At 47.0% G+C, this 139,518-nt stretch overlaps 15 protein-coding genes, 1 long non-coding RNA gene and 1 other non-coding gene across 20 annotated transcripts; 8 read left to right on the top strand and 9 right to left on the bottom strand.

Annotated features, from left to right (window-relative positions):
* Positions 1-38,884: 38,884 nt before the first annotated feature.
* Positions 38,885-40,416, bottom strand: LOC117849006 (uncharacterized). The gene has a single exon (XM_034730619.2). The coding sequence runs from the start codon at positions 40,195-40,197 to the stop codon at positions 39,139-39,141; it is 1,059 nt and encodes a 352-aa protein (XP_034586510.2). The 5' UTR covers positions 40,198-40,416; the 3' UTR covers positions 38,885-39,138.
* A 3,932-nt stretch (positions 40,417-44,348) lies between these two features.
* Positions 44,349-45,181, bottom strand: LOC117850063 (probable calcium-binding protein CML14). Its single transcript, XM_034731843.2, has one exon. The coding sequence runs from the start codon at positions 45,085-45,087 to the stop codon at positions 44,536-44,538; it is 552 nt and encodes a 183-aa protein (XP_034587734.1). The 5' UTR covers positions 45,088-45,181; the 3' UTR covers positions 44,349-44,535.
* Positions 45,182-46,771: 1,590 nt separating this feature from the next.
* Positions 46,772-50,830, bottom strand: LOC117850062 (serine/threonine-protein kinase 52). The gene is made up of 6 exons (XM_034731841.2): positions 50,239-50,830; positions 48,987-49,108; positions 47,941-48,137; positions 47,654-47,828; positions 47,285-47,419; positions 46,772-47,189 (listed from the first exon to the last, which is right to left on the bottom strand). Exons 1-6 carry the CDS (start codon positions 50,573-50,575, stop codon positions 46,980-46,982), a joined length of 1,176 nt encoding a protein of 391 aa, XP_034587732.1. The 5' UTR covers positions 50,576-50,830; the 3' UTR covers positions 46,772-46,979.
* Positions 50,831-52,869: 2,039 nt separating this feature from the next.
* On the bottom strand, positions 52,870-58,912 carry LOC117851031 (uncharacterized). The gene is made up of 14 exons (XM_034732931.2): positions 58,638-58,912; positions 58,052-58,196; positions 57,332-57,399; positions 57,198-57,251; positions 57,013-57,096; positions 56,740-56,825; positions 56,407-56,487; positions 55,733-55,863; positions 54,980-55,021; positions 54,639-54,715; positions 54,474-54,561; positions 53,936-54,017; positions 53,415-53,487; positions 52,870-53,312 (listed from the first exon to the last, which is right to left on the bottom strand). Exons 1-14 carry the CDS (start codon positions 58,727-58,729, stop codon positions 53,144-53,146), a joined length of 1,272 nt encoding a protein of 423 aa, XP_034588822.1. The 5' UTR covers positions 58,730-58,912; the 3' UTR covers positions 52,870-53,143.
* A 193-nt stretch (positions 58,913-59,105) lies between these two features.
* Positions 59,106-61,039, top strand: LOC117848043 (putative F-box/FBD/LRR-repeat protein At5g44950). Its single transcript, XM_034729349.2, has one exon. It carries the CDS (start codon positions 59,213-59,215, stop codon positions 60,770-60,772), a length of 1,560 nt encoding a protein of 519 aa, XP_034585240.1. The 5' UTR covers positions 59,106-59,212; the 3' UTR covers positions 60,773-61,039.
* A 722-nt stretch (positions 61,040-61,761) lies between these two features.
* On the bottom strand, positions 61,762-68,744 carry LOC117850565 (uncharacterized). The gene is made up of 14 exons (XM_034732421.2): positions 68,632-68,744; positions 68,054-68,192; positions 67,354-67,418; positions 67,218-67,271; positions 67,026-67,106; positions 66,713-66,798; positions 66,523-66,603; positions 64,711-64,841; positions 64,178-64,219; positions 63,403-63,479; positions 63,241-63,325; positions 62,656-62,737; positions 62,146-62,218; positions 61,762-62,052 (listed from the first exon to the last, which is right to left on the bottom strand). The coding sequence occupies exons 1-14, from the start codon at positions 68,742-68,744 to the stop codon at positions 61,902-61,904; spliced, it is 1,260 nt and encodes a 419-aa protein (XP_034588312.1). The 3' UTR covers positions 61,762-61,901.
* A 529-nt stretch (positions 68,745-69,273) lies between these two features.
* LOC117850643 (uncharacterized) lies at positions 69,274-72,603 on the top strand. 3 transcript variants are annotated; one of them, XM_034732500.2, is made up of 9 exons: positions 69,274-69,434; positions 70,009-70,250; positions 70,341-70,386; positions 70,607-70,638; positions 70,729-70,765; positions 70,849-70,916; positions 71,616-71,660; positions 71,757-71,825; positions 72,008-72,603. In XM_034732500.2, exons 1-9 carry the CDS (start codon positions 69,371-69,373, stop codon positions 72,215-72,217), a joined length of 813 nt encoding a protein of 270 aa, XP_034588391.1. In that variant the 5' UTR covers positions 69,274-69,370; the 3' UTR covers positions 72,218-72,603. The 3 variants fall into 3 exon arrangements, with proteins under 3 accessions (XP_034588391.1, XP_034588390.1, XP_034588392.1); XM_034732499.2 differs by having other exon boundaries at positions 70,726-70,765; XM_034732501.2 differs by lacking the exons at positions 70,341-70,386; positions 70,607-70,638.
* A 2,760-nt stretch (positions 72,604-75,363) lies between these two features.
* LOC117847899 (uncharacterized) lies at positions 75,364-76,487 on the bottom strand. The gene has a single exon (XM_034729200.2). It carries the CDS (start codon positions 76,383-76,385, stop codon positions 75,450-75,452), a length of 936 nt encoding a protein of 311 aa, XP_034585091.1. The 5' UTR covers positions 76,386-76,487; the 3' UTR covers positions 75,364-75,449.
* Positions 76,488-81,805: 5,318 nt separating this feature from the next.
* LOC117849934 (cinnamoyl-CoA reductase-like SNL6) lies at positions 81,806-88,037 on the top strand. The gene is made up of 5 exons (XM_034731679.2): positions 81,806-82,249; positions 84,641-84,816; positions 86,921-87,121; positions 87,260-87,413; positions 87,586-88,037. Exons 1-5 carry the CDS (start codon positions 81,988-81,990, stop codon positions 87,918-87,920), a joined length of 1,128 nt encoding a protein of 375 aa, XP_034587570.1. The 5' UTR covers positions 81,806-81,987; the 3' UTR covers positions 87,921-88,037.
* An 834-nt stretch (positions 88,038-88,871) lies between these two features.
* Positions 88,872-93,092, bottom strand: LOC117849933 (polygalacturonase At1g48100). The gene is made up of 7 exons (XM_034731678.2): positions 92,514-93,092; positions 91,360-91,491; positions 90,700-90,876; positions 90,544-90,585; positions 90,251-90,458; positions 89,721-89,911; positions 88,872-89,633 (listed from the first exon to the last, which is right to left on the bottom strand). Exons 1-7 carry the CDS (start codon positions 92,949-92,951, stop codon positions 89,238-89,240), a joined length of 1,584 nt encoding a protein of 527 aa, XP_034587569.1. The 5' UTR covers positions 92,952-93,092; the 3' UTR covers positions 88,872-89,237.
* LOC140222352 (uncharacterized) lies at positions 89,375-94,820 on the top strand. The gene is made up of 7 exons (XR_011897735.1): positions 89,375-89,517; positions 89,622-89,709; positions 90,300-90,468; positions 90,549-90,603; positions 92,460-92,925; positions 93,031-93,586; positions 93,680-94,820. It is a non-coding gene; the product is annotated as an uncharacterized lncRNA (long non-coding RNA).
* Positions 94,821-99,563: 4,743 nt separating this feature from the next.
* On the bottom strand, positions 99,564-101,627 carry LOC117847814 (GATA transcription factor 15). Its single transcript, XM_034729099.2, has 2 exons — positions 100,388-101,627; positions 99,564-100,058 (listed from the first exon to the last, which is right to left on the bottom strand). Exons 1-2 carry the CDS (start codon positions 100,922-100,924, stop codon positions 99,750-99,752), a joined length of 846 nt encoding a protein of 281 aa, XP_034584990.1. The 5' UTR covers positions 100,925-101,627; the 3' UTR covers positions 99,564-99,749.
* Positions 101,628-114,770: 13,143 nt separating this feature from the next.
* On the top strand, positions 114,771-114,929 carry LOC117851059 (U1 spliceosomal RNA). Its single transcript, XR_004639430.2, has one exon. It is a non-coding gene; the product is annotated as a U1 spliceosomal RNA (small nuclear RNA).
* Positions 114,930-115,539: 610 nt separating this feature from the next.
* Positions 115,540-120,666, bottom strand: LOC117850344 (sugar transporter ERD6-like 4). Of its 2 annotated transcripts, none has more exons than XM_034732175.2 (18): positions 120,425-120,666; positions 119,931-120,337; positions 119,748-119,837; positions 119,468-119,527; positions 119,296-119,361; positions 118,571-118,636; positions 118,389-118,464; positions 118,185-118,249; positions 118,020-118,112; positions 117,730-117,810; positions 117,571-117,655; positions 117,218-117,264; positions 117,056-117,118; positions 116,919-116,978; positions 116,745-116,810; positions 116,604-116,663; positions 116,087-116,201; positions 115,540-116,008 (listed from the first exon to the last, which is right to left on the bottom strand). In XM_034732175.2, exons 2-18 carry the CDS (start codon positions 120,231-120,233, stop codon positions 115,896-115,898), a joined length of 1,509 nt encoding a protein of 502 aa, XP_034588066.1. In that variant the 5' UTR covers positions 120,234-120,337; positions 120,425-120,666; the 3' UTR covers positions 115,540-115,895. The 2 variants fall into 2 exon arrangements, with proteins under 2 accessions (XP_034588066.1, XP_034588065.1); XM_034732174.2 differs by having other exon boundaries at positions 119,931-120,308; positions 120,425-120,665.
* A 5,442-nt stretch (positions 120,667-126,108) lies between these two features.
* LOC117847009 (alkylbase DNA glycosidase-like protein mag2) lies at positions 126,109-127,447 on the top strand. The gene has a single exon (XM_034728144.2). It carries the CDS (start codon positions 126,157-126,159, stop codon positions 127,138-127,140), a length of 984 nt encoding a protein of 327 aa, XP_034584035.1. The 5' UTR covers positions 126,109-126,156; the 3' UTR covers positions 127,141-127,447.
* Positions 127,448-130,059: 2,612 nt separating this feature from the next.
* On the top strand, positions 130,060-132,749 carry LOC117849945 (uncharacterized). Its single transcript, XM_072292666.1, has one exon. The coding sequence runs from the start codon at positions 130,341-130,343 to the stop codon at positions 132,276-132,278; it is 1,938 nt and encodes a 645-aa protein (XP_072148767.1). The 5' UTR covers positions 130,060-130,340; the 3' UTR covers positions 132,279-132,749.
* Positions 132,750-134,014: 1,265 nt separating this feature from the next.
* On the top strand, positions 134,015-135,750 carry LOC117849946 (zinc-finger homeodomain protein 6). Its single transcript, XM_034731695.2, has one exon. The coding sequence runs from the start codon at positions 134,609-134,611 to the stop codon at positions 135,410-135,412; it is 804 nt and encodes a 267-aa protein (XP_034587586.1). The 5' UTR covers positions 134,015-134,608; the 3' UTR covers positions 135,413-135,750.
* Positions 135,751-139,518: the final 3,768 nt, after the last annotated feature.

Raw genomic sequence — 139,518 nt, 5'->3', positions numbered from 1 at the left:
TGTGCCACATAGCCGTCAAGTACTCGGGACTTCTAAACAACAAATCGGTGTCAGTAACAGGAATCTTAAGCCAAAGAAGAACAAGTCAGGGGGAAATACTTACCACCTCTAGCTCGTACCAGGATTCATACTGGTGAAGGGCCGCAGGGATTACTGGTACTCCCTGATAGTTCCTGAAAAATTTTGCCAGCAGCGCCTCCACGTCATCGTCGGATATGTCATCTTCAGACATACGCGATGGATCCTTCAGACCTCCGTACTCACTTCCCGGGTGAGCACGTTTTTGAAGTGGCTGGACCCTTCTCTTCAGAAAGCTGGCTGCCACATTGATCCCAGTCAGACCGAGTGCTTTCAACTCGGTGATCTGCTGCATCTGAAGATCAAGTTCCGGGGTATCCTCAGGCTCGCTTATCCAATTTTCCGCATGCTTGGGCGCGTGACCAGTCACCACAGGCAGGCGAGAATCATGGTTCCCGATGTAGAACCACCTCTTCTTCCAATCCCCATGGGAGTCGGTCAGATTATACTCAATATATGCACTCGAGTTCCTGAGTTGGAATCCGGCGCCTCCAAAGACCTCCGTCCACTGGGCACTCAGTTGAGGCTTGCAATGGAACAATTTCCTGAATAGCTCGAGGCTTGGAGGTACTCCCAGGAAAACTTCGCACAGATGTACAAATATAGCCATGTGCAGTACTCCATTGGGATTCAAGTGGATGAGCTGAAGATTGTAGTACTCGAGAATACCTCTGAAGAAGTCGGAGGTGGGCACGGCCAATCCCCTCTCCACGAAGTGTGCAAGAATCACCGTCTCCGCCGGATGCTCCTCAAACTGCCACGCATTGGGAAATGTGGGGCGCCACTGCACGATTTCCTTCGGCTGAAGGAGCTTGGCATCGACTAGCGCTTGGACTCCTTCTTCCTTCATCACTGAGTGTTGCCAAGTTGCCCCAGGTGGCGGCGGAGCAGTCTGGTTCGTCGGCCCCACCTTTGGCGCCGGCAGCACCAACTCCTTCCCCTTCTTGGATCTAACCTTGCCCGTCGCCAGAGCCTTGCCTTGGATCTTCTCGGGTTTCTTGCCCATCTTCTTGGAGCGCATCCGATGGATTCAACCTCAAGTTAAGGAAGAGCCTTCCACTCGGATCTAAGCGGCAATGGCGGAGGCGGCGACACTAGTGGCGGCAGAAAAGCGAGCAAAGGCGCAGAGGAGGAGGAAGAACAGATCTAATGCCCGTGCGGTGTCACAGCAACCGAAAAGGGGGCTTTCCAGATTTATCTCCGCCGGCTCCGGATTCGACGCGTCAGTTGCGCAACGGACGGATTAAATCCAGTATTAATCGCAATAAAACACCCAACGATTACTACATTCAACGAATTGATGACCACTTCAATGACAGGAATCGCCTAAGTGCTCGGGGGCTGCGAGTACCGTACCCGTGGGTCAGTTTTTTCTTTTTCAAGATCTCCGAGGGTAAAATGGACAAAAGCTGGTTGGACTCTAATCCTGATTCTTCGACTCAACCTAAGGCTCGGGGGCTACTCCATATGGAGTGCGATTGACATCGCACTACCATATAAAAACTACTTGGGACGGAGACAACTCGAAGCTGCAGAAAGAGTACCTTCCAACCACGCGATAGTACTCGGGCACTTCAGTCCGCAAAACTACTTGGGTAGTGCCTGCAGTGCCCGAGACTGTGGCGCACGACTACAAAGTACTCGGGGGCTTGTCGGGACTACTCCCCAGACCCACGAGTAGGTCTCGGATGGCCCTCTAAGGGACGTACTCGGACATGATCAGAACAAGGATGGACGTATCCTACTCGGACTAGTCTTGTATATTTATAGAAAACTACTCGGGACCATACCGAGTAGAACTCTGTAATAGTACCTGACTAGGACTCAGACTTGTAACCCTGCCCTCCCGGGTATATAAGGCCGGGCAGGGACCCCCCTCAAACAACAAACTCAAGACCAGAACATACATCAATACAAACCAACACACAGGACGTAGGGTATTACGCGATCTAGCGGCCCGAACCTGTCTAAATCGTGTTCCTTGCGTCACCATTGATTCCTTGATTCTCGACGACCCTTACCGCACAAAAGACCACCTAGGGTACCCCTAGGCGGGTTGCCAATCTAAAACACCGACAACCGGCGGTCCAAAACAGAGGGATCCGAGGAAAGGGCAGAGAGGAGAAAAGAGGATGGCATGCGGCCCATAAGTTTGAAAACCAATAGAGCAACTGACATCAGTAAGAGAACAACCAAACAAAAATTAGAAAGCTCCATTTTCTTAACAAGCTGAAAGGAATTGGTGCTCCTAGACTAAGAAGGGGAGGGGGTGAATTAGACAACTTAAAAACTAAACCTATGGTTTCCACTACTTTGCATGAAAATATAAACTAGATCATACTACCTAGATGTGCAATCTACGGTTGATCTAGTGTGAACCCTTATCCCAAAGAGTTTTGCAACCTATAGCCAAGCCTATCAAGATACTACACTAGGAAAGTAAAGGGCACACAAGTTGTAAGTATGAAATGCAGAAACGTAAAGGAAAGGATGAGAGGAAGCAAACTCTTGACACCATAATTTATCCCGTGGTATCGGTAGGCACTAAGCCACCACTAGTCCATGTTGTTGAAGCACTCACACAAGAGTATTGCTTCCCGGTCACCAAGCCTCTCCCAAGACGCTCCTTGACTTGCCACAAAGGCTCGGCCACTAAGGCTCACGTCAAGTTCCTCGTTTACCTTGACGCCGTCTCCACTAAGGAGCTTCTCCATGAAGGAAGAGGGTCTCCACGTCCCCCGCACATGGTCGTCGACGCCACTCCACACCAAGCTGGAGGGTCGAAGACTTGCCAGCAAGCCACCAAGGCCCCAAGGCGCCGGCACACCACTTGTACAACGTGGTTCACTCTAGAATCTAATCACAAGGTAGGCACACCTTGCACTCACTCCTCTCTAGGCCTATCCTAACACTAATCACTCTCCTAAGCTTGTGTCAAGCCTTTGATGGATCACTTAAGTACTTTTGGTAGTATGGATGTGTTCTTGATGAGTCTTAGTCTTCAATGCATCCCTGGACACTCCAGCAACTCCAAATGAGCGAGTGGTGCTGAAGAGTTTTTGCCTAAAACCTCTTTGTGACGTCTCAAAGAAAATATGATTTGTCTGACGCCTTACTTGACCTAGCATCGAAACATCCGATGATCTAGAGTTTCTTCCTTCCCTTCTTGGCAATTGCTCCGGCGCTACTAGAAAAATGACCATCGGATCATTCGATGGTATGACTTTGACTCAGCTTCAATATCATAGAATAATCTTAGATATCATGACTTGGTCACTTAAATACTATAGTTTGGATACTTAAATACCATGATTTGGATGTCAAGAATACCATCATTTGAAGCTTGCCATGATTTAATTTGCATTCTTGGGGGAAAAAAACTACAAGGTCCATGCTAGACAAAGCATTAGTTCCAATAACTATGTTGCCACTCAATCACCAAAATCACAAACCATGATCTAATGGTGCCATGTTCGCTACACAAGCATTTGAAAGTGATGCAATACCATGCTGCTCATGATGCTTAACGAAGTTCTTTAACCCTAAAATTAACACCGTGTTACACCCAGCCCTCCCAATTTTGGGTGTCAACGTATCTCACCTCAGATGATAACCCGATGCCTACACAGCCGGCAGTGCTATCCTTTCCATCCTTTTGTGCCAACACCAACTATAAGCATCTTGCTCAGCACAGCACAGCACCACACTACCCGATCCGAAATCGGAAGCACCGAACTGAAGTGTTCGTGAGGGAGACGGACAGACGGTCTCCCGGAGACCCGATATCAGTTCACCAATTTCATCATCTTGGCGATGGATACCCTTCAGCGCGTCTAGGACAAAGCAACATAGCAAGGGTTATTACTCAATCTAATCGGAGCTGAGACAATTTGGATCCGAACATATACACCGACGATGCGGATAACAAACATTCAGAAGTCTGAACTGTTTCAGATCCGGTGCACAGACTGGTTATGGTTCACATGGGCAGACCCAACCAAACCGTGCACATGTACCCAGCGGAAGCTTGGCAATTTATTTTTTACTCCCTCCGTCCCTGAATTGTAGGTCGTTTTGACTTTTTTACTATATACGTATTATTATGCATCTAGACATAGGGTATATCTAAGTGCACAATAAATTCTATAAATCAAAAAAAATCCAAAACGACCTATAATTTGGGACAGACGGAGGGAGTAGTTTGCTTTCTCAGTAGCGTGATCCATTCATTTAGGTGCTGACACGACACACACTGTTGTAATCTGGTATTATGTAATCCAAGTTTAAGAGACCTGTATTTGCAATCAATTACGCAGCAGCCTTATGGTGTCTTACAGGTGGACACATTAGATGCTCTTCACTCAGGCCACTATATATGTAGACCAGAGCAAGCAACATGTGCCATTCTCTCGGAATGAATACTGCAAGATGAACAGATTGCAGAGTAATGCACACCCTCAGTATGACCTGATAAAGTATACCGTTTTTCTCATGCAAATTCAGTGCGCTTGGCTAAAGTAAGAATCCAAGACGATCTACATACAGCGACTGTTTCACGGATCTCTTTGCACAAAATTCACAAGTACACAAGTACCCTGAGCATATGAGCTGTGTAACCTGTGTTACACGTATGAGTTTCCATTTCCACTGCCTACCACGATCTACCAACTATTTCACTGACCTCTCACAGAAAGTACTGTACAAAAATGCTATGAGCTCTACTTCCGCAAACATTGACTTCCATAGTTCCATGTACAAGCAGTGGTATCTGTTCCAACAACTGAGAAGAAGATGCAACCGATGTCTGGGTACTAAATCATCCAAGCAATCTTTCTTTCCACAACGCACTAGTAATCTGAAGATATGAATTGTGGCCCAGTTGCTCGAACTCTTCCCATGTCCCTCTCTCTATGGTGAATCAGCATCATTGTGAACCAACTCAAAAGCTGAAATTGCAACGGACAGGTGAAAACAAAACAATTGGTCAGTTAAAAATCATGTTATGGGTCATGCAACTTTTGTACCAGTCCAATAATATAGAAAACTTGACGAAAACAATGCAGTAGAAAGGATGCACCAATGTCTGACGATGGAAACACATGAAATTTATGAAGAGCATGTTTTTCGATTTCTGAACTGAGGATCAGATTATACTATCATGACTGAATTTTCTGATAAACTGGTGATTGCGGAAATAAATGAATCCGTTAATATCTATAGCTAATTCATTTTTTATCATCTGTAAACCCATTGCTATATCCCTCGAGGCACTGTAAACTACACACCTGAAATTATTTCCATTTCCATTTACTCAATAGTAGAGAATTGGCTTTCCATACGCCCCCTTTTGTCCCGGTTTAAAGTTGGCCCGGGACAAAATGTTCACCAACCGGGACTAAAACTCGGTCACTGGTGGGGGGCTCACCAACCGGAACCTTTTATCCCGGTTGCAAAGGCTAATGGGAAAAAAAGACTCTGAGAGGCCTTTTATCCTGGTTTGAAACACCAACCGGGATAAAAAGACCCCCCCTTTTATCCCGGTTGGTAACACCAACCGAGATAAAAGGGTCAAGAGCCTTTTATCCCGGTTTGTAATACCAACCAGGATAAAAGGGGGTCATTTATCCCGGTTGGTGTTTCAAACCGGGATAAAAGGGCCCCCAACGAGGTGACTGGAAGGTGACAGGAAAGGGATTAAATCGGGGGACCCTTTTATCCCGGTTGGAAACACCAACCGGGATAAAAGGGGGTCTTTTATCCCGGTTGGTGTTTCCAACCGGGATAAAAGGGTCCCCCACGAGTTAATACAAAAGGATAGTATCCCCTACATAGTCAAATGTGGTGTGTAGGTGGGATGGCAAGGAAGCTACGCGCGAGGCTGGAGGTTGTGGGTTCGAATCCCACGAACCGCGCACGCGCATATTTCGCGTGAAAAATCGCGTGACTTGTGACTTGTGACTTGCGGCACGCGCATATTTCAAGAATCTTTTCCGCTAAAAGGGATAAAAGGGGGTATTTTGTCCCGGTTGAGTGACCCGGGATAAAAGACCCCCCCTTTTGTCCCGGTTGGTTTATCCCGGATGCATTTTCGGGATATTTGCACCCTACCAACCGGGATTAAAGCCCAATTCTCTACTAGTGACTGCTTCTTGTGTACAACATGTTTCAATTCTCCTAACCAGACAAAGTTACTATTTCTTCGAGCACAAGTCAGTGCACTTGACTTGAAAAGTTCAGTTTATATTGTCATGACTGAGATACTATGTTCTACTTAAAATCTATAAAATAGCAAAAAAAAATTATCTCTCACATAAGTCAAAACTAAAGAAGCGCTGCTACACATGATCTATGGCATACAGTAAGTTACAGTTTCTACTCTCAGCAGTATTAAAAAACTATCAACTGATACCTTTCAACTGCAAGAGCCTAGGTACGAGTCGGTGCTGGTGTTGCCAATCTAGGGAGCATAACAGAGTGCAGTATTTCTTGCTACCATCAACCAAACGCATTTTACAATGCTGGCACCGGACAGATATGCGATCTTGGATTAGAAGTTCTACAGTCTCTGCATCTCCAACAGACCGCTGTAACAGAGAGCAAGATGGTTAAGGCATCAGCAAGATACATTACATTAAGAGATATGAGCAATATGAAACACACAACTTACAATTTTAATATCGTGCCATTCATCAGGTAATTGGTGCCTAGCAGAGACCTGGACACGGGGTCGGTGACCCGAATCTGATATAATGTGAATCCACTTATGTGTTGCGTGCCCATTATCTTCATGGAAGTTGAAAGCTATCTCACAGACAAGGCAAAAGGCACTTGCACTGCTTTCAAAATCAATTTCAAGAATCTTTTCCGCTAAAAGGGATAAAAGGGGGTCTTTTGTCCCGGTTGAGTGACCCGGGATAAAAGACCCCCCCCCTTTTGTCCCGGTTGGTTTATCCCGGATGCATTTTCGGGATATTTGCACCCTACCAACCGGGATTAAAGCCCAATTCTCTACTAGTGACTGCTTCTTGTGTACAACATGTTTCAATTCTCCTAACCAGACAAAGTTACTATTTCTTCGAGCACAAGTCAGTGCACTTGACTTGAAAAGTTCAGTTTATATTGTCATGACTGAGATACTATGTTCTACTTAAAATCTATAAAATAGCAAAAAAAAAAATTATCTCTCACGTAAGTCAAAACTAAAGAAGCGCTGCTACACATGATCTATGGCATACAGTAAGTTACTGTTTCTACTCTCAGCAGTATTAAAAAACTATCAACTGATACCTTTCAACTGCAAGAGCCTAGGTACGAGTCCGTGCTGGTGTTGCCAATCTAGGGAGCACTCCAGAGTGCAGTATTTCTTGCTACCATCAACCAAACACATTTTACAATGCTGGCACCGGACAGATATGCGATCTTGGATTAGAAGTTCTACAGTCTCTGCATCTCCAACAGACCGCTGTAACAGAGAGCAAGATGGTTAAGGCATCAGCAAGATGCATTACATTAAGAGATATGAGCAATATGAAACACACAACTTACAATTTTAATATCGTGCCATTCATCAGGTAATTGGTGCCTAGCAGAGACCTGGACACGGGGTCGGTGACCCGAATCTGATATAATGTGAATCCACTTATGTGTTGCGTGCCCATTATCTTCATGGAAGTTGAAAGCTATCTCACAGACAAGGCAAAAGGCAGTTGCACTGCTTTCAAAATCAATTTCAAGAATCTTTTCCGCTAAAAGGGATAAAAGGGGGTCTTTTGTCCGGGTTGAGTGACCCGGGATAAAAGACCCCCCCCCCTTTTGTCCCGGTTGGTTTATCCCGGATGCATTTTCGGAATATTTGCACCCTACCAACCGGGATTAAAGCCCAATTCTCTACTAGTGACTGCTTCTTGTGTACAACATGTTTCAATTCTCCTAACCAGACAAAGTTACTATTTCTTCGAGCACAAGTCAGTGCACTTGACTTGAAAAGTTCAGTTTATATTGTCATGACTGAGATACTATGTTCTACTTAAAATCTATAAAATAGCAAAAAAAAAATTATCTCTCACATAAGTCAAAACTAAAGAAGCGCTGCTACACATGATCTATGGCATACAGTAAGTTACAGTTTCTACTCTCAGCAGTATTAAAAAACTATCAACTGATACCTTTCAACTGCAAGAGCCTAGGTACGAGTCGGTGCTGGTGTTGCCAATCTAGGGAGCACTCCAGAGTGCAGTATTTCTTGCTACCATCAACCAAACGCATTTTACAATGCTGGCACCAGACAGATATGCGATCTTGGATTAGAAGTTCTACAGTCTCTGCATCTCCAACAGACCGCTGTAACAGAGAGCAAGATGGTTAAGGCATCAGCAAGATACATTACATTAAGAGATATGAGCAATATGAAACACACAACTTACAATTTTAATATCGTGCCATTCATCAGGTAATTGGTGCCTAGCAGAGACCTGGACACGGGGTCGGTGACCCGAATCTGATATAATGTGAATCCACTTATGTGTTGCGTGCCCATTATCTTCATGGAAGTTGAAAGCTATCTCACAGACAAGGCAAAAGGCACTTGCACTGCTTTCAAAATCAATTTCAAGAATCTTTTCCGCTAAAAGGGATAAAAGGGGGTCTTTTGTCCCGGTTGAGTGACCCGGGATAAAAGACCCCCCCCCCTTTGTCCCGGTTGGTTTATCCCGGATGCATTTTCGGGATATTTGCACCCTACCAACCGGGATTAAAGCCCAATTCTCTACTAGTGACTGCTTCTTGTGTACAACATGTTTCAATTCTCCTAACCAGACAAAGTTACTATTTCTTCGAGCACAAGTCAGTGCACTTGACTTGAAAAGTTCAGTTTATATTGTCATGACTGAGATACTATGTTCTACTTAAAATCTATAAAATAGCAACAAAAAAAATTATCTCTCACGTAAGTCAAAACTAAAGAAGCGCTGCTACACATGATCTATGGCATACAGTAAGTTACAGTTTCTACTCTCAGCAGTATTAAAAAACTATCAACTGATACCTTTCAACTGCAAGAGCCTAGGTACGAGTCCGTGCTGGTGTTGCCAATCTAGGGAGCACTCCAGAGTGCAGTATTTCTTGCTACCATCAACCAAACACATTTTACAATGCTGGCACCGGACAGATATGCGATCTTGGATTAGAAGTTCTACAGTCTCTGCATCTCCAACAGACCGCTGTAACAGAGAGCAAGATGGTTAAGGCATCAGCAAGATGCATTACATTAAGAGATATGAGCAATATGAAACACACAACTTACAATTTTAATATCGTGCCATTCATCAGGTAATTGGTGCCTAGCAGAGACCTGGACACGGGGTCGGTGACCCGAATCTGATATAATGTGAATCCACTTATGTGTTGCGTGCCCATTATCTTCATGGAAGTTGAAAGCTATCTCACAGACAAGGCAAAAGGCAGTTGCACTGCTTTCAAAATCAATTTCAAGAATCTTTTCCGCTAAAAGGGATAAAAGGGGGTATTTTGTCCCGGTTGAGTGACCCGGGATAAAAGACCCCCCCTTTTGTCCCGGTTGGTTTATCCCGGATGCATTTTCGGGATATTTGCACCCTACCAACCGGGATTAAAGCCCAATTCTCTACTAGTGACTGCTTCTTGTGTACAACATGTTTCAATTCTCCTAACCAGACAAAGTTACTATTTCTTCGAGCACAAGTCAGTGCACTTGACTTGAAAAGTTCAGTTTATATTGTCATGACTGAGATACTATGTTCTACTTAAAATCTATAAAATAGCAAAAAAAAAATTATCTCTCACATAAGTCAAAACTAAAGAAGCGCTGCTACACATGATCTATGGCATACAGTAAGTTACAGTTTCTACTCTCAGCAGTATTAAAAAACTATCAACTGATACCTTTCAACTGCAAGAGCCTAGGTACGAGTCGGTGCTGGTGTTGCCAATCTAGGGAGCACTCCAGAGTGCAGTATTTCTTGCTACCATCAACCAAACGCATTTTACAATGCTGGCACCGGACAGATATGCGATCTTGGATTAGAAGTTCTACAGTCTCTGCATCTCCAACAGACCGCTGTAACAGAGAGCAAGATGGTTAAGGCATCAGCAAGATACATTACATTAAGAGATATGAGCAATATGAAACACACAACTTACAATTTTAATATCGTGCCATTCATCAGGTAATTGGTGCCTAGCAGAGACCTGGACACGGGGTCGGTGACCCGAATCTGATATAATGTGAATCCACTTATGTGTTGCGTGCCCATTATCTTCATGGAAGTTGAAAGCTATCTCACAGACAAGGCAAAAGGCACTTGCACTGCTTTCAAAATCAATTTCAAGAATCTTTTCCGCTAAAAGGGATAAAAGGGGGTCTTTTGTCCCGGTCGAGTGACCCGGGATAAAAGACCCCCCCCCCCTTTGTCCCGGTTGGTTTATCCCGGATGCATTTTCGGGATATTTGCACCCTACCAACCGGGATTAAAGCCCAATTCTCTACTAGTGACTGCTTCTTGTGTACAACATGTTTCAATTCTCCTAACCAGACAAAGTTACTATTTCTTCGAGCACAAGTCAGTGCACTTGACTTGAAAAGTTCAGTTTATATTGTCATGACTGAGATACTATGTTCTACTTAAAATCTATAAAATAGCAAAAAAAAAAATTATCTCTCACGTAAGTCAAAACTAAAGAAGCGCTGCTACACATGATCTATGGCATACAGTAAGTTACAGTTTCTACTCTCAGCAGTATTAAAAAACTATCAACTGATACCTTTCAACTGCAAGAGCCTAGGTACGAGTCCGTGCTGGTGTTGCCAATCTAGGGAGCACTCCAGAGTGCAGTATTTCTTGCTACCATCAACCAAACACATTTTACAATGCTGGCACCGGACAGATATGCGATCTTGGATTAGAAGTTCTACAGTCTCTGCATCTCCAACAGACCGCTGTAACAGAGAGCAAGATGGTTAAGGCATCAGCAAGATGCATTACATTAAGAGATATGAGCAATATGAAACACACAACTTACAATTTTAATATCGTGCCATTCATCAGGTAATTGGTGCCTAGCAGAGACCTGGACACGGGGTCGGTGACCCGAATCTGATATAATGTGAATCCACTTATGTGTTGCGTGCCCATTATCTTCATGGAAGTTGAAAGCTATCTCACAGACAAGGCAAAAGGCAGTTGCACTGCTTTCAAAATCAATTTCAAGAATCTTTTCCGCTAAAAGGGATAAAAGGGGGTCTTTTGTCCGGGTTGAGTGACCCGGGATAAAAGACCCCCCCCCTTTTGTCCCGGTTGGTTTATCCCGGATGCATTTTCGGAATATTTGCACCCTACCAACCGGGATTAAAGCCCAATTCTCTACTAGTGACTGCTTCTTGTGTACAACATGTTTCAATTCTCCTAACCAGACAAAGTTACTATTTCTTCGAGCACAAGTCAGTGCACTTGACTTGAAAAGTTCAGTTTATATTGTCATGACTGAGATACTATGTTCTACTTAAAATCTATAAAATAGCAAAAAAAAAATTATCTCTCACATAAGTCAAAACTAAAGAAGCGCTGCTACACATGATCTATGGCATACAGTAAGTTACAGTTTCTACTCTCAGCAGTATTAAAAAACTATCAACTGATACCTTTCAACTGCAAGAGCCTAGGTACGAGTCGGTGCTGGTGTTGCCAATCTAGGGAGCACTCCAGAGTGCAGTATTTCTTGCTACCATCAACCAAACGCATTTTACAATGCTGGCACCGGACAGATATGCGATCTTGGATTAGAAGTTCTACAGTCTCTGCATCTCCAACAGACCGCTGTAACAGAGAGCAAGATGGTTAAGGCATCAGCAAGATACATTACATTAAGAGATATGAGCAATATGAAACACACAACTTACAATTTTAATATCGTGCCATTCATCAGGTAATTGGTGCCTAGCAGAGACCTGGACACGGGGTCGGTGACCCGAATCTGATATAATGTGAATCCACTTATGTGTTGCGTGCCCATTATCTTCATGGAAGTTGAAAGCTATCTCACAGACAAGGCAAAAGGCACTTGCACTGCTTTCAAAATCAATTTCAAGAATCTTTTCCGCTAAAAGGGATAAAAGGGGGTCTTTTGTCCCGGTCGAGTGACCCGGGATAAAAGACCCCCCCCCCCCCTTTGTCCCGGTTGGTTTATCCCGGATGCATTTTCGGGATATTTGCACCCTACCAACCGGGATTAAAGCCCAATTCTCTACTAGTGACTGCTTCTTGTGTACAACATGTTTCAATTCTCCTAACCAGACAAAGTTACTATTTCTTCGAGCACAAGTCAGTGCACTTGACTTGAAAAGTTCAGTTTATATTGTCATGACTGAGATACTATGTTCTACTTAAAATCTATAAAATAGCAACAAAAAAAATTATCTCTCACGTAAGTCAAAACTAAAGAAGCGCTGCTACACATGATCTATGGCATACAGTAAGTTACAGTTTCTACTCTCAGCAGTATTAAAAAACTATCAACTGATACCTTTCAACTGCAAGAGCCTAGGTACGAGTCCGTGCTGGTGTTGCCAATCTAGGGAGCACTCCAGAGTGCAGTATTTCTTGCTACCATCAACCAAACACATTTTACAATGCTGGCACCGGACAGATATGCGATCTTGGATTAGAAGTTCTACAGTCTCTGCATCTCCAACAGACCGCTGTAACAGAGAGCAAGATGGTTAAGGCATCAGCAAGATGCATTACATTAAGAGATATGAGCAATATGAAACACACAACTTACAATTTTAATATCGTGCCATTCATCAGGTAATTGGTGCCTAGCAGAGACCTGGACACGGGGTCGGTGACCCGAATCTGATATAATGTGAATCCACTTATGTGTTGCGTGCCCATTATCTTCATGGAAGTTGAAAGCTATCTCACAGACAAGGCAAAAGGCAGTTGCACTGCTTTCAAAATCAATTTCAAGAATCTTTTCCGCTAAAAGGGATAAAAGGGGGTCTTTTGTCCCGGTTGAGTGACCCGGGATAAAAGACCCCCCCCCTTTTGTCCCGGTTGGTTTATCCCGGATGCATTTTCGGGATATTTGCACCCTACCAACCGGGATTAAAGCCCAATTCTCTACTAGTGACTGCTTCTTGTGTACAACATGTTTCAATTCTCCTAACCAGACAAAGTTACTATTTCTTCGAGCACAAGTCAGTGCACTTGACTTGAAAAGTTCAGTTTATATTGTCATGACTGAGATACTATGTTCTACTTAAAATCTATAAAATAGCAAAAAAAAAATTATCTCTCACATAAGTCAAAACTAAAGAAGCGCTGCTACACATGATCTATGGCATACAGTAAGTTACAGTTTCTACTCTCAGCAGTATTAAAAAACTATCAACTGATACCTTTCAACTGCAAGAGCCTAGGTACGAGTCGGTGCTGGTGTTGCCAATCTAGGGAGCACTCCAGAGTGCAGTATTTCTTGCTACCATCAACCAAACGCATTTTACAATGCTGGCACCGGACAGATATGCGATCTTGGATTAGAAGTTCTACAGTCTCTGCATCTCCAACAGACCGCTGTAACAGAGAGCAAGATGGTTAAGGCATCAGCAAGATACATTACATTAAGAGATATGAGCAATATGAAACACACAACTTACAATTTTAATATCGTGCCATTCATCAGGTAATTGGTGCCTAGCAGAGACCTGGACACGGGGTCGGTGACCCGAATCTGATATAATGTGAATCCACTTATGTGTTGCGTGCCCATTATCTTCATGGAAGTTGAAAGCTATCTCACAGACAAGGCAAAAGGCACTTGCACTGCTTTCAAAATCAATTTCAAGAATCTTTTCCGCTAAAAGGGATAAAAGAGGGTCTTTTGTCCCGGTTGAGTGACCCGGGATAAAAGACCCCCCCCCTTTGTCCCGGTTGGTTTATCCCGGATGCATTTTCGGGATATTTGCACCCTACCAACCGGGATTAAAGCCCAATTCTCTACTAGTGACTGCTTCTTGTGTACAACATGTTTCAATTCTCCTAACCAGACAAAGTTACTATTTCTTCGAGCACAAGTCAGTGCACTTGACTTGAAAAGTTCAGTTTATATTGTCATGACTGAGATACTATGTTCTACTTAAAATCTATAAAATAGCAACAAAAAAAATTATCTCTCACGTAAGTCAAAACTAAAGAAGCGCTGCTACACATGATCTATGGCATACAGTAAGTTACAGTTTCTACTCTCAGCAGTATTAAAAAACTATCAACTGATACCTTTCAACTGCAAGAGCCTAGGTACGAGTCCGTGCTGGTGTTGCCAATCTAGGGAGCACTCCAGAGTGCAGTATTTCTTGCTACCATCAACCAAACACATTTTACAATGCTGGCACCGGACAGATATGCGATCTTGGATTAGAAGTTCTACAGTCTCTGCATCTCCAACAGACCGCTGTAACAGAGAGCAAGATGGTTAAGGCATCAGCAAGATGCATTACATTAAGAGATATGAGCAATATGAAACACACAACTTACAATTTTAATATCGTGCCATTCATCAGGTAATTGGTGCCTAGCAGAGACCTGGACACGGGGTCGGTGACCCGAATCTGATATAATGTGAATCCACTTATGTGTTGCGTGCCCATTATCTTCATGGAAGTTGAAAGCTATCTCACAGACAAGGCAAAAGGCAGTTGCACTGCTTTCAAAATCAATTTCAAGAATCTTTTCCGCTAAAAGGGATAAAAGGGGGTCTTTTGTCCCGGTTGAGTGACCCGGGATAAAAGACCCCCCCCCTTTTGTCCCGGTTGGTTTATCCCGGATGCATTTTCGGGATATTTGCACCCTACCAACCGGGATTAAAGCCCAATTCTCTACTAGTGACTGCTTCTTGTGTACAACATGTTTCAATTCTCCTAACCAGACAAAGTTACTATTTCTTCGAGCACAAGTCAGTGCACTTGACTTGAAAAGTTCAGTTTATATTGTCATGACTGAGATACTATGTTCTACTTAAAATCTATAAAATAGCAACAAAAAAAATTATCTCTCACGTAAGTCAAAACTAAAGAAGCGCTGCTACACATGATCTATGGCATACAGTAAGTTACAGTTTCTACTCTCAGCAGTATTAAAAAACTATCAACTGATACCTTTCAACTGCAAGAGCCTAGGTACGAGTCCGTGCTGGTGTTGCCAATCTAGGGAGCACTCCAGAGTGCAGTATTTCTTGCTACCATCAACCAAACACATTTTACAATGCTGGCACCGGACAGATATGCGATCTTGGATTAGAAGTTCTACAGTCTCTGCATCTCCAACAGACCGCTGTAACAGAGAGCAAGATGGTTAAGGCATCAGCAAGATGCATTACATTAAGAGATATGAGCAATATGAAACACACAACTTACAATTTTAATATCGTGCCATTCATCAGGTAATTGGTGCCTAGCAGAGACCTGGACACGGGGTCGGTGACCCGAATCTGATATAATGTGAATCCACTTATGTGTTGCGTGCCCATTATCTTCATGGAAGTTGAAAGCTATCTCACAGACAAGGCAAAAGGCAGTTGCACTGCTTTCAAAATCAATTTCAAGAATCTTTTCCGCTAAAAGGGATAAAAGGGGGTCTTTTGTCCCGGTTGAGTGACCCGGGATAAAAGACCCCCCCCCCTTTTGTCCCGGTTGGTTTATCCCGGATGCATTTTCGGGATATTTGCACCCTACCAACCGGGATTAAAGCCCAATTCTCTACTAGTGACTGCTTCTTGTGTACAACATGTTTCAATTCTCCTAACCAGACAAAGTTACTATTTCTTCGAGCACAAGTCAGTGCACTTGACTTGAAAAGTTCAGTTTATATTGTCATGACTGAGATACTATGTTCTACTTAAAATCTATAAAATAGCAACAAAAAAAATTATCTCTCACGTAAGTCAAAACTAAAGAAGCGCTGCTACACATGATCTATGGCATACAGTAAGTTACAGTTTCTACTCTCAGCAGTATTAAAAAACTATCAACTGATACCTTTCAACTGCAAGAGCCTAGGTACGAGTCCGTGCTGGTGTTGCCAATCTAGGGAGCACTCCAGAGTGCAGTATTTCTTGCTACCATCAACCAAACACATTTTACAATGCTGGCACCGGACAGATATGCGATCTTGGATTAGAAGTTCTACAGTCTCTGCATCTCCAACAGACCGCTGTAACAGAGAGCAAGATGGTTAAGGCATCAGCAAGATGCATTACATTAAGAGATATGAGCAATATGAAACACACAACTTACAATTTTAATATCGTGCCATTCATCAGGTAATTGTTGCCTAGCAGAGACCTGGACACGGGGTCGGTGACCCGAATCTGATATAATGTGAATCCACTTATGTGTTGCGTGCCCATTATCTTCATGGAAGTTGAAAGCTATCTCACAGACAAGGCAAAAGGCAGTTGCACTGCTTTCAAAATCAATTTCAAGAATCTTTTCCGCTAAAAGGGATAAAAGGGGGTCTTTTGTCCCGGTTGAGTGACCCGGGATAAAAGACCCCCCCCTTTTGTCCCGGTTGGTTTATCCCGGATGCATTTTCGGGATATTTGCACCCTACCAACCGGGATTAAAGCCCAATTCTCTACTAGTGACTGCTTCTTGTGTACAACATGTTTCAATTCTCCTAACCAGACAAAGTTACTATTTCTTCGAGCACAAGTCAGTGCACTTGACTTGAAAAGTTCAGTTTATATTGTCATGACTGAGATACTATGTTCTACTTAAAATCTATAAAATAGCAAAAAAAAATTATCTCTCACATAAGTCAAAACTAAAGAAGCGCTGCTACACATGATCTATGGCATACAGTAAGTTACAGTTTCTACTCTCAGCAGTATTAAAAAACTATCAACTGATACCTTTCAACTGCAAGAGCCTAGGTACGAGTCGGTGCTGGTGTTGCCAATCTAGGGAGCACTCCAGAGTGCAGTATTTCTTGCTACCATCAACCAAACGCATTTTACAATGCTGGCACCGGACAGATATGCGATCTTGGATTAGAAGTTCTACAGTCTCTGCATCTCCAACAGACCGCTGTAACAGAGAGCAAGATGGTTAAGGCATCAGCAAGATACATTACATTAAGAGATATGAGCAATATGAAACACACAACTTACAATTTTAATATCGTGCCATTCATCAGGTAATTGGTGCCTAGCAGAGACCTGGACACGGGGTCGGTGACCCGAATCTGATATAATGTGAATCCACTTATGTGTTGCGTGCCCATTATCTTCAATGAAGTTGAAAGCTATCTCACAGACAAGGCAAAAGGCACTTGCACTGCTTTCAAAATCAATTTCAAGAATCTTTTCCGCTAAAAGGGATAAAAGGGGGTCTTTTGTCCCGGTTGAGTGACCCGGGATAAAAGACCCCCCCCCCCCCTTTTGTCCCGGTTGGTTTATCCCGGATGCATTTTCGGGATATTTGCACCCTACCAACCGGGATTAAAGCCCAATTCTCTACTAGTGACTGCTTCTTGTGTACAACATGTTTCAATTCTCCTAACCAGACAAAGTTACTATTTCTTCGAGCACAAGTCAGTGCACTTGACTTGAAAAGTTCAGTTTATATTATCATGACTGAGATACTATGTTCTACTTAAAATCTATAAAATAGCAAAAAAAAAATTATCTCTCACGGAAGTCAAAACTAAAGAAGCGCTGCTACACATGATCTATGGCATACAGTAAGTTACAGTTTCTACTCTCAGCAGTATTAAAAAACTATCAACTGATACCTTTCAACTGCAAGAGCCTAGGTACGAGTCCGTGCTGGTGTTGCCAATCTAGGGAGCACTCCAGAGTGCAATATTTCTTGCTACCATCAACCAAACACATTTTACAATGCTGGCACCGAACAGATATGCGATCTTGGATTAGAAGTTCTACAGTCTCTGCATCTCCAACAGACCGCTGTAACAGAGAGCAAGATGGTTAAGGCATCAGCAAGATGCATTACATTAAGAGATATGAGCAATATGAAACACACAACTTACAATTTTAATATCGTGCCATTCATCAGGTAATTGGTGCCTAGCAGAGACCTGGACACGGGGTCGGTAACCCGAATCTGATATAATGTGAATCCACTTATGTGTTGCGTGCCCATTATCTTCATGGAAGTTGAAAGCTATCTCACAGACAAGGCAAAAGGCAGTTGCACTGCTTTCAAAATCAATTTCAAGAATCTTTTCCGCTAAAAGGGATAAAAGGGGGTCTTTTGTCCCGGTTGAGTGACACGGGATAAAAGACCCCCCCCCCCTTTTGTCTCGGTTGGTTTATCCCGGATCCATTTTCGGGATATTTGCACCCTACCAACCGGGATTAAAGCCCAATTCTCTACTAGTGACTCCTTCTTGTGTACAACATGTTTCAATTCTCCTAACCAGACAAAGTTACTATTTCTTCGAGCACAAGTCAGTGCACTTGACTTGAAAAGTTCAGTTTATATTGTCATGACTGAGATACTATGTTCTACTTAAAATCTATAAAATAGCAAAAAAAAATTATCTCTCACATAAGTCAAAACTAAAGAAGCGCTGCTACACATGATCTATGGCATACAGTAAGTTACAGTTTCTACTCTCAGCAGTATTAAAAAACTATCAACTGATACCTTTCAACTGCAAGAGCCTAGGTACGAGTCGGTGCTGGTGTTGCCAATCTAGGGAGCACTCCAGAGTGCAGTATTTCTTGCTACCATCAACCAAACGCATTTTACAATGCCGGCACCGGACAGATATGCGATCTTGGATTAGAAGTTCTACAGTCTCTGCATCTCCAACAGACCGCTGTAACAGAGAGCAAGATGGTTAAGGCATCAGCAAGATACATTACATTAAGAGATATGAGCAATATGAAACACACAACTTACAATTTTAATATCGTGCCATTCATCAGGTAATTGGTGCCTAGCAGAGACCTGGACACGGGGTCGGTGACCCGAATCTGATATAATGTGAATCCACTTATGTGTTGCGTGCCCATTATCTTCATGGAAGTTGAAAGCTATCTCACAGACAAGGCAAAAGGCACTTGCACTGCTTTCAAAATCAATTTCAAGAATCTTTTCCGCTAAAAGGGATAAAAGGGGGTCTTTTATCCCGGTTGAGTGACCCGGGATAAAAGACCCCCCCCCTTTTGTCCCGGTTGGTTTATCCCGGATGCATTTTCGGGATATTTGCACCCTACCAACCGGGATTAAAGCCCAATTCTCTACTAGTGACTGCTTCTTGTGTACAACATGTTTCAATTCTCCTAACCAGACAAAGTTACTATTTCTTCGAGCACAAGTCAGTGCACTTGACTTGAAAAGTTCAGTTTATATTGTCATGACTGAGATACTATGTTCTACTTAAAATCTATAAAATAGCAACAAAAAAAATTATCTCTCACGTAAGTCAAAACTAAAGAAGCGCTGCTACACATGATCTATGGCATACAGTAAGTTACAGTTTCTACTCTCAGCAGTATTAAAAAACTATCAACTGATACCTTTCAACTGCAAGAGCCTAGGTACGAGTCCGTGCTGGTGTTGCCAATCTAGGGAGCACTCCAGAGTGCAGTATTTCTTGCTACCATCAACCAAACGCATTTTACAATGCTGGCACTGGACAGATATGCGATCTTGGATTAGAAGTTCTACAGTCTCTGCATCTCCAACAGACCGCTGTAACAGAGAGCAAGATGGTTAAGGCATCAGCAAGATACATTACATTAAGAGATATGAGCAATATGAAACACACAACTTACAATTTTAATATCGTGCCATTCATCAGGTAATTGGTGCCTAGCAGAGACCTGGACACGGGGTCGGTGACCCGAATCTGATATAATGTGAATCCACTTATGTGTTGCGTGCCCATTATCTTCATGGAAGTTGAAAGCTGTCTCACAGACAAGGCAAAAGGCACTTGCACTGCTTTCAAAATCAATTTCAAGAATCTTTTCCGCTAAAAGGGATAAAAGGGGGTCTTTTGTCCCGGTTGAGTGACCCGGGATAAAAGACCCCCCCCTTTTGTCCCGGTTGGTTTATCCCGGATGCATTTTCGGGATATTTGCATCCTACCAACCGGAATTAAAGCCCAATTCTCTACTAGTGACTGCTTCTTGTGTACAACATGTTTCAATTCTCCTAACCAGACAAAGTTAGTATTTCTTCGAGCACAAGTCAGTGCACTTGACTTGAAAAGTTCAGTTTATATTGTCATGACTGAGATACTATGTTCTACTTAAAATCTATAAAATAGCAAAAAAAAATTATCTCTCACATAAGTCAAAACTAAAGAAGCGCTGCTACACATGATCTATGGCATACAGTAAGTTACAGTTTCTACTCTCAGCAGTATTAAAAAACTATCAACTGATACCTTTCAACTGCAAGAGCCTAGGTACGAGTCGGTGCTGGTGTTGCCAATCTAGGGAGCACTCCAGAGTGCAGTATTTCTTGCTACCATCAACCAAACGCATTTTACAATGCTGGCACCGGACAGATATGCGATCTTGGATTAGAAGTTCTACAGTCTCTGCATCTCCAACAGACCGCTGTAACAGAGAGCAAGATGGTTAAGGCATCAGCAAGATACATTACATTAAGAGATATGAGCAATATGAAACACACAACTTACAATTTTAATATCGTGCCATTCATCAGGTAATTGGTGCCTAACAGAGACCTGGACACGGGGTCGGTGACCCGAATCTGATATAATGTGAATCCACTTATGTGTTGCGTGCCCATTATCTTCATGGAAGTTGAAAGCTATCTCACAGACAAGGCAAAAGGCACTTGCACTGCTTTCAAAATCAATTTCAAGAATCTTTTCCGCTAAAAGGGATAAAAGGGGGTCTTTTGTCCCGGTTGAGTGACCCGGGATAAAAGACCCCCGCCCCCTTTTGTCCCGGTTGGTTTATCCCGGATGCATTTTCGGGATATTTGCACCCTACCAACCGGGATTAAAGCCCAATTCTCTACTAGTGACTGCTTCTTGTGTACAACATGTTTCAATTCTCCTAACCAGACAAAGTTACTATTTCTTCGAGCACAAGTCAGTGCACTTGACTTGAAAAGTTCAGTTTATATTGTCATGACTGAGATACTATGTTCTACTTAAAATCTATAAAATAGCAAAAAAAAATTATCTCTCACATAAGTCAAAACTAAAGAAGCGCTGCTACACATGATCTATGGCATACAGTAAGTTACAGTTTCTACTCTCAGCAGTATTAAAAAACTATCAACTGATACCTTTCAACTGCAAGAGCCTAGGTACGAGTCGGTGCTGGTGTTGCCAATCTAGGGAGCACTCCAGAGTGCAGTATTTCTTGCTACCATCAACCAAACGCATTTTACAATGCTGGCACCGGACAGATATGCGATCTTGGATTAGAAGTTCTACAGTCTCTGCATCTCCAACAGACCGCTGTAACAGAGAGCAAGATGGTTAAGGCATCAGCAAGATACATTACATTAAGAGATATGAGCAATATGAAACACACAACTTACAATTTTAATATCGTGCCATTCATCAGGTAATTGGTGCCTAGCAGAGACCTGGACACGGGGTCGGTGACCCGAATCTGATATAATGTGAATCCACTTATGTGTTGCGTGCCCATTATCTTCATGGAAGTTGAAAGCTGTCTCACAGACAAGGCAAAAAGCACTTGCACTGCTTTCAAAATCAATTTCAAGAATCTTTTCCGCTAAGAGGGATAAAAGGGGGTCTTTTGTCATGGTTGAGTGACCCGGGATAAAAGACCCCCCCCCCTTTTGTCCCGGTTGGTTTATCCCTGATGCATTTTCAGGATATTTGCACCCTACCAACCGGGATTAAAGCCCAATTCTCTACTAGTGACTGCTTCTTGTGTAAGACATGTTTCAATTCTCCTAACCAGACAAAGTTACTATTTCTTCGAGCACAAGTCAGTGCACTTGACTTGAAAAGTTCAGTTTATATTGTCATGACTGAGATACTATGTTCTACTTAAAATCTATAAAATAGCAAAAAAAAAATTATCTCTCACATAAGTCAAAACTAAAGAAGCGCTGCTACACATGATCTACGACATACAGTAAGTTACAGTTTCTACTCTCAGCAGTATTAAAAAACTATCAACTGATACCTTTCAACTGCAAGAGCCTAGGTACTGATACCTTTCAACTGCAAGAGCCTAGGTACGTGTCGGTGCTGGTGTTGCCAATCTAGGGAGCACTCCAGAGTGCAGTATTTCTTGCAACCATCAACCAAACGCATTTTACAATGCTGGCACCGGACAGATATGCGATCTTGGATTAGAAGTTCTACAGTCTCTGCATCTCCAACAGACCGCTGTAACAGAGAGCAAGATGGTTAAGGCATCAGCAAGATACATTACATTAAGAAATATGAGCAATATGAAACACACAACTTACAATTTTAATATCGTGCCATTCATCAGGTAATTGGTGCCTAGCAGAGACCTGGACACGGGGTCGGTGACCCGAATCTGATATAATGTGAATCCACTTATGTGTTGCGTGCCCATTATCTTCATGGAAGTTGAAAGCTATCTCACAGACAAGGCAAAAGGCACTTGCACTGCTTTCAAAATCAATTTCAAGAATCTTTTCCGCTAAAAGGGATAAAAGGGGGTCTTTTATCCCGGTTGAGTGACCCGGGATAAAAGACCCCCCCCCCTTTTGTCCCGGTTGGTTTATCCCGGATGCATTTTCGGGATATTTGCACCCTACCAACCGGGATTAAAGCCCAATTCTCTACTAGTGACTGCTTCTTGTGTACAACATGTTTCAATTCTCCTAACCAGACAAAGTTACTATTTCTTCGAGCACAAGTCAGTGCACTTGACTTGAAAAGTTCAGTTTATATTGTCATGACTGAGATACTATGTTCTACTTAAAATCTATAAAATAGCAACAAAAAAAATTATCTCTCACGTAAGTCAAAACTAAAGAAGCGCTGCTACACATGATCTATGGCATACAGTAAGTTACAGTTTCTACTCTCAGCAGTATTAAAAAACTATCAACTGATACCTTTCAACTGCAAGAGCCTAGGTACGAGTCCGTGCTGGTGTTGCCAATCTAGGGAGCACTCCAGAGTGCAGTATTTCTTGCTACCATCAACCAAACGCATTTTACAATGCTGGCACCGGACAGATATGCGATCTTGGATTAGAAGTTCTACAGTCTCTGCATCTCCAACAGACCGCTGTAACAGAGAGCAAGATGGTTAAGGCATCAGCAAGATACATTACATTAAGAGATATGAGCAATATGAAACACACAACTTACAATTTTAATATCGTGCCATTCATCAGGTAATTGGTGCCTAGCAGAGACCTGGACACGGGGTCGGTGACCCGAATCTGATATAATGTGAATCCACTTATGTGTTGCGTGCCCATTATCTTCATGGAAGTTGAAAGCTGTCTCACAGACAAGGCAAAAGGCACTTGCACTGCTTTCAAAATCAATTTCAAGAATCTTTTCCGCTAAAAGGGATAAAAGGGGGTCTTTTGTCCCGGTTGAGTGACCCGGGATAAAAGACCCCCCCCTTTTGTCCCGGTTGGTTTATCCCGGATGCATTTTCGGGATATTTGCACCCTACCAACCGGAATTAAAGCCCAATTCTCTACTAGTGACTGCTTCTTGTGTACAACATGTTTCAATTCTCCTAACCAGACAAAGTTAGTATTTCTTCGAGCACAAGTCAGTGCACTTGACTTGAAAAGTTCAGTTTATATTGTCATGACTGAGATACTATGTTCTACTTAAAATCTATAAAATAGCAAAAAAAAATTATCTCTCACATAAGTCAAAACTAAAGAAGCGCTGCTACACATGATCTATGGCATACAGTAAGTTACAGTTTCTACTCTCAGCAGTATTAAAAAACTATCAACTGATACCTTTCAACTGCAAGAGCCTAGGTACGAGTCGGTGCTGGTGTTGCCAATCTAGGGAGCACTCCAGAGTGCAGTATTTCTTGCTACCATCAACCAAACGCATTTTACAATGCTGGCACCGGACAGATATGCGATCTTGGATTAGAAGTTCTACAGTCTCTGCATCTCCAACAGACCGCTGTAACAGAGAGCAAGATGGTTAAGGCATCAGCAAGATACATTACATTAAGAGATATGAGCAATATGAAACACACAACTTACAATTTTAATATCGTGCCATTCATCAGGTAATTGGTGCCTAACAGAGACCTGGACACGGGGTCGGTGACCCGAATCTGATATAATGTGAATCCACTTATGTGTTGCGTGCCCATTATCTTCATGGAAGTTGAAAGCTATCTCACAGACAAGGCAAAAGGCACTTGCACTGCTTTCAAAATCAATTTCAAGAATCTTTTCCGCTAAAAGGGATAAAAGGGGGTCTTTTGTCCCGGTTGAGTGACCCGGGATAAAAGACCCCCGCCCCCTTTTGTCCCGGTTGGTTTATCCCGGATGCATTTTCGGGATATTTGCACCCTACCAACCGGGATTAAAGCCCAATTCTCTACTAGTGACTCCTTCTTGTGTACAACATGTTTCAATTCTCCTAACCAGACAAAGTTACTATTTCTTCGAGCACAAGTCAGTGCACTTGACTTGAAAAGTTCAGTTTATATTGTCATGACTGAGATACTATGTTCTACTTAAAATCTATAAAATAGCAAAAAAAAAATTATCTCTCACATAAGTCAAAACTAAAGAAGCGCTGCTACACATGATCTATGGCATACAGTAAGTTACAGTTTCTACTCTCAGCAGTATTAAAAAACTATCAACTGATACCTTTCAACTGCAAGAGCCTAGGTACGAGTCGGTGCTGGTGTTGCCAATCTAGGGAGCACTCCAGAGTGCAGTATTTCTTGCTACCATCAACCAAACGCATTTTACAATGCTGGCACCGGACAGATATGCGATCTTGGATTAGAAGTTCTACAGTCTCTGCATCTCCAACAGACCGCTGTAACAGAGAGCAAGATGGTTAAGGCATCAGCAAGATACATTACATTAAGAGATATGAGCAATATGAAACACACAACTTACAATTTTAATATCGTGCCATTCATCAGGTAATTGGTGCCTAGCAGAGACCTGGACACGGGGTCGGTGACCCGAATCTGATATAATGTGAATCCACTTATGTGTTGCGTGCCCATTATCTTCATGGAAGTTGAAAGCTATCTCACAGACAAGGCAAAAAGCACTTGCACTGCTTTCAAAATCAATTTCAAGAATCTTTTCCGCTAAGAGGGATAAAAGGGGGTCTTTTGTCATGGTTGAGTGACCCGGGATAAAAGACCCCCCCCCCCTTTTGTCCCGGTTGGTTTATCCCTGATGCATTTTCAGGATATTTGCACCCTACCAACCGGGATTAAAGCCCAATTCTCTACTAGTGACTGCTTCTTGTGTAAGACATGTTTCAATTCTCCTAACCAGACAAAGTTACTATTTCTTCGAGCACAAGTCAGTGCACTTGACTTGAAAAGTTCAGTTTATATTGTCATGACTGAGATACTATGTTCTACTTAAAATCTATAAAATAGCAAAAAAAAATTATCTCTCACATAAGTCAAAACTAAAGAAGCGCTGCTACACATGATCTACGACATACAGTAAGTTACAGTTTCTACTCTCAGCAGTATTAAAAAACTATCAACTGATACCTTTCAACTGCAAGAGCCTAGGTACTGATACCTTTCAACTGCAAGAGCCTAGGTACGTGTCGGTGCTGGTGTTGCCAATCTAGGGAGCACTCCAGAGTGCAGTATTTCTTGCTACCATCAACCAAACGCATTTTACAATGCTGGCACCGGACAGATATGCGATCTTGGATTAGAAGTTCTACAGTCTCTGCATCTCCAACAGACCGCTGTAACAGAGAGCAAGATGGTTAAGGCATCAGCAAGATACATTACATTAAGAGATATGAGCAATATGAAACACACAACTTACAATTTTAATATCGTGCCATTCATCAGGTAATTGGTGCCTAGCAGAGACCTGGACACGGGGTCGGTGACCCGAATCTGATATAATGTGAATCCACTTATGTGTTGCGTGCCCATTATCTTCATGGAAGTTGAAAGCTATCTCACAGACAAGGCAAAAGGCACTTGCACTGCTTTCAAAATCAATTTCAAGAATCTTTTCCGCTAAAAGGGATAAAAGGGGGTCTTTTGTCCCGGTTGAGTGACCCGGGATAAAAGACCCCCCCCCCTTTTGTCCCGGTTGGTTTATCCCGGATGCATTTTCGGGATATTTGCACCCTACCAACCGGGATTGAAGCCCAATTCTCTACTAGTGACTGCTTCTTGTGTACAACATGTTTCAATTCTCCTAACCAGACAAAGTTACTATTTCTTCGAGCACAAGTCAGTGCACTTGACTTGAAAAGTTCAGTTTATATTGTCATGACTGAGATACTATGTTCTACTTAAAATCTATAAAATAGCAAAAAAAAATTATCTCTCACGTAAGTCAAAACTAAAGAAGCGCTGCTATACATGATCTATGGCATACAGTAAGTTACAGTTTCTACTCTCAGCAGTATTAAAAAACTATCAACTGATACCTTTCAACTGCAAGAGCCTAGGTACGAGTCGGTGCTGGTGTTGCCAATCTAGGGAGCACTCCAGAGTGCAGTATTTCTTGCTACCATCAACCAAACGCATTTTACAATGCTGGCACCGGACAGATATGCGATCTTGGATTAGAAGTTCTACAGTCTCTGCATCTCCAACAGACCGCTGTAACAGAGAGCAAGATGGTTAAGGCATCAGCAAGATACATTACATTAAGAGATATGAGCAATATGAAACACACAACTTACAATTTTAATATCGTGCCATTCATCAGGTAATTGGTGCCTAGCAGAGACCTGGACACGGGGTCGGTGACCCGAATCTGATATAATGTGAATCCACTTATGTGTTGCGTGCCCATTATCTTCATGGAAGTTGAAAGCTGAATCACAGACAAGGCAAAAGGCACTTGCACTGCTTTCAAAATCAATTTCAAGAATCTTTTCCGCTAAAAGGGATAAAAGGGGGTCTTTTGTCCCGGTTGAGTGACCCGGGATAAAAGACCCCCCCCCCCTTTTGTCCCGGTTGGTTTATCCCGGATGCATTTTCGGGATATTTGCACCCTACCAACCGGGATTAAAGCCCAATTCTCTACCAGTGACTGCTTCTTGTGTACAACATGTTTCAATTCTCCTAACCAGACAAAGTTACTATTTCTTCGAGCACAAGTCAGTGCACTTGACTTGAAAAGTTCAGTTTATATTGTCATGACTGAGATACTATGTTCTACTTAAAATCTATAAAATAGCAAAAAAAAATTATCTCTCACGTAAGTCAAAACTAAAGAAGCGCTGCTACACATGATCTATGGCATACAGTAAGTTACAGTTTCTACTCTCAGCAGTATTAAAACACTATCAACTGATACCTTTCAACTGCAAGAGCCTAGGTACGAGTCGGTGCTGGTGTTGCCAATCTAGGGAGCACTCCAGAGTGCAGTATTTCTTGCTACCATCAACCAAACGCATTTTACAATGCTGGCACCGGACAGATATGCGATCTTGGATTAGAAGTTCTACAGTCTCTGCATCTCCAACAGACCGCTGTAACAGAGAGGAAGATGGTTAAGGCATCAGCAAGATACATTACATTAAGATATATGAGCAATACGAAACACACAACTTACAATGTTAATATCGTGCCATTCATCAGGTAATTGGTGCCTAGCAGAGACCTGGACACGGGGTCGGTGACCCGAATCTGATATAATGTGAATCCACTTATGTGTTGCGTGCCCATTATCTTCATGGAAGTTGAAAGCTATCTCACAGACAAGACAAAAGGCACTTGCACTGCTTTCAAAATCAATTTCAAGAATCTTTTCCGCTAAAAGGGATAAAAGGGGGTCTTTTGTCCCGGTTGAGTGACCCGGGATAAAAGACCCCCCCCTTTTGTCCCGGTTGGTTTATCCCGGATGCATTTTCGGGATATTTGCACCCTACCAACCGGGATTAAAGCCCAATTCTCTACTAGTGACTGCTTCTTGTGTACAACATGTTTCAATTCTCCTAACCAGACAAAGTTACTATTTCTTCGAGCACAAGTCAGTGCACTTGACTTGAAAAGTTCAGTTTATATTGTCATGACTGAGATACTATGTTCTACTTAAAATCTATAAAATAGCAAAAAAAAAATTATCTCTCACATAAGTCAAAACTAAAGAAGCGCTGCTACACATGATCTATGGCATACAGTAAGTTACAGTTTCTACTCTCAGCAGTATTAAAAAACTATCAACTGATACCTTTCAACTGCAAGAGCCTAGGTACGAGTCGGTGCTGGTGTTGCCAATCTAGGGAGCACTCCAGAGTGCAGTATTTCTTGCTACCATCAACCAAACGCATTTTACAATGCTGGCACCGGACAGATATGCGATCTTGGATTAGAAGTTCTACAGTCTCTGCATCTCCAACAGACCGCTGTAACAGAGAGCAAGATGGTTAAGGCATCAGCAAGATACATTACATTAAGAGATATGAGCAATATGAAACACACAACTTACAATTTTAATATCGTGCCATTCATCAGGTAATTGGTGCCTAGCAGAGACCTGGACACGGGGTCGGTGACCCGAATCTGATATAATGTGAATCCACTTATGTGTTGCGTGCCCATTATCTTCATGGAAGTTGAAAGCTATCTCACAGACAAGGCAAAAGGCACTTGCACTGCTTTCAAAATCAATTTCAAGAATCTTTTCTGCTAAAAGGGATAAAAGGGGGTCTTTTGTCCCGGTTGAGTGACCCGGGATAAAAGACCCCCCGCCCTTTTGTCCCGGTTGGTTTATCCCGGATGCATTTTCGGGATATTTGCACCCTACCAACCGGGATTAAAGCCCAATTCTCTACTAGTGACTGCTTCTTGTGTACAACATGTTTCAATTCTCCTAACCAGACAAAGTTACTATTTCTTCGAGCACAAGTCAGTGCACTTGACTTGAAAAGTTCAGTTTATATTGTCATGACTGAGATACTATGTTCTACTTAAAATCTATAAAATAGCAAAAAAAAAATTATCTCTCACATAAGTCAAAACTAAAGAAGCGCTGCTACACATGATCTATGGCATACAGTAAGTTACAGTTTCTACTCTCAGCAGTATTAAAAAACTATCAACTGATACCTTTCAACTGCAAGAGCCTAGGTACGAGTCGGTGGTGGTGTTGCCAATCTAGGGAGCACTCCAGAGTGCAGTATTTCTTGCTACCATCAACCAAACGCATTTTACAATGCTGGCACCGAACAGATATGCGATCTTGGATTAGAAGTTCTACAGTCTCTGCATCTCCAACAGACCGCTGTAACAGAGAGCAAGATGGTTAAGGCATCAGCAAGATACATTACATTAAGAGATATGAGCAATATGAAACACACAACTTACAATTTTAATATCGTGCCATTCATCAGGTAATTGGTGCCTAGCAGAGACCTGGACACGGGGTCGGTGACCCGAATCTGATATAATGTGAATCCACTTATGTGTTGCGTGCCCATTATCTTCATGGAAGTTGAAAGCTATCTCACAGACAAGGCAAAAGGCACTTGCACTGCTTTCAAAATCAATTTCAAGAATCTTTTCCGCTAAAAGGGATAAAAGGGGGTCTTTTGTCCCGGTTGAGTGACCCGGGATAAAAGACCCCCCCCCCCCCTTTGTCCCGGTTGGTTTATCCCGGATGCATTTTCGGGATATTTGCACCCTACCAACCGGGATTAAAGCCCAATTCTCTACTAGTGACTGCTTCTTGTGTACAACATGTTTCAATTCTCCTAACCAGACAAAGTTACTATTTCTTCGAGCACAAGTCAGTGCACTTGACTTGAAAAGTTCAGTTTATATTGTCATGACTGAGATACTATGTTCTACTTAAAATCTATAAAATAGCAAAAAAAAATTATCTCTCACATAAGTCAAAACTAAAGAAGTGCTGCTACACATGATCTATGGCATACAGTAAGTTACAGTTTCTACTCTCAGCAGTATTAAAAAACTTTCAACTGATACCTTTCAACTGCAAGAGCCTAGGTACGAGTCGGTGCTGGTGTTGCCAATCTAGGGAGCACTCCAGAGTGCAGTATTTCTTGCTACCATCAACCAAACGCATTTTACAATGCTGGCACCGGACAGATATGCGATCTTGGATTAGAAGTTCTACAGTCTCTGCATCTCCAACAGACCGCTGTAACAGAGAGCAAGATTGTTAAGGCATCAGCAAGATACATTACATTAAGAGATATGAGCAATATGAAACACACAACTTACAATTTTAATATTGTGCCATTCATCAGGTAATTGGTGCCTAGCAGAGACCTGGACACGGGGTCGGTGACCCGAATCTGATATAATGTGAATCCACTTATGTGTTGCGTGCCCATTATCTTCATGGAAGTTGAAAGCTATCTCACAGACAAGGCAAAAGGCACTTGCACTGCTTTCAAAATCAATTTCAAGAATCTTTTCCGCTAACTGCATCGCAGCAGCGCCACCAGCATTTTCCACCTTTCAAATATATAAATAGCAATCAACTTGCATTTATAAGAAAACTAGGCGTGAATTGGACAAAAAACTAACTAAACGTTTCAAAGTGCAAAAATGGTAGGTTCCACCTCGCAAATATGAATAGCGAACAGCTAGCATCATTTACAGGAAAATTAGGCGTGAAGTGAATAATAACTTACAAAGCATTTCAGTGAGCAAAAGTGGTAGGGGGCTTTGTAAAGTTCCTGACCAGCAGGTTCCAATAAATCATTGCACACAGTGGATCTAGTTCCTTCAGGTTTGTGCAAGAGAATGAATCCGAAGAAATCACTCTGCAAATTCGAATATCAGGTAAGGAAAAGATACGGAAGTGAGATGGCACAAAAATTCATACATCCATACGGTATACCTGGATTCCCTGGAAGATACCAGCCCAGGGCTCCTTGCCTGTGACATATGCTGCCGGCATTTTTTCCAGGTGATCGATCAAAATTGTCCTTCTACGATGCAGGCTATGCTCTTCAGCACCTAATTGATGACACACTAAACAATAGCTGTTGGGTATGTTCATTTCAGTTTTAGATGCATTCAGTAACTTCCTTAGGTAGACGGCACAGGAGGTACAGACTGGCTGGCCATCTGAGGTAGCCTTCTCACAACATTTGCAATACCATGGGGTCTTGATGAGAGCACCCTGTTCAATTGCCTGCGAGATAGTACAAGTAATTGAATGAACACATCTAAATACCTATGACAATGGTATCTCCAGATCCAGGCAACCATTCTAAATTGTCATCTAGTAAGAAATACCAAAGACTAACAAGTAACAACTATGAGAAATTGCTCAAATCTAATATGCGTCATAAGAAATCTCACACGAAAACCGCATGCTTACAAAGCACCATGATATGGCGCAGACTAACCATTGAACACACAGACATTCATAAGGCACGCGCTCTCGTGGGCCACCGGCCACTGGAGCTCACTCTCAAGCAGCCAACCCAGGTTCAATACCTTGTGTTCTTGTTAATTAAAAGCGGGGGCAGTCTGCCCCTTCCGTCTCGTTTTTTTGTCCAGAATAGTGAAGGAATTTCGATTAACTTTGTACAGAACCAGAAGTCTAAATAAACTTGATCAAGATCAAGAACTACTCCTAAAGTTAATCAAATGCATTGGTGCATCAAACCAAAAACTACTGTTCCCGAGAAGTGCACCATTCATAACTAAAAAATTTATAGCAAAAGAAGTAGAAATTTTGGCACATATTCTACAAGATTCCATAATCGTCAACTTAACAGGCAGAATTCAGAAATTAACCTCCACAAGAACAGAGGAAGAGCATCTCCACCAGAAGTCTGACAGAATGCCAAGAAACGAAATCACAAGATCAAATTGATTGGTTCCATAGCCCTGCCAACCCCCACCCCCACCCCAAATCCATTGCGAGATTGAGAGGGCCAAGACGTCCAGAGCTCACCTTAGAAGGACCTGGAAGGACTTGGGGCCTCGGCCTAGGCGGGATGGCCTCAGCGACCACCCAATGCATCACCGGCGGGCTCTGGTCGTCGTAGTCCAGTGCCGCGACTCCAGGCCACCGGCTGGCAATCGCGGCGAGGACGCTGTTGGAGACGTGGCGCATAAGGACGTCTTCCCCGCCCTCTGTGGCCCTAAAGATCTCCCAGAGGGTGAAGGCGTCCACAACCTCCGTCGATTCGCAGGGTCTCACGTGGACGAAGCGGTTGCGGAGGCCGTGCCGGGACCGCTTGAACTTGGCGGCGAGGTACCGCCCGTTGGCGGCGCTGTGGAGGCGTACGTAGGTGGTGCCGTCATGCTCGTGGCGGTGCGCCACCCACTCGGTGCTCAGAAGTGCACGGCTCCAGCTCCCGCGGAGGGAGACACTAGTCCCGTCCTTGTCCACGTGGAGGTACTGGTTGGTGGCGCGGTTCCGCAGCCGCAGGTGCATTCCCTCGGGGAAGGCCTCCATGGCGGATTGGTGGCCGCGTTCGCGGTTCTTGGTGCTCCCCTGCGGTACGGTAACGAGAGAACAGAGAGCAGGTTCGGTTCGTTGAGACGGTTACCTTTGGAGCCGAGGCGGGGGGGAGGGAAATTGAAGACGATCGCCAGCTCATCATGTGCCACCTTCCAGGTCGGTCAATTTTCAGGGCCCGCTAGAGCCAGCAGTTTATGGGCCAGGCCGAGATTAGGGCCCGTGGGCCGTGGGCCCTTTCTTGCACACCGCCGTGCCCGAAACCACGCTGCTCCACCGGCTCCCAGCACCGGGGCGCCGCGGCTCCATGCGGGCGCCCTCCAACCCCACCCAGCCTCCCCCCGTCGCCGCGCCCACAATCTCCAGTCCGTCGCCGCGCCCACAATCTCCAACCCTCCATCGACCGCATCGTCCACCACCTCCGAGGCTCTGACGACGACGAGCCCTCCGCTTCCATGGCCACCACTCCGCCCAGCCACCGAGCGCCTCGGTGACCTGCTCGACCACAGCTGGGGGCGGCCCGACCTCCCAATCGCCGCTCGGGAGACAGCGGCGCGGAGGGAAGAGGATGGGGCCAAGATCGAGGAGGTTGGAGCCTTGAAGGAGGGAGGCCACGGAGGCTTTGCTTGGCGAGTTAGCGTGCAACGGCTGTTGTTGGCGGCGAGGTGAGAAAGGGGAAAGAGGGGGAGGAGGAGGTGGAGATCCTCGCTGCCGCCGTCCTTCCGGCAGCCCGCTCGGGCAGCGGCGAGGCGAGGTAGGGGGTGGGGCGCGGCCGGTGGCGGCACCGGATGGAGAGCTGCCCGTGTTGCCCGCCTGGGAGCGATGCGGGGGCTGGCTTTCTGGTTGGAATGTGTTATACAAGTTTGGTATCATTAGATTTGTATTCGACAACACTTTCATACGATGTGAACTTCATAAACACCATCATTATTATCGCATATGAGATATTAATGGTCAAATTATGACGTTGGAGACCGCAAAGGGTCAAACCACGATGACTTTACATGAGAATTCTCAAACAACAACGAAGTATATCATATATTCATATGCTAGAATGCGGATTACATAGCTTCAGCATGGAAAAACCAAGCCGGACGTCCCTGGCACTCCGTTTTCTTTTTCATGGATGCCCAGGAGACCTGCTCCTGGCACACCATTTTATTACCTTGTGTCTGCATGGCCGCAATCTTTGGCGACAAAGGTGTGATCATCCCATTTCTCATGTTGAACACACCGCAATCGCGAAAAGGATCTTTATCGTAATATCCCCCTTCATAGTCAGACAGGAAGTAGATACAATCCTCCTGAGCTCCACATTCAGAAGCAGCACTACGGGAAACAGAACCTTTGCCGAGTGCCCCGGGCACTCGGCAAAGGCCTAAAAACACTCGGCAAAGCCTTTGCCAAGTGTAACACTCGGCAAAGAGCACACGGCAAATTTTGTGTCGGCAAAGACTAGTTCGCCGAGTGTCAAAACTCGAACACTCGGCAAACATGTTGCCGACGGCCAAAAGCACTCGGCGAAAAGATGTACTCGGCGAATTGCGGACTGACGGCGTCGGGGTAACGGCGGGTTTGCCGAGTGCCAAACGGGAGGCACTCGGCAAACACCGGGTCTTTGCCGAGTGCCAACACTCGGCAAACACCGAGTCTTTGCCGAGTGCCAACACTCGGCAAAGACCGGGAGTTTGCCGAGTGTCAGGTGCCTGGCACTCGGCAAACACGGTCCCTTTGCCGAGTGCCGGCTCCCGGGCACTCGGCAAACCCGGCGCCTTTTGCCGTGTGCCGGGTCCCGGGCACTCGGCAAACCAGCCCCTTTGCCGAGTGCCTTGACCATAGCACTCGGCAAAGGACCTTTCCTACACCTGGGAAATGCCCCTTTACCGAGTGCTATGGTCAAGGCACTCGGCAAAGGACCTTTCCTACACCTGGGAAATGCCCCTTTGCCGAGTGCTATGGTCAAGGCACTCGGCAAAGGCCCCTCTTTGCCGAGTGTAACACTCGGCGAAGTGACCAGAACCACCCCTTTTTCGACATTTTGCCACGTATAACGGACCCCTCTCAATTCACAATACACATATCACAGGCATTTATAATAAACAACCACATGGATAATTCACAACCACAGGCATAATTCATAAACATCACAGGCATAATTCAACATAAGCACGAAATAATCCATAAATCCAAGTTCTTGTCACAATTTAGTTTCCACATTGTTCACAACCAAGTCTACTTCCGTGGAGGCCAAGGAGACCACTGCGACAAATCTTGATCTTCATTATTCGAAGCCGCCGATTGATTCTGCACATAGGATAGGACATTCTGAGGTAACATCTAAAGTTGTCAAATTTAAACTATTGAATCTTAAGCACTATGTGTCAAGTGACTCACAGGAGTAGTCGTGGGTGGCTGAGGCGGAGGGAACATCATCGGCGGTGGCGGAGGCAAAGACTGTCCCATGCTCGAAGCAAAGGTCTGCATGTACTGGAACATCTGCTCCATCCTAATCCGGTTTTCCTCCTCCATCCTCCGCCGCATTTCCTCCATCTGCGCCGCCATCTCCTCTTGTTTCTTCCTTGATTCTTCCACCTGGGCCTACAATATTTCATTGCAATGTTATAATGCAAAGCTAAAGTACAACAACAAACGAACGATGAATGGAAGAGAAAGAACCTGTAGAGCCTCCATCTGGAACTGTGCAGCGGTGGGTTGTGGGCGTACCGCCGGGCTCGAGTCCGTGCTCCTAGCTCGGATCTGGGAGAGAGTGGGAGTAGAGGCCGTGTCGATGACGGCGTCGCCAATCCAATATCGGCCATGCTTCTTGCCTCCTCCCACCCTCATCACGATTTCTCCATCAATGTCCTCGGAGCTCGGATCGAAGTCTGGCCCGTGAACCTCCCTAGCCATCTTTGTATACTCGCTGACGCGGCTGTGTATGCTAGGGTGGTTGTACGCCTCGGACGGGTCGTCTGGGTTGAAATCTATATCGGCCGTCGCCTTGCCCTTTTTGGAGAGGACCCATGCCTTGAGCTGGGAGCAAGGTCGGCCATCATGTGACGCCGACTGCGGCAAAATACAAAATCATTAAAAATTACGTAGAACTGAACGTTACAATAAAGAATTGAAGTTGCGTACCCATTTTTCTCTATATTCATCAAGGCTTAGGCTGCCTTGATGGTGTGATGCAGTCGGCATCTGCAAACGCCGCTGCTGGCAAGAAAGGTGGTTCTCCAACCACCCGGGCTCCAACCACACGTCGACCATCCTCTCCCAGCACGGCATATGCGCACGACACCACCACGGAGGCACCTACATCATCAAGCGTGTGACGTATGAAAAAGAAAATGAGCCTAATTAATCATAAATAGTAAGCATCAACGTTCTTTACTTACCCTCATGAATTGGTCCTTAGTCATGTTCATTGTTCTTGCCTCCTCTTTTCTAACCTTCGTACGATTGTATTGAGTGTTGAATTCTATGATGGCCTGGATGCGCGCCTCGTAATGCATGTCCTTCACGAGCTTCTTGGCGGCTACATCACAGACGGCCTTCGCCTTGGCCTCGAACCCCTCCTGGCATCTATAGAAGTCCTGCATATACACGCGTATACAGTTATTATTTCAAGAATGTCGAAAGTAGCTGATGTATTGAGCAATTTAGTACGAGGAGTACTTACCCACAGCTCGGCCTTGACCCGCTCCGCTATGTTGGGGAATCTTCTCTGTTGACGATCAGGGACGTCGGGGGCGGCGACGTAGTGGTCCCACGTGTAGCCCGGCTGCAGCTGTCCGATGTACACCACCAAGCCAGGGAAGTGAACCCTGCACAAAAGGCCAAGGATCCCGTTGGCCTTACGGTTGTGGTCACCCCCGCTGAGCTTAATCCAACTCCTGCACAAGTCATTAATATGAACATTATACGGAAAGAGAGGTGTAGCATGCCTCACCTTGCTATCCTGCAAAGTGTCGAGTCGAGGACGGTCCTTGTAAGCCTCTCCTGCAACAAAAGAAACAAAGCACTGTTTAAGTCAAAATTCCGGCAGCATCTCCCCTGCACGGGGTGGTTTCCAAAACCTGCAACATAATAAACGGCACGATGGCCGACAACCACAATCTCACCAAAGAGTTGGCACGATGGCCAACAACCACAACCACAACCAACCACACCTCTATTCTTTTCAACATTTTGTAATTTCTACTCTTCCTTCTTCTCAAATTTTCTAAATCCATACCTCTAATTTATAAAATAAATGCTACCACATCCTACCACCTCTCTAGTATTTTCAACATTTAATTTCTAATTTCCAATTTTCATGCATACTCTAATTTATGATGTGTAGCGGCAACATAAACTTACCGGAGGGGTGACGGAGGAGCGGGCGCGGGGCGGCGGCGGGGACGCGGCCTGGCGGCGACGGCGCGGGGCGGCCGAGGGTCGGGGCCGGGGGTCGGGGCCGGCCGGCGCGGGGCGGCCAGGGGCGGCCGGGGCCGGCGGCGGGCGTGTGCGGGGCAGGCCGGCAGCGGGACGCCCGGGGCCGGCCGCGGGCGGCGCGGGCCGGGGGCGGCCGGGGCGGCGTCGGGCCGGGGCGGCGTCGGGCGGCCGGGGCCGGCCGCGGGCGGCGTGGGCCGGGGGCGGCGTCGGGCGGCCGGGGCGGCGTCGGGCGGCGCGGGCGGCGTCGGGGAGGGCGGCGCGCGGCGGCGGCGTGGGGCGGGCGGCGCGGGCGGCGGCGTGGGGCAGGCGGCGGCGTGGGGCGGCGGCGGCCTGGGGCGGGCGGCGCGAGCGGCGACGTGGGGCGGGCGGCGGCGTGGGGCAGGCGGCGGCGGGCGGCGCGGGCGGCGCGGGCAGCTAGCGGGGCAGGTGGCCGGGGGGGCGTGCGGCGCGAGCGGTCAGCGGTTGTGTGGTTGTGTGCGTGTATGTGCGGGGCGGGCGGCCGGGACTTAGCGGATTACATTGCATATTCGAAACCTTTGCCGAGTGCTGTTGATCTAGCACTCGGCACACACTTTGCCGAGTGCTAGATCCATGGCACTCGGCAAAGTATAGTTTTTTCCCCGAATTACGTACTGAGGCTGTCACGTGGACCCGGGGTAGCCTTTGCCGAGTGCCCCTGATCTAGCACTCGGCAAAGGGTGTGCCGAGTGCTAGATCAAGGGCACTCGGCAAAGTGCAGTTTTTTTCCCCGAATTGCGTACTGACGCTGTCACGTGGACCCGGGGTATCTTGGCCAAGTGCCCTAGGGATGACACTCGGCAAACAATGTCTTTGCCGAGTGCCCTACTGCGACACTCGGCAAAAACGTACCTATATTGCATGTGCAACAACACTTTTAGTAATTAAAAGTATGTAAACTTTGTGTAAACCTAGTCAAATTCACTAAACATTGCGTATTCCATTTTTTAAGTAATATTGTTCCATTATTTCATGGATTTATAGCTCATATTTAATTTATATCTATTAAATTCATATACGTGCAATTAATGAATAAAAATTATCAAACGGATCTGAAAATTTCCCAAAATTTGACATGAACCAATCTATGTTCTCTATAGCCTATAAAAAAAATTTGGACTCAATGAGAATTACATTTATTGATTCATCTCAAAATCTTACCGGATCCTTTCAACTTCTACGAATCCTCTCCGGAGATGCTTCGAATTCTAAACATCATATGTCAAAACTTGTGCGAAACCTTGTCAATTTTTTACCACAGCCTCTGCATACGAAATCATAGCATCTTGCAAAATCTCATGATTTTCAAACTTCGTTTGTATTTTTGAGAATTAAACAATCATTTGGCCACACGTTCGTAGTCGTGTTTCCTTAGCAAAATGTTCGAAATTTCTTTTCATTTTCTGGGTGAGACCTCAATTTGGACTCACTAACATGAATATGATTTTTCCACTCATATTATTCCATTATTCCAACCACCTGCAGTTCAAATTTGACTTAAATCAAAAAATTACTCTAAATGAAATTAATTGATTAAATATAGCAAACAGGTCAAAAAATAGTCCATCTTCTACCATGCAGTGCCAAATGCCATACATGTGGAGTGTAAAAAGTTTGGAGGGTGGAGGAGGGAAAAAAAATTATTTTTGCCGAGTGTCTCAAAAGACACTCGGCAAACCCTATAGTATGCCGAGTGTGCCCCCTAGCACTCGGCATACAGGCCACTTTGCCGAGTGTCCCATCATGACACTCGGCAAACTAGTGCCTTTGCCGAGTGCCCTCCATTGACACTCGGCAAAGACTAACGTCCGTCACGGAGGGCCGCCGGCGGCGGCACGGGGAAGTCACGTGGTCGTCAGTTTGCCGAGTGTCCAAGTTTGCCGAGTGTCTCCTGGGTGTTTGCCGAGTGTTTTTTGGGTGGCACTCGGCAAACCGGTCGTTCGCCGAGTGTTAGATTTTTGCCGAGTGTTTTTGCTATTACACTCGGCAAAAAGGTCCTTCGCCGAGTGCCCTAAAAAATGCACTCGGCGAAGTAATTACACTCGGCGACTTTGAGGTTTCCCATAGTGCAGGGAGAGACTTAGAGTGTGTGCCAACAAAGAGTGCTTGTCCTCCCAAAGTATTGACAGGTCTCCATTGACCACAAGGATTAGTTAAGTCTGCTTCAAAGACGTCAAATGAAACGGTAGTACAAGGCCGTCTGGATCTGTCACAAGCTCGCACAGTGGACGGGACTCTAGTCAGTCGCCTTATTTGCAACAACCTACCACCAGATTCAGCAAGATATCTCCAACATATATACTTATAGCTCTTACTCTTAGGAAAGGATTGCGACTCATTACTGATGCAGCCAGCTATGCGTTTCATAGATTGGATTCTGGGCTGACCTTCGTCGCTCGAATCAATATCAAGGACGAAGAGTTTATTGCTCTCCGAGATCGCGTACAGCTTCCCGTCGAAGAACGCAACGTCGGTTATGCTCTCACGAGGCACCCAGAATGATGTAGTAGTAGTCGCGGCCTGCCCAACAGAGATTGTACTATCACCTTCGTATGAGATGAGTACAGCGAAAAGGGAATCCGGTGATAGGTGCCCGGACGACGGCAGCACCAGCTTAAAGAGCGCCGACATAACCCGTGTTCGCACGCGGCCAAAAGAGTCTATCCGGGGAAGCTGCACAACATCCTTGGAGAAAGGGTTCACGAGTGAGCAGATGCCATCGATCTTGTGCTGGAGGAAGAGCCAGTTGCCCACGGAGCCATGACAGTGATGGTCACAATCTGCTACTACAGGCGGCGGCATACGGTGAATTTCACCGGCCGGAAGGCTGACAAAGGTCGCATCGTGGAGGGCTACCCACGGGAGCGGAGGGGGCAGCAGGGGCTCCTCCAGCCGGGCAACGCGGCGCCACCGGTGGCAGACTGCACGAAGCCGGACACGATCGGCTAGGGAGGGTAGCCTTCTGAGGACAAGGCCCAGAAGTTCTGGCTGGAGGTCTGTCCATGGCGCGGATCGTTTGGCCCTGCTGGCTGCCATCATTGACTGCAAGACGACTAAGATGAACGAGTCGGGTTGGAGACGGCCGGCGTGTTGGAGGGCAAGGGCCGGGGAGGAAGTTATTTATAACCGTTGATACGACGGGGGACTCGAGTCCGACGCTGAAGGAGAACAATGAAAGCATTTACATACGAACCGGCCTTCTCCGACTGTAACGCTGTATGAGTACGACTCGGTTTGCTTGCTCGCTATTTGCAATCGGATCCGGCTTCGATACAGCTTGACCGAGATGCTTTATGCGGTGGAAGTGGAACAACACGAGTCCACGAGCGTGTGATCCTGCTTCCTGCAGGCTGCAGCCGCATATATAGTATCGGTCAGCCTAGTTGTAATCTGATTCTTAAATTCTGGAAATATTTAACTATTCGTCAGGTAGCTAAACAAACAAAGCAATAAAATTGCCATTTTGATGACGGGGCGAGCCACCTCCTCGTGCTGATCGTCCATGGAAAATGACCACGCTGCCCTTGCTATCTTCTTCCTCTCTGATTTTCTCCCATTGCCCTTCCATTGCTCCTCCTCGGACGAGGACAAGGACGCCGGCAGCATTGACGCCCTCCCGTGGCCGCCCCCCTCGATATCCTTCTTCCTCCTCACCGCGGGGCCGCCGTCCTGCGGGGCCTGCCAGCGCGGGACGGACGACGTGCGCGGGCCGCGCGGCTGCGGAGCGTCGTTCTTGGCCGGCTGTCGTTTAGCAATGCTAATAAGAGATTGACCCCAAAACGCAATTTGAACATGCATGACATCGCGGTCCTGCAGTCAAATCGAAGTGGTAATTAATAATCATCATCAACTGTGTCAACTGGAAAGCAACAGGACGGAGTCCAATCTGCCGCACAAGCCTTTACTTCTTTGTAGTACTCCCAACAGAGCTTGCTATTTAATTCTTAACCCTCGAATAACATCCACGGTCAATTGGATTGCGCGGGCGCATCAAAACTAGATGGGGAATAAAAATTAAAGAAAGAATTCTTTCAATAAAAAATTTAAAGAAACAAAGTCCAGGCAGCCGGCCCACCCAAACGGCATGACCGGCGGGCGTGGCTCCTGTCTGGCAGCGACGCGGCGATCTGCTTGTCCTCCGCCACCGCTCCTGGTGCTAGTGCTTTTGGGTGGGATTGATTGACCGAGTTGCAGTGACAACGAAGAGGACGACGAGAGGTTGAAGATAAAACTTACAGGTGGGTCCCACGTGTCAATGGTAGGAGAGGGGGATGAGATAGCTAACCTGATGAGGGCAGGGCAGCGTGGTCATTTTTCATGGATGATCCATGCTGGTACGAGGAGGTGGCTTGCCACGCCAGCAAAAGTGGTAATTTATTGCTTCTTTTGTTCAGTGATAGCAAATATGTAAATGCATTCGTAAGGATAGCAAATAGTTAAATATTCTCGAATTCTGAGAATGTAAAGCCTTCAAAACGATGTAAACTTTGGACGCCTGCCGGGCCACTACCAATGAATCGGGCGGGATGAACGACTCTCGCCGGTCGCTACTCGCTACTCGCCGTGGGCCTAATCCGAATGCCTTGGCCATTCAGTAGGATTAGAACCATGGCTGAGAGGGAGAAGACGGGGGAAGGGGGTGGGGATTAATTAGCGCGCTTACGCGATGATGAGATTGAGCTGGTTGGGGCTGGTGAAGTTGCCGACGCAGGAGTGGCTGACGCTGGTTGGCTTGTTACTGAATGGCAGGGTTACTGACGAAACTGAATGGCCATCCTCATTCAGACATTGGTGATCCTGACAAAGGCTGCCGCGGAGTCATGTGGGTTGGGTCGCCGCCGTGCGGGAGGAGATGCAGTGGGCACCTGCGGCCCGCGAAGGACATTCCCGCCCTCCGCGCGAGCTCAAGCCGCGGCTGCTCGCTCGTCTCGGGTCCTCGGCTGCCGCCGGCGAAGCGAGCGCCTCTGGTCTATGCTGAGAGGAATGGGCCGGGGCACTTGTGCTAGCGTTTGAGAGGGTGATCACGGAGCTTCCGATTCCTGGGGCGAAGCCAGACCAAAAGAGCACCGGGTCTTATGCAAAAAGGGACGAGGTTATAATGAACCATTAACACTAGATGCTGTGGTTTGCCACTGATTTTTTCGGAATTCGTCGGGACCCCAATAACTAGCCTGAGCTCCGCGGCGGCGGAGGGCCATGAAGACAGACGGAGGGCCATTTGTAAAATAAGAGGCTAATTCGTAAATAATCGGATCGCGATCCAAATTAGCGGTTATTTGTGAATAAACGGGTCCATGTTACTCCACCAAGTAGGCCACGGCCCGGTTTCAGGAAAGCTAACGAGGCCCATATGCCCAGTTCTGCTCTTCTGCTGCTCACGAGCCCGTGGTGGGCTGGGCCTAGTTTGTGGCCCCACAAGGTGTATGTGTGTTGCTGCTGCGACCCCCCGGCCGTTTGGACAGCACGCGCGCGACGCCTCCTAGCTGGCTTTGCGCGAAACGACAGATTTTCCATCCTGAAGTGATCTCTATCCCCATCTACAGTAGAGAGGCGAAAAACTTCCTGCCGCCGATTTGGCCGGCCCCCTCGCCTCCGTCGGTTCGCCGGCGTTGGAGGAGGAGGGTGGCCCGCCCCCCGGTGGTTAAGTTCTATCTCCCTCCATGGTGGATCCACCGTTGGCGGCGACTTTGGCAACGCTGACGGATTCAATGGTGATGCGCTGCGGAGGCTTGAATCCCTCCACCTTAGTGTTGACGAAGGCGGCGACGGCAATGGCGTCGGCTCCTTCAGCACCATTGGATGGAGGTTAAGGTTGGATGGTTTCTCGGAGAGGATCTCGCCGGGAATCTTTTGCTTCTACCCGGGCTTCTCCGACGACGGCTTCATTGCTGGTGGGCGGATTCTGGTGGCGGTTTGTGGGCGAGCGATGCGCGACGACAGTATCTTTGGTAGGAGATTCGGCATCTGCGATTTTTTCTTCATCCTTTTCATCTGCGTTGATGCTCGAACTTTTTTTGGGCTTCTTTGTGTTGTCCGTGCCTGCGATGTCAACGGCGGCGCCGAATTCGTGACCTCTGACAAGGCTGCTGTTCGGAGGAGGCTTCTTTGTGGGTTTGCTACTCGTCGGCTGGGGTTGGACGGTGGGGCGATCGGTGTCCGATCCTGGTGACGACGAAGAGATGGCTTGCCATTTGCTAGGGCATTCAACAGATCAAAGGCATGCTCATGGCGTGCTACTGGTGGGCCTTTTAAAAATTTATGGACCCTTCGTCGATTCGGGATGCGACTGCGAGCTTCATTATAAGTTATCTTCTCTATTGCGGGAGGCGGAGAAGAACCGGATTGCAGTAACGTTGGTCGGCGATGGCGAAGTTTGCTGGGTGCTCATTTCAAGAATTATGCGTCAAGAATTATGCGTAAAGGTGCTAAACTTTTAGGAGTGTCATATCGGATGTTTGGATGCAAATTAGAAGGACTAAATATGAGCTAATTATAAAACTAATTGCAGAACCCCTATACTAATTCACAAGACGAATCTATTAAGCCTAATTAATCCATCATTAGCAAATGGTTACTGTAGCACCACATTGTCAAATCATGAACTAATTAGGTTTAATAGATTCGTCTCGCGAATTAGACTCCATCTATGCAATTAGTTTTGTAATTAGCCTATGTTTAATACTCCTAATTAGTATCAAACATCCGATGTGACGAGTGCTAAATTTTAGGATGCTGGAGCCAAACAGACCCTTAGTACTCTGGGCTGCCCTTTCAGGGGTTTGGATGTACTATACTATCAATAAAGTCCAACCCTTTTTTTTTAAAAAAAAAGCTGGCTTTGCGCGTGCGCCGCTGTCGGCGACCACGTCGAACGGCGACGGCCGGGCGCGACAAAACCGAAGCGGTGGCGTGCGGCGCCTCCGCGTCTGCGCGAAAACGTTCCACGGTTTGGAGGGGACAGCTCGATTCCAATCCACGGAATGTTATGATGAGCGCCGGCGGCCGGCGCGTTGCTCCGCCACCATGTCGCGGTCGGTGCACGGCACATGCTTTGGATGGGCTTGCCGTGCGGCAGCGAGAAAAGCGGATCTCGCGATCACGTTTCTCGGTGCCACGAGCTCGACAGGACAATCTTAACCCACGACAAAAATAAAACATTTCGAGAGATCGAAGCAGCAGTGAACAAATTTGTCAAAAATATGTACACATTTCGTTCGTTCATGTTAACAGCCATCATCATCCATGAGTTACATCGCTGATCTTTGTCATCCTAGCTAGATCGAGTTGAGCAGAGCATCCTAAGAATGGAGATAACTACTAATCAACGGCGGGCGGACGGGCGGGCGGCGGCATGGAGTTGGTTGGTGAGAAAGATCAGGCGACGCCGAGGAAGTCGAGCGCGGACTTGGCCATGACGGCGGCGAACTCCTGGAAGCTGATGACGCCGTCGCCGTCCGCGTCGGCGTCGCGCATCATCCGCGTGAGCTCCTCGAAGGTGAGCGGCTGTCCCAGGCGCGCCATGGATCTCGCCAGCTCGGCGGCGGAGATGTAGCCATTGCCGTCGCGGTCGAAGGCGCGGAACACCTCCAGCAGCTGGTCCTGGTCCACGAGGTGCGTCTGCGTGGTGAGCAGCGGCGCGATGGCCGCCGCCAGCTCCTCGAACTCCACGGCGCCGTTGCCGTCGGCATCCATCCCCGCCAGCAGCGCGCGCACCTCCTCCCCCGTCGGGCGCAGGCCCAGCGACCGCAGCAGCGCCGCCAGCTCCAGCTGCGTCAGGCTGCCGTCGCCGTCCATGTCGAACCGCCGGAAGATCTCGCGGAGCTGCTTCAGCTGGCTGCCCCGCAGCACCGCGTGATGCGGCGGCTGCTGCTGCTGCTTCGTCGCCGGAACGGAGGCCGCCGCCGCCGCCGGTGCTGACCTTGTCATCCCTGGTATGTGGTAGCTGGCTGCTGGAATCTTTGGGGTTCGTGCAGGTGGATGAGGAGGAGGAGATGGTGACCGAGAGCGAGAGGGCTGACCGGGTTATTTATGGAGGCCGGGCGAATCTACCGGGAAGACGCGTCGCGTTGGGTGTGGCGTATGGGTTGCCTTGCCTGGAGACAGTGGGGAGGAGGGCTGCAGCGACTGACCGAGGGCCGGGTCGCCGGGTCGGTGCGTGCATGGGTGGATGGAGGGAAACTCCCCGGTGGGTGCGCGTCAAGAGTGGTTTGGGCCTTTGGGGCTCTGTTTTCTTTTGGTTGCAACTGAGAGGCGTCAAGTTAGCTGCGACTTTGCTGTATCCTCCGAGTACAATTTCAGCCGGTGGCATGGAAGGGAACTTTGAAATTTTAATGGCACCGAGAGGATTGGAAGTTTTTTCAATGGCACGCAATGAATTGTCTCAAGTTTTAAACAAGATTTATCTGCTCAGTTCAAAAGAAACCAACCCCCCCCCCCCCAGATATATACACTAAATGCGTCATATATAATTTCATTGTTACAGTTATTCAGCACGGTTCAGTCTACCCAACCACGGTCCATTTCTATACCATACCGCGTGACAACATTGCTGAAGTGTCCAAAGACGATTCATCTTTGACCTCTGTTTGGGACAAAAGGATGGTCCACGGCCAATCCTAAATTCATTTTTTATAAAAAAAATCCTGAATTCAATTTTCTAAACCATTCCTGAATTCAGTTGTTACACTGTCTGGCTGCGCACCAGCTAGACTAGGAAGATGCAAAAAAGCTCATCAGTCCATGCCTGAAGGACGCTGGTAATGATATTCTGAAAGAAGCGGGACTGCGGTTGGCATCAGCAGCTGCTCTCCATTAATTAACAATAGAAGTGGCTCGTCACTCATCAGGATGTGATCGGTCATGCACTATCATTTCCTGCAGAATAATTGGACGTGTTCGTACTGGAATATTTCAGAGTTATCTGCTCATGCTGCCTCGTCAACCGAATGCAAGCCACGATGATTGTTGCAGAATGGTGTACTCCTTTGAGAATTAGAAGCAGGAAGCACATCCGTTTGGATGTTGATGTGTATTTCCTTTCTGTTCAGCTGGATGCAGGCATGTCTCTGTTTGCTAAACTGAAGGACCTTCATGTCGTCAGTATTTATTTTCGTTATACAGCAAGTTCATATGTAGTTTAAAAGGTACAAAGCATACTTGCCTAGCACTGCTCTGTGGAAACACGGCCATCATGCGTCTGACCTTAGATTTGATCCTGGAAGCGGCAGGCATCAGCCCTATCATGACTTGATGTTTCTGCATATTCTATGTTGGTCAACTGATTGGTGGGTGGGGTGTAAGTGTTTTCTTCGTTTCTCTACAACTTTTCTTATTTTTATTTTGCGAGAATATATGCCTATGGTGAACAAATCAGTCCTTAATTCATGCAAGTTAGTCCCCATAATTTTGCAAATGTTGCAACTTTACTTTCTTTTTTTTCCAGTGAAAAGGATGAAAACAGCTGGGTCAACAGTTCTTTTTCCAAATGCAGCCAATTATCCCGACATGGATTCACACTGTTCGTCAACAACCCTCCGTTGAGGGTTCCTTCCAAGCTGCTACTGTTTTCTTTTTTTCTCCGATCATGCAGAAATATTTGCATCAGGAAACATAGACGAGCGAGCCGGTTCTTTCATTCATTGATAAACAGAGTTACAGATGGGATGGACGGAGAATTTACATACGAGGGGCTTCTCAGACAAGGGATCACAAGCACACTAGCTCCATTAACCAGTTTGCTTCCCAGAAAACAAATGCAATCGACATACACAGGATCTAGGGGTCAATCTTCAGACCACAGCTCCAGAAAAGCCCGTCAATCACGGACCTCTGTACTGACGGAAGCACGAAAGGCATCCTGGTCTCTGATCAACGGGAATCATGCCTCCACCCTTTGATGTGTCAATCGCCTCCATCATAGACACAACCTCGGCCATCTCAGGTCGCTTGTCGGGGTTCGCATCCCAGCAACGCTTCATCACATTTGCTAAAGAACTTGGACAGCAGCGCGGTATCTCAGGCCTCAAGTTCTGTTCACCAAGTGATGTTGTATTATCCACTTGTTCAGAATTCAGCAGCTAAATGTAAGCAGGAAATACACAAGCTAGGAGCAGATTGTTTTCACCTGTCGAACAACAGCAGACGTGACCTCTGAGAAGCTCAAATCTGGATATGGCATGTCACAGCAGTATATCTCCCATAAACAAATTCCAAAGCTATAGACATCACATTTCCTGTTATAAGGATTACCATTAAGAACCTGCACGTCAGATGCCAATGTTAAGGCACATACTAACATGCAAGACATCGGATGCCAATATAAGGTACATACTAATATGCAAGTAGGCATAAACAAGGGGTGTGCTTTCTTTGTCCGACAGACATACAACTACTTGATGCAATAATGGTGTTTTTATTAGTTTATTATGCTATCATGGAATCAAAAGAGCAACTCTGAGGAAAACATGAATAGTAGTTGCTCGAGAAAAGATACCTCAGGTGCCATGTAACCAAGTGTTCCGGTTTCACCGGTCATATCACTGGGATTAGAAGCTTCAAGGCGAGCAACACCAAAATCAGCAATTTTCACAGTTCTTGTTTTGTCAAGAAGCATATTTTCAGTCTTCACATCACGGTGCACAATCTTCTTTGAGTGAAGATAGCTTAACCTAATGAATACTTAAAGCTCAATATTCAACCAAATCAACGGCTGAAGGGTAAAAGAAAGCAAAAATATATAATTTAGAAGAAAGAAAGAGGAGAATTCAGTAGAACACTTACCCTCGAGCAAGGTCGAGAGCAATTTGGACAACAACCTTAAAAGCTAACTTCCTCCTCCTGTTCTTTATCAGAAATGATTTTAGTGCACCTCCAGCAAGATACTCCACAACAACACAGCAGATATTAGTTGGCATGCCGATGTGCCCATTTTCTGTCTGAATATTCAGATCCCTTGCACCCATTATAGCTCCTATAAACTGGACAGGAATATTCAAGATGTTGTTACACTAACTGATAAATAAACATATAACTGAAGAAACATGAATCTTGACAAATTAATTCTGTGCCCCCAGTCCCCACTCATCCCGTATCTCTACTACTAGTACTATCATATACCCGGCTAAAATCTGCATTTTCAAAGTTTCATTCGAAGTACTTCAAAAAAAAAGTTTTTTATCCCAACAAGAGTTTTGCTTCATGTTTATCATGACTACAGAAATAGTAATCATGGATGTATAATCGCACAACCTGCAGGAAGCTGCTAGTTTGACTTACTAAACTACGGTTCAGTCATGGATGTATAATCGCTTCATGTTTATCATGACTACAGAAATAGTAATCATGGATGTATAATCGCACAACCTGCAGGAAGCTGCTAGTTTGACTTACTAAACTACAGTTCAGTCATGGATGAACGGTTACTAAATTACTCATGCAAAAAAAGGTATGGCAAACTGTTTTGACCCTGCAATGAGAAAGTCAATATGTTGTTTTGCTTATATATTTCAAGGAGAAACGGAGGAAATAAGGTTGCTACCATAACATTATTGATTCCTTCATTCAATATCTAGTTAAGGATGTTACATCGATAAGACAGAAAACTAAATGTATCGATGCAATGAACTAATTAGGCAATCAAGACAAATAAGACAAGTAATGCCAGTAACTTGTGATATGACACTTAAGACCCCATTTCAAATTATCACTACCTCTTCTAGTATCGCCGAATATGGACTAAATAGATGCATGCCAATGTTATAACAGCAGCACATGTAAAACTCATAGTATGAAAGAAATAAATAATGCCTTGTTTAACCAAACAGTACCTTAGTTACATTTGGATGGTCAAGCTTATGCCAAACAGAGACCTCTTGTGAAAATGCTGCTCTTAGTGCTGCAATATCTTGTTCTGACCTATGACCATCCTCACCCCAATCAAGTAATTTCACTGGAAAACAACGCACGTCAAAATCTATAATCGAAAAGGAAGCAGTTTTAAGTTGTAACAAAAAACTTCTACATCATCTTAATGAAGAACCACCTAGTTCCTACTTGGTTGGATCTCATTAACAATAATTTCTACATGAACAACAAATTGGCAACCTACAACAAAAACACAGACTTGGTACAATCAGCCAATCCCATGGTTCAGGAGCAGCAGGACTGAATTTGAGAATTACAGGCAATAGGTGTATGAATCTCCAAAAAGGTACTTTGTATTGTGCTATCCATGCCACAGATTGTGTCCTGATACCCAAGCCACAGTTGACTATATATATATTAGATATCAATGTTTTCTTTTCAAATTGACTGTAGATACTCACTATTCCCCTATCAAGGATAAAAGGATAACATCATCTAGCATATTCTTTTTGTATCAAATTGTGACAAAAAAACTGATTGCCAATTATGGAACTGCAACCCATGCCAAGATAGGAGAAATGAGTGACTGCTTTCTGACAAGCGTGGGGGCAAACTGTCATCCAGTAACAGGACATGCAATCTATAAAAGCAGAACAACTCAGATCGCTCAACATGTACAGTGATATACTATGCAAGTAGGATGAATCAACAAAGAAAGTTATTTTTTTATTATCCTTTTGCCATATCAATATCATGCTAGATACTCTAAATCTGGTGAGAAAATCAAGATTGCATTTGGTCCTACTGAAAAGTGGTCATCTTTAGCTCTTTGCCTTTGTGGAACTCCCCAAAGGCCAAAGCAACTTTGCATCCAACAACTGCCGCATTTCCCTTCCCTTTGGTCTCCAAACACGACCAACGATCACAAGAATCACGACTAACTGATGGTCCCGATTCACATGAGTGACCAAAAGCCGCCCTATCCAACTGACGTCACGGGGAGAGCAGAGCAGAGCACCACGGGAAAGCCCCCCAAAAAGCAGCGGCGTCAACTCCCGCAATTTGCCAAAAGAGGCAACAAAAAGGAGGCGCTTCGGGTAAGCAAACAGCGACCAGCTGTTGCCCGGCGCCGGCCCCAATCGGCGCCGCATTGGCAGCTCGGCACGGCGATTCCCTGTGGGCACGCGCGGTTAGTGAGTGTGGCTTGCACGGTACCTGCGACGTCGTGGCCGTCGTAGATGCCGCGGTGGACGGTGCCGAAGGTGCCGCGGGCGATGACGCCCTTGACGACGAGCTTGGCGGGGTCGATCTCCCAGTCCTCCCTCCGGGGGCGAAGGGAGTGCTGCCTCCCGGCGGCGCCGCCGCGCTGGTTGGCGCCGGCGGAGGCCTCCTCCTTGCGCTTCTCCATGGTCCATGCGCGGCTGAGGTGGCGCTCCAGCTGCTCGTCCAGGCTCTTGAGGTCGATCTGGTCCGCCCGGACGAACCCGCCGTCCTCTCCTCCAACAACTCCTCCCCCGCCGCCGCCGCCGCCGCCGCCAGCCCCCTCCTTCATCGCGCGCCGCTTCGCCTGATCGCCCCCTCACGACTAGAGCGTGCGGTTTGGTGTGGTGGACTGGTGGCGTGTGGTGTGGTGGCTGCCGCGGTTAGGCTAGCGATGAGGTGGCTAGGTAGGAGGAGGCGGAGGGGGAAGAAGGGTGGCGGCGAGGCGTGGTAGCGGCAGGCATGTGAGCTCAGCACATGGGCTGCCTGCTTGCCGAGTGCCGAGGCAAGCGGAAGCGGACGGGTGGGCTCGCCGGGCGGGGCCCAGCGTGGGCTGGGTTTTTTTCTGTGGAGTTTTTACGCTGGGAAATGCCGTGGGCTGCGCTCGCCGGAGCGGCTCGAGTGAGGAGGTGGGGACTGGGGGAGGCCGGCGTACGGCACGGGCTAGATGTAGTAGTAGATGGTAGGGGAGCCTAGGAGGAGGTAATCAGTAATCACCGATGGGACACGATCCTGTTCTGCTTCTACCCCTTGTGTGTACAAATGTACTACCACGTGGTTTGGCGAAAGAATATTCAGTAAAACTGTAAAACCTTTTATCTCTATTCAGTTCGTAGGATATTCGGATAGCAGGGACTTTAACCCTGCCACATCGGATGCTAATTAGGAGGACTAAACATGAATTATTTATAAAATTAATGGCAAAACCCCTAAGCTAAATCGCGAGACGAATCTATTAAGCCTAATTAATCTATCATTAGCGAACGGTTACCGTAGCACCATATTATCAAATTATGGACTAATTAGGCTTAATAGATTCATCTCGCGATTTAGCCTAGGGGTTGTGCAATTAGTTTCATAATTAGCCTATGTTTAATACTCCTAATTAGTATCAAACATCTGATGGGACAGGGTTAAAGTTTAGCATCGTCTCCCAACAACCCCCTCGATAAAAAAAAAACCTGCAACCTTTGAATACAGATATAAGCAGAGATGTCTTTTATATGTACAAAGGTACCTTTCATTCCTTTTTAAAAGATGAATTACTTTTCAACCAAGCTTCTATTCTCCATTTACTATCAGTACTAAGACATACAGTACTAAGACGTATCTACGGAATGATATCCACTACGGAGGACATCAAAAGCCATTGACATATGGACCCGCTCCCCCACCTGGTCCATACATCAGCGACTCTCACAGCGCTCAGCGTTATTGTAGAGGATTTGTGCTGCCTCATGTACCTTGAAAGACAAGCTAACGGTCAAATTATCAGCCATGCGTGCTGAATCACAAGATCAATCAAGATAATAACAGCCTAGTCTCGGCCTCGATCCATTTCACACTTTTGCCGGATGGCCCTGGGAACCAAAGATTTCCGCTGGCTCCCCCCGCTCACGGGTTCGCGAACTGTTGTGGATAACGTTTCCGCTGGCTCTCCTTTTCGTCGCTTGGCATCCACATCCGATAGTGTTTTTTCTTCGCCTACGTGATCGCTGCGCAGTAAAGACACTCTCGAATTGTTAGTGTCAAGTGCCCAACTACTCCCTCCATTTTAAATTATAGATTGTTTTAATTTTTCGAGATGCAGTTTTAATTTTTCGAGATGCATAGATATTATTATATATTTAGATATAAGGTATATCTAAATGGATAATAAAGTTTATTCTCGATCGGTCCACACGTGTTTGTCGCCATCGAGAAATTGCGCGGCGCTTAGGCTGCGTCCGTTCGTGACGTGGACCGTTGTTTAGCGGTGAAGTGTGGAAGGAACTGGCCGCACGGCCAGCGCGACGCCGTGCTTTGAGTTCCGCTTCTTGACTTGCTTGACTTCTGCGGCATTTGTTTTGGAATCCCTGTCACTTCGAGACCGACACGTAGGTGCTGTGGGCGTCACTGGTCCCTGGTATCGAAGAGATAAACAGCTTTGTTATACTTGCGTATATCCAGGTGATTGCTTTGGGGTTCGACTTCGACATGCTTAGGTCCCGTTTTGTCGTGACATCAAATATTTACGTGCTAATTAGAAGTAGATTACTTATAAAATTAATTGCATAAATGAAGGCTAATTCGCGAGACAAATCTATTAAGCCTAATTAGTTCATGATTTGACCACATAATGCTATAGTAAATATGTGCTAATTATGAATTAATTAGACTTAATAAATTTGTCTCGCGAATTAGCCACGGCTTAATAAATTTTTATAATTAGTTCACATTTAGTCATTCTAATTGGTATCCAAACATCACACCTTTACCCGATTTGGGATTGAAGTTTATCGCATTGATGTGACATTGAAGTTTATCGCATTGATGTGACAGTGACATCGACAGCAAAATCATCAACTGGATGGCAATCTGATGATATCTGGATAATGATTTTACGACGGGATGGGTAATTGATATAATGCAAGGCACAAGCGTCGGATTCTTCTCGTGTTTCAAAAAGTCATGCAGCTATCATGACGAAATCAGCTCATAAAACAATGTTACGCTCTCCTAGTCAAAAGTGGATTGCCTTCGCTCTATGGAAATGGAATTCCATCTGATAGCATAGCTTGTCGAGGATAAATACGGGTACGACTTTGCTGATCTTGTCTGAAAAAGCTCCTAGCGAAAGATGACCAGAAGCAGCCTACAGTTAGAATATCTTTCCGATAGGCTTCAACTCTGTTGGTAAATGATCATAGTTGCCCGAATCAATCTGCGTCTGGAACATGGGCCGCTTGCCATACTCGCGCAACACACCTGGTGCTAAGTGCTCCTTGCTTGGTGTCAGCATAACATAGTTTGGATCAGCTCGTTGGTAACTGCATTTCATCGATATTCATGAGCAAAGTGTACTCAGAACACTGCTAAAGTTACTAATAGTAAAAGAACACGGTATGATCACAGAACATAAACAACAGAACCTGGCTTGTCTAAGATCCTCAACTCGAAGGCCAAATCCATACGATGTTGTGCCCATTGAATGATCATTCACAGCTGTAAACAGAAAAAGGGAGTAAATGAAAAAGCACCGATACAAGAGTGATGGTTCATAAATTGCAGAACCCCAGCATTAGATTTAGTTCATGTTCTGTAAGGTTTTTCTACTTCACTGGAGTACAAAAAACAAATTTGAAATTTGTGTAAGCCATAATCAACTACCATATAACAGTAACCGAATAAAGCAATGTTTTCCATACTACATATATGAAGTTTGTACTGCTCATTGTGCTCAGATCAGATTCAATTTAGAGCTGGGTAAGTTATGCATGGAACTTCAAGTTCTCAATGCAGAGTACAAAACAGTAGACACTAGGATGATATCATCGGCTCATCAATCATGCAGCAAAATTAATCAAAGAAACTGAAAAGAACTCTTCATAGGTCTGGGTGTAAATGGATCTTCTTGCTATGCAAAAGATACAGAACACAGAGGCCTACAAACCTGTGACACTAAATGTAAACGATGGTCTCCACCATGATTTGAATGCCAGAGCTACAGAAGACTTGGAAGGACCAAGCTTTCCCTGTCAAGAATAATGAACATCAAAAAACAAATGAAGTAATACAGCATCTAAAGATTAGGGTGTGCACAATGCATTCCCAACTTTAGTACCCTAGTCTATTGGCTGGATTCGAAGACTTCCAACTTTGCATATTTATCGCACCTCAAAGATTTCCAAAATTCCAAAAAGGGTGAAGGAATGGCATACATGGTAAAAAGGTAAGCTACACCTAGTTTATTGGCTGGATTTGAATTTTGGAAGATACAGAAACTTCTTAAATTGTTAAGTTGAGCTGTGCACAGGCTGCAGCATGAGGTGAGTGCATTACTTGTCTATAGACTGGGTTTGATTTTAGGATGATACAGAAATTTCTTAAATTATTAAAATGAGATATGCACATGGTGAAGTGCAAGGTTCAAGGTGGGAATGCACCGCTCGTCCTCTCTAAGAACCTAACTGATAAGTAAATCTACTTACCTTCAGTAGAAAGTTTTTGTTAGCTTGCCAGCTTGCAGCCAACTGAAACAAGGAGCTGCCATTCTCAGTCGCTTTGTCTTTATCAACCCTGCAAAAAATACGAAAATGTAGTTAGTCTCTTGGGTTGATGCGAAACAAAGCGATGTCCCTTCATGAAAGGCTTACCTGGCAGCCAACTCAAGTCCAAAATCGATGTAGTTTGTAATGCCAACAACCTGATCATCTTCAAAAGGATTTTTTACCTGGCAGACACAAGCCACACATACAACAAATCTCAAATTTGAAAACTCCAGGGGGATGGATGCCAGTCTATAGTCCCTTCTAAAAAGGAGTATGATGGGCATAGAGACTATCTTGATAACATGGTTTGGTTTAAATATTAACCAATGGCATGGAACAACAACCAAGTGACATGTTCAGCTTAATGAATCTCAACGATAGTTACAGTGTAATGAGAAATGACAGGAACTCTTTGTGAATATAAAATGAAAGAGAACTGCCCTTACCCTTCTTTGAACAACCAGGTGCTGATAGAATGATGCGGTCAGCTGCACATTAAGGAAACAAAAATGTCACTGCAAATAAGATTAAAAATTTGATGAAGCAAGCACTAGTTAGATAAAGAATTTTATTTAGCTAGCATCATTGGCAACTGCTTAACTATGTCAGTGTTGTAATTTCCAAATGTTTTGGCCCATAAATAACCAATAGTTTCTACACAAAGAATGAAAAGAACACATCTCCATCCAGCTTGTTTCTTGAGGATTCTTTGGCACCTAGGTCAAAATCTACAAATTTTACAAATAAGCATATAGCGATCAAGTAACAACTTTTTAAGTGCCCTCTGCTTGAGAATGCTAGTTCAACCATAACCACCTTGTGCATACAGATTAGCGGGATGTAAGAGCAAGAAGAGATATAACGTGTTTGAACCTTTATTCTCGAGATTTTGGAATATATTTCACATGGAACTACTCATGTATACATATATTATTGTGCATAAAGTATAAACTCAAAGTTACAACAATATGTCGAAAAGAGAAAAACATTTTCTAATGCAACAATAACGTTCTTATATAAATCACCAACATGAGTATATAGCTACTTAGCAAATTTGTATCTTAATCCATGCACAAGATATCCGTCACTCCATCAGAGACAGAAAATAGTTTATACCCTTATCAAAAGATCATAGCAATTGCAAGCTTATAAAGTGTCCGAAGCTTTCTTACTGAAAAACACGTATAACTAAAGCAAACCTGTGTGCTTCTGGCAAGCTCCAGGGAGAAAATGAACGAAGGGCTGAGCGGGCTAGTTGAGCCAACTCCATAACTGATTGCACAGTTCCAGTTCTCCAATTCTGTAAATGGCATAGGATTTTTGCTGCCGCCTATTTGCAGAATGGACAGGATAGAGAACAAGAATTAGCAGGAAAAATAAAAGGCTCAAAGCATCAACCGATAACTAAATATCTACATGTATTTATCTGATAGCAGGAAAGGCAGAAGATTGCCAGGGAAAGCATATGACTATTGTATGAGTCGTAGCAAGGACAACATTTCAACAAAATATTGAATTCAACAATGACGACGAAAACAACAACAACAAAGGTTTTTAGCCCCAAGCAAGTTGGGGTAGGCTATTTTTAAAATGTTGGGAAGTAAAAAGAAACAGAAATTGCAAATAATTTCAAAGTGTTATAAATCTTTACAGTTCAATGCCAACTTTCTTGGGAATAAAAGGCATTGTTATTTTTGTTGTTGCAGGTCAATAACAAAAGAAAGCTACAGCTTACAAACAACAATATACCCACAACACGCATGTATAGTCTTTTTGGTGGTGAATACGACAAAGAAAACGCGGAAATGAACTTTTAAGAGTCACGTCCAGTTAAACAAGAGAACTTTAAACCATTTAGATAGGTAACACTCACTAATTGGCTTGTACTGTACTCCTGCAGTTAAGCTCCCTTTTCTCCCAACCAACCATGCACCAAAGGGTACCTCACTTGATACTGCAAATGAAAGAATTATCCTCATTACATGTTGTAACTGAATATAGGAATATTATTAGGAAACAATGCAAGCCATTAAATTGATTCAACTAAGGAGATGCGTCCACTTGTTCAATAACATCATACTTAATCACAATTCAATAAACAACAACAACAACAAAGACATCTAATCCCAAGCAAGTTGGGGGTAGGCAAGCCACCAACATAAAAATAGAAAAGGGAAGAGGTATTTAGAAGTAGATAGATATATACAAGGAATTGGCACAAAGGATGCCCCAACTGATAAATTCTCTGAACCATATCTTACACCCATGACCCCATAATCTTCTGAACGCACCCTGCAAAAAAGATGAACATAACTCCCTCAGTCCAATCATTTCTAATAATATTTAACAGAAATAAACAAAATAATATCTTAACATTGGACATGAAAAAAGAATCATCAACAAAAAACATAAAGGTTTCTGGAAAGCTATCTAACATCATGGTGCATTATTTGCAAATGGGACAAGATATACAGTCTACCTGTTTCCCATCAGCAAAGGTAATGTTCCAAAGGCACCAATACGATAATTTGGATCATACGCACATGACCTCAGCTGCAGCAAGCTGCACAAAAAGGAGGATTGGCGGACAACATTATCTATGTGTTTTCACAATAAGAATGCTGACAAACGCTATTATAGTCCATTGAGCGAGAAAATGCTTACGGATTTGAAGTTGACACAAGAAGATCCACAAAGGTATGGGGATCATCCAGTTCTCTAAAAAATAAGTGAGGTGTTTTTGTTAGTATAACAGAGGTTGGACGGATATGAAGAATTTAGAGGTTATAGATATGTACTTCTGCCAGCGAAATAGAGCATCTCCTTTTACTTCCGTTCCACTATTTTGATCAGCAGCAGCAGACACCTAGTGAAATTGTGGTAGGAAAAAGCTTTTTGTGAAGTAAATAAATCTTTAAAAAATGAATGAGATTGGAACGAAATCTCCTCAGTTTCCAATTGCAGCAGCTATAACCATTCTACGAAACTGCAAGCACATCGGTGGCTTTATGAACATGTGATTGCACTAAAGGCTCCAGCACAAGGTTGTAAGAAACAAAGGGCATAGTAACCTCAGCAAATATATATGTTAAGACCCCAGTTCATATCACTAAAGAACATCCACACAAGATTATTTTAACATAACTGAAACAGCAGAACACCAATAGAGTCTCCTTTCCAGAATAAAATGTTGGTTTTCAAGACATCTTTCATATGCAGACCGAAGACAGTAGGCCATCAGGCGTTCTAATAATCATGCCATGCTAATGACAACTAGAGATATGAAAAGATGATTCATTGAAAGAAAAATGTATGAAAAGAGGAAAAAAATACCACCAGCTTGAATCTATGATAAAGTTTTTGAAGTAAACATATATAATAAAGTAAAGCTGATAATAGGGATCAGTAGGTGATCCACTGAACATTGATTATATCATGTTTAGACAGGTAATGTGCTATCGAAAGGGTACAGAAACACAAGGTGTAGCTAAAATGACAGGTAATGTTTGACAGGATACAGTAGCAATCAAATCAACATGAGGATCTTCCAGCGGCTTCAACATGATCCTTGAGGTCATATTCCCAGCTTGATCGAAGTAGTCCTCAAACAGATTGTGAAGTGAGAGTTTCCCAAACATTAGCTCATATGCCGGCACCGCCATCCTGAAATGTTCAAGACCAGCACTGCTTCAGTAAAGCAAAATGAAGGGTCAAAGCTGATATAAGCGCAATGTAGCGATATTTCATCCTCCCAGGGTGACTAAAATTAACCTTAAAGTTATGCAGTAAAACGCATATGTCAGAGAAGTGCGTGCTCCAAGGATAAGCTACCAGAATTGAGATATACAACCGTACAGCCAACTGATGTTAAGGATCTGACGCATTTCATAATTCTATAGTCCCATTTCACTCTATCCGAGCGACCAAGCACAATTTCTCAACAATCATGATTAACCACGACGATTCAACCGTTTAGTCTAACAAATATGCAGAGCGTATGTCTACCGGCTGCACCATCAATCGAGAGGTTTTGTGCAAAGCGTGGTTACCAATTGGTTCCCTGCTTCTGACATAATCGAGAGGGGGAGGAGGGAGGCGGCGAACCTGGTGCGGGCGGCGAGGGGAGGGTAGTCGAAGAGCGGCGGCACCAGCACCATCGGCGGCGGCGGCTCCGCCTTGCTGAAGAATATCCCCATCTCGTCCTGTGCTCACGGATTCTACGGCGGTGCCGCGGCGCCTCTCGCTCTCTTCCTCCTCCTACTTCCTCGCACTCTAAAGCGATTTTCCCTTTCTCGGCGGCGGCGGCAAAATTCCGATGCAACTGTTCCAGGGCGGCGCGGGGCGGGGAGGGCTTTTGGTGAAAACGGTAATACTCTCTAGTTCAAAGGGCTCCACTGTAAACATGTTGTGAACTGCCCGGCCTGCCGCTCTTGTACTGATCCAACCGCTAAACCCCGATCCTACGGCCGATTGAGCAAGGGGATTTGGGGTCATCGATCAGGCTTCTTCCGGTCTTCCCACCAGTGAGTGAGCGCTCGCCCAATTCCCAATTAATTCATCGATCAGGCTTCTTCCACAATTAATTCCCACTAGTCAGACGCACAAGTGAGAGCTCCGCTCCCGTCTTCCCTCCCGAAAGCCAAAACCCTAACCCTCGCCGCCCGCCGCCCGGCACCGCCATGGACGACGCTGGCGAAGAAGGCGCCGGCTTCACCACGTACGCTCAAGTCGAGCAGTACTTCAACTCCCTGGCCCTGGACGGCCCGTCCGCGCAGGAGCGTATCGACTGCATCGTCCCCATGCTCGTCTCCCTCCTCCCCCCGCCGTACGTCCCCGCCCCAGAGGTCGAGTCCGACTCCGACGACGAGCGATTCTCCCTCACCTCCTCCGACTCCGAGGCCTCCGACGCCGGGGCGGATCACTACGCGTTCGCGGCGGCGCCGGGCGACGGCGAGGACCGCATCAGCCGCCTCCCGGACACGCTCCTCGCCGACATCATCCACCGCCTCCCCACCAAGGACGCCGGGCGCACCGCCGCGCTCTCCACGCACTGGCGCCGCGTGTGGGCCGGGACCCCGCTCCTCGTCGACGACGCCCACCTCCTCGGCGCCGGCGGGACCTCCGACGTCCCCGTCGTGCGCGCCCTCTCGCGCTGCGTGGCCGCGCACCCCGGCCCCGTCCGCGGCGTGCGCGTCACCCGCGTCTCCTTCTACGCGCACGAGTACGCGCTCCGGCGCCTGGTCGCGGACCTCGCCGACAAGGACGTCCAGGACCTCATCCTCTTCAACCGCCCGTGGCCGCTCGACATGCCGCTCCCCGATGACATCCTCCGCTGCGCCTCCCTCGACCGCCTCTACCTCGGCGTGTGGCACTTCCCCAAGACGGCCGCAGCGCACCCGCCCGCGTTCCCTGACCTCCGCGAGCTCGGTCTCTTCCACAGCCTCGTCCCCAACCAAGAACTCGAGGCCCTGCTCGCCCACTGCCCCAAGCTGGAGGTCCTCTCCCTCGTCATGTCGTACAACGATCCGTCACGTCTCCGCCTCGCCTCTGACAGCCTCAAGATCGCGGTGGACTGGATGTCGTCCTTCAACGAGGTCGTCGTGGAAGACGCCCCAAGCCTCGAGCGCCTGCTCTTCGAGAGCATTGGCAATAGGAGGCCTGTCAAGATTGTTGATGCACCGAGGCTGGAGGTGCTCGGGGCACTCGACCTTGACCTCCACACGCTCGAGATCGGTGGCACTGTCATCAAGGCTGGGATTAACGTGAGTGCTAGCAACATGGTACCAAGCTTGAAGATACTGGCTGTGAAGGTTCAGTTTGCCTGCAACAGGGAGGCCAAGATGCTGCCGACTTTGCTCAAGTGCTTTCCTCGCCTGGAGACGCTTCACATCATGCCCGTTCCATCCGATTCACCAGACAGCGTACATGACTTGAGGTTCTGGGAGCACCGGGGTCCTTGTGAGTGCCTGGAATCGCATCTGGAGACTGTCATTGTCCATGGGGTGTCCCTGTCGGAGGGTCATGGGGTTGGGTTTATCCGGTACATCATGAGAGATGGCAAGGCACTCAAGACCGTGGCCTTTGTTTGCAGCGATGAGAAGGTGAGGGGCTTCAGAGAGTCAGCTGAAGGTGGAAGTGGTGAAGTTGCTATATGTATGGTCGCCCCACGCTGGAGCTTCCGAGCTGCCATTGATTCGTCACTGGACGACCCCTTCTATGCGGTGTGGGCTCAGGCATGAGGATGCTGGTGCTGGTGTGTTACTATCACACATTTTAGAGATGGAGTTTGCAGTGCTTAGGATATGGTGGTTGCATTCTGGTTCTTGAGGAGTATTGGTATGGGGAGAAACTTGCACATGAAGATCTGTAAGCCAGTTTCACTATTAGAATCTGATTTGTGTTTTTCTGGAGAGGAATAGGATTCTGGGTTATGTTTGTACTTCTTTTCTGCATGTTATTTGGCCCCTCTATTTTAGTCTGGTAAAGTACTCGGATTTGCGGAATCAGGCTGGAACTTCTACTTGTCAGTCTGTTTTGTCATCTGTTTGTCTGCTGCAGCTGCATGTTGTGGCTATGTTAAGTACTCAGATGCGTTTAATCTATCTGAAACTTCGACATGTAATCATCATCAGTCTGTTAAGTTTCCAGTTGCCATATACTATTTTTTTCAGCATTTATGTCTGTTAAGTGCATACTCAATTATGCGTAAAATCACTGCATAAAACTTCTGGAACTTGCAAATATTATCAGTCTGTTAAGTTCTTAGTCACATCTATCATACCACCTATCTGTTCTGATGGAAACAAAAATGAAATGCTGGCATCGACAACAAAATCATCAACTGATGGCTGTATCTTCCAGTTCTTACAGATTGACAGCATGCTGGTAAATCATTGTAACGCCATTGTAACTGTGCAATCAGAAAAAAAAAATTGACTGTCAAATATGTTGTGACTTGACATTTCCAGCGTAGCATCATTATTCTAGTCCATTTCACAACAACATTTCTTCCGCTCGGAAATGCTGCTAGATATATATTCCTGTAACTTGGTAATTAATAAGAATACAACGGTTACAAGACTAGCCATGTGTTACATAAATCATCAGCCTAAGCAACATGAGGAAATCAGACGAGAAATCAATCAAATGCAGGCTCTATAACAAGAGATCTGATTATAGCATTTCCAGTGGAAACCAATCCTGTTCCATTTTACATCAAACTTTTGGTACTAAATATATTCTTCTCGGTTTATCCCTAACACAAAAGAAAGAGTGCTATAATTTACAGGCTTTTGTAGCTCTAGCAACTCGCAGAAAAACTAAACTACTCTGACAACCAGATGGCCAACTACCAAAGGCAACCCAGAGTTACATTATTCTGTCAATAGGCCTCAAATCTGTTGGTAAATGATCATAGCTGCCTGAACACGCCTGGAACACGGGTCGCTCCCCAGCTCCTTGCGATGAGTGTTCCATATTTGGTGTCAACATGATGTAGTTTGGATCAGCTCTTTGGTAACTGCATGTTGTTGACATTCATGACCAATGAGTTATCAGTACACAACATTGCTAATAAAACTAACAATCCAACTTCAGAAGATAAATACAGAACCTGGGTTGTCTGAGATCCTCCGTTCGAATGCCAAATCCAAATGATGTTGTACCCTTTGAATGATCATTCACAGCTGCAAACAGAAAAGGACAATGTCAATGCGGCCAGCGAATGAGAGTCCTGTTAAGTGAACAATTCATAGGTTGCAACCACACCACAATTAGAATTACTTTCATGTTCGATATGGATTTTCTACTTGACTTGTCTAAAGTACAATTTAAAAACTGGAACAAATAATAACTGGAGCAAAATATATGAAGCTTAGTGCTTTGATTAAAGTTTTGTGTGGCTGAATAAGAACATATGCACAAAACTTCTAGTTGTCATGCAATTTTTTAAAAAAAAATGTACAAACTTGGAAGATACTGTTGCTGACAAAACATAAAGTAAACCTGAATAAAGAAACTAAAGAGAACCCTTTGCTAAAGCAGTATGCATAGATGTGGGTGTATATGGATTTTCTTGTGTGAAAAAAATAAAAGGATGCAAAGTCTTGCATAGCTTGCATACCTGTGATACTAAATGTAAACGATGGTCTCCACCATGATTTGAGTGCCAGAACTACGGAAGACTTGGAAGGACCAAGCTTTCCCTGTATGTAAATAAAGAGCAATGAACATTACAAGAAACGAAGTAATATGTTAACCTAGATAACACTGTGCAAAATACATTCCTGCCTTTTTTTCCCACCTAATGGCTTCTGAAACTCTAAAAAAGGAGTGAAGGGGTGGCATACCGGGTGGTAAAATATAAAGCTGGTCTACGAAGTTAATATAGAAAAAAAGAAAATTATATATAGGCTTTTTTCCCTTGGACGACGCAGTAGAGCTGCGTGTCATTTCATTAAAAAGGAGGGAGGGGGAATTAACAACGGGAGGCTAATAGACCTACTCCCAAACACACCCAAGCACAGATGCTGCACACACACTAGACAATCGTATATAGGCTGATTTTGATTCTAGAATATTGTCAAATAAAAAGAGATCTTAAATTCTTAAGGTAAAGCATGCACATGGTGCAGCGTAAAGTGGGAATGCATTGTATGCCCTCTTAATAGACTAGTCGTGAAGGCCTAAATGGATAGATTTACTTAACCTTCAATAGGAAGTTCTTATTAACTTGCCAACTTGCAGCTAACTGAAACAAGGAATTGTCATTCTCTGGTTTATCTTTATCAATCCTGAAACAGTATGAAAAATGGCGTTAGTGGGTAGTATTTATGTAAACCAGAGTAACATTCCTTTACTTGAGGCTTACCTTCCAGTAAACTCAAGTCCAAAATCAATGTAGTTCGTAATTTCAACAACCTCCTTATCTTCTGAAGGGTTTTTTACCTGGTTTATATAAGCAACACATACGGTTAAAATTTTCTCAAATTTCAAAACTTGGATGGCGGTTCATATTCAAAAAATATCCACCTGAGTGCACAACCAGGAAAACAAGTAAGCAAATATACCTTCTGGTATTGAGTTCAAAATAATGAGTTTTAATAATAAATATCTTGGTGGCACAGATATTTTTTAACAGAACAATTTACAATGGAATGGAATACCAACCAGGTATTGTCGTCTGTTTCAGTTGTGGTGGAGTTCAAATTAATGTACCGGTAGATATATCTGATGTTATTCTCCTCAAGCTAAGCTCGCTTGGGTTGTCCACTCACCAGCTGGTGGGGCATTAGTTCATTAGTGTGCCCATTGTGTAATCTATGAAAATATACTGGGCTGCTGGCAACAACAGGTTACCAGGCAATCAGAAAATATGAAATTTATAACTTTTCCTCTATTTCATATAAAGACATGTGGCTCTGCATCATCTCGATAACAGAAAAAAAGAACTGGTCGAACCTAACATGACAATGACGTGGTACAAAATGCACTACAATAGTAATGATTTTTAATTAATATGACAAATCTATAACTCTGATGAATCCAGACTTGACGTTTTGCATACTAATATACTATATATATAGAAGATATTCCACCTTTTCTCCCTGAATATCAAAAATTCTTTGAAAAGAGAGAACCCTTACCCCTCTCTGAACAACCATGTGTTGATAGAATGATGTTGTTAGCTGCGCATCAATAAAAATAAAATGTTATTGCAGATAAGATTAAATATTTCAGGGAGGCAACACTAGTTGTCTATAAACTTTTTCTTTATCCAAGACCATCAATGACTAATTAATTTGTGCAAATGTTGTGCTTCCTGATATTTTGCCTAAATAGATGGCTTCTTTAAAGAATTATTTTCCTATAGGCTATAGCTACCCAAACGAAAGGAAAACATAACGATCAGAATTGTAATTTCATGACATGGTTTGATGTGAATAGTATTATAGAGCTATATTATAATTCATGTCTTAATTTAATTAACCAGATATCAATCATTCCATCCGAGGCAGTAATTTCTCTATAACCTTGTCTAAAGATCCTCGCAATTGCAAGCAGTTTTAAATATATGATGTTTAGGGCAAGCTAATTAGCTCCGAAACGTCTATATTTTTAAAAGTAATAAACTAGGTGAAGCTTGTTAATAAAAAACAAAAGTATAAATAGAGCAAACCTGTTTACTTCTGGCAAGCTCTAGGGTAAAAGTGGATAAAGGGCTGAGCGGGCTAGTTGACCCGACACTGTAACTGATTGCACAATTCCAGTTCTCCGGATCTGTAAATGGCATAGTATTTTTGTTTCCACCTGTTACAGGATAGACAGAATGGAGTATTACAGCTAGTAGCAAAAGTAGAATCCCACAAAGTTTTTTAATTAATAAAAAAGACCACAGGAAAAGGCGCTAGGTGCCAGGAAAAGCAAATATCTGTTGTGCAAGTAACTGCACAGATGATATTTCAGAAAAATATCTTTTTTAAAAAAAACTATAATTTAGAAGCATTTTCACTCCTTGTCTCAATAGCACAAGAAAGCTGCTGCTTAGAGATCTTAATAAAACTTTGCCCACAGGCTCAATTAGTTATTGCGGTGGCCTTTCTAAAGAACTTGATTGTTTCAATTTTTAATGCTGTAACTAGTTGAGAGCTTCTTTTGTTGAGCTATAACAGCAAAACCCTGATATTAAGTAGATGTTCCACAGCACAGCAACAGCAAACTGTTCCATAGCGGTGAATAAGATTGTGCATATGCAAAGTTTCTCAAAGCGAAATTTAAAGGGAAAGCCACAGCCAGCTACACAGTAAACTTCAGACCTAAGTAAAAGAAAATACGAAGAACTTTTCAAAATGGTTTCAGTGCCAACTATTTACTACTCTCTTTCAATCAGAACCCAAAATTAATATGAGATTGTACAATCCTCCACCTCCATGCTCTAATGGAGCTATTATTCAAATAGTGTACCACATAAATCATCAACAGTTTCAGCCTCTAGATTAACCAACACAGATGGGGAACCTAAGGAATATTCACAGCAAGTTGTTCAATATTCTGTTATCTACAAAAGCTTCAGAGTTTTAGGGCTGATGACACCGCATCCATTTCTTAAGGAACTTTTTAGTTATGATATAGAGGTCCAAACATCAATACTGAATTCAAAAGAATGCTATAGCATGAGGAATAAAATTAAGTCATAGCCAGTTTGTTATATTCAATTTTCTATTATTCTACTTATGCTTTAGCATCTTTCTGCTGCAATTAACATAAAGGTCTCTGTCCCTACTACACAATGAACTTGGAAGGTCAGAAGAATGATGTAGCATGTGGAATGTGAAAACAAGTTATCCGCCTTAATGCATATATCCGCCTGAAATGGCAGAACACCTCCTTGCGCGATGCACCTACACTCAGCAGGTGTGGTTGGCCGTCAGCCAAATAATCGGCATTCAGGACGTCCCATCGGCTCTGAATGATTCTCTGATGGAATGGTGGATACAGAAGCGAAGCAGACTCGACGCCATCAGGACAAGAGGCCTCGATTCAACGTTCATGTTGGTCTCTTGGAAGATTTGGAAGGAAAGGAACGATCGAGTCTTTGCAAGGGCGACGGACAAAACCCCAGCGCAGCTAACCGGGGCGATAACTGAAGAAGCCCTTCTCTGGTGTGCAGCAGGGGCGCGTTGCCTCGCAGCTCTCGGGTGGCATGTTGCTGCTACCAGCTAGGAGACTATTCTCCAGGATTTTCTTTCCTAGGGTGCTCTTGTAATAACATGTAACGGGAATCTCGAATTTTGTATCCGTGTGCGTGCGCCCGGTTGGCCCGCGTTGTAAAAAAACGTTTTCATTCTCTTCTTAATGGAATGATACGCAGCTCTCCTACGTATTCTAGAAAAAAAATAAAAAAAGAAGCTTGGATATTCTGTGTCTAACAACCTCAAATTTTAAGAGAACTGAGAACGCAACTATTATGACAATATAAGTTAACACTCACTAAGAGGCTTGTATTGAACTCCTGCACTTAAATTCCCTTTTCTGCCAACCAACCATGCTCCATACGGCACCACACCGGATACTACAAAAGGAAGTATGCAAAGCCATTAAATTGGCTTGAAATTAAAGAGGGTATACCATCTTTAATCATGATTGAATAAATTATAAGATAATTGTAAACAGATGCATACAAGGAAATGGCACAAAAGATGCACCAAGTGATATACTCTCTGAACCATATCTTAAACCCACGACTCCACACTCTTCTGAGCGCACCCTGCAAAAATGATGAACTAACTCCCTCATTCTCATTATTTCTAAAATTAACAGGAAGCAACAAAAGATAATATTCCTCATTATTTCTAAGATTAATAGAAAGCAACAAAAAAGATAATATTTTCCATGGGATTTGGAGAAAGAAATCCGATAAAAGTAAAAATCAACGATAAGCTAACAAACAGCTCCACGCATGATTTGCATGTGGAAACAAGATATGCAGTCTACCTGTTTCCCATTAGTTGTAATGTTCCAAATGCACCAATACCATACTCAGGATAGTACGCAGATGACCGCAGCTGCCACATACTGCATAAACAGGAGATTGACCAAAACGGTATTGTCTATACGATCTCTGTAATAGAGAATGTATCTGCTGATAAGTGATAAATGATATAGTTCTAGCAAGAAAATGCATACGGATTTGAAGTCGACACAAGAAGGTTCACAAAGGTATGGGGGTCATCTGATTCTCTGAAAAAAATCAGTGTGTTTATGTTAGAGTACAACAAAGTTTCAAACATACAAAGAGTTTTGGGAAATATGGAATGCACACTTTTGCCAGTGGAATAAAGCATCCCCCTTTACGTTTCCACATTTTTTATCAGCTGCTGCAGACACCTGACGAAATTAAGGTTGGCAAAAAGATATTTATTTAATACCCTTGAAGATAAATCATATTGGAATCAATCCTCCTATAGTTTTTTTTATTGAAGGAACTGGCGCAGGAGTGTGCCTATTTCATTAATAGAGAAGGATTAAATCTCCTTGTATTAAACAAATATATAATACAAAAGACAAAAGTTAGGAGTTTCAGTGGGTTTAGGAGTTTAGGGACATATGATTGCAAAGTCACCATTTCAAAGTATTTCTAGCAAAAAGGTTTATATGGACCTATGGGTATAATTCCAATGAATATCCATGTAAACACTATAGTTCAGGTTAACATGCAACATCCAAAAAGCTGAAATAACAAGCTCAGGAAACAGAGAGAAAGTGTCTTTTTCTACAAGATGCCAGTTTTGTATAAAGAGGGTGCCAGACTGCCAGTAGGCCACTAGATGTTCCAACCATGCATGCTAATGACAAGTAAAGAATGAAATGATGATTATTTGAAACAAATACATGAAAAGGGACAAGAGATGTTAGTAACATAAACAGCAATGATAAGAAACATACACCGAGGCTATCAACCATTGGCAGGAACCGTGCAATTGAGAAATACTTAACAGAAACACAAACAACAGCAAGGATACTGTAGCAATCAAATCAGCATGAGGGTCTGCCTTCAGCAGGATCCTTGACGTCATATTCCCAGATTGATCGAAGTAGTCCTCGAACAGGTTCTGCAGCGAGAGCTTTCCAAACATTACTTCATATGCTGGCACCGACATCCTGCATGTTCACAAATCACAACCAAGACCACCTCAGTACAGCATGACAAAGGATCACAGGTTAGAATATTGTAGAGATATCTGTCGTCCTACCAGGAGAGCAATTAGAAGGTAGAATATCATGATAAGAGGGTTGAGAGAAAAAAAAAGTAGTTTTGCTCTTCTCGGAGACGTGCTATCAGGACAAACTACCAGAACAGAGAAGTACAGCTGTACAACCAACCGGAGTTAAGGATATGTCTAACTTCTCGATCCACGGATGGTTTTCACAATAGAAGTGAGCGATCAAGCGCAATTGCTTAGCAGGTACAATTAATCACGGTGGCTTAAAGCCGCTAATTAGGGCGGAAACCTCTGGAGCCTAGTAGCCCACTCCGTCGTTACGGAAGCGCATTATGTTGTAGCGGGTGCAGAGGAGAGGAGGGTGTCGCGCGATCGACCTGGTGCGCGCGGCGATGGGAGGGTAGTCGAAGAGCGGCGGCACCAGCACCATACTCTCCTTCGGCGGCGGCCGCTCCTTCCGCGGCTGCGCCTGTCCTGTAGCTTTTCCCATCCCGACCTCGGCTTGCCAACGAAGCGGTGAGCGGCGACCTCTTCCCTGGCGTGCGGGCTTGTGTTCTGAAGTTCCGATGCGATGAGGCGATGGGGATTGTTCGCGGCGACTGGGAGGGTTTAACGCTGGCGCCTTCTTCTTGGGGGAGGGTTTAACGCTGGCGCCTTCTTCTTGGGGGAGGGTTCAAGGTTAGCGAGCCGGTAATTGCAAGCTAATCTGGGGGCTCTCCTGTAAAAAATGTTGTGAACAGGTCTCCAGAAGCGCGAGGCCTTGTGAAATGCTGAGGTCTCCGTGCCCTCGAAGATTTGAACCGCTAATGGTCGAAGATTGGAACGGAATTTTTAGCGATTATGGCGACCTATTTTTGGGTGGGCCTCAATGAGTGATCCAAAGGCCTTCCCGTAAACAGCCCAGCCAATATCAGGAATCAGGGCCCACTGTTGCAAGAAAATGGCTAGTGCGGTGGATGGAGACGAGAAACCGGCCCATCGGGCTAAACAAGATGAAGCCCACATGTCAGTGGCATGTGTTCGTCTTCCTCCCGTCAGCTGCTGTCCGATCTTATCCCCACCTGCCGCTTGCTGCCGGGTAACTGGGCTGCTGGGGGAAGGTCGCCGACGGCATCGATGGCAGATTTGTCTACGATTGCGGATGGAGATGTGACCGAAGAAGCGAAGGGGCAGGAGGCAGGTTCGATCTTCTGTTCTCTTTAGCTTGTGTCTGCTAATTGCTAGCGATGGAATCGTTAGGGTTCGATTGCCTGTTCGAAGATTTACTCGACCTTCATCCATTTACACTGCTTGCTGATAGCTACTGCACATCCAAGAGATGGGTTCAGTGCAAATATTTGATGCCATGTGTACGGTGTACCCTTACAAAACATTGAATTCCCCACATCGTTCGCTTCAGTTAGGCTACTGATGAGGCCCTCAGGTCTCCAAATCAACTAAACTGTCCGATGGTTGAGTGCTGGTTGTGTTTATCACCATCGTGTCTTTGTGAATTTAAGATCAACTTCTGTATTGTCATTGTGAAACCCTTTGAAGTGAAATATGCTTTAAAAACTTAAAAGAAACAACTAGTCATTTAGTAGCCTATACTAATACGCCACTAGAGTCTCAGCAATTGAGCATAGACTTGCCCAGTTCCCACTGTGCTATTTTCCTACTTGTAGATCAGATGCCTGTTTCGTGATGGTTTGTACAGAAGTCAAACTGCCTTTTTTTTTCTGCAAGTGTTAAACTGCTTGTTGAACTGCATCCAGACCAAGGAAGCTCTGAAGGTAGTCATGGTACTACTTTGCAAGACACAATGGAGCGGGACATAAGAAAAGGAAAGGCAGCTCTTGAATCCACCGAACTGATGAGGGAGGATCTGGTTCAGAGTGCTGTTAGTTTTCTGAAACATCCAAAAGTAGTAACCTCTTCGGATGGGCAGAGGCGATCTTTCCTTGAAAATAAAGGACTCACTGTGGATGAAATAGATGAAGCATTTCGACAGTTACAAGTAAGATTCTTTCTCACTTTCTACTTGAATTTTCCCTCCCTGATTATTCTGACTTCTTTCTTTAAAAACTCTTTTTTGTGGGAATTAAAGAGCCCATCTTCTAATTCTTTGAGCGCAAATACGTGCACGTCTCAAGGTATGCAAAGAGACTCCATTTATTAATGATATCTTTATGATCTTCAAGTTTAATTTTAGGTTGATGTATTTGTAGATCCTATCGTGATATTTCATTGTTTGTGTGTGCTTTCCTCTGTAAACAATGGTGATTCAGAATGAACTTTCCCATTCAGCCCTAAATGGCATGATGATGACACATCTAACTTCATTGTGTTAATCTCTTGCCTGCAATTTGTCAGGGGTATCTAATCATTCATGTAGGATTACTCAGGTCAGCACAAGTACACATAATAGTTTTGGCCAGGTATGACTGATATTTATGCTGCAAATTTAAACTACCGTCTTTTCTTCACTGCAGCAGGAAACTGAAGTTGGCACGAAGTGTATGGATGGTTCAGGTTTGCCAATGCAGATCTTCTAGGTTAATTCATGACTATCTTCCTTGATTCCTTATTTCTTACATTCCGACTTTCTTTTATAGAGAGGGTTGAACCTGAGACAGAACCTGTGGCCCCTGTGGTGCCTTGTCATCCAAAATCATATATGGAGGTCAGCTACCTATCTAACATGGGAATAAAATGGCTGCAAGTTTAATCTTTACTCCGCTACAGACTACTGCATACATGATATCTGAAGATGTCTGTGATGCGTTCATTTCGTGGATAGCTAATAGCTTCAATGCTATTAAATTGAACTTCAGAACGTAGAATTGTTCCAAACTTTTTAGGTGCTACGGAATCCATGATTTAAGCAATCCTGTTAGCATGATGTTGGTCCTCAGAGATTAACTCATCTAAAACTGGACTTAGATATTAGTGATAAAATGATATAAAAATGAACAATCTTATGCTGGGTTTTATAGCTAGATCTGGAAGAAGGAAAAACAGCCAGTACCTGTTGCAACCTCAAGGCTCTTTGACCATTGATCAGTGCGGGCTTCTTCCTCCTTCTAGTGATGCAGCATACTTTAGGACATGGGATAGTGGGAATTTCACTCAATATGTGCTGATATTTAAACATGCTTGTTTTGGTTAGCTATTGCATCGTGAGAATCATGATATCCGCTTCATCTTAGTATGCACTGCCCTTGTTAAGCAAGTAGTAGCATATTAAAAATCAAAATTTAGTCTGGAATTTTGGTATATGTGATTTCATGTTTCAAACACGGGAATTTTTGGTATATGTGATTTCAAGTTTATACAGAGCAGAATTTGGCTTTTAAATTCGGCACTGTATTTGACTTGGCAGATCATGGAAATGATACAAAGGGGTGAGCGGCCAGATGATATCCAGGCATGTCTGAATTTCTTGTTGTCTTCAATTAATGCCCCTACAAGAGAACTATGTAGTTTCATTATTTTATGACCATTTTTTTCTGTTGTGATATAGGATATTAATGATGACCCTCCAAACCCTGATCAACCAATCTCGGAACCCCGTATGGCACCGAAACCCAAGGTTTGCTCTCGAAAACCGACTGCCTAACCAAATGTTTCTCAATATAGATCTCCTTCTTGCATGGTCATGATCCATGGTTGCTGGGAAAGTAGCATGTGTGTAGCATAATTTAGATTATTTTGTGATATCAGTTAGACTTGTTTGAGAGAGGTTGGCTCACATTTAGTTTCCTGGTAAAACAGCCATGGGAAAAGCAAGGTCAAGAAAGTTTGGCCTGGGATTTGAAATCACCATCAAGTGTCTCCAGTGACTTGAGATCAGAGGTTCAACATGATATTACCAACAAGGCTGTGGAGTCAGCCGACGGCTCCAACCATGGGGACTCGCTGGTGCAAGCAGAAGTAGATGCGGGCTTGGAATCTCCCACAGATGATGCTGCCTCCTTGAAGTAGCAACTACAAAATCTCACGGTGGTATAATGAAATGTGGTAGGGGGGAAATGTCTCAGCCTACAGGTAGCAAAAAAAAAAAACAGAGAAGATAGAAAGAAAGAAAAAGCTTCGGCCTATAGATGGCTAAAGATGCATCAAATCTCAGTACCACACTGTGTCCTTTAGCCATCTATAGGCCGAAGCTTTTTCATGAGATATTATGCAGTTCTCATGAGCAATTTGAGTTGGGTTTACAAATCAACGTACTTTTCAAACGGGCAAGTACAGAACTTGATCCATTTTCTTTCTGATGGAACAGTTTGTCGATGCAATCTGTATGTGACTGTCGTTCTGATGCACATTATAGTGTATTGATACATGAGAAAATCAACACTCATTCTCGAAAATGTAATGATCTCCATGCTGTCGTCTGAAACGTTTCGAAGGCCAGGCCTGAACCGACGATCCAGCATCTCACACGTGTCGGCTTGGTCGCAAGTCGCAAGCGATGTTTTCTCGGCCAGTATAGGCTTTCCATCTCAAGTGTGAACCCCAGCAGGGTGTGAAAGTCTCGCCGCACGTGTGTAAGTGCATCGAGCTTTATGGCATCCGAATGTGCTCGGTGCGTGTCGTTGGCTGCGCACAGTAGTTGCGTCCCTGTTTCGGCAGGCGTATGGGAGAGCGGTGATGGCCTGATGGGTGTTGATCCTGAAATCTGAAGAGATGTACATGTAGCCTGACTGCCTGTCCCTGTCACCTTTTCTCGAGTTTCCAACGCCAACAACCTCGAGCAATAACCAACCTAACCTTACGCCACACCAGGAGAGACGATCGAGGCGAAAGCTGCGGTAGGCCTAACCGATCCAAACGGTGACCGCCCTTTTTCCTCGCCCAGGCTCTGCTTGCAAGATTCACGACAGGATTGTAATTTGTTTGGAGCCTTTCCAGGTTTGGCGTTGACTTGACTAATTGCTCATTCAGAGTTTCAGACTCCAGGGTTCGCGTTTGACTCGCATCACGCTCGCGTCAGCAGAGAGGCTTAGCGGCCGTGGCACGTCAAGATGCCATGCGTCATCTTGCAATGGCAGCAATGATTTTCAGATGCCCTGGTGTTAGCGCGGGTTGGGTGGATCATGGACGGCAGAATTGCGAAAATGGCTGCGATTGACACGAGCTTACGACCTGATGGATTTTTCTGGTCCAGAATGAGAGGAGTGGAAAGGACCAACACTTGAATCGAACACGCTCGCCAAGGTAGCAGCGCGTCAAAACGGTAGCCTAACGTTAGGTATTAGGCAGCTTAAACTCTGGTACATGACTTGACGATCTGAACATCCTGCTGTGCTGGCACATGTTTGTCTGAATGACAACGCATGCATAAGGCTAGTTTTCCTCCATTGAATCGAAACAAGGATGGGACTTGAATTGTTTCTTTTTCCCGCGTGATCTCGTCGTCTATCTGCAGCTGTAGCTGACGCAGATAGATGGCGGATGGCACTGGTGGGCTATCATCTGATCTGACGGGCCAAATAAACCACAGATCGAGCAAGTTGACGCGGGGGCAAAGCTGGTGGCTGCTGATCAGCAAACGGTGCCGTCCAACGCCGACGACGGCGCCTCTCTCTCGCCGGCGCCGGATCCCGGTGGCAATTGTGGACGCTGCTCGGCCAAGAGCTCGGATACGCGCCGCGCCATGCGTCCCTTTTGCCGCTATAAACAGGGAGTATAACACGGACTGTGATGCCACTTCATTTCTGAAAAGAACAACCGCACGGAGCTTGCAGGGAAGAATATAACGCGGTGCGAGTCTAAGCGGAAATGGCTGAAGGCCTGAGTCCGTGCCGGTCGTCGATTTCAATGTTTTCCAGGCCAGCTGGTGTTGGCCCGTTGGAGACGATGACCTGAAAGCAACTTCATTTATTGAGCGTCAACCCAAAACTCTGTAATGAAACCGGAGAAAGTCACGGATTATTCACAGGTCGTACCATGGATGCACAGCGCACCGTACTGTGCAAAGTGACCGGGAGTTGAGGCTATCGCCTATCGGTTAATTTTGACATCCTTTTGTTTCCTGAACACTACTTCAAAAAAAGGTGCCGAGATAGCTAGGGATCATGAGCGCCATAATAGCAGACAAGATTGACGCGAAAGCTACACAGCGGGGCACCACCGAAGCTTCAGATCGCCCGGGCTAGAAACGAAGAGCGAATCATGCCGCCTCCTCATCGTGCTGTCCAGCTGGTGCGTGCTAGTGTGTGTACCAGCGTCGGCGGATGGTGCCCGTTCCTCCATTAGGAGGCATCCCTTCCGTCGCAGCGCGATCGCGCATGGTCCCCGGACATTGCGAACACCGCACGAACCCGGACGCACATCATCGTCGGGTAGCAATAGCAAGCACGCCGCGTGCTCGTGATCACGAGTTCTGGACCGGCCTGGAGCCGCCCGCGGCTGATGCGTTGCGTTCATGCGTGCGTGTGCATGCACCTGGTGTCGCCGTCGCCGTCGCCGTCGCCGTGGCGGCGCACGCACGGCACCTGGTCGGCCCGCCCGGGCATCGCATCGCCGCCATCGCACACGTCGCGCGCGCTTGCACTGGTTTTTCGCAAAGTGGCGGGGGGTTCATTCCGTAAAGCAGGAGGGGCGCGTCGGTCGCCGAGTGGGATTCTTGTGTGCCGCCGTGCCGACCCCCTCCGGCCGGGCAGGGCCGGCTCTAAGGGCCCTCAAGCGAGTCGAACATTATGGGCCTTCGAGGATGCCGTCGCCTCTGTTGCATGGGGTCTGAGCCGGCCCTGCGGCCGGGTCGAGCCGTCGATCGAGGTGCTGTGGTCGTCGGGCAGTCTCGTGGCTGAGAGCTCGCTCAGGTGCAGAACAAAGCAGTTGATGGCACGAGAGCTACTGTTGGATCAGCTGAAAATCGCAAACCAAACAGGGGTGTTGATCGCGGATTAATGCCGATTAATTGAGGTGCTCCTCACGCCACCAGGCCCACCACTAGGCGTTCACACTTGGTCGAGAAAAAGGCCATGGCCCAGTGGCCCCGGCTGCTTCTACACTGTTGTTCACACCCACAAGCATCTCCCAGGTGAAATCAATTCCTAACCCCCATCATTAACGATAACTCCCACTGAAGCACTGATCACGCATAGTATAATTTTGACTCGAGATGGTTGGTTCCAAACCCCAAAACTCAATAATAATATTCAATTTTCAAATCAGATCAGCGTAACTGAATAATTTGTCCGCGCATGGGAAGTCAGAAGGGGTGCTGGTGGCTCCGGCTGACGCCGTTCACGTTGGCGAAGAAGCCCACGAGCTCCTCCCGGTAGGGCAGGAACGTGCGCCGGGGCGTGCCGCCGGCGGTTCCGCCACCCTTGGAGAGGTACGCTATCCGGTGGGCGGCGGTCACCGTGTCGACCTCCGTGGTGACGGGGGTGGGCTTCCTGCCGCCCGCCGGCGCCGGGGAAGGCTTGGGCTTGGGCTTGTCCTTGTCCTTGGGCGCCTGCTCGTGCGGCGGCGCGGCGAAGAATAGGAACTTCTCCTTGCCGTCGCTGTGGCTGCGGCCGACGACGAGGTCGCTGATGCGGCGCCACCGCGCCATGGACCCCGTGGAGCCGCTCTTCCTGGGCGGCCGCGGGGACGACGCCGGCGACGCGGAAGACGCCGAGCCCGGCCTCCACACGCAGTAGCTCTCCGGAGCCGCGCCCTCCAGGCCGTCCGCCCTGTCGTCGTCCGTCGCCGCGGACGACGACGACGACGCCGTCGACGCCGTGGAGCTGGTGGACGAGTTCCGCGCGCGGGTCTCCTCTAGGAAGAGCCGCCCTAGCTGGCCCCTCACCCGCGGCGCCACTGCCGGAACTGGAACGGACCGCGCCGTGCCGTCGTGGCCTCCAGCTGATGCATGGACGCATCCGCCGACGCCGCCGCTGACAACGCCCCCGAACACCGGGTAGAACGGCCTGATCCGGCCGTCCGCGAACAGCTCGTCGGCCGGGGCGGCGGTGCCCGCGGGGGACTCCCTGCTGACGAACGGGAACTCGAACTCGAAATCCTCGTCGTCGGACGACTCCTCGCCGGAGGAAAGCGGGACTGGAGCGTCGTCGAGGGGCGCCGGCGGCGGCGAGGGCGTGTCGGCAGGCGGCGCGGCGATGGGTCCTTGTAGCTCTTTCATTTGGGGGATTCTCACCTCCATGGCTGCGACTGCGAGCTTTTTCCGACGACGCTTTTGCGTGGCGCGCGGGGAGAATCGTGGGGAAGGGAACGAGGACCGAGGGGAGACGGCGGGGGATAAGAAGAGGCCGGTGTTTATAAAGGAGGCGCGGGTGGGGGACCGGGGACGTTTGAATGGTGGGGATGGCACGGTGGGGCAGGCCTTCCAGAAGGTCACTAGTGCTAGCAAGTCTTCGGCCTGTTTGGATAACAGGCCTCCTATCTCGATGTTTGGTTAATTAGAAGTACTAAATATAAATTAATTATAAAATTAATTACATAGAGGAAGCTAATTTACGAGAGAATCTATTAAGTCTAATTAGTTCATGATTTGACAATGTGGTGTTACAGTAACTATTTACTAATAATGGATTAATTAGGCTTAGTAGATTCATCTCGAACTTCTGCAATTAGTTTTATAATTAGCTCATGTTTAATATTTCTAATTAGCATTCGAACATTTGATATGACAAAGGTTAAATTTTAACCCGAGGATCAAACACGGCCTTTGTTTTTGTACTTTTTTGTGATGCAGGTGAATGGGCGCAGTATTATCCGTGAGCCTCCCTCCGTGGGATTTCTCACTTTTCTGATTTCATCTCATCTCATCTCATCCGGTCATTGATATAATCTTCTCTTTACACATGCAGCACCTGTATCAAATTTTTATAATTCTATATTGCATGCAAGTTGCGTATATAGCCGTACTGTACGCATTATGCACGGTCATTTCACTTTGCAAAATCCCGCGCGCGAGCCAGTAAAATAGCAGTGCGGAGGAGACCGCACCGCCGTGTCGCCGTGTCCACACCGGTCGGTCTCTGCCATCGGCGACTGCAAGTCTACGCCCCCTCTACGGTGGCGTGACAAGACAACCGGTGTCGCGAGATGGGATAATCAACAACGACTCGCATGATTCGCGTGCCTGCCCCCACCGCGAGAGCGAGAGCGAGACTCGCGAGCGCATGCATGATCATTCCCTTGGACTCCAAGTCTCATCTCGTCTCGGCCGGCCCCGGCCCCGGGCCCCTTTCTGTTGGGAACGAAGACCGCCGGCGGCTCCTCCCAGTCCCATGATTTGTCAACGAGAAAGTGCGCTGCTGTGTGCAGTGTACTGTACTCTACAGCGGAAAGAGACACGCCTGCTTCTGTCCGAGTGATCAGGAGGGCTACCGGACCTCGTGGGGTCGCCATCGCCGATCTTCCCCGCGCGAATCACCTGCTAGGCTTCCTGAGCATAGCGGCGAGATCCGGTGATCTCGTCCTCGATCCGCTGCCATTGATGCGTTCCCACGCCAACAGCGAGATCGCCTGGCTTTGTGGCGGTGCGCGACCCCGCGCGCGCGCGTTCCCACGCCGTTTACACCGGGCGGCACCGGCGGACGGCGGCGGCAGCAGCTCGCGGACGCAGCACCAGCAGGTTGACAACACGACACGATGCGTACGCCCCTTGTGGGTTGATTAAGCGAGACAGTCTGGATCGGACTCTAGGCTCTGTCCCCGATTCGTGTGGTGTACTGTGTACAGTAGGAGTGGTACCTTTGCTAGCTCGCTTGTGTGCCTCACCATCGTTGATTAACTCCGTTCACACCACTGTTGCATTGTTGGTGAGGGGGTGTTTGGCTCCCAGCTGCACAGTGCGCCGGTGCGTGTCCGCGGCATGCGGCCCATGCAGCTAGGCCGGAATCAGCCTCGGGCGAGGCGCGGCGGCGCTCGGCGCGGCTTGGTACTTGGGCTGACAAGTTCAGGCTTACGAGAGGGACTGACTCTTTCTTATGGGGCTGCACCACCAATGCTGGGCTGGACGGAGTGGGCCGCACCCGCATGGACCGAAACAGACTGGGCCAATGATTCTTCCCCATTCGGCCATTCCCACGTCTTTTGTTTGAAGAAACTGGAAATCCTATTAATCTTCCGGAAGAAATCCGTTGTCTGAGATGGGTGCAAACTCCAACCAACATATGAGATCTGAGGTGGAGAGCACCATGAGCATGCATGACTGTTGTGGTGGATCTGGACATACTCCCTCTGTATAGGAAAAGAGAGTCGTTTTGGACAAGGTTTGGGTCAAACATTGGGAATATAAATCATGAATAACTTTTAAGTTGTTGGGTTTGGAAATGCGAAAGCCATATAAATAGATTTGTTTTGAAAAATACTTTCATAAAAATATACATATATCACTTTTTGCTAAATATTTTTATAAAAACAAGGAGTCAAAGTAATGCTTTGGAGACCGTGTCGCTGTCCAAAACGACTTCCTTTTCCTATACGGAGGGAGTATGTCTGCTTTGCTCCTTTGTAAGGGTGGGGAGGGAGGGAATCTTTTTGATTGAAAACTTTGATCTCATTTTTCTCTCAAACTGTGAATACGTTTTGAATCAGTTGAATTCTGTTTGAACTATTGTGTTCCTGAGAATTAATGTAACACAATGAAATCCAATATGACTATGTTTTGTTGTATTTTTAAAAATCAACATTTTAGATGAACTATCTTAATATTTTTTAACGGAAAAAAAGTTGATGAACGTCAAAAAAATGTTGAGCCAAAAAATGTTGGTGAATGTAAAAAAGTTAAAATAAATGTTGGTACATATAAAAAGTGTTGGTGGCAATTAATACAATTTTTTTAAAAAAATGTTGATGAATGTCAACAAATGTTGATGGAGTTTAAAAATGTTGTGCATGGGTTGTTACGGGTTTTAAAAATACATTGCTTATCTACTTTCCAGAAGATATATAGAAGTTCCAGACGAAACTCTGAAAAAGAAAAAAGATGAAGAATTCGTGTACTCAGTAAGGTGTGACTCAATGAATGAGTTGCATGTCAACATCTCATAAACAGAACATTGGGCTTTCATGTCAGGAAGTTGGCGCCCTGCTCCTGCATCAACCCAGAGAATTTTTTTTCCGTGTTTCCATCTTTGCTTTTGGCTGTTTTGCGTTTGCATTCTACCCCTGATCTCTGCGGCGGCTGCTGCTGCTGGTCGTCAGTCAGACCGTGTCAAAAGTGGACGCCTTCCGTTTTACAATCGACCAGGCATAAGACCTGTGCTTGCGCCCACAGGAACTTGTCTCTCGCCCCTTCCCTTCCACGAAGAATTTCAGCGTTGCGTACAGATTTAGCATCTCAACTGAAAGACCAAGTCCGGTGTAGAAGAAATCGTCGTGCGTGCATTGTCAGGGGATGTTTGGATCCTGAGCTAAAGTTTAGTCCGTCTCACGTCGAATATTCGGAGGCTAATTAGAAAGACTAAATATGAGTTAATTACGAAACTAATTACACAAATGGAGGCTAAACGGCGAGATGAATCTATTAAGCCTAATTAATCCATTATTAGCAAATGGTTACTGTAGCAGCACATTGTCAAATCATGGACTAATTAGGTTTAATAGATTCGTCTCGTCGTTTAGCCTCCATCTGTGTAATAGGTTTTGTAAATAGTCTATATTTAATACTCCTAATTAGTATCTAAACATTCGATGTGATAGGGACTAAAGTTTACCCCTTAGTGTCAGTTTGGTAGCTTAATTTGATTATGATTTTTTATGGGAGCTAATTTTCTTAAAGAAGTAATTTTGGGGTCGAAAGTAATTCTCTTTTATTTTGTAGCATGAACTCTTAAAATCAGGATGGAGAATCATTTCATAGGATCAGGAGAAACTATTTTTTCAGCTCTCAGCCTCTTAGTTCATTTCAGAGAATCACTTCACAGAATCACCAGAGAATCACTTCTCTCTGAAAAATTGTTTAGCGGAGCTCCTACTAGATTCAACCGAGAATCAGCTCTGAAAGCTCTACCAAACACACTCGTACTGGCTCGCACTCAAAGAGTCACAAATGACGTAACATCGGAGCACTTTGCTTAGACAAATCCGCTTCTCCCACCCCCGCGGATTCGGCCTCCGATTAGAAATGCAGGCTGGCTGAGTGGATGACTGGGTCGATCGGGTCGTCGGGTAGCAAGCATTGGCATTGCCCTGGGTCGCAAGGCACTGAGCGTGAGCTTCAAGTTTGTGTTTCCGTTGGCTGTTCGTTTTGCATTCTTCTCCGATCCGGTGCTCCGTGACAGAGGCTGCTACTGCTGGTAGTTATCTTGTATCGCAGTCATGTCGTGCCCATTTTTTCCCTACCAGGCGTGAACGTGTATATGCTTGTGCCCGCATGATTTTTTTTTCTTCTCTGGCTCCTCTTTCAGGTTGAATCGTTGCTTTACAGATAAGCCCTTTTTAGGCGTGGGTGATGTAAGATGTAACGTCCAAGCACTGTCGTCAGAGAAATCCGTTCCTCCTAAGATCCCACGGCTTTTGGCCGGCGGCCGCTGAGTACACGAAGGATCTAATCCATGGAGGAGCTTTCCGATAAAGCGGGGCCCATCACTTCCCACGGAAAATCCAGATTACCAGGACACCTGGCCCACCTGCGGCGGCCGACCGCCGGTGCGCAGCAAGAAATCGGCTGGAGCCGGCCGGCGATTGAGCTCAACGCCCGAACCGGAACGCTTACCGGCTGATAGGAAACCATGTCACGGGGATCAAAGATTCGGGCCGCTCGGCTGCAAAGGGCCACCTGTAAGCTGCAATTCTGCAAAGCGGCTGTTGCAGGTGGATTGTCAATAGCCGCGCGAGGCTGGTGATTGGACTCTCCCTGCTTCGACAATCCCCGGGTCAAAAGGAATGGCGCCGCGCACCAAATGCTCGCCGCAGCACGTGTTGAAGGAATGAAGGCTCTCCGAAGAAATATGCACATGTGTTCGGTTTCCTAACCACTCCGTCGCCCCTTTCTTTTTCCCAACTTGCTTAAATATGAGCAAAGTGAACATTAGGAAACATCAGGGAGGGCGCCTTTGCTTTGTTTCCAGCACGGCTTCCTTCTGGAAGATCACACCTCTAAGTTCTAATACCCTGCACTTCCCTCACTCCCTCTCTCACGCCAATCGCATGAGACTTTCGGGACGGAGACAAGCGGCGAACGGGGCAGCTGGCGAAACGTGAAGCTCGGTTAATTTTGGATGGCTCATCTTACCACACGGCATCAGGTGAAAAGTGAAACGTTTCTTTTTTAAACGCCCTTTTCGAACGAAGGGGACGTGATTACGTGAGTGCTAGCGGTAACGCATGCCCTTTTTTTTCCCTTTGGTTGAGACATTTCGGGTTATCCGTACCAGCCAAACGGCCCAACCCAACCGTCGTTGCACTTGTACGCACGGATCAAGCCAAGCCGAGCCGAGCGGGACGCAGCGTCCCAAGTAAGCTAGGCAGCCCACGCCGCCGGTTCAGCCGGAGCCGACGATGATGATGCGTGACACGGCTCGCGCGAGCCAAGTGTGGCAGCAACGGCAACCGGGCGCAGGCGGGCGGGCCACAAACAAGGCCAGCTTTATATATCCACGCCTCACGCGCGACCCTCCACCCACCGATCACAGTTCACAGGGGCACAAAATCCCGAGAGCAGAGTACGCGACGCTCTTGCCCACCACCACTCTGTTGAGGAGGAGGCATTCACTCCACGGCACGGCGAGGCGGGGGCGCCAAGGCAGGACAAGGCCAGGAGGAGGGCATTAGCGGAGGCGGAGGCGGGGGACATGGGGGTGCTGCGGAGCACGCAGAGCCTGGAGGCCGAGGTGGAGGAGATGCGCGCCGCGCTGCTGCTCCACGGCGGCGCGGGCTTCGGCGCCCGGAGGTCGGGCGGCGCCGCGGCGAAGCGCGCGGCCCGGCCCGAGGAGGCCGCCGGTGCGGAGGCGCGCACCGTGTGCGTCACCGGTGGCACGTCCTTCGTTGGGTTCGCCGTCGTCGACCGGCTGCTCCGCCACGGGTACAACGTCCGCCTCGCGCTCGAGACGCAAGGTTAGTCGGTCTGTCACGGTTACTCGAGAAATTGGGGGGCTTCAGGGATGGGCGTCGGGTGCGTTGCGTTTCTCCTCGCATTTCGCGGTGGGAAGTCTGCGGAGTTGGTTGCCCGCCCACTGTTTCTGGAAATCGTTTTCACTGATTGGGATTGGCCGATTGGGAATGTGAACTGCCCCTTCCTGCCTGCAATGCTGTCGTTTTACTTTCTCGTATCGTTTCGTAGATACGCCAAATTTTACTAGGAGTCCCTTCCCCGCCACGAGATGTTCATTGATTCAGTTAAATTCCGTAATGCGGAAGTTTTTGTCTTGTGTCGCGGTAAGAAAAATTAGGTTCAGGAGTAAAGGTTAGTAGTTTAGAATGTGGTCGTGTTTGACTTCCGTTTGTCCCGTCCTAATCCTAGGTTTACAAAAAAATGGCTCTTATATTTGTTGTAGCTGGGCGACCGTCGTCTGTGTTATTCAATTCCTATTTTCTATCCGTGTGCTTCGGTGTATGCTGTGCGTTGCCTGGTGGGTTGGTGGAAAACCCCCCATTCGAGGTGTCTGTCTACAAGCTTGAGAGACCTTTCAGCGATTACATTCCCATAATTTTCTACCTGGTAATAAAGAGGGTTTGCACTTTGCACGAATGATACTTAGTGCCTCCACGTTTGGTGATAGGAAACCATATATTCACACAACATATGCCCATTTTCGTTCCAATTAGGTCACCAGCAGTGATGTGTCTAAATGCTGACTTCTACGTACATGGTTTTCTGCTGCAAGCCTGCAATTATGCAGTTTTAGTTGAACGTTGCATCATAGTTGGTCCACGCATATGACCACATCACTTGTAGTAGTTGATAACTTGATATTTCACCAACGAAGCTTTCCTGGACCACAGGAAATCTGCGTAGCCCTTACGAAGTTACGATCAAACTGAACCTGGCACTCTTTTTGCACGTCAGGAGTCTGCCTAGTCATGGAAAAGAGATGTCCCATACTTCTCCCACCATTTCACTCCTTTTAAGGGGACGCCATGTTTCTTAGGTTTATTTTGTTTCCAGTGACGTAGAACCAGGGGCGGATCCAGGCAAACGAGCCATTGGCGTCACCTCTATGGCATCATAATATCATCTTATCTAATAACCACCAATAAACATTCATTTCTATAGAGATAAGCAAAACCTATTGGTGTCCTAGGACACCATAAAAACAGCCTGGCTTCGTCCCGGTGTAGAACATGTCACTATATACTAATCAACTTTGCCCAAGGCTGCATCAAGAACATCAGTAAATGCTTTGTCAACTATTCTAGGCTTGTATAAACCAAATTGTATTCCTAAATTTTTGTTCACTTGCAATAAACTGCTATTGCCTTGTAGCAGATACAAGCCTTTTCTTTGGAACCAATGGGGAGCATAGGAGTTGCATTTCTTATAAGGTTGTCTTCTTTATTAATAGTGCACTGATAAGTTCACCTCATCTTACCACCTCACTGAAAGGACCATTAAGACAATTAATTTGATACTAATTGATTGATGATGCATCGTGTCTTGTCCCTGCCTTGTTACTTCTAATTGCTTGCCAAATAGGGTTGACCATGGGGCAAGTTACACACAGAGACATTTATGAAAAAAAAGGTTTTCCAAATATCATTTTGTGTTGTATCTGTGAATAAGTTTTTTCTTTAAGGGGGTGGTGATTTTAGACGTTATTCTCTAGTAAAATTGACTTCATTTAGTGTGACATGATGTTCTCTTTCCTGTTTTCTCCTTTGGTGTTGTACTCTTCTCTAATGTTCTATGAAGCCTGCATATTTCCCCTCCTTCAATAAATATGCATCCGCACGCTTGCTATGTACAGAAAAGAGGAAAAGTCGTACCAGAGAACATGACCATATATTATAATTTTTAGATATTGCGTTCAAAATGAGTTCTTGATTACTATGGTATTTCATAATGCTTGTTTGGGTTATGTTAAATGGAAAATAAAAGTGGTCGCTGATTGTTTGCCCTTTTGGGAACATAATATTCCAACTTGATTACTTTGAGGTGTGTAGAGGCAGTTTCATCTTTTTGGGACAGGACAGTTGTGACCATAGCCTGCATGCGTTCTTATCCAAATTCTTAGTCAGCAACAACGTGACAAGGGAAAAAAAACTATATTTACTCCATGCAATGCTTGATCACATAATGACTCATTGTCAGTTCCAAAAATGACCTCAAACAGTTTAAAAGAAACTAACAACTGTCCATGTGTGGTTTCCAAACTTGATATGTTACTCTTACTCATTATGCATGTTGACATGAATTGGAGCATTCCTTATACAAAAATGATCTTACTGAACTTTCTGTCAAATCAGATTAGCTTTTTATGTGTTTCTTACTTTGTTTTGCTATCGTAGAGGACCTTGACAAGCTGCGGGAGATGGAGATGTTTGGCGAGAATGGAAGGGACAGGGTTTGGACTGTTATGGCAAATGTGATGGACCCAGTGAGCTTGCATGAAGCTTTCGACGGCTGTGTTGGTGTCTTTCACACCTCATCACTTGTGGATCCAGGGGGCATCTCCGGTTACACGGTGAGCTACTCGACCTGGATTGATGTTTATACTGTCAGTACTTTTTTTAACAGAGTACTTGGTATTTATATCCCTGAAATTGTGCGCGCAAAGGTAGGCTAGATAAATTTCTCCCTTGTTTGTTTGTCTAGGAGATCTGGTTTTAAACTTTTGATAGTGTTATGCTCCTGCTTCTCAACGTATGTTAACACAGAAGTATTTGTACTATCCTTGTCAAGGAATACTAGAGATGCACATTATGGAATTTAGGTAGATGCCAACTTGAAACCTAAATTAAAAGATTTGCTGGCATTAGTTTTTTTTAAAGGCATATGTCATGAGGCATGGCTAAAAATTCAGTCAGATGTCATGATAAAGATTAAAAAATCAGACCTAATAGTTTACATCGCTATGTCAGTTACAGTTAGTGATTGGCTTTGAACAACCTTGCCAAAATTTTGCAGTATGAACTATGAACTGCTGACGGCACGCATGCCTTAGAATGGTCACGTGAAATGGCTTGACTGAGGCCATCTGTATTCTGTGCCGCATATTACTACACGCTATCTTTCCTAATTTAGGTCTGAACCAGGGGGATTCCGGATTTTCTAAATATAGGAACGCTGACTACTAATCTAACTATCATATAGACATTGGTTGGCACGATGCTCCCCTCGGATGGTGAATCCTACCATCAACCATTGTTTTAGAACTTTCCTGAGACTACCACGGTTTGATTTACAGAAGGCTTTGTCAGCGTTTGACCTCTCAGAGGTGATAACCAGCCTGATGTCCTTTTGGCCCAAAGGATACCTACTACTGGTGTTAGGTAAATGTTTAGCAACTGCAAAAATACACCTGGACGCTGGAAACGAATTAAATATATTTGTTCAAATGTAAGCTTTAATCGGTTGCAAGTTTGCTGTTATTATATTCTTGTGTAAGTGTTCCATAGTGCAACTACCAAATCCACTAAGATTGGTACCGTGAAGACTTCATTAGACCAAGTCTGATGTTGCCACTGCCACCCCTTACTTTAGTAGCCTCATCATAGATATTGATGCAGCTCTTTCTTTATACATGTCACACATCTCTATATATTTATTTAAGCTGGATTAGAAATATACATTCCGAAACATCTTTCTGGCATGAGATTCCAAAGCATCTAACTTCAAAATGAAGTCTGCATGCTCTATACCCATATATATGTAACCTGTGTATCAGTTGCTGCCCTCTTTAACATTTGAACATAGACATGAAAGGCATCCAATTACTCTTTCGGTTTGCAGTGGAAAGTTCATCTTGTTGACAAAAAAGTATGAACATTTGAGGATGCCTCCCCCTTTTCAGCTGTAGTGGTTAATAGTGTCGTCACTGAACAGCTTTTAAGTCAAGAATGACTCAATGAAACCCATTAGTTAGGTGGTCTATTTGTCCTTTATTGTCATTCCGTACCAAATATATTTTACTTTTGCAGCTGCCTTTTACAAGGTGCCTCTTAGATCTTTTGTATAATCATGAGATAAAGATTTGCCTTTACATTGCAGAAATCCCATTGGTCTTGATTTTTCTGCACACACGAACTTTCTACTAAGTTATATGCACAACTAGATAAGCACAACGATCCTCCACCATGATCAGGAGCCAGTGTTCAAGGCATGATTGCTAGTTGGGCAGTCATAATCACATGGACCATAGCACATCAATATGCCAAGCAAAGCCATCGTTTGCAACTAGAATTATAAAGTATTACTTCTATAGATGGCATGAGGCTATGACTAGTAGCTGAAGTGCACTTGCTAGAGATAGTAATGCCATTGCTACAATATTGAAAAATGTCAAGGATAGCAGAATCTGTCTATGATGTTCTCAGCCACAAAAAGGAAAAATTAATACATAGTAAACTAAACTAATCTAGGCAACTTATTTGCAATTCCCAATTATGTGATCTTAAGAATGGAAAATGCCTGATGTTTTAACATTTAACATTATTCAGGTTTCACAATCAGCATCTTGTATGTATATTATTAATTATTAGAATTATTATTCTAAATTGCTTCAAGAGCTGTAACTGTGATGTCAAAATGTGTGGCTTTACTTAACTTCTGAATGTCAAAGTCAACAGAAACACATGGCACGTTTGGAAGCCAAAGCAGCAGAGCTCGTGGTTGAAGCATGTGTGAGGACGGAGTCCGTGAGGAAGTGCGTTTTCACCTCGTCGCTGTTGGCATGTGTCTGGAGGCAAAACTACGCTCGTGACCGCAGGTTCCCAACCACCGTTGACGAGAACTGTTGGAGCGACGAGAGCCTCTGTCGCGACAACAAGGTAAGTAGGAACATAGCAAAGACAACGACTGTATTGAATAGCACCCCATTCTTATAGCTACACAATGTGAAGAAACAATCGCAATTTTACTGAACACACGATACCATAATGTTAATGGTGGGGCCTAAACATTTGCAGCTCTGGTTCTCACTCGGCAAGACGATGGCGGAAAAGGCGGCATGGAGGGCGGCACGGGGAACAGACCTGAAGCTAGTGACCGTATGCCCTGCACTCGTAACAGGGCCAGGATTCCGGAGGCGGAACCCTACTCCATCCATTGCCTACCTCAAAGGTGACTCTACTACTGCTATCGTGGCATCGTCAGTCCAGTGAACTACCTTAGCCGCAGCTGGCTACGCCGTACCTTCTACCGTTTCTTTTGCAGATCAAGAGCGTCTCTTGATGATCATAGTAACTCGAGTTCACCACATTTACGTTATCTGTGCGTGTGTGTGTTTCCGCAGGAGCGCACGCCATGCTGGCTGAAGGCCTGCTGGCCACCGCGAACGTGGAGAGGGTAGCGGAGGCGCACGTCCGCGTGTACGAGGAGATGAACGGCACGGCCGGCGGGCGGTACATCTGCTACGACCACGTGGTGCGGCGAGCCGAGGAGTTCGCCGAGCTGCAGCGGCAGCTGGGGCTCCGCGCCCCCGCCGGCAGCAGGGTTCCCGCGGCGTCCGAGCCCGACGGCGACGAACGGGCGGCGCGGTTCGAGCTCTGCAACCGGAAGCTGACGGCGCTCATGTCCGCGCGGAGGAGGTGCACCTACGACGCCTACATCCCCGTGTCGTACGAGTGAAAAGTTTGGGGGGCGGCGAGCTGTATGATGGTAGGAGAGAGGTGAGGTGATGCTGGTGTGACGTTGTACATAGCCTCGATGCATCAATAAAACTTTGCTAGGTAGAGTGTTGTGCAACCTGACAACCAATTCCGTCACAGCCGAGAACTGAGCGACGGAAGAGCAGACACGGCACAGCGAAGGCAGAGGGTGGGTCACGAAGAACAACCAATTTGGCGGAATAGAACAGATCGACGATAGCACACAACAGCACGACATAGCGGAACGGCACAACCAACCAATTTGGGGACATTTAACTATTTGCCAATGAGGGTCTCTGAAAACGCAAGGCAAGCAAGACCATCAGCCAATGTTGTTGGCCTGTTTTGACAGGGCCCATCGGTAGTCACTCCAGTGGGCCGGAATTCTCGCAACAAAATGAAATGAGAGATGGTCGAAAGCATCCTCTTCCTCCGCGCGCCTACGCATTTAGTCGAGCGCCTTTCGGGCGCAGCTCCCATTTCCCAGCCTCCCACGCGGCCACAGCTTCAAGCTCAGCCGCGTGGTGCTGCTACGCGGGCGGTACTGGAGTTGGCCGGTTGGCTAGATGAGACGGGACAGATCGCGACGCGCTTGGGGTTGGGGGGCGGCGCCGACAGCGCGCCTCCACGCTCCTCCGCCTCTTCGCGTGGCGCTTCCGTATCGTACCCTCAGCAGCTCCGACCCTTTCAGCAGCTGCTACGCCGCAGCCGCTGCCGACGGCCACCTCGCTACCGGTTAGCATCCTCTCCCCGTCTCCCGCTTCGATTGGTCTACATCACTCATGCGTGATACATTTTACATCGATACTTCGATAGCGCCGAGTGAAAAGGGGGTTTGTGTTCAGTTCAGTCCCTGACCTTGAGTTGCCAGTTGCTGCTGTGATCCCCAAACCGAACAGCGGATAATTCGATCTGTCGCCCAGCGATAGTCTGGAGAGTGAACGAGGCTTTTCTACTAGTATTTGTATGTACATTCCGGTATAAAGGGGGATACAGCCTACTGATCCTATGTTTTTCCCTCAAGCATCTCAAACGCATGCATGATACATCACTGGAAACGCTGGGCAAACACTACCTATATCACCGACTTCCTATATTTCCTATCAAGAGGGGAGTTGGCACGTGCCATGGCCCATGGAAGCCATATCCTGATTCCTGACAATAGTTGCATATATGCACAATACACGGCATTGTGCAAAGGGGTCGGAAGAATCACGACGACCACCTTAACTGATGAACAACAACAGTATTTCCCGGATTAAGGTACTTCCACTTCTTTTCAGAGAGGCCCAACATTTCAGCAAAGGTCACCATCGGACAGCACGCTGTTCCCTGCTGGTTTGCCGATCTGCAAGCAAGGTATGGGAGGGAGGGTGGGGGTGTACAGTTCTCCAAAGGCTTGCCAGCAGAAGGGGTTGTACAGGTGGAACTGCGGCACTATCAGGGGTTTGAGTTGTATTCCGGTAAGAGTGATCTCTGAACAAGGCGAGCTGTCGCTGCACGCAAAGTGGGCCGGTTTAATTGTGAAAGTCCCCCTGATGTTCTCATACTGAACACCTGAAACCGCCACTGCTGAGGTTTGATTTCTGCACGTTGTTTTGTCACAGTAGAATTGGTCTATTATGATAGGCGTTTGAACTTCTGAGACCTGTATGTTTGAGAACCTTATACCCTGAACCAGCCCGGAACCACCCTGCATCAAGATGTCAGCACGTTTAGCTCGGCGAGTGTAGCTGTACTTGGTGGATGAAAAGCTCTGGAGTTGTCAGGTTATGCTTACCTGCCAAGTCTTGATTCTGACCCCATTCGTTGTTTTAACCATGTTGACATCTCTTACAGTGACGTTGGATACACATGCTTTTGTGTTGTACCTCCCTAGACCACCAATGCTGATCCCATGGCCTGGTCCACAGTTCACGTTATGTATGTTTATGTCACTGCATCCTGTCTGTATGGAAACACAGTCATCACCTGCATTGCACAAGGCACAAAATTCATTGTTAATAACAAGTTTTACTTTTAGAAGAAATCTGTCGATAATCCAGGTCCTGCTAGTGTTTTTGAGCTTGCTCCCTTAGTCCTGAAAATATTGCTTTTTTAGAAGTTCTGCAGTTATCTAAAGTGACTGGTTAGCAGAATGTCTTTGTATCTATATACTACATGAGGTGGCTTTTTAACTAATTCTTGTAAACTAGTTTAATGAGCACAAATGGCTGGCCGTATCGGGTAAATACTTTTTTAGAACTATTGAGTAACTACTTCTTTTAGAACTATTGAGTAACTGCTTGATATGAATTCTATGAGCATTACCGCAAGCCATGTTGGTGTGGTGAATGTTGACTTCTCTGGAGTTTTGCAGGTGTATTCCATCAGTGTTGGGACTATTCTCAGGGGAAGAGATGGTTAAATCATGAACCATGACTCCTTGACAGCTATCAAACTTCAGATGGCACTGTGAACTGTTAACAATCGTGATACCCGTTACTGTGACATTGGAACTGCCATAAAATCTCAGCGCCTGCATCAGAGTAAGAAACCATAGCTGTAATTTTTTTTGTTTGCAATTAGAAGAAAGGTAAGTGCTGTAATAGTAGTCTACTTACCGTAGGTTTAATTTGTGGCATCTTGTCTAGCTCCACTCTGAACTGTTGGAAAGCACCCAGGTAAGCAATTAAATTTGTCTACTTTCAACTTGTCTATAAGTATCCATAAAAAAAACTTATCTATAAGTAGGATGTTGTTAGATGATCAGGTCTTACTGCATCGTTGTCGTCATCATCATTTGGATCTGAGTAGGTCCACCATTCTTGCCCCCTGCCATTTATTACACCACTGCCTTGGATTGCTATTCCAGTTAGCTTCGTGAACTCAAGCCATTGAAGCAAACCAGAACCCCACACTCTTGCACTAGTTTGAGCTAAAATAGTTCCATCTAGCTGCACAATTAAAACATGTCATTTAGTACTAGTATTTTTTGCTTATGTACTTTGTTCTTCATTTTGATTATGCTTTGTTGCGTGATTTGCCCATTCTGATTGTAACGAGGTCAGGGATAGAGTATAGAGCTCTTCATTTTATTTCACATTCTTTGGCAAACAAACATACATTCATTAATATGTTTTAAGGTGTATAATGAAACAGCAAAAGCAGACGATACTGACATGCTAAGTCGAAATATTTAGTTAGTTTCAGGAAACACTAAGCCAATCTGTCTGTTGACTTGAAAGTCGAAACTGCAATGTGTAGAATTAGGAAGGTGCACAAAGAGCGCAAAACTACGTATATGTTCTTTATTGGATAAAACTCTGTGGTGGTTAATATATGTAGTTTCACAAGTAGTGCGATATGGCCGGAAAAAAAGTACAAGCCTTATATCTTGTTATATAAGGACACATGTTAGGGTTCTGAAGTATATTTACCTGGAATAGAATGTTTGGTTTACAGTAAGGCCCAGAAAATGAGACTGGGCCAACGACAAACTCGAGTTCAGATGGTACAAGAACCGTAGATGCCTCCACCTTGCATGCTGCTGCCCATGCTGCTTCAAAAGCCTGTATATATATTGCAATTATTTAGTTCAGCTCATTGGGAATGTGCGCTGCTCAGTTTCATTATATCATTAGCAGTGATCACAAGTGTACACTCAGATTCCCGTTGCTGTTGGAAGTTTCTTTTACTGCGCTGCGCATGATTATCAGCATATATGTGTTACTCTAAATAGAGAAGGCTAAATTATTATATTATTCTATAATATGTTTTACTCTGGTTAACTTTAGGTGATAGAACTAGGGTAATTTCTCAGGTGATGACATAAGTTCTAATTTCAGTTCAGCATAAAATTCTTTATGCTCGTGAAAAAGCAAGGACACAGAAAGACAAAAAGACTCGATATCTCCCATGTCCATACTGAATTTAGGGATTGACATATTCTTTGGAAATGCAGTGTCATTACGTGGTGTCCATTTCCTTCGACCCCAAAATGCAGTGTCTAGCATGATGTGTATGCCTTCCCAGAAATGCACCCAATCATGTGGGAAAAAGAACAATCTTAGAAAAATAAATCTAGGTTGTGGCTCCATATGCACTTGTACTGTGATGTCAGACTCCAACCTTGAACAATGAACGATATAATAGCATGTAACGTAACCATTTTTAAAGGCTAATGCATGCAAACAATATCATGTGACCATTTTTCCTAAAGGAAAACAGTAGCTTTGGCAATCATGTCCTGAAGTGTGCTTAGTGAGAATATATGATAGCATTTTAAAAACATTTATTTTTTAAGAATACTTCCTGCAGGAAATGTGATCAATGTGAAATAATGTTACAGGGTGAGCGTTTATTTGAAATTCCAATACTAGGGGCATTGTAAAGTTGATGAACTCTTATAGTGAGATGTTATGCGGATGGACATTAGCTTGAGTCAGTCATTTGAGGGTAGTAATAGTAACTGTGAAAACAAACTAAGTATACCATGATGCCTGGAAAAAGAAATTCTGACTTGAAATATGCGATGCAGGTGACAAAAGTGTCCTAGTTGGAAGCAGAGTATTTTGAAAGCAGTGATGGTGACCTGAGTATCATCTGTAACTCCATCACCCTTGGCTCCAAAATCCACCACGTTGTAGACTGTATCCTGTGATGGTGCTGCTGGTAGCGACGGTGGCGGAGGTGGCTGCAGCGGTGGTGGTGGTGGTGGCAGTGTGTATCCAGTTCCACTGCTTGGTGCTGGCATTGTTGGACCCTGACCTCCTCTGCCCTGAGCAGGGCTTCCACTCGGGCTGACAGGCACGATCGGACTTTGCTGGTATGGACTCTGATTCCCTTTGCCATTTTGCTTGTGGGAACTACTGCTCTTTGCTTTCCCTTTTCCCCTCAGCAGAGAGGTGGAGGGCGCTCTGCTGTGCCTCCAATGCTTGCCGCTCCTTGCATCGCATAGATGAACGCTGGAGCAAAGAACAAGCAAGACAAGAAGCAGCAGGAAGGTGAGACCTTTTAGCTCAAGCCTCATCTTTGTGCTTGTAACTTTGTATCTATCTCTCGTTCAGCTTCAGAGTGTGTGTATTTGTATGTCTGTATGTGTTTGGAAGACGATAGATAAAGAAGGAATGATGAAAGGCAGGGGATAGAGTATGTGGCTTTGATGAGGGAAAGAAGGGGGTTTAAATAACGATGTCCATGGCCATCGTCTCTGCTTCAGCAAGGTCGAGTGAAAGAAGGAAAATGGCTTCGGGACCAGGCCCCCCCAACTCACGTGCATTTGTGGGGAGCACTGGCTTGTAACGTCACAGAGAATTTAAGGTGTCGTCTTTGTTTCTTTGTTACTTTTGTGCATGAACATATCACAGTTTTATCCTCTGCCATTTCCTTTATCGTCTTCTTTCCGTGAGAATCGGTTGGAGGAATCATCTTCAAGACATTGGGTCTCGCCACTTGCCAGAGCCCAGAAAAACTAGACAAGGCGGCTTACCTGTGCTCGTACTACTAAACTGCTGATGGTTCACGGGGGAAGGAAGTGGCATGTCTGTACTGACCGGTTCGAATTATTTGCTATTAGTCTGAGGCGTGACACTATCTGTCAGGTGATTAAACTGGCAACCTGGTTCGTCTTGTACCGGCGTCCGCAGGCCACTGCTGGAGCATAACGTGAGTCCTCTGGCATCCGTCGTTAAATTGTGGCAGAGCTTGAGCTCGCGAAAGGTTATATTAACCTTTTTTTTTTGGCAATTTGATGAACAGTGCATGTGGTGTTTGTATTAGCTGTAGACATCTTACAGGTGAGCGGGTTGTTGTATGATTGCAAAGACCAAGCTCAGATAGTGATTGCCCGGGGTCCCAAGTTGGGGGGTGTTGAAGCGTGCTGACAAGGTCAATCAAGAGTGGAGACAAGTGGCCGTCGGATTTGGCAACTTTAACCATACTCTGGTGATGTGTGGCACGATTTGAGTGACAACATTGCCCGTTGTTTCTTTCCAACAGACTAAGCAGTCACTTGGGATGGCTCGTCCGCAGTTTTACACCTCGGAGAAGTTGGAATGTCCGGAATGCCCGGAGCTGCCATTGTGGCAACCGGCAACCGTGTGGGTTGGAACCAAGTCTAGATTGCATAACGTGGTAGGTGGTACATTATTCGATTGGGGGTTGGGGCACAACTTCTTACGAGACACATTATACAAGTCCTGCAACATTACAAGCTTGCAATCACATTGGCATCACAAGTTCACAACTTCACAGGTGGCAAGCTAACTGCCGGCCTCCCTCTCTCCCCTCCGGTCACGGGCCAGCGCTGGGACGGACGGGGACCCGGCGGAAAACGGCAAAGAGCCCCATCAACCTACCTACCAAATGCGCCGCGCTCCCCGGCGCTCGGCACCACCACTCGATGCCCTGCCCTCGCTGCCTCCCATGGCTTCCACCCGTTGCCCCGTTTGGGTTTCTTCCCGTTTCCCTTCGCTATCCATCTAGCCTCGGCGTCTCCGGCGCAAACGTGCGTGGCCGCCCGACGCGCGGCGTCGGCTGCAGAAATATCGGAGGAGCCGCATGTGTCCGTACGTGCCACGGCTCGCCGTCGACCGGCAGATATGTTATGCATTCGCTGGTTCAGAGAAGTTGTGACGGCGGACGACGCTGAAGGCGCGTGCTTCGACTTCGGCCGTGCACCAACATTCGTGTCCCGACCCGGAACGGGGCCTTTGAGCTTTGAGAATTATGAGTGGGGGCCTCAAGGAGGCAGAGCTCTTGTTTGCTCCCGGGACATGATTTGGCGGCTGGGCTGAGCCGCGGCCCTCGTGTTCACGGGCGCCTGGCCGCCTGCCGCTGCCCGCCTGCCGGATCGCCCCGATTCCATTCCCATCGCCATTCCGAACATTCCAGAACTTCACAAACATGCGTCTCCTCACCCGTCACGCGACGTATCAACGCCCAGTTGCTTGCTCTGCGCAGCCACGTGAACGCTCGGCGACGGCGCGACGCCATGGCTGGCCATCTCGGTGACGTACTGACATGATCAGAGGAGCTGCACCAAAACAGCTGCGCGCGCACGTACACCATTTGCAACAAACCTTCTTGGGCGAGGAGCGAGCGCAGGCAGCTGGCGACTGGCCACTGCCAGGCGCTGTCTGTCTCCCTCCGGCCAAGCAAGTTGCTCCGGAGATGGGTGCAGCGAATCTGCCGCCGCCAGCGAACGGACGGCCACGGCGTTGCCACCTGGAAGGTGAGAAAAAAGGGGGTAGCGCTAGCTGCTGCTCCAGTGGCGCCGTGACGGATGGCGCGCACGTCCCGCCCGTGATGGACTCGGCAGGGGGCGCCGGGCAGGTCGCCGCGATCCGCGCGTGCCTCGCCATTGCCAATGCCAATTCGCCATCCATGTGAGGGCGCTCGAGTCCTGCAAGCCATTTTCCACGAGGAGAGCGACTCGAATTGAAGGTATCGTCGGTCGTCGTCGCAGATCGCAAGCAGAGTCGACGCCAGCTTTCTTGAGGGGGTGGACGGTGTTTCAAACACCGTGCACCCCCGGCGCTCACATTTGCCGGCGACTGAGACGCGGGAAAAATCTGGAGAAAAATCGTCGGAAGGGAGATTGGAGATACAATGCGCCGTGCCGTGCCCAAACATGAACCACAGTAACGTAAATTTAAAGGTGAAATTGACATCAAATACCGTCCACCCCGCGTGTAGCCGTGTCGTGGATTTGAGTCGGCCGGGACATGAACTCGAGAAAAATTTGGCAGCAGCGTGCGAAATCGCGTGCTGAAACATGAACGCCGTCGAAGCCTGTTCAATCCATTCATGAGCGTCCTCCCTCTCCGGTCTGACGGCGAGCGCCTGCCTCTGGAGCAACAACGCTGAGCCGCCGCGCCAGAGAGAGAGGGACCATGGATGGTCTCACCGCCTTGCGTTGGGCTGCTACCAAAGTAACGGGCCTCCCAGGACGGACATCGCTCGACGAGCTCAAGGTTATGGCGGAGGACGTTAGCGCCAAACCCCGGCCGGTACGCATGCGGCATGCGGGCGCCGCGGCCGGTCACTTGGGAATGGCGGAGGGGAGGCGGAGTAGGAGGGAGAGTGGCATGGGAGATTCAGCGGGAGAGGGGGAGCGGGGAACTGGAAGAGACGTGCGGGTGCCGGGTGCGTTCGGGACGACGAGGCGGCCGTCGCCGGAGTCGGACGGGAAGAGCTACTTTACAAAGACAGTTTTCCAATTAGGCAATTAGGGGGTTTTGTGCAAATAATCGGATCGCGATTATTAATCACGATCCGGGTTTATGAAAATAATCGGATCGCGATTATTGATCGCGATCCATTTTGGGGGGCTTTCTGCAAAGCTATTGGATCGCCAGTTCGCCACCGTCTCCGCCGCCATCGCCGGCTCGGAGCTCCCCGAAGCCGCGTAAGTGCTCAGGCCGCCTCCACTGCATGCTGCGTCGGCTATCGCACTGATTTCTCCATCCCAACCCCTGCCCGCGTTCTGATGAGAAGAAGGGAGGCCGCATCGTTTGCCTGCGGGCTGCGGCTGCGGCCATGGAGTTCCGCGCCGCAGCCCGCAAGCTCCAGCCCGGAGGCAAGGCGTCCGTGCCAGCGTAGCCAACTACGCCGAGGCTAAGGCCCTCCAGCTCCTCCGATGGCTCACCTCGCTGGAGGTTTGGTGATTGATGACTGTTCTGGATTGGGAAATTGGGACTGAACTTTTTTTTAAAAAAAGAAGAAATTGGGACTGCATTCGGAAGGCCCATCCCTTTGCCGTAGCGAATTCATTCAGAGGATCTCAAGTTCTCAACACTGCAAAGGGAAGCATGGCCAATCAACATAAGGAGAGTTTTTCCTGTGTGCTCGGCCCATTGGCGGCTGAAATTTATGAGCCTCGTCTAAAAATTGCATCTTGTTCTGAAAAATGAGCAATATGGTTCTTGTTCGGTCCTTCTGTAGTTCTGTAGTCTTGCGCAGCATGTCCTTGCAGCGCTCGCATGGCGTGGACTGCTATGCCTTAGAAAGGGGAGAGGAGCCATCCACAGGTAGTTATCAGTTATCACTATATCAGGATGTAAAAGAGTTCTGACTTCTGAACTCGGACAATTGTTATGCGACGATTTATCGTTCTGTCATGTTCGGCCACCTTGTTATGCATTATCTCGATCTGAATGGATCCAGTGTAAACATCTCAGTATAGCTCTGTTGCTATACTGACATCCCATTAACAAATGAATGATTAAATTTCATTTTGCACGGCATTCCGTCGTCATGAAGTTTACAAAATGTTTAGCATAACCTAGAAACAAATTCACTACTTGTTCAAACTATCAGCTTCGTCCACCTGAGAACTAACACTAACCTGACAACTAAAAAGAGGCCAAATTGAGAGAGCTTCTTCAACTCAACATAGCTTTCCTGCAAAACAAAGAGGAATGAATTTCAGCTGTCTCTAAAATCGATCTCATCAATCCCAGATCCAATTTGCAGTGCTTTGGTGATTTACAGGCCACCGCAGGGCAATTTCATCTTAGATCAGCACTGCCTACCTGGATTGATATGCATGCTGAATCACTGTGAATTTGTGCCTTGGCTTGAAGAAGTCAGCATGCACAAACAGGTCTGTTGATGCATCCACCATCCAACACAGATTCAAACACAGCACGCGTTTCCTTTCATATGGATATCGTAGCTCTTGTTAACCTGAAATCCTGAATGAAGAACTGGGCAAGATTAGCTGATGTCCATCTTCAGAACGGCGTTGCTGACGACGTGAACAGCGGTCGAGGCAGAGCTGCACTGCACCATCGAGGAATCGACATGGCAGGGGTGTGGCGCCGAAGCTCATTGGCTGGGTCGCTGGGAGGAAGGACGCCGTCGCCGGCGACCGCACTGCCCACCTCTGAAGCGGCGAGCGCCGGACGCAATAAGCGCCAAACCCCGGGCGGCGCGCAGGCGGGCGCTGCGACGGGCCACTTGGGAATGGCCGAGGAGGGATAGAGTGGGAGGCAGACGGCGTGGGAGATTCTTCGGGCAACGGGGAGCGGGGAACCGGAAGGCGAGGCGGCCGTCGCCGGAGCCGGACGGGAAGGGCTACTTTAAAAAACATTTTCCTTTTAGGGAGTTTTATAAAAATAATCGGATCGCGATTATTAATCGCGATCCTATTTAGAGGGTTTTGTGAAAATAATCGGACCGCGGTTAATAATTGCGATTCGATTTAGGGATTTGTGCAAATACTCGGATCGCGATTACCTTTTGGGGGGCTTTCTGCAAACAAACTGTATCGCCGCCGCTGCCGCCGCCATGGCCGGCTCGGAGCTCCCCCGAACCAGCGTCAGTGCTAATGCGGCGATGGCCATCGCGCTGGTTGCTCCGTCACCAAACCCAGTACGCATTCTGCTGAGAAGAAGGAAGGCCGCATCGTCGGCGAACTGCGGTTGCGGCTGCGGCCATGGAATTCCGCGCCACAAGCTGCAGCCCAGGGGCAAGGCACCCTTGCCAGCGCAGCCAACAACGCCGTGGCGGTGGAGGTCTGGTGATCGATGGCTGTTCTGGAATAGGAATTTGGGATTTGGATTCAGAAGTTCCATCCCGTCGCCGTAGCGTATTCATTCGTTATTCGTAGCAGAGGATCCCAACAATGCAAAGGGAAGCATGGGCATGGACAATCAACAAAAGGAGAATTTTTCCTATCATCCTGTGTCCTTGGTCGATTCGCAGCTGAAATTTATGAGCCTCGTCTCTGAAGATTGCATCTTTCGTGCACATCTGGATTGAACTTGGGCTGTTTGAGCCATGCCTCGCAACGTTCTCAAAAAGCCTCTCTGATTTGTGTGGCTCTTCATTGTTCACGGATCACACGACCTGTGGGACATTGGAGTAAACCATGTCCGAAATTTAGCATTCACATCCAGTTGTTTAAGTACTGAGATTGGCAGAATTGGACAAAGATGAGGATGGACGAATCACGAATGGTGCCTCTTCGATCTACAGCTATCAATTGCTGTGAGATCGGTTTCAGACTTGGCATAAACTCGCTTCAACTGAAATGCACCTGCTGGCATGCAAGTTTATGCGCATATGAAACTAGAGAACTAGGGGTGGGAACAAGTCATTCCACGCAGGCGGATGCTCTAGGTAAGCTGCAGAAGCACGTGTAGATCCCTGCCAGAGAGCTCTTGATTTGTAATACTATAACTCAAGCAAGCTGCAGCGATGGCCACTGTTCCTGTGGAAATAGCCTGCAGCAACAAGCGTGTGCGTGCACGTACCGCTATAGAAAGAAGTCTAGCCCAAGTATGTGACACGGGCCGGCCCGTGAATCCAAACCGAAAGCAAGACATGGGCTCTGTCGGTGATGTGTACATGGGCCGGTCACTTCTATTCCTGTTATGTGGAAATCATTCAGTGGACTTGCTGCTGTGTAGCACAAAATACAGGCCGGGCCATGAATCCAAACTGAAAAGCCAGGACATGCTCTGAATTATTCGTGTTTACTTCACGAATCACGACCCCTGCGTACATGCTTCAGGGTGCCCAACTCCTAAGTCCTAACCTCGTTTTAAGAATTGAGCCGAGGCAAGTAAAATACAAGGAATCGGACAAATTACATCGCTCGTAATTCGAATTTTGGAACCCCATTTCATATGACAGATTGTTGAAAAGAGCAGGGCACGCTAATTAATTCCATCAGCTAAATTTCGCGATGAATAAAATACATACGAAGCCAACTGCCGCCACCGTGCCACACACTACACCTTCCAAGTTCATCCGCGTGCAACCGTGCAACAAAAGGCCCCAAAAACCGTTGCACCACCGAGACAAAAGCTCCTCCACAGCACTAGTTGTACTGGAACAAGCTCGTCCGCTCCGGCCAGACTGCGAACGCGGGCGCCGGCGCCGGCGAGGGCGCGACGACGTTCAGCCGCCACGCGAGGAACGGCGCCGCCTCGGCGTCCGCGACGTCGCCGCCGCCGCACGGGAACGCCGCCTCGCCGTAGTAGGGCACGGCGTCGGCGGGCGCCTGCTTCGTCCCGTACTGCGCCCGCTGCGCGACGTAGCCGCACGCGCCCTGGCCCTGGTCCATCGCCGTCGCCGCCGCGCGCCGCTCCTCCTTCTTGAACCTGATGCCGCAGGCGTTGCACAGGGACTGCACGGAACAGATGAGGCGAAGTTCATGCTCATCAGCTCATGCATGGTAACGACCAGAGAGCGTACGACACGAGTAGCATATATGGAAGACTGCGCTTGTTTTAACAGGGCGTCAAAAGTGTCAGGGGACAGACACGACGCTAGCTCATGTCGTGTGCTCACGTGACAAGTGACGTCGCGACGCGATTTAAAACACGTCACGTTCATACTGACTTGCTCCTTGATCCCTAGCTACATGGTTAGTCAAATCTACAGCATAATGCCAATGCTTACAGAATCAGTTGGTGTGGCAACTGGCACGATCAGCAAGTGATGATGGAAGCATACCTTGGGCCCGCGAGGTCCGTTCCGCCAGAGCGGCGTCGACGAGGTGCCGCAGTTGGCGCAGCGGCGGTCCACGAGGAGCTGGTCGTGCTCGGCTCGCGCCACGGCGCCCTTGGCCGCGCCGGCGGCAGCGGGCTTGCTGCCGTGGCAGCAGTAGTAGTAGGGCTGATCGGCGGCAACGTCCCACGACACGGCGGACGCGGACGCGGACGCGGACACGGACGGGTACGCCGGCTGCGCGGCGGCGCGCTTGGCCTGCTCCGCCGGCTCGGCGGCGGCGCGGCGCGACGAGGGCGTCCCGAGCGAGAGCGTGCAGTCGACGGAGCCCGCGGACGAGGAGGAGGACGGGGACGAAGGGGAGGTGGTGATGGAGCTGCGGTCGTCGTCGAACGCACCTGCCTCGTCCGCCGCCGCCGGCGGCCACGGGCCCTTGGTGGGCAGCGGGAAGAAGAGCGAGAAGGTGGTGGACGCCATGGTTTTGCCCGGGGCAGCAGTTGCGACGCTCTGGTGGTGGCTGTTGCCGGTGCAGTGGCGAAGCATGGTCCGCAGCGAGGCCACAGTGCGGCTATTAAAGACGAGGCGTCGAGCCGAGCTGCCGAGGAGAAGATGCGGAACTGAACTGGTGGCTATGCTGCTGGGACTGGGACGGCAGTGCAGGAGCTTGCTCAGCTAGGGGAACCATGGCAGGGCTAGGATTTATAGGATCAGATTCGCTTGGGCTTTGGCAATGGCACAGGTTGATTTTCCTATCGCCTTGCCTTTGCCTGGGAGATTATTTGGGGGAGAAATGACAATGCCAATGCCAATGCCATTGCTGGGAAACACAAAGCTTTGTTTGCTTTGAATACTTCTACGTACAGGCACCTCGGTCGTGGCATGCATTAGCTGGGAGATTAGTAGAAAGCAGATGGCACAGGGGCTGGAGCACCCAACGAGTAAAGCCGCGGAACCGAGGCGCTGCGGATGCGGTGGTGCGCGGGCGCAGTGGTCGGTCAGGCTCGTCGACGCGACGGACTGACTGGTCGAAGCAGACCGCTAGCCGCTGCTGCGCTACCGGATCCCTCGCACGCACTTATCCCGGAGCACGCGCCGGCCCGCGCTCCCTCTCTCACTGTTCACTCTATCTATCGGAGCAGTGCCAGCCAGCAGCAATCCGTAGGGAGAATCAATGGAGCAGGCTAGCAGCTACCAGCGTCGAGGCCGAGATGCCTCTGCCTCTGCCGGTGTCCTGGGAACTGGCAACGATAACGATCGAGCGAGCCAGGGGTCAGGGCAGGCGCGCGCGCGTCATATATAGCAATGACGAGCGACTGTTCCGGGCCTTTTACATCACAACAAGACCGGAGATCGAGCGAAAGCCCTGGCGCCCGTGGCAAGGCATCGCGGCAGGCCTAGCCACGCAGGCACAGCCGTGTCTCTGGGAGCAGTGAACTACAGCCCACAGCCACGCCTCGTACGGCCTCCCTCGCCGTCGCCGAGATGGCGAGATCGACGCGCGACGTATCGACGGCGTCTCGCGCGATCGGACGGTCAAAAGCCGGTGGCGGGCGGGTCATGTGACCCCGTGGAGCGGAACAGTCTCCCACGCGGGGGCCGGGCCGGCCGCGCATGTCACGCATCGGCGCGCCCGCCCGCCGGCGCGGATCACGACGACGCCAGGCGGTGGCGGATGCGCTGTTGCCATGCCACCGGAATCCGTACCCCCGCGCCAGCGCTGCCCTGGCCTGTCGCATCGAGGCCCGCGCGTGTCCCAACCAACTCAACCCAACCCAACCCACGGCGCGGCCGGCGGGTACGCCGCGCGCGCAGCGCAGGCCTCTGCTGCAGTGGCCGCCACCGGCCGGACGGATGCTCGCCGCCGCCGGGGCCGACTTCGTACGCGGCGGTTCACGGGGCCAGAGGGGGCCCAGGCGCCTAGCGGTAGCGGCTGCGAGGCGCTGGCCGCGGCAGTGCGGCCGATACGGCCGGCTAGGTAACGTCATGGACGCGTACGTGCGCGCCGACTCGTGTCGCGCCGCCGTGCGCGGTGGGTGGGAGGCGGCGGGGGCTGCCAGCCCCTCCGGCCCCCCACGGCTGGTGGCCGCAGCTAGCAGGGATGGATGGATCGACCCCGACCGATCAATGCCCGCGCGCCCGGCGTCCGGGGTCGTGCACGGGGGAAGGGGAACGTACACCCATGACATGTCGCCATTGAGAGTGGCGTACGCGCACGGTACGAGCCGTGATTTCACCAAGACGATGCTGTACTTGCCGCTCACGAATGCCAATGAGCGTGCTGCATTCCGTATGTGGTACGAGCCTAACTGCCAAGACGGGGTAGTACTTCTGATTAATCATCACGTGGATAGCAAAGTGCCAAAGTGCCAGGCCTGGACTACTGTGGAGAACCATTTTGATTCTCCCATGTAGTAATGAGTTAGTACCTTTATTTTATAAATAATACAAATAAAAAAACACCCCACACAAACAACCCGATGGAAGAGTAAAAGTTTTATGTGTTCCAAAATCAAATCCCATACTCGCCCCGTCTCAAAAAAATCCACCCTAAAAAATCTAGAGCATTTAATAAAGATGTAAAATGATCTTGTTCAAACAAGATCATTTTACATCTTTATTAAATGCTCTAGATTTTTTAGGGTGGATTTTTTGACTAAAAAGTTTTAGAAGGCTCAAAACTTTTAGTCCCTTCACCTCCTTCTAAAACCTCCTAAAACCAGTGTTGGACTCCCACTACGCCTCCTTTATTGCCCCTACCCCCGCATCCTCCTCCCGACCTCACCCTTCCCGACCCTGCCGCCGCTCCCTCCTTCCTCCACGCCGGCGCCCGCGGCCTCTCACCAGCGACCGTGCCATCTCCTGCCAGATCTGCCGCACCCGCTCCCTTGCGCCGCCGCACGGGCCGCCCGGGCGCTCTCCCGCCGGATCCCTACCGCCGCCGCCGGATCCAGGCGAGGGAGGATCGGGAGGGGGGTGGCGGTGCCGGGGAAGAAGAGGAGGGGAGGGGCGTGGCGGTCGGGATTGGAGGGAAGGGGGCGGCGCCAGCGGGAGGAAGAGGAGGGGAGGGGCGCGGTGGCCTTGATTGGAGGGTAGGGGTGGGGCCGGGGAAGAAGAGGAGGGGAGGGGGCGGCGGCCGAGGGAAGGAGGGAGGGGAGGGGCGCCGGCGGGAGGAGGGCGCCGACCGCCACCAGTGGGGCAGCGAGAGGGCTCGGGCGGGTGCGTGTGTGTAGGGAAGCGGGAGGAAGGGAGGGGCGGACAGAGAAGGAGCAGGAGCATGGGAGGGCAGTATGGTCATTGTGTCATAACATTTATTACGTTTAGTCAGTTTTTGGAGGTGGAACCAAATATGCTTTAGATCATGGACTAAAAACTGACTAAAACTTTTTAGGAGCTAAAATTTTAGAAGGTGGGAAACAAACAGGGTCTGAGTCTACACTACATGCTATCGGAAACAGAAGTGAACAAATTTTAAATGACACAATGACTTATATGATCAATTATGCTAACTTTTAGTTCCACACATTTTTTGTATGCTTCTACTTATCTTTTACGTGTCGTAGTTGTGGTCACCGTACGGTTCCTCACATTTATTTGTATATTCAGCTACCACATTGCTTTACCCTAGCCTATTTATAGTCCCAGGTGTTTGTGAATCTAAGCTCTTTGTTGAGGATCGTAAGAAACTAAACACCCTCGATCGCCGTTTCTGGATAAAAACTCTTTAACCTCGCAAGTTCTTGACCAACGAACAAAACTTAATTAACCTTGCAACTTGTTACGGGACTATTCTGGCAATAAAACTCTTACCCTAGCATCTTCTTTGTTACTTTAGGGACTCAAAGCTAGCGACTATTAGCTGATGACTAAACTCCAATCGAGCTAAGCCTCGAGTGCTCGGAGTCAGTCTAGAGCATCGAGCTTTCACCTTTTCATTCTTTACTCAGGAACAATACTTGAAGGAAGACATCGCGAGGTTATAAGCTCTTGGAGCAGCATGACGAACTAGGTGCCACAAGGGTGGGCGTTTATCTCGAGCCGAAGGTGAAGACACGAGGCTGGAGAATTGGTGTGACGCGAAGGTGAAGTTCCAAGGTTGGAAGGGTGGAGGCGTGAGAAACGTGACTACGTGAAGGAATCCAATTTGTACATGTTACCCCCAATGATTTTTATATACGGTGTATCTTAGGAATGTAGTGGTTGAGAAAGGATATTTTCGGAATGTAAAGTGGCTCATGAGCACTGTTCGCCTAAATGGTCGTTTAGGCCAATTAAACGCTAAACGGTGGCAAGCCGTTTCCATGTAATCGACTGTTTAGCCTGTTTAATCGGCCATTTAGCCCGTTTAATCAACCGTTTAGACCGAATAATGGCTAAACAACAGGTGACCGACTGTTTACCGTTTAGCGTTTAGGATAACACTGCTCATGAGTCACTATAAAAGGGGAGCCCTATCCCGTTATAAGGAGGGACCTATTGTTTTTCAGAACTTCCAAGTGTAATCTCTTTTTTATCTTCGTATCTGTTCGGTATCAAAGAGAGCAACACTCTTTTCTCATCTCTAGCTGCACGAAATTTTGCCAACGCCTTCTACCTTAGAACTAGTTCGCCTAGCGGGTGGGTCAGTTGGTCAGGACTCAAGAGGCCTACCTACCAGCTTACCTGAGACCGAAAGTCTCATTCCACACTAACCTAGATTACCAAACCGTCACTGAAACACCCCACCTGGCACCGTGGACAATCCTCCAGCTTAGTGCTAATTTGGGAGCTCATGGATGATTAGCCTCGGGAAGGAATAACCCCAACGGGGATTATATGGACATCGCAATCCCCCTCCACCGGCAGGGCAGTGCTGCCCCTCCCCTGTCGCTGTTTGGAGGGAGGGCATGGCAGGGCAGTCCTGAGTTCCTGACGCAGGGCAGCCTGGTGGGAAGGAACTTGCGCAGTTCGGTTGTCTGCGCCAATACCAATACATGCTCTCTTTTTTTAAAAAAAATACCAACCAATAATACATACCATACAGAGCATCACTTTTATCTTGCATATGAGCAAGCCATCAGATAGCAATGTACATGAGCAGCTCATTTGTGATGGCATGCAGATAAAGAAGCAATATCTACCACCAAATCATCAGGCCATTGCAATGGTAGTGGTACACCGCATGTCTACAGCAAGTTATTTGCCACAAATTGACAAAAAAAACATTTCCATGACTGGAAGTCAAATGAGCACAACATTGCTAAGTGGAGCAGATTGAACTTCAGCGCTTTCTACACCACCAAGATCAAAATTGAGTGGATTTCTATCAACAGAAGCCATTCCATTATATTCAAAGTTAGATGTTGTGCTATGATTGCTTTGCTTTGAAATACTTCTTTAGGGTGTGGGTTCAGCTCGCAGCTCAGTGCTTTTGGGTGTGGATTCAACTCGAAGAGACGTTCCAACCATCTTGTTGTCTCGCCTAAATCAATGTACCGCTCGAACAAGTAGACCGCGTTTCACGGATGGCATGGAACATATGACATATCTCGGTCACAAGAACAGAACCATTCATAAATTTCATAAATCATTAATCCAACCATTAAATCCAATCATTTTTTTACTACAAGACTGCTAGTTCATAGTGACTAAATACAAACTACAAGAAAATGCTACTCTGATTAACCATATAGCATCACAATTTCGTTCAGCAGGTAGGCACATCTTGGATGCAGAGGCTGTTGACAGGCAAGGAGTGGATCTTGGAGCAAATACACCAAGATCTACAAGGAATTAGGAAATAGGAGGATAGGGGGAGGGGGAAACTCACATATGCTGGCCGAGGAGAAAGAAGGTCTTGTCGTTGTAGATAGAGACGGCGGCGGTGCTCCTGGATAGGGACGGGGACGCGGAGGGGGGCGGCAGCGCCTAGACAGGGTCGAGAAGAGGTGGCAGAGCTTGGTCGCCGGCCGAGATGGTGTCTGCGTAGATCGAGATATTCGTCGCAGAGAGTACTCGAGGCAGCGGCGGCTGCTGTTGGTCGGGAACGAGGACAAGGACACGGAGGAGGGGAATTGCCTGGACGACGACACGGAGGGGTGGCAGCGCTTGGTCGGAGAGGCGGCGCGGCGGAGCGGACGAAGACGACAACACTACCCTCACGAGTCGCGACGACGCCGGGTTGTGGCATCCGGGCCTGAGAGGTGGGGCGTTCTCACCTAGAAAAAAGTTGCGGATTGGGCTTGCCACCCCGTGCTCATGGGCTCCCAAATGCTAGGGAAATATAGTCTGGGAACAGAATTCGTGTGGAGAGCCCACCCAAGGAAATCACAGAAATACGACGGGATTTAAAGGAGCCCTTAAGGCTACTTTGGAAGCTGGTGGCAGATTAGCCTGTGGAAGGGAAGCCGAAGCAGGAATTCTACCTACCATTGGTTTGCCCGGGTACCGCTCCACCAGGCCTCGCCCAGCCCCGTCACTGTTTGGAGAGCAGTGGGCAGGGCTAGCGGGTCAGACACCAGCCCTGCTCTTGTAAACACATAATAAAATTTACATGTTGCACACAAGTACTCTTTTGGTAGCTACCTAATTCCATCATGTATTATGAATTTTTAAACGAGCATTGCACACCATTTTGTGAGAAACAATTATATTATCTGTATCAAAATTTTGTGATAAATAGCGAAAATTTGCATCAATATTGAAATTGTAGTCCTCCCATCCATACATCCACAAGAATTTGATATTTAAATTTGATTACCAATAATCATCACACAGGCTGTTCCTATTTCAAAACGGAAAGATTACTTCTGATTATAAAGAAAAAATAAAAAAGAAACATGTGCAGAAGAGGTAACAGCTTTGTGTTGTGATAGCTCTTTCAGTTGCAACAATCACCGATGCTTCAGTGCATGTTCCAGCTGGCGATTATAAATTATGGACGCCTTTTACTTACATAGCATCAGATACTCACTGCAAGAATAAGATCAAGTAGATTAGATCAGCAATAAGCAGAGAGAATGAATCAAATAGGGGTGCATCTAATCAGTGAATCAGCAATAAAGCAGAAGAAGGAAATCAGGGGAAGAAATATTTAATTTCACAAGATTTGGCAGTGAGCATCTGGAACTATGTAAGTATCACGCCAGATACTCATACGCATCTTGTTCTAATCGACGGATCAAGATGCCGAGTATCATTAAACAGGGGAAGAAATCATCAATTTCACAACATCTATGCTTAGAACCCTAGAGCAAAAGGGAGAATGGGAGAGGAAGGGGAGATCGGGGAGGAAGAATCGAGCATACTGAGAGATGCCGAGCTGTAGTGCGGAGGCGGAGGTGGAAACGGTGGCCGTGGAGATGGAGGCGAAGATGGTGTGGAAGTTGCAGCCACGGAAGCAGATGTGCAGAGATGCGGAGGTGGTAGCAACGCAAACGGAGGTGACGGTGTTGGTGAGGAAGAAGGTCGGCTGATTGTGGAACTAGCGGTGGCGGTCGTCGGTCGCGTCTCGCGAGCATCGTCAAGATCTCATGGAGAGCTCGAGACTCGGGTGGGAGACAGGGGATTGCTTCCCAACCTGTCGAGGTGGGGCGTGTTCCCCCGTGAAAAGGACACGGGTCAGGCAGGAGAACCCTTTGGACGTGGCATTCCAAATGCCCAATTAAGCTGACGCGTGGATTGTGCCCCCATGGCCTTCCCACCCGGGGAAAACGACGGGATCCCCACGGGGATTCGAGTTCCCAAACTAAGCCTTAGTGACGGAGATAAGGGGGCTAGCAGGTGCCACAAAAGTCCCCCATTGTTAATAAAGTTCACTGCAAGCTATTAGTGAATCACTAAACATTTAGACTGTTTTTGGATGTCAATATTGGAGAGCTTGATATTGAATTGGTTTCAATACCAAATCGGTTGTGGTATTGCATTGAACTACAATTCGAATTTTGTTGGTCGGATGACTGTGCATGCCTTTTGGAATCTTAGAAAGTAACGCAATTAAATTCCTATTTGGATGTGCAAAAGGATGAAATCCAAATATGGTCAGCACCCTTTCTCCACCACACCACCCATCCTTCGCCGGCAAGTAAGGAGCTCCTGTCGCGCTCATGGAGAGAGGAGAGCGGCGCATGTATTTGGAGACAGAGGGGCTAGGCATAGGGAGAGAGGTGGGAGACGGAGGACCCATGCCACAGAGCTCCCCCTTATTGCTGCCGTGCTCACACTCCCAGCACTAGAGGGATGAGGGTGAGGGTGGGATGAATACCGGTCCCAAAAACTCCCTCCGTAAAATGCATTACTTGTATGTTTTTTTTAAAAAACCTCCCTCAGTAAAATACCCTGCTCCGTAAAACAGACAAGTAATGTCTTTTAAAAAATCTCCTAGGCTACTTGTCTTTTTTTTTTCTCTCCCGAGACTACACTAGTACTCCCTCCGTCCAAAAAAAATAAGTTATTTTAGGATGGTTCTAAGTCAAACTTTTCTTAGTTTGACCAATATTATAGAAAAAACTACATATATTTATGGTATGAAATAAGTTCCATTAGATTTATCATGAGATATTTTTTATAATATATCTATTTGATGCTATAAATATTGATCTTTTTTTATAAATTTAGTCAAAGTTGAAAAAGTTTAACTTAAGACAACCTAGAATGACTTGCTTTTTTTTACAGAGGGAGCACTTATTTTCTCCACATTAAGTCAATACTCCTATAGTGCCCTCCCACCACGTCAGAATTCGCCCGGGCGGGGGAAAGTGACAGTTAACTAAGGGAATAAATCAAAGGAGCAGTCGGTGTAAAAGTATGAAAGTGGTTATAGACCGAATGTTCCAGCAGTAGAATTACGGCATTTGCCGTGATGAGATTGTTGAAGAGTTGTTGACCCTACCCCTTCCGAGGCCCCCACGTCGTCGTCCGTACGGGCGCCTCAGGCAGCGCTTGTGCCTGTGCACCGCTAGCCACCCTCTCGCATCTCTCCTGGCCTGCTGCCGCCAGAGCACGCCCCCAGAAGTCCGGGCCGCTGTGAGGATGACGGCGGCAGGGCACTTCCTCTCCCCTCGCGCGTGGACGCTAGCGGTTAGGCGTCGACGGAGGAGGTTCCCTGGTCGGGGGGAGGGGAGGGGGTCGGCGGGCTCTAAATCTGCGGCCTCTGCGGGCGGATCCGTCATCTCCCCCGACGAATCTATGCGGGGACATCCTCATAGGCGGCATGGTGGCCTGGGCGTGGTGGGAGGCTCTGGTCAGCGGTGGTTGCGCCGAGTGGGTCCTCGAGTCGCCCCCTTTGGCGGAACAGGCATTCCCTCACCGTGCTGCTAGCTGGACTCGCTCGCCTCTCCCCATCCCCCTCGCCGCTGCCCAAGCTGGTAGCCGGTGGTGGGGCAAACTTCACTGACGAACGAACTTTCGCTCGGCAATGGTGTGGTCGAATCTAGTCCTCCTGCACCCGGATCCATCATGCCCTTGGCCAGATCTGCTCCTTCTCCCTCTGGTCGTGCTCCAATCGCTCCCATGGCCATCCTCATTGGTGGTTTCCTCAAGGGCCATCCTCGCCGGTGCTCTCGCTCGAGGGCGACTTGGGCCCCCCATTGCGAACCGTAACGGGTGGCCGCCGCCATCGCTGCCTCCGAAACCAGCAACCCCGTGCGCCTCTCCCTCCTCTCTTCCCCAGGTCGCGCTCCTCATCCTCCCCTCACCCCACCGCATACCCCACCACACCCAGGTCGCGCTCTCTCCCCAAGGTTACTTTTTCTCGCCGGCATGAGCTCCTCTGGCAGGTCTCCGTCGAGATCCGCTTGGGTCATCTTGGGACATCGTGGTCATTTTTCAGTCGTCGTGATGGCGGTCCCTCTCTACTGCGCCTGCGGATGGTCCTCATCGTCGTCGTCGTGGATTACTCGTTGCCATCCCATCACATTGGCTATCATCGAGGCCTCTGCGGTCTACTGTGCGGAGTTGGTTTTGGGGGGCCTTTGGCGAAAGCCTGGTCGGGCACTCGTCGGGGCTGACGTTAGTTGCGTCCTTTGACGTAGCTCACCTCGCTGGGGGCGTTGTTGCGGCCTCCAAATCCAATAGTTTGTGGTAGGTGAAGACTTGGTCTGCTCCTCCGAGGACAGACAGACGATGGCGGTGTTGGCATCGCTTCCTTCCTGGAGGCATCGTCTTGCATGACCTTCTCACTCTACCTCCATTGGCTTTGGGTTGTTAAGCAGTCGGTGATGTGCGTGTGTTCTTGGTGCCTTTCTCTCCTGCAGGTATCGGTTGTCTTAGGTCGTGTTTGTGTGGTGGTTGTGGTGGTGGTGGTGCCGTAGTTTTCTTTTCTGTTGTTGTGTCTTTGTTGCGTGTCGTCGGTGGTTGTCCTTGTTACTATGCATTTTAGGATCTCTCCTGAAATTGTATCGTTGTAATTCTCTTCTTATTAATGAAAAACGTCCTAGCGCACGTTAAAAACAAAAAGCCTTTGGTCTTGTTTAGTCCCCCTTTTCCCAACTTTGGCACTATGCAGAAAGAAGATTCCCCATGACATCAAACTTGCGGTACATGCATAGAGTACTAAATGTAGACGAAATCAAAAACTAATTGCACAGTTTTGTTGTACTTTGCGAGACGAATCTTTTAAGCCTAATTAGTCAATGTTTGGATAATAATTCATAAATACAAACGAAATACTATAGTTGTATATTTATGACAAAATACAAACTTTGCCACTGCTAATTTGGGAACTAAGGTCCAATGCCGCGATGAAAGGAGGCCAACCAACCCTGCAAATGCCCAGTCCAAAGCGCACATCTGTCGGTCGAAGAAGGCCCTCTGTCTGTTACCCCTGTGCTCTTCAATTTTCATGGCTGCTAGCCCTAGTCGATCGATCAGTTCAGTTCTCTCCTTGGGGGCGCGACGTGAAGCACGGATCTCAACGCCCCAAAATCGATGGAAAATCATGCACGCACGCCTGCATGCGTCCCACGTCGCGACGAGCTCAACGGATATGCACCGACCGATGCTAGCTCGTTCCCTTCTTCCAATCGAAGTCCTCGAGTCAAAGAAAGAGAAAGAGATATTCCCAAAAAGAAAAAGAAGAGTATGCAAGAGTGCCTAGCTCAGATTCACGAGGGAAAGGAATGCTGCCGTAGCTTAGCTTGGATCCATGCAGTACACATTGCATGGGAACACGCACAAACTTTAGTTTTTCATGCATGTCCGATGGAGTATTTCAAAATTTGGCTGTGTAGAACAGATTTGTCATGGGACCCCATTTGTCATTGTAATTGTGGGCCCGGCTACAACAACTGAGGGATTACTGATCAACAGTAGTACCATTAATTGTTTAGTTAGTGATCTCCAGCTCGACAATCACAAGGGTGTGCTTTGCATTGCACGTGTGACGGCCAAAACATCCATCGGATCAATGCATTTGATTTGTTCGGATCAGTGCTTGTTCTTGTTCCTAGCTACCTGGTGCATGCAGCGCATCAGAGAGGACACTGCACTACCAAACTATTGGATCCGCCCAAGGAGATGGTGATTATACTAGCAGTGTGTTCAAAAAGGCTGTCGCCTAAAAAGTCCTCGAGATTGCTTTGAGAACGCTTTCGCGCGCTAAGCACGAGAGATATATGAGAGCATCTTTTGAGATGGTTTTCAGCAGCATGCAGTTGCAGTGTCCCCTTTGTACCCTAGCAGGCGGACCGCCGAGGGCAACATGCAGTAGGAACCAAAATGGAAATGGATCGAAACCATTGGTAATTGGGACGCTTTCTTCTTGTTTTTTTTTCAAAGTACGATCGGGAGTAAACAAACATACTACTCACAAAGATAAAAATAATTAGTACTATACAAACTCCGTATTAAATAAGTATTTTTTAGCATTTATTTTTTGTTTCACGAACAGCGCAGACGAGGCTTTTCTAATTAAAGCCATACTTACTCAAATAAAAAAAGACATGAACAAGCACATGGAGTCAATAATTATCAATTAGTGCTATTTTTCTGGTTATTTTAGGCCAGTTTTATTGTACTTTATCATACCGTTGCCAAGACTGCCACGTTAGATTTTCAATCCGGTTATTTTAGACCAGTCTCATTATATAGTTTCACCACACTGTTACTGAGACTGCCACGTTAGATTCTCAATGAAATGAAGCTGTCACTCTCAATGCACGGTTTTATTGAACAGCTTCATAAACCGGCTGTAACAATCAATTGTGGAATGGTGTTGTGATCAAATGTATCATGTGAAATACGTAGCCTTTGGAAATATGGTGACGTTCGCAATCCAGATCCGTTAAGAATTATATGTTTTCCCTCCATCGAAAATACAATTTCATATGAAATAAAAATGATTATTGAATATAATTGTAGGTTAACCATAATTTGTCGATTTTTATTCTCCATTTATTTTTCTTCCTTACCATTCGGTTCCTTATCCTTTCTCCCTGATCCTTGAAACGGTCCAAAGCTGCTACGCCGCTGCTCAATCTTCTCCGCCGTTCCGCTGCTCTGCGACTCCTGCTGCACAAGCGTTGCTGCCGCTGCTACTCCACCGTCGTTGCTGCCCCAACTACTGCTGCTGCTCCGCCGCTCTTGCTACCCATCTGCAACTGCCCGGCCGCACGCTCCTCCTCTTCCCTCACCACGCCGCGACACACCCCGCCTCTTTTGCTCCGGCCAGCCGCTCTACTACTACGCGTGCGGGGGACGGCAGCCTCGAGGTGCGCCTCTGCCACGGCCGCGTTCGTGGCCGTGGAGAATTTCACCTTCGTGTGCGCGCACACGACCCTCGCGGAGCTCGTCGGGATGGTCGGGTTTGGCCGCGGCCCGCTCTCGCTGCCGGCGCCGCTCTTCCCGTCGCTCTTCCGTAGGTTCTCCTCGGCCGCAGCCCGGACAACGCCACCGACCTCACCGTGGAAGGGCATGGAGTTGCAAAGAAGGGGATTTGGCACCCTATTTGGAGGGGAGAGTGAGCGATTTGGCGCAGCAGCTGGTGGTGGTGGCGCAGCAGATGCTGGTGGCGGTGGGGATGGCGCAGCAGCTGGTGGCGGTGGTGGCGGCGCACGGGAGGGAGGGCGGCGCACGGGATCTCCGCCGGCGGACTAGGATGAAACGACCCCACCTCAATGGAGTGTCGTCCGCTTACCGATGTCTGGGTAACCGGAGCCGGCCCGTTTCATCACCACGACACGATAGTTTCTTCTTTCTTCATTAATGCCAGAATTGTTGATGAAACCAGTATTGAGACTCGCCATTAATAGGATCTAGAAAATCAAATAGACAGTATGATTTCCATTCACCACTAGTACGAGCGACTGAAGACAGTATGATCATTTGTCACGATTAATAACGTGTCTTAAATTTTCTAAAAAAGACACTTTAGGACGGAAGTGATAGTTGTGAGCAAAAGGACAGCAGAAGCGGCGGATTAGCAAGCTAATTACTCCTGCTAACAGGTTACGTGCGCATAACATGACAATCTACCGGTATTCCGACCTCAAACCCCAGCAATTTCACGCATCACACATGCTTAGCCAGAGAAGATCCCGGAGGTATGAGCTCTGCAAGTCGCTTGAGAACTGAGACATGCTGATTCTTCCCTTTCCTTGACCGTGGCGCGTCTACCGGCACCACCCTCCAATACACTGCCGCGTACAGTACTCCAAACCCAGTAGCTAGCTTTAGCTGCTGGATCGATGCCAGCTCCCCACAACGTCGCTATCACGCCCGGGGAGATCATCCGACGTGGGAGAAGCTCATTTGACCCGAGCCGTTAAAGCGTGTCACGTCACGCAGGCGTGGCTAGGCGGCGTAGCGTCTACGAGTAGGCTGGTAGCCCCGGCCTCCGAGGCTGCTCGGGTCGTGCCTTTTCATGCATGCATAGCATGGTGCACTGTGCTGCTACTTGCACGGAGCTGGGCTCGCAGGTACGCGCAGAGATACGATCGAGTTGTCTTGGCAGGTCTACGTCACGGGACCACCGCCAGCGTCTGCGCGTGGCCCCGAGGCCAGAGCTTGCTGCGCCTTCATAGCCGGCCCCGCATCGCCGCATTGGCGGCTGCGGCTCGGCCGCCGCAGCTTTGCGTTGAGCCTTTGACGGTTTGACCGAGCTCGAAGCCCTCGCCTGCTGCACTGGCGTCTGACTGGCTAGCCGAAACACCCGGGGGCGACCGGAGGGAGATGAGAAGGCCCAACAGTCCACAAGCGGCGGGCCTCTCTGGCCTCGTGGGAAATCAATTGAGATTCTCTCTTGGGCCTTGCCGAGCCCAACGGGCTGAACAAAAGCAGGCCTTAACTGAGCTGAAAATCACGCGAGGACAAGTACACAGGACGGATTAACATAAGTTTTAGTCCCATATCGGTCCCCTAGGTGTTTGCTTAGCCCCGGGAGCAGCTACAAAACAAACCCCCGGTGCAATCATGATCCATACTTACCTGGACGGGGTCGATGGCCGATCAAGAAGGGTCATGGCCTAGGTTAGCGGCCTCCATTGCACTTGGGAGGAGCGCTGGCCTACCATCTCCCCAAGTGGGAGAGTGGACGTCATAATTTGTGAAGAGGGGGTACGCGTTCGCGCGGCCCCTACCAATTCTAAATTAAATAAAATTAAAATTTGGTTTTGAGTTGGTAGATGTTTTTTCTTTTAAGTTTAGAAGATGATGTTTTGTATAGGCTGAACTTAATTACTGTGTTTGGTATTCAGGGTCGGTTCAAAACCGGTTGGGCTAAGAATGGGCTGCAGGCTGACTTGAAGGGCCTTCCTCGCAGCCTTTTTAAGCCAGCGGAATCGCCACTGCGCACCAAAATGGTGGGGGGTGGCGTAGTGTTGACTGGGGACGATAAACATGGCTTGGCCCTGCGTTTCAGCGTTCCTGATCTCGGCGATGGCACTGCGGGAGAGGAGCCGGCGGATGTAGCCCTGCCATGGCCGTTGAGGTCCGTGGGGATGGGCTTCGCATGCCAATGCCTTCCCCACCCAAGCCGCCACGTCACTCAAAGGTGCGCAGCACAGATCTTGAATCCCCCGCCCGAAATCAATTCGTGCTCCCTTTCAACAATGTCTTCGCATCTTGTCTTTCCAGTGATCATGTCCAGTTTGGCACTGTACAATCATGCCTAGGCATTTTAGGTTCCATGCCTAACGCAAGACTCAAGCATAGGACTAGAGGCTGGCACCGACAGCTTCGGAGATGTATTTGCTCAAAATTTATCAATTTGAATCTGCCTCTGATATTCAACAGGACATATATGTAGCAGCAATCAATGAAATAAACAAATTGCTCTCCGCCGCAAACCCGTGCAAGGGTTCAGTGCCTTCTGCTACCATCTTATACACATATAAACACACCTGCCTCCTGCTATAGCATCATATTGTACAATGTACATAAATATAGATACACAAGATGGTACACCCAATTAAAACGAGGCTGCAAGATTGCTGCAAAATTCTTGGATTCACCGTCCCAATGGCATGGCTTGATAGCACATGGGGTGATCTCAGACTTTGATCATGATGCTTGGTCTCAGAACAGTTGACCCTCCCTTGTAGCTTCAACGGAATGAAAATGCAATTTCCTCAAGCGTCCTTCCCTTGGTCTCCGGCACCCACAAGCACACAAAAATGAGGGCCATGGTACACACTGCGGCGTAAATAGCAAAGGTTCCTGATCAAAACAAGAAATGATCAGGTCCAACGTCGCAAGGGAAAGTGCATGCTTCAAATAAGAGGGGCAGCGAGGTACCTCCATTGCTCCAGCTCAACATCAAGCTTGCAGTCATAGTAATGACCCATGCTCCCAACCAGTTTGCAAGGGTCGCAACACTTCCAGCAAGACTCTTAATACTAACAGGAAGAATCTGAAGGAATACAAGGTAAACATATGAATCTCCCTAGAAGTTGGTAGATGCACACTGATGGGCTGCTTGCTGCCATTTGTAACATAAAATTCTACTAAAATTTACTAGATGAGGTGGTTGCAGTAATTGCTGCTATGAATATGATTGATGCCATCTGGCTAGAGAAAAATAAGGCAGTTTTGTAGGAGCTTAAGTTAACAAATAACAGTGGGATTGCACTATTTAAATCCATTTTAAAAGGAAACTATGTTGGGAAGAAGTTGGGGATTTGGGGTTTCAGTATCTCATGGTAAGCAGATAGAAATATAGAAATTCACGACTGTGACAGAAGTGTCAAGCCACAGTCATAATAATTACAAAAAGCTCTGTTTAATATAAGAATCTAGGATGAGCAAACTATACCTCAGACATAATGATCCAGGGAATGGCTCCCAAGCCAAGATTGAATGAAATCACAAATGCCTGGAGTAGCAAAAGATAAGGCCTTAAACAAACTTATCACAACATGGGGGAAATCATATATGTAATAGTAGTGCAACTAACCACAAGTCCAGCCAGCGAAAGCATACTCATTACAGAGTACAAATGAGAGCCAGCAGTTATGTTGTCCTGTTTCAGAATTGAAACGAAAATATTTCAGAAATGAATGATAACATAACTGGAGTATTTCAGAAAGAAACGTAACATGCTACTATTAACCTTTTTAAGTGGCATTACCTTAACAAAAAATGACACAGAAACGACAACAAGAGTAATGGTCATTCCTGTAGTAGAAATCTGAAAAGAATAACACAATTAGCATAACTGGATAAGCATGCCCAATAAACAATTGTGATGGAAAGTTAGAAACTAACAATGAGAAGAAGCCTTCGACCAGCTTTGTCAGACAGCCAGGTTGTCACTCCAGTAACAATAACCTACAATGATTAGATCCCATTCAATATGCCATACCAAGCCCACATCTGCTCAAATTTATCTGAGCAACAAGGGATAAAACACCTTTAAAACAAATGTACCTGAACCACACCCAAACCAAATGTTGCTAGATTACTATTTGTAATACCTGTTCAGAAAGAGAATCTGGTAAGATATCATACTTGACGAAGTCTATGATCTAGAAAATGATTTCCCTCTTCTTAGGTATTAAATGAAGAATTGTGATAGCATCTCCATGCAAGCATAAATCACACAGAAATAAGGTAGTTTTCATTTGCTAGGCAAGTTCCAAAATATGCAAGGCAACAAGCATAGGTCAGCATGTGTCAGTTATAGTAGAATCTAGCATCAAAATTTTCAAACATTTGTGGCAGACTAGTACACAAAAGAATGCTTAGCACCACAAAGATTAATCATGTTGTGAAGAATATACCAGCAGCTTTGAAGATACTTGCAGCATAAAATAGAATGCCATTGACACCACTTAGTTGCTGCAGTACAAGGAGACCAATTCCTATCTAAAAGACAAGCAAGTAAGTAAAAGATCAAACATTAATTAAAAACATAAATTAATTAGAAGCAGGCCACTAACCATAAGGGGAACACTATATCTCTTCTGCTTGATATCGGCAAACCTAATGGTTGTCCTCCTCCTTGATGATGCTACCGATCTCTGTGTAAACAAGGCAGATAATTGTGTAATTCAGGTCTCCTTTGGCTATATTGTACCGCAAAACAAGAGAAATTCTACTTGGTCCCTTATTACTAGAATACTAGCAATAAATTGGTTGCTTGACCAATGTACCATCAAGAACAAGATTATCAGGATACACATATGAGGTATGTCTCGATTGTAACTAAACTGACATTTGCACTGATTACCTTTATTTCATTCACTTCTGCTGTGATGTCAGTCTGAAATCCCCGCAGAACTTGCAGTGAGTACTCAAAATCTTCCGTCTTTCCCATTTTTGCCTGAAACAACAATCTGTTCTATTCAGGTCTTGCCATTAATGCTCTGAAAAGTTATTACCGTTGAATACTTACCAGCCACCTTGGAGATTCAGGAACAAAGAACAACCCAGGAATCAGGATTGTACAAGGTAAAACGCCTTACATATGCAAAAGTAACAGAAAATAGTTAGGAACGTTATTTGTATAAATAAAACAATCGACTTAGCCAATTGATTGGTGCTACGTAGCATATTGTTGTTTCATACTAAACTAATAGACCATAGTTACACATCATACCTAGAACAGCAAGAATTCTCCAGGGAACAAACATGCCAAACAGGTAGGAAAGCAATATACCAATCGTAACTGAGAGCTGCAAAAGAAAATATGGATTGGTTCGAAGTTGAGAAAAAAACAGTGTCAGACCAGAAGACAGGCTATGCATGAATAAAATGATGTTGTTCACTATCAGAAACGACCTGAAAGACAGCACCAAGAGCTCCCCTCTGGTCCTGTGGGGCAATTTCTGCAATATATACAGGTACCTGAGATCATGAAATACAAGGTACAATCAGAAAACGTAACATTGGTCATAAAAACAACAATGCATAAACAATAAGTTGCTAACATGTACTTTAAAAAAATAGATGTTGTCTAACCACGAATGTGCTATCTGAGAAACCTGCACTTGCAAGAGCATGCAGTGGAAAGGCTACCTATCTATGTTATTGTCATGCAAGGAAAATTTACTGAAATTCATTAACATTCCGGTTTCACGAAAAGAAATCACTGTACAATATGGGACAGATTACATATAGCAAGTCAGGTTTGCAACAATAATAAGTTGACATCGAATTTCTGTTACTTTTAAGGGCTAGTATCTTTTGACAATGAAATAAGCATACCATTTTATTTTGAATGAGGGTCAGTGCTAATTCGCCTTATGGGTTTTCTTGTCAAGTTCATGAATATTTCTGAACCATATAACCCAAGGAAATATCTTAATATTATGCTTCACAGTATGTTTCCTTTTTCACTATGCTACTTTGTTTCCAGTGTGTTGAATCTTGGGATTGCTTGTTCGTACGAACTTGTGAAGACTATATCTTTATGAAAGGCGTTGTTTCAAAGATACATATCAAAGCACCAGAATCTTATAGAGTAAATTATTTTTACTAAGAGGGAAGGCAAAAGAGTTGCATACTGTATAAGATATTACACCAACACCAAATCCTTCTAGCAGCCGGCCCATAAACAAAAAGGAGGAATCCTAAAAATAAACCAAATCAGATGTAAATAAAACATCCACAGGTTATTATCACAAAGAACATAAATCATCAGCAGGAGCATGAAAAAAGATGGTAATGAAACCTTACTTTTGCAAATGATATTGCGAGCCACCCAATAATGTTCGGGATCGCGGCAATCATGAGAGACTACAAGACCAACCAAAGAGAGAACATTAATCAGTGCACTAGTGAATTTCTGCTGAAAATCATCACAAGCAGATCTTTGAAGGTGCCACTAACAAAGCTGCCACCTTTTTACCCTCCTATAGTACTGCTACTATAGACACTTAATGACTTGAAACTAAAACACCAGTCAATCTGTTGCATCTCATGATATAGGAAAGACAAAACGAGAGGGACGTCTCACCCCCTTGCGGCCAATGTACTCTGCAATCTGCCCACTGGCAATGGCGCCCACCATCGCCCCTACGTTGGACAGTGATCCGAACAGGGAAAACTGCATAGAGAAAAAGCCCAAGCAACATCAAGTAAAGCTAAGCATTAAAATTTACAAGGGTTGATGCACCAATGATACACGACCATGACTCACCTCGGAGAGAGAGAGGCCGAGGTCAGCAATGACCGCGTCCTGTGTAGGCGAAGAGTAGCCGCAGGTGAAGCCGAACTGGATGGGACCTAGCGCAACAATGAGCGTGCAGAGCGTGGCCGAGACAGAGACGTCGCGGAGGGAGAAGGTGGAGGAGCCTAGGCGCTCCATGAGGCTGGATTGCCGCGAGCCCATCATGCCCCCCGCCGGCGGCATCCGGTACCAGCTCCCGGTGTTCAAGAGCGGCTTCCGCAGGTCCGCCCGGCCCCCATCCTCCCCGCCACTCTCCTGGTCCCGGAAGCTCATGCCTGGACCTTAATTCTTCTCAGCGCACGAAATTTGATCGGCCGTGGTGTCAAGCAGCGTCGCCGATCTTGAGCGCTGACGGAGAAGACGAACGCAATCAAGAACTGGGTGGACGGAAGCTTGGATCTGATTGATGAGAACAAGGGAATCGATCCAATCCACACCCGCGCAATCAAGCTAGGATCCCTTACCGACAAAAAGAAGGAGAAACCAGGGTCGGATGGATCTCCCCGGCAGCAGCCGATAGAGCGTTCGCGCTTCGCCCGCCGGTTTCGCGATGGGTCCGAGAGACCGCGGTTTGATTGCGGAGAGATTTTTGAGGGAAGAGAGACAGACGGCCAGGGAAGCAAGCGGTAGTCTGCCTTTCCGGATGGTTTCTTCCGTTTTCCTTTGGTCCGTGTCGTGGGCAGAGAAATCTGGTGAGCTGGACGTGAGGGAGGAGGTGGCCATGCCTACCCTTTCGGTGCTTGCATGTCCATACTCTATTTTCATTTTGTAGGTTTTTTTAAAGCTGGGCGTGTTTAGTTACCGGGTTGATGTGGATCGATCGACTCACATCGTTCTGCGTTTGGTTCAAAAGTCCCGCGTTTGGTTCAAAAGGAATGTGGATTGGATCCGACCTATAAGGGAATATTCCTGCGGGATGCGGGTCCGCTGCATTCCTCCAAAACGAACAGACCACGCCGACCTAGAACCTCCCGCACGTCACGTGAATCCCGCATGCTCCCAGCAATCACCGCTTGAACCCTATCCTCACCCCTCTCACCCCGTCACTCCACCCCCGCCGTTGCGCCGCCTCCCCTACCATCCACGGCCTCCCCTACCCTCTGCAGCCTCCACCCCCATCTGCCGCCTCCGATCACCCGGTCACCGATCTCTCCCGATCGTACCTCTCCCAGCTTGATCTCGCTGCTGCCGTCCCTGCCATCCGCCGCCTCCCCTACCCTCCGCCACATCAACTCCCATCCGCTGCCTCCCCTCACATTCATCCATCTCTCCCGGTTGGACCTCGCCCGCCGCCCGTTGCCGCCCCTCCCATCCGCTGCTGCCCCTCCCGTCCACCTGCCCTGCTCTCCGCCACCTCCCCTCACCCGGTCACCCTTCTCTCCCAGCTGAAACTCGCTTGACACCCGTTGCCGCCCCTCCTGTCCGCTGCCTCCCCTGCTCTCCATGGTAAGGAAACCCTACCATGCTTGACTTGGTTGATATTTATTGTATTGGCTTTGGATGCTCCTGGTTGATAGTATTGTGGGAGTTAAATTGAACAAATAATCCAATAGCTATATCTATTACAGAACATCTTAATTTCAATGAAATTGCACTGAGCAGGACATCCTAACAGGTGTTTCTTTCATTCTTGTATTGTAGATGGATAAGAGGACCAAGATTGTAACGCGTGCTGTTGCTGCATACATGATGTTGTCAATGATAACCATGATTATTCAGTCTAGAAAATGTAAACGATGTACAAGGAGGGTTGGTTTACCTATGGGCCTATGGAGGAAAGGGATAGGATGAGAGTAGATTATCTAGATAACAAAATTTAGAAGAATGACATGATGACACAACTTGCTTGACACATGTTAAGACTTGATAGAGGCAAATTCTTTCGGTTTTACAATCTTTTTAGAGATCGTGATTTGCTTAAAGATATATGTAACTTGTGTGTTGAGCAACAGGTGGGTATGTTTCTAAATACAGTGAGACATAACCTTAGCAATAGGTTAGTTGGCACTAATTTTAATAGATCGGGAGAAATAGTTAGCCGCTATTTCAACAAAGTACTCCATGTTATTGGAGAGTTGCGAGGGGAACTAATTTAGGCCCTCGTCTTTGGAAACTCCAAGTAAAATTGCAGGGAACAACAGATGGGATCCTTACTTTAAGGTGTGAGGCTTATCCTTGTTTTGTTTTGAGTTTTGTATTAATCTAACCTCATATGATCCCTAATCTTTACTTTTTTGAAAAAATTAGGATTGTGTTGGGAGCTATTGATGGTACTCATGTAAGAGCATCTATTTTAGTAGGAAAACTTTTTGCCCATAAAATATAATGGCAGTTGTAGATTTTGATCTACGGTTCACCTATGTGTTGGCTGGTTGGGAAGGAACTGCACATGTTGCTCTAGTTTTACATGATGCTTTAGAACGTGAGAATGGCCTCCGCGTCCCACAAGGTAATAGAGCAATAAACTCTCAACTTTTACATATAAATTTCAGTTTATATTAATATGACCAATCTGTCTATCAAATGATAGGCAAATTCTACCTAGTTGATACTAGATATGGAGCCAAACTAGGATTTTTGCCCCCCTTTTGTGGTGTTCGGTACCACTTAAATGAATGGGGAAGTAATCCAGTGAAAAATAAGAAGGAAATTGTTCAACCTTAGGCACTCATCACTACGTGTCACAGTAGAGCAGGCATTGGGGGCACTAAAGAGGAGATTCAAAATTCTTAATGATGCTACTCCATTCTTCCCTTTTCCAACACAAGTAGATATTGTTTGTGCTTGCTGCATTATTCACAATTGGGTCATACAAGATGGGCGTGATGAGTTCTTTACAGAGGATACTAACTGGCCAAGCTACAACCATGCTTCCACACGTACTAGCCAAGCAAATGAGCATGCTACTATGGTTAATTTCAAGCAGCAGCTAGCAGATCAGATGTGGTCAGACCGTCAAAACAACAATGTTAACTAATATTTGTTTCAAACTTGAATTTCTTTCAGTTGTATAATATCTTTAAGCCTTTCTTATGTATTGTTGTTTGTAAGGACATATTTGATGTTGAATAATATTTTTATGAACATGTTGCTTGCAGAATTTTGTGTAATTTATGGTGATAATGTACATTTTGGCTATATCTTGGTGTTGATTTTGTATTGGTGATAATGTACATTTTGGCTATAGTGCTGATTTTGTATTGGTGATAATGTACATTTTGGCTATGTCTTGGTGCTAATTTTGTATTGGTGATAATGTATATTTTGTCTATGTCTTGGTGTTGATTTTGTACTGGTACTATTGCTGATTTTGTTTTTGTGTGGCAGAACAATGGAGGAAGTAGCTGAAGGGCGTGGGGAACTAATGGGCATGCGACATGGACATCAGCAACGTATGCTTTAATGCTCTCTCACCTCAATGATTTGGTGGATGCTGGTTTGAAGACATCAAAGGGCTTTAAGAAATACCTTTTCAATGGTTGTGCTAGGGCTATCAATGAGAAGTTCAACACAAGGATCACTGGTGAGCAAGTCAAGAATTATTTGAAAACATGGCAGAAAAGGTATGCAAAGATAAATAGATTGAAGAAGTTGAGTGCTCCCCTCTTTGATGAAGAAAAATGCATAATTACACTTGATGAGGAGCACTACAACGGTCATGTCCATGTAAACTTACCATCTTTGCTTAGTTTTTAATTGATTGTCCAGTGTTAAGCTATATTAACTTATTTCTCCTCTATGTCTAGGATCACAAGTTTGATGCTGAGTTCTTGAACAAGCCCCTCTTGCACTATCGAGAGATGGAGGCAATATTTGGCAATAGCATGGCTACTGGAAACTTTGCAAAAGATTCAAGTGCACCTCTAGGTAGAAAGGATGATGAGGGTGAAAGTCAAGAAGAGGGGGATGAGGTTACTGGTTATGGTTTAAGTGATGGGCCTACCACTCAAGGGGCAACATTTTCCTACCACTCAAGGGGCAACATTTTCTGCTAGTAGACCAAGTAAAAAGGCCAAGGTAGTTGAAATGGAGGAGGATGGGCTGGTTGTTGCTTTCAAAAGTGTAGATGAGAACCTTGTCGCTGCCATAAAATTGGTTGTTAAACCTGATATTGAGCTGCTAGCTGACCTATTTGACAACTTGAACCAACTTTCTGATTTTAATTCAGCACACATATCTTTCTACTATGCTCATTTGGTGGTCAATCCTCACATTGACAAAGCTTTTTATAACCTGCTATTCGAGCACATGTTAAATTGGGTCACAATGTTCATCTCTAAGAAGTTTCCTGGAATGTAAGGGTGATCTCGATGAGTGGGATGTTTCTTTTGTTAGAACTTGAATTTTATGTTAGCGTGTAAGCCTTGAACTTAAATCATGTAAGGCTTGAACTTGGTGTAACTGGTTGTATTGCCTTGAACTTACTATATGTAAGTAAGGTTTGAGCTTGATGTATTACCTTTAACTGACTATATATAATAATGTTTCAACTTAATTACTGAGTATGATATAATGTTGCTCAAGGATTCATAGGGGTTGGAGTATGAAACTTTGGATGTTTTCACTGCAGTGAAAAGTTCTGTTGGCTTTGCTGTTATGTGCGTGTGCCTATAAGGTATGACCTTCAGTGAACTAGTTCCGTTGGCTTTGCTCAAGGATTAACGTTGCTCAAAGATTAGTGTGCCAGCTTGACGTTATTAAGGGTCGTTGATTAACGTTGCTCAAGGATTGATGAACTGGTGTGCCTGCTTGCCGCCTCTGTTGCTTTCTTGCCTCTCAAGGATTGATCAGGTGATGTGTGTGGTAATCTCACCAAGTAGGTGAGCATATTCACCGTCCATCCCTAACTCTCCTACCAAACAGGAGATGGAACTACTCCCACCCACTTTATCTCTCTAATCAAACAAAAACCTGGATCCAACCCATCCATACAATCAAACAAGAGATGGGTCGAACCTAACCCAGAAAAGTGGGTCAGCTCCGACCCAACCCGCGTCGTTCCAAAACAAATACATACTAAACGTAGTTGTTCTTGGCCTGTTGTCAATTCAAACTCATAAAAGTGTTATCCTCACGAAGGTAAAGAGCTAGTACATCTTGGTTTTTTTCTTTTACCTGGAAGGATGCATCTCGACTGATCTTTATCGACTTCGAACACTTGCATAGGAATCGATCATATGGACATATCTCAAAAGTAATCAACGGACTTATAGCATCTGGATTATTCCAATAAAGTAGGTTAGACACGAATACATTTTTATTGAAATTCAACATAACTCTGGGTGCCGCATGATGTTTATTAACCTTCAATCTTGTAATTTATGTTACATCTTTTACTCTGTATATTGCATATGTGTATATGCATGTGGGCTAAATTACGCAAGAATCATGTAACTATATCTGTTCATTTCAGTTATGCCGTGTCTTGCATCCACTAATAAATGCATATTTAGATGTCTGATTGCGTGAAATTCTTAGACTGATAATGTAATCAGTTGATATACATCTTCCTTGAAATTGTAAATTGATGGGGTGAAAATAAGTGTTATGCACATATTTGAGTACACATATTAGACTCAAAGAACAATTACATCCATGCTCTCTGATGGTCCAACTGCACCATCACTAAGGAGATTTAATATCGACGACATGATTCGAATGTAACTAATGAATCATATGGTACAACATAAAACTATTCTACATTGCAGCTTGCGAATTTATATAGAATTGCTTATTGCATAACACATTCAACAGAAGATATGAGTGGATGGAGAATGCAATGATTTATGTTCAGTAATTTTTGGAGTTGAACAAAATTTTATGCAATGAGAAAAGATAAATGTATTGTTCATCTAAATTCGCAACACGTATCTATTTATACATGCGGATTTGTCTTTTTATTTCTCTTGTATAAAATTTTGTTTAATTTTAATTTTTACATGAACATAGATTCTCAGATCTATATGTTCATGTATTTTGTTGATTTTTTCACAATTTTTTAATGGGTTATTTTTGCTGGGAGTACAGTACTGGAGCACCTTTGATGCGTTGTCGACATGTCGTGTAGGCTACCCCGCACCTCACTCCTCCCGGCCTGGCCGGAGCCACTACCCATAGTACCGAAATACCACAAACACCCCCCAATCCCACCCCGAATCCGCCGAGAAGTCAAGACGCCCCTCTTCGTCCTCCATCCATGGGCGAGCAATCCCTCTCCCAGCCCAAGCCCCAGCCTCTCTCCCCGTCGCCGCCCCCAGCCTCCGCCGCGTCGCCCGCCCCCACCCCCACCCCCGCCGCCTCCACATCCACCTCCCCCGCCACCGCCGCCGCCTCGCGCCCCAAGAAGGCGCCCCCTCCTTCCTCCGACTCCAACCCGCCGAAGAAGCCCCGCCTGACGTTTGCGGTCCCGGGCCGGCCCCTGTCCTTCGCCGGCGAGGTGGCCGCCGCCATCCGCCACCTGCGCGACGCCGACCCCGCCCTCGCCGCCGTCATCGACGCCCACGAGCCCCCCGTGTTCCAGTGCCCGCACCGCCCGTTCCACTCCCTCGTCCGATCCATCCTCTACCAGCAGCTCGCCTTCAAGGCCGCCGCCTCCGTCTACTCCCGGTTCCTCTCGCTCCTCGGCGGCGAGGCCAGCGTGACCCCCGACGCCGTCCTCGCGCTCACCCCGCAGCAGCTCCGCCAGATCGGGGTCTCCCCGCGCAAGGCGTCCTACCTACACGACCTCGCCCGCAAGTATGTCTCCGGGATCCTCTCCGATTCCGCCATCATCAACATGGACGACCGCTCCCTCGCCGCCATGCTCACCATGGTCAAGGGCATCGGCGCCTGGAGCGTCCACATGTTCATGATCTTCTCCCTCGCGCGACCCGATGTGCTCCCATCCGCCGACCTCGGCGTGCGCAAGGGCGTGCAGATGCTCCACGGGCTCGAAGACGTGCCTCGGCCGTCGCAGATGGACAAGCTGTGCGAGCGGTGGCGCCCCTACCGCTCCGTCGGGGCGTGGTATATGTGGCGGCTCATCGAGTCCAAGGTGCCGCAGCCGGCGCCGGCCATCCCTGTGGGACCACTTGCACTCCCTTCGCCTGACGGCCAGATTATGCTGCAGCAGCAGCAACAACAGCAACAGAGTGTCATCCAAATGATCGATCCCCTTCAGATGCTCCCAGGAATGGGGTAAATTCGGTATCACTTCTGCCTATTAGTTCTGCATCTTAGATGGATGGTTGCTGTGCCAGTCAGTTGGTTGCTCTGCGCATTATTGTTCTGTAATGGCCAGAGTGTAGCATTGGAAATGAGTACCCTGGTCTGAACTTGTTAAATTATCGGTGTTGTCTGTGTTGTTTATCCTCGTCAAGAGTCTGTGAAGATCGTGGTTGGCCATTCTTCACATTGTAAAATTCGTTAGCGGTGTTTTAGAACCCCCTGGAATTGTGCCATCCTTGTAGTTTACCTGTGATGAAATGAAATGATTAAGAGCATGCTAAGCACAAGAATCCCTCTTCTAATTCTAAGGGCGTGCACTGGCATTTTGGTGCCATTACTTTGTGAGAAAGAAGTGGTATCATTGTATGCATGTACATGGTTTGCCTGTTAGAGCATTTGCAAAATTGTTTTGCAGTTGAAATGAACAAACAAGATATGCTGTGATTGTGTTGTGTGTTTAAACTTGAAAAAGTGGGGAGTATTTCTTTTTGGAAACCATAATAGTATCTTTCTCAAGGACGTGCCTGGCACGTGCAAGGCACATGTTGCATTAAGAGGAAAACAACCATAATTATCACAGTTGTGATATGTTCTTGAGAGCTTTGATAAGAGGGAATATTGGTAAGAAGTAAGTTTGATCCATTCCCATTGAAGTGTGCAGGTTATGAAAACAACCACACTCGCTCTGTATGAATTGCACTAGATTTGAAGCAAGAATGCAAGATTGGCCTGTCGGCATTTAGGTAGAGACGTTGGTGGGTACTGGGGTTATTACCAAACTGTAATCTTTGTCAAGCTGTTCTCTGAGACTGCAAAATAGTTTTGAGAATGACATCTTTATTCCGAAAGAGGGTGCATTGAGAATCTAAATATTTCTTTAGGGTGTTCTCTGCTGGAGTTTCTTTGCTAAGTGCTTTGAGTTGGGGCTGCCTTTTAGGATTGTAGTGAAGAATCCATGGTATAACTAGTCCAAGGAAGGCAAAATATAAGTATATTTGAGTGCTAACTTATTGAGTATCACGTTTTATGCCATCTACCATTGTCGTGGTCAGGGCTAATGATGTTTTAATTCCTCTTGGATGACTCATGGATTCATACAAAAGTAACAATGACTCTTAATAGGAAAATGAGTATAGTTTGCATGGCATGAAAAGAACAGCATTTTTATATGCTGTGCGATGCACCTTGACAAGTTGACAACAGGTGGCAAGGATGAAATATGAGTTCAGAAAATGTTTGTTCTTTTTTACCTGCATCAGCATTTTCGGCAGAGAACATGACAGCTGCCCTATTGTCTGACGTTTGTGCTGACCTGAATCTTATGAAGTTATGATGCCAGTGAGTTGGGTTATGTGTCGCCCCAAGTTCCTGATCCCTGATTAAAGCTGTTCAGTATTGTCCCGAACAACAGAGATCCCAGATCCGAGTATCAGGTGGAGCTCGGCATTTTGTTGGGGACATGAAAATCTGGATTGCTGTGTGCCATTGTGCTCCCACCTGACCAGGGGGCAGTGCCCCTGTCTTTCCAGCTATTCTGTGATTTTCACATGGGGATCTGGAGAGGAGATTCAGTCGTACTGTAAAAGTGCGTGGTCGTTATTGCCAAGTCACTGTCACTGGCGTTCAGTTCGTTTTGTGCAGCTGCCTCTTCTCCTATGCGTCTTGAGGTGTTTGGTCCAACCTCTCTCACATCGAATATCTAAAGATTCTTTAGATACTAATTAGAAGTATTACGCGATAGACTATTTACAAAATCCATTACATAGATGGAGGCTAAACAGGAAGACAAATCTATTAAGCCTAATTAGTTCATGATTTGACAATGTGCTGCTATAGTAAACATTTGCTAATGATGGATTAATTAGACTTAATAGATTCGTCTCGCCATTTAGCCTCCATCTGTGCAATTAATTTTATAATTAACTCATATTTAGTTCTTCTAATTAGCCTCCGAATATTCGATGTGATATGGATTAAACATTTAGCTTGAGGAACCAAACGTCCCTTGGTGGTGTCATGTGCTGGTGCTGATCGGGGTCAGAAATCCAGGCATTGCATTCGCTGAAAGGCAGAGATCTCCCGTTGTATCCAATTATTCATGCCATGGTCTGAATCTTTTCTTACTGGCCTCCTTATCTGCAAATCTGCAATTGCTGTCGTTCTAGTAATCCGACCAAGCTGCACGGCGTCGTCGTCGTCGTCGTCTTCAGGTGGCCCTGGACGGATAAATCACCAGCAGGCCAGGCCACGCCGGCGCCGTGCTATCGCTTCTTGCCCCAGGCAAATATATGCACACTCGAATATACTCGGGGAGATGCTGAGCTATCGGATCATCTTTTGTCCTGCATCTTGGTCACTGCCCTTTCCCTTTGGCATCAACGGATTCATACGGCACCTTCGTGTGCCATCTTTGAATGTGTACGTTTTGGTACTCCCCCCAAAAAAAATCCATGTTCTTGGCACGAACATAGATTGGCATACAGAACGTAAACGAGCAGGTCAGCAGGAGGATATGCTCTCCCGGATATCCACCATTGCTGGGTTAAGCCCAAAGGGAAGCAAACAAGCACCTTTGCCTCGTTGCCTGCGGCATAAATCCGCACTTCGCTTTCATCCAGGTCACCAGCGTTTTACTTATTCCGCAGGAAGCTAGTTTAACAAGTTCATTCTTGCAGTATGAATGGCAATGCTAGCTTGCAGGACTGGGATTTGCACGAACTGCGACATTGTCATTTTTTAGATGGAAGGACGGAGACGAATCGCATCGCCATTTGTTTTAGAAGGAACATAGACAAATTCTGTAATTCTTTATCCAAGGAAAGCAGACAAATTGCAGTGCCATCTGCCATCGAACACCTTCCCTCCTCCCGTATAAATAGACCAACAATCCATTCTGATAGGCATCATCTCATGCACAGCATTTCCATTCCATGCGTAGCTAGCTAGCAGGGACTAAGAGTGCAACGAGCAGCAGTTGCCGGCCGGCAGGGGCGGATCCAGGGCCCGGGCTGCCCGGGCTGCAGCCCGGGGCGAGACCATGGAGTCCCTTTAACCTATGTGCTATTTAGCTTAACAAAATAAAGCTTAGGAGACAAAATTAGACTATTTTAGGTGTGATTCAACAGCTCAGCCCGGGGCGCAGCCCCGTTCTGGATCCGCCCCTGCCGGCCGGCCATGTGCACCGAGAACTACGACCCGTGCTACCCCGACCAGCCGGTGGTCGACCGCTACCTCCCCGTATGGGCCAAGCTGCCGGCGTTCGCCGCCAAGCCGGCCTTCATCTGGTCCGACAACGACGACGACGCAACGGCGTCGTCACGCACCGCGCTGACCTACTCCCAGCTCGACTCCGCCGTCGAGCGCATGGCACGCAACCTCCTCGGCACCCTCCGCCGGGGCGACGCCGTCCTCGTCCTCGCCTCGCCGGGCCTCCGCCTCGTCAAGCTCATCTTCGCGTGCCAGCGCGCGGGGCTCACGGCGGTGCCCGTCATCCCGCCTGACCCGGCCAGCCTCGGCCCCGCGCACGCGCACCTGCTTCGCGCAGTGTCGCAGACGAGGCCGAGCGCCGCCGTCGCCGACGCGCGCTACATCGACGAGCTGGCCGCCATGCTGAGGAGCCTGCGCTGGCTGGCCGTCGATGAGCTGGAGCGGGAACGCGGCGGTGGTGGGCCGGAATCGGCGGCGCCGGGGTACGTGGGCTGCGGGCCGGACGACGTGTACCTGATCCAGTACACCTCCGGCGCGACGGGCGTCCCGAAGCCTGTCATGGTGACCGCGGGCTCGGCGGCCCACAACGTGCGGGCCGCGAGGAAGGCCTACGACCTGTGCCCCGGCAGCGTCGTCGTGTCGTGGCTGCCGCAGTACCACGACTGCGGCCTCATGTTCCTGCTTCTCACCGTCGTCGCCGGCGCCACGTGCGTGCTGGCCGCCCCCGGCGCCTTCGTCCGGCGACCCCGCCTCTGGCTCGAGCTCGTCACCGAGTTCAAGGCAACGTGCACGCCCGTGCCGTCGTTCGCGCTGCCGCTGGTGCTCCGGCGCGGCCGCTCGTCGGCGCACGGACGACCGCCGCTTGAGCTCGGGAGCCTGCGCAACCTGATCCTGATCAACGAGCCCATCTACAAGACGAGCGTCGACGAGTTCGTGCGGGCGTTCCGACGCGACGGGCTGCGGGCCGCGTCCATCTCGCCGTCCTACGGCCTCGCCGAGAACTGCACGTTCGTGTCCACCGCGTGGCGGGGCCGGGGCGCGTGCTCCGACCTCCCGTCGTACATGAAGCTCCTGCCGTCGGCGAGGCTGTCGCCGCCATTGTCCTTGGGTAACGTGGGCGCGGAGATCGAGATCGCCGTCGTGGACGAGGAGACGGGCGAGCCCGTGGAGGACGGCGTGGAAGGGGAGATACGGGTGTCCTCGCCGAGCAACGCGTCGGGGTACCTCGGCCACCCATCGGCGAGCCGCGAGGTGTTCTGCTCGAGGGTGCCGGGGCGGGCCGGCGCGTGCTTCGTGCGCACGGGCGACCGCGGCGTGGTCAGGGGCACGGAGCGGTACCTGTACGTCGTCGGCCGGAGCGCCGACGTCGTCGTCGCGCTCGACGGCGGGCAGCGCCGCCGCGTGCACGCGCACTACGTCGAGACGGCGGCTTTCGGCAGCTCGCCGGATCGCCTGAGAGGCGGCTGCGTCGCAGCTTTCACGACGTCGACGGCGCGGTCACTCTGGCAAACCAACGACGTGGCCGTCGTCGCGGAGATACGGGAGGGAAGCGGCGGCGATCACAGGGGCCTCTGCGACCGCATAAAGGCAGCAGTGTGGCAAGGAGGAAGAGTGAAGGTTGGTTTGGTTGTGCTGGTCGGCGGTGGCGAGGTGCCGAAGACGACGTCGGGGAAGCTGCGCCGCGGCGCGGCGAGGGAGATGCTGCTCGCCGGGAAGCTCCGGGTGGTGTTCGAAGCACGGTACGATGACGACGACGGAACGGTGGCTGGGGTAAGAGGAGACGAAGGGGACGAGATGGTGGAGAAATCCGCGGCGAGCTGGTTGGCAGGGGAGGACAGAGGGCCCGACATGAGTCTCGCGTTCGGGAGCGCGAGCCGCCGTCTACGCTTGCAGTCGTTTCTTTGATCGTCAAAGCTTTGGTTGCATGGCATGACAACGTGGCACAGGAGAGCCACAGCCACCGATTGTGATTATCATCTACAATGTGAACCTTCGCCATGCTAGATGTTGAAACGTCTTTTCTCTTCACTTGAACAATAGTGATCGGGTTAAGGAAAACTAATGGCTTGTGAACTAAGGGTAACTTGGTTGATAAGGTTACTCAGTGTGACCCACCTCGGTCCAAATTTTTAACTCGACGCGGGTGCTCACATTTCCTATTAACTAACATTATTATTTTGAAGGTAGGCGATATGACCATCGACAGTAAAGACGCCTATAGTGACATCGTCAATTTTAAAATCTGCCAGCTTAGTTTTTTGAAGATGTTCATAGCCTTCAGGCTAAGTTTGCGTACGTGTATTTGTAGAAGCAAGTGTATATGTGAGCATTTGCATTTGTACCATATTTTGTTAAAAAAATGGTCCGCTTGTTTGAGTTTTTTGCTTTTCAAAAGCTGGCTTCGACTATATAAAACATTTGGATTTGCTCTTGGCTCCTACAAAAATACACCTTTCGTTTCTAAGAGGTAATTTCAAAAGCCGCCTATTTGAGTATAATAAAATCCGCCTATTTGCTTCAACTTTCGGCTTTTAACTAATTATATAAGCAAGACCTCTAGCGCGAAGCAGTGTTGTTCTATATTTCACTATCGAAACCATGGCTATTGGGTGAATGTCGAATTTGGTCCACAAGGCTTCGCAAATTATGCCGACGTGCTCGCGACAACTGCTGGGTTCAATCATGGCTTTAAGCTAATCTTGGTTGGAAATTTCAAAGCAACCTGTGTCCTTGACTGCCTCCTCCATGCTGAGGTCACTGGCCGTACGGACCCTCAAGATAAGGATCTGGTCCGAGTACAACGATGTGTTTACATCTTAGGACTTAGGGTTACATGCACCTCGCACGGCAGCACGAGCTATACGACTCGATACCTCGCACCGCAGCAAATAAACATGCTATTGCAGTACCGCCACCCCCAGTTTTAGATCGTATCCTCATGGTGGGATGTGACCGGATGTAGTACAAGATCTTCGCATAGTACAAAATCATGCCTGGACGCCGAAAATATAGAATAAATGCAAGTACTTCATCCGGTATTTCTTAACCAGAAGTCGCGCAAAACCTGGATTTTTTAAGCTGGTTGCTTTGTAATGGAAATGTGAAGCACGCTAAACTGGGTGGATCTAAGTAAAAGAAAAAAAAATTATGCGGATTTCCCAAATGTTGCTTCATTCAGTAGTAGTAGGATGTATGCTTGGCTATTGCTATACACTTTACTGCTTTAGCCATGCGTGGGTGGATTTGCAAACCCATAATGAAAAGAGTTACCGAAACCCGGATATAGTTTTGTCAGCTAATGGGCGAAGAAGGCCGTGAGCCACGAGATGGAGTTGGCTTCTACTTCTAGCCCCTCCTCGCCATCGCACACGTTTACAGCAGCCTCCCGAAAGAGACAATGGGTCAATTAGGCAGGAAGCGCCCGGACGCCTGATCAATGCCTCTGTGCAGCGTATCTAGCCCTGAGGCCAAGGCCAAGGGGGGCTAGCTAACAGTGGCCGCCGTCTAGACTACGCGCTGTTCCCTGATCACCGCCCCGATCCGACGGCCATAAACCCCGGCCCGTGGCTACAGCGCCTGCTGCTCGTGCTCGCTCGGCGCTCGCCGGCTGCATCATTAAAGCCTGGGCTGGGTCCGCGCGGCAGGGCGTGGCCGCGTGGGGGAGGGAGGGGAGGGGTCAGCCCTGCCGCTGTCGGTCGCTGCACCGCCCCTCCCCTCCCCTCCGGCAGGAAACAAAAGCGCCATTTCCCATCCGAGGCAGACCGGAATCAGCATCCCCCACCGCGTCCGGCCTCACCTCGCTCGGCTGCCCCAGCCGGACCCCCACCACCACCACCGCGGCCACCACCATCACTTGGCACTTGCCACTTGAAGCGAGTGAGCGAGCGAGCCTCGCTCTCGGCCCCTCTCGGCTTCCCCACACAAAGCACAAAAGCCAACCGCACCGCGCCGCAGCGGCTGCAGCCTGCCGCCAGCCGCACCCGCAGTGCAGGCAGCCAGGCCAGGCCAGGCCACCCAGCCAGCGCTAGAAAACGACGAGATGGATACGGGTGAGTGAGTGATAGCTAACGCCACCGCTACGCTATACTAGCTGAGGCAGGCAAGGCAAGCAAGCAAAGCACCCCCGTGCGACAGTGCGTGAAGGGGGAGTGCGCTGCCTGCGGCGCCGTGTGCCGTCGCTCTCACGGACTCGGCCCGTCGGGTCCTCCTCGCCTCGGGCGGGCAGGCATGCGCTGATGGAATTTAGGGGCCAGGAGGAACCCGCCGAGGGGATGGGCGCCAGCTCCGCGCCGCCGCTCGCGCCCGCCCCGGCCCCGGCTCCGGTACCGGGGAACCACGCGGCGCTCCCCGAGGCGGCGGTGCGGTACCACGAGTGCCTGCGCAACCACGCGGCGGCGCTGGGTGGGCATGTCGTCGACGGCTGCGGGGAGTTCATGCCCGGCGCCGGCGCCGGGGACGACGCGCTCAAGTGCGCCGCCTGCGGCTGCCACCGGAGCTTCCACCGCAAGGACGACGGCCAGCGGCGCCAGCTGCTGCTCCCGCCGCCCCTCGCGCCGCCGCCGCCGGTGACGCCCACGGCCCCGCGCGTCCCGCTGCTCCTGCCGCCGCCCCACCCCTACGCCGCCGCCGCCACCCACCCCCACTACGCGCCGCCGCCGTTCCCATACCACGGCACGCCCAGCGGCAGCGGCGGCACCACGACCGAGTCCTCCAGCGAGGAGCGCGGGCCGCCGTCCGCGCACCTCGCCGCGGCGCAGGGGCACCTGCGCCGGAAGCGGTTCCGGACCAAGTTCACGCCGGAGCAGAAGGAGCAGATGCTGGCGTTCGCGGAGCGGCTGGGCTGGCGGATGCAGAAGCAGGACGAGGCGCTGGTGCAGCAGTTCTGCGAGCAGGTCGGCGTGCGGCGCCAGGTCTTCAAGGTGTGGATGCACAACAACAAGCACAGCGGCAGCGGCAGCAGGAGGCAGCCGCAGCTGCCGCCGCAGGAGCAACAATCCCAACAGCAGCCGCAGCCGCAGCCGCAGCAGGAGCAGCAGTAGCCATGGTGGGAGACAAGGCTCAGCTCCCCCGACCATTTGCTTAATCCCCACCTCATTTTTTTATGAGCTCCCAGAGAGGTGGGATTAAACAAGGGAAGTGAGGGCTCTTATCCTTTCTTCTTCCCTTCCGTTTTTGTTTTTCACCTTATCCTTCTATTTTTTGTAGCCATTTCATCCTGTTTGCTTCATGATTCTTGCTTGTTTATCTTTTGATTGCTTCTGTTCCTAGTTGGGGGATCAATTGAAAAGAGGCGGCACTGTGCATGCTTGTAGCTACATTTTTTACCTTGTTATTTGACCTCTCCAGCAACAAGATTAACCAACCAAAGTTTCTCTCAGCTTTCCCCAACATTGTAGTTTGATCTTCACTTGAGCACTAGAGAATTTAGCTAGTGGTCTCTCCTCCCTTCTAATGCAGCATTTTCATATAGTTCAAGCTTAAAACCCAGCATAAACTAATGAGCATAATGATACCACAATCTTGAGTTTTCTTAAGCTAATTACCAAATATGGAGCAGCAATTGATATTTTTGGCTAGAGAATATTCGGTATTCAGGATGACAAAACTTCATGCAAGAGAATGCTTGCATGTAGAGAAACTAAATGTTGCATCAAATGCCTCATTCCTTTGTGTTTGTTTGCCATTCAATTGGAGGTGTACTTGCCTGTTGTTGTGTGTTAAGCTTTTTATGTTGTACTTGGCTCTAGATGCATCGCATTGCTGTCATGTATGGAGTTAAGAGTCATTTTTCAAACCTGACGGATTTAATGGAGGACTGGACTGGAGCTTGGAGACTCCTGAGAGTTTCTGGGTATGGCCGGTCACGTACTCACATGGCCTCTGTCGCATCTACCTTCCAGAAGCCAAGGATTTCGTTTCATGGAATTGTGAGGCCCATGCTGCAATGAGACCATGAGAGGCAGATAAGGATGTAATGAATGCCCTCCAAGAAAATTGGTAGACAGAAAAAAAGGGGGATAATGAGTTAGCATCACAGGATTTTGCGTTCTTGATATCCTTCACTAGTAATGGATGAGCCCGGCAAATTTGGTTTCTTTTGGTCCAGTTTTCTTTGAAGGTTAATTGCTACATTTGGATAGTTCCGCCAAACCAGTTGAAAATGACATGGACAACACACGATACCACTGAGTCTCTCCCAGATGTTCTACTAGATATTTTTTCTGAACAGAATGTTCTACAAAGATATTGAGTAACAAGTTTTACATAGAAAGTTCATGCTGTAGAAAGTAGAACAGGATTAACGTTAACTCGTAAGCAATGCGACTTACCAGCTGCAATGTTGAAAAGCAAGTCAACAAGCTTCCTTGGCCCTGAGGTAAGTGTTTGTGCTTGTACTGAAAATATGCGCAGTTAACAGCAATGCAACAACAAGTGATCTCACTTTTCTTTTTTTTCTTTTTGGTGCCCTTATATTCTACAGCATACATACAATCCTTGCAATAACAAGGCGCTTAGCGAGCTGTCTTTTTTAGGGGCTTAAATTCAAATATATCTTGCAATACCTTATAAAATTTCTAAACAGATAATTTGATTTGCCAGTGCCAGACAAGGTAGAGCTAAGCTAGATTTATTTTCCACGTCAATCATGCTCATAGGCGTGTATTCGCTAAACTTGATTTGGACTGCTTTGGACACGTTAAGAGCATGCCAGCACTTCTGCCAAAGCCAGCTCGCTAATTGTGTTGTTGTCACTGAAATCTAGGGCCATGACTTCCTAAGCATATGTTGATGATGTGTTTGACTTACCACCGAAGATGTCAACAATAGCTGTTGAAGGCCAAAGATGTTGCGCTGGCTCAGACCTACCAGTGGGCCACCGGGCCCTGAGCCTTTGGATCCATAAATTTGGATAAGAAGGTGGTGTGCATCTGTTAAAAAACATGAAAGGCAACGCCAAAAAATTAAGAATGCTTCATTCAAAAAATTATCATAATATCTTTTTAAAAAATGTATCAGTATACAAACAAGTAATATTTGTTGTGTTCTAACTAGTATCACATGAAACGTTCGCGAAAAACTACCACATGTGGACCGCATCTATAATCAAGTGATGATAATTTACTGTGTTTTACACCTGTTTAGCTGAATTTTCCACCTAGTGTCTCAATGGCACAGATTAGATTTCTATCAGAAAAAATACAAATTAATTAAAAGATCATCAATCATTTTTCTAATGTACCAGAATTTATTATCTATTGCCTTCATATGCACAATAAGGTGCAGCTGAGATCCTGAGATGGTATGATTTCTCCCCAGAGAAAATCAGTTTAGGTGTATGACACAGAATGCAGCGATCCTGGACTTCTGCACAGTTGTTGAACTTTAGCCCATCATGGTGCTACTGAATGATCAGTCCTATCAGTTCTGATAGTTGTCTTTTCATATGCACTTCTGACAGGTCTTATTGATAACCCAAGAGTTCTTCGCCGAACTATTCAAGAATCAAAGACTACACTGCCGCGTGCTGTGGTCACTGGTCAGTGCTTCCGTGTCTAAACTCAACCAACAACGTGATATTTCAGACTTCAGAGCTGCTTGCCTTGCTGACCTCCCTGTCTCTTGCCTTTATTGCAGGTTCCCTTCCATCAGTTTAAGACAAACTTGCTTTTTAAGGGACGGACCTAAGAGACTGGCAACGATAATTCAGACCTAATCAACTATTCGTCTGACACAATGAAGCCAAGGAAGTACTGTTAAACGTGTAGCCAAATATCTGGAAGCACACCCACTTGGGTCGCGGCTCTCCTAAGGAAAACATCATAAAGAGTCGTGGAAGTTGAATCACTTCCATTCCCACCCTTCTACTGATTCGACAACAAAATGATCTTCACATAAGAAAGAAAGCAGTGCTGGAGATTTTTGCTACACATCTTTTCACGGCAAAACACTGTCGTCATCAATAGAAGCAAAGAAAATGTAACTTGTAGATCTTTGTACAGATATGTCCTAAAGAATTTGTCGGAAAAAGATGAGATCTGGACGATATTCCCAGCAGTAAATAAAGAGCAAAGAGCTAGATCGGATATCAGCTCGTATCAAGATAGTTGGCATTAGACAAGACTGATAAAACCTCATCCACTAATCCTTGTGGCTCCAAGTCCCTAAGCAACGTGCTGGCTAATCAAAATCCAATCGCGCTCAAACTTTCAGGCTTCAAATATTTTTAGTAGCTGCTGATCTCATCCTTTCCGAACTTAAACTAATACTATCTGACAACAACTGATAACATGACACTAGCCCATGCATCTTTGCTTAAACAAGTCCTAATCTGTGAGTTTTTAATTTACTTGGATTTTAGTGGGTTTGGGAAGGGGGGACGAATTAAAGAATCCACACCCGTGCATCCGGATCACTCAAAGCTGAGCTGCATAGGCATAACCACTCAACAAACTAAGTTTAAACAACCAATCAATAGATCAATACAAAGCATTCAGGTACTAGGCTTTTGATAAGTGTACTTAACAAGTCTTTAAGCCAGTCGTAGGGCCCACCAGGGGACCATTTTCTTACCTGATCAGCAACATTAAGGCTTGCATCACCCAGAAAGGCTCTCGTAGTACAGCGCCAGACCATGTGGTTGAACCCTAGCCAAAAACAGCAGCTTTGTTAATTGCAACCAGTGATGTACAGCACTTACATACAGTGCTGACGTATTTGTGATCCGATTTGCTGCAGCTGTGTCAAGTGTGTAAGTCCAGATAATTAAATTCTTTTGAACAGGAGATCTTGTATGAATCGTGTCAGAATGGAACATGGTTGGCTGGTTCTGGAAATGTTTTGCCTTCATACTTGCACAGCTTTGGACAGGAAGTTGATCTGGTGCCAGAGATGTGTTCATGCTATATTGTACAGGTTTCTGAATGGATTACTAGTCTCTAATGTCTAAGTGGACCTAATTACCTCAAAAGATATACAACTACTGCGTTAAGAAGCAGGATACCGCAATCCTATTCTCTCCTATAAGAAGTTTATGATACATGGGTGGTCCCCCCTTCAGATACTCTATGGTGACATGTGATGGAATGGAAGTTTGTTGGTGAATGCACACCTCAAGAAGTCAATTATGCACATGGAAATCCACTGT

This window comes from Setaria viridis, chromosome 3, assembly GCF_005286985.2.
Source record: "Setaria viridis chromosome 3, Setaria_viridis_v4.0, whole genome shotgun sequence".
NCBI lineage: Eukaryota > Viridiplantae > Streptophyta > Magnoliopsida > Poales > Poaceae > Setaria > Setaria viridis.
The sequence above is the reverse complement of the archived record's forward strand: the minus strand, read 5'-3'. Positions and strand labels throughout refer to the sequence as shown.

Bases quoted from the DNA above. Each gene is read 5' to 3' on its own strand.
- LOC117848043 (XM_034729349.2), top strand. From the start codon at position 59,213: ATGGACGACGCTGGCGAAGAAGGCGCCGGCTTCACCACGTACGCTCAA.
- LOC117849946 (XM_034731695.2), top strand. From the start codon at position 134,609: ATGGAATTTAGGGGCCAGGAGGAACCCGCCGAGGGGATGGGCGCCAGC.
- LOC117849006 (XM_034730619.2), bottom strand. From the start codon at position 40,197: ATGGCAGCCAGCAGGGCCAAACGATCCGCGCCATGGACAGACCTCCAG.
- LOC117850063 (XM_034731843.2), bottom strand. From the start codon at position 45,087: ATGACAAGGTCAGCACCGGCGGCGGCGGCGGCCTCCGTTCCGGCGACG.
- LOC117850062 (XM_034731841.2), bottom strand. From the start codon at position 50,575: ATGAAGGAGGGGGCTGGCGGCGGCGGCGGCGGCGGCGGGGGAGGAGTT. The intron at 48,138-48,986 runs GTACTGTTTGGT...ATTCCTGTCCAG, and splicing joins ACCATCCAAATGTAACTAAG to TTTATAGGAGCTATAATGGG. The intron at 47,190-47,284 runs GTGAAAACAATC...CTTGGTGAACAG, and splicing joins CGTCTGCTGTTGTTCGACAG to AACTTGAGGCCTGAGATACC.
- LOC117849934 (XM_034731679.2), top strand. From the start codon at position 81,988: ATGGGGGTGCTGCGGAGCACGCAGAGCCTGGAGGCCGAGGTGGAGGAG. The intron at 82,250-84,640 runs GTTAGTCGGTCT...TTGCTATCGTAG, and splicing joins CCTCGCGCTCGAGACGCAAG to AGGACCTTGACAAGCTGCGG. The intron at 84,817-86,920 runs GTGAGCTACTCG...CAAAGTCAACAG, and splicing joins GGGGCATCTCCGGTTACACG to AAACACATGGCACGTTTGGA.
- LOC117849945 (XM_072292666.1), top strand. From the start codon at position 130,341: ATGTGCACCGAGAACTACGACCCGTGCTACCCCGACCAGCCGGTGGTC.
- LOC117850565 (XM_034732421.2), bottom strand. From the start codon at position 68,744: ATGGGAAAAGCTACAGGACAGGCGCAGCCGCGGAAGGAGCGGCCGCCG. The intron at 67,272-67,353 runs GTGTGCATTCCA...GATTTTTTTCAG, and splicing joins GCTTTATTCCACTGGCAAAA to AGAATCAGATGACCCCCATA. The intron at 62,219-62,655 runs GTATGCAAGCTA...TTCTGTTTGCAG, and splicing joins GTTTACATTTAGTATCACAG to CTGTGAATGATCATTCAAAG.
- LOC117851031 (XM_034732931.2), bottom strand. From the start codon at position 58,729: ATGGGGATATTCTTCAGCAAGGCGGAGCCGCCGCCGCCGATGGTGCTG. The intron at 55,022-55,732 runs GTTTGCTTTAGT...CTTAATGTGCAG, and splicing joins AGCTTGCCAGAAGCACACAG to CTGACCGCATCATTCTATCA. The intron at 54,562-54,638 runs GTAAGCCTTTCA...TATTTTTTGCAG, and splicing joins GGACTTGAGTTGGCTGCCAG to GGTTGATAAAGACAAAGCGA.
- LOC117847899 (XM_034729200.2), bottom strand. From the start codon at position 76,385: ATGGAGGTGAGAATCCCCCAAATGAAAGAGCTACAAGGACCCATCGCC.
- LOC117847009 (XM_034728144.2), top strand. From the start codon at position 126,157: ATGGGCGAGCAATCCCTCTCCCAGCCCAAGCCCCAGCCTCTCTCCCCG.
- LOC117850344 (XM_034732175.2), bottom strand. From the start codon at position 120,233: ATGAGCTTCCGGGACCAGGAGAGTGGCGGGGAGGATGGGGGCCGGGCG. The intron at 119,362-119,467 runs GTAAGGTTTCAT...GTTTATTTTTAG, and splicing joins TCGCAATATCATTTGCAAAA to GATTCCTCCTTTTTGTTTAT. The intron at 118,250-118,388 runs GTATGATGTGTA...TGCATATGTAAG, and splicing joins GAGAATTCTTGCTGTTCTAG to GCGTTTTACCTTGTACAATC.
- LOC117847814 (XM_034729099.2), bottom strand. From the start codon at position 100,924: ATGCTTCGCCACTGCACCGGCAACAGCCACCACCAGAGCGTCGCAACT. The intron at 100,059-100,387 runs GTATGCTTCCAT...TGTTCCGTGCAG, and splicing joins ACGGACCTCGCGGGCCCAAG to TCCCTGTGCAACGCCTGCGG.
- LOC117849933 (XM_034731678.2), bottom strand. From the start codon at position 92,951: ATGAGGCTTGAGCTAAAAGGTCTCACCTTCCTGCTGCTTCTTGTCTTG. The intron at 91,492-92,513 runs GTCACCATCACT...ATATATATACAG, and splicing joins GAGTTACAGATGATACTCAG to GCTTTTGAAGCAGCATGGGC. The intron at 90,586-90,699 runs GTAAGACCTGAT...GCTTTCCAACAG, and splicing joins ATGATGACGACAACGATGCA to TTCAGAGTGGAGCTAGACAA.
- LOC117850643 (XM_034732499.2), top strand. From the start codon at position 69,371: ATGGCAGATTTGTCTACGATTGCGGATGGAGATGTGACCGAAGAAGCG. The intron at 70,766-70,848 runs GTTTGCCAATGC...TTTCTTTTATAG, and splicing joins GAAGTGTATGGATGGTTCAG to AGAGGGTTGAACCTGAGACA. The intron at 71,661-71,756 runs GCATGTCTGAAT...GTTGTGATATAG, and splicing joins AGCGGCCAGATGATATCCAG to GATATTAATGATGACCCTCC.